The 138,245-nt window shown below is 34.9% G+C and overlaps 10 protein-coding genes, 1 long non-coding RNA gene, 1 other non-coding gene and 5 pseudogenes across 13 annotated transcripts; 7 read left to right on the top strand and 10 right to left on the bottom strand.

The window, feature by feature from the left end:
- Positions 1–6,162: 6,162 nt before the first annotated feature.
- LOC120184234 lies at positions 6,163–7,348 on the top strand (annotated as a pseudogene).
- A 4,098-nt stretch (positions 7,349–11,446) lies between these two features.
- LOC120184235 (auxin-responsive protein SAUR32-like) lies at positions 11,447–12,384 on the bottom strand. The gene has a single exon (XM_039188747.1). The coding sequence runs from the start codon at positions 12,136–12,138 to the stop codon at positions 11,665–11,667; it is 474 nt and encodes a 157-aa protein (XP_039044678.1). The 5' UTR covers positions 12,139–12,384; the 3' UTR covers positions 11,447–11,664.
- A 7,003-nt stretch (positions 12,385–19,387) lies between these two features.
- On the bottom strand, positions 19,388–21,839 carry LOC120184241. Its single transcript, XM_039188751.1, has 3 exons — positions 20,730–21,839; positions 20,576–20,644; positions 19,388–20,461 (listed from the first exon to the last, which is right to left on the bottom strand). The coding sequence occupies exons 1-3, from the start codon at positions 21,837–21,839 to the stop codon at positions 19,388–19,390; spliced, it is 2,253 nt and encodes a 750-aa protein (XP_039044682.1).
- Positions 21,840–25,345: 3,506 nt separating this feature from the next.
- On the bottom strand, positions 25,346–51,349 carry LOC120184245. Its single transcript, XR_005522001.1, has 3 exons — positions 51,339–51,349; positions 43,892–43,901; positions 25,346–25,481 (listed from the first exon to the last, which is right to left on the bottom strand). It is a non-coding gene; the product is annotated as an uncharacterized LOC120184245 (long non-coding RNA).
- LOC120184243 (pyruvate dehydrogenase E1 component subunit beta-1, mitochondrial-like) lies at positions 25,841–29,845 on the top strand. Its single transcript, XM_039188753.1, has 14 exons — positions 25,841–25,886; positions 25,991–26,065; positions 26,371–26,451; positions 26,555–26,581; positions 26,669–26,731; positions 26,900–26,986; positions 27,912–28,037; positions 28,194–28,327; positions 28,442–28,514; positions 28,665–28,730; positions 28,896–28,934; positions 29,024–29,148; positions 29,238–29,352; positions 29,566–29,845. Exons 1-14 carry the CDS (start codon positions 25,863–25,865, stop codon positions 29,632–29,634), a joined length of 1,104 nt encoding a protein of 367 aa, XP_039044684.1. The 5' UTR covers positions 25,841–25,862; the 3' UTR covers positions 29,635–29,845.
- Positions 32,000–47,111, top strand: LOC120184242 (uncharacterized protein At2g33490-like). Of its 2 annotated transcripts, none has more exons than XR_005522000.1 (11): positions 32,000–32,213; positions 32,472–32,544; positions 33,373–33,447; positions 38,764–38,825; positions 38,936–39,004; positions 39,866–39,894; positions 39,978–40,185; positions 40,271–40,555; positions 44,831–44,884; positions 45,743–46,761; positions 46,893–47,111. XR_005522000.1 is itself a non-coding variant. In XM_039188752.1 (11 exons), exons 1-10 carry the CDS (start codon positions 32,094–32,096, stop codon positions 46,652–46,654), a joined length of 1,887 nt encoding a protein of 628 aa, XP_039044683.1. In that variant the 5' UTR covers positions 32,000–32,093; the 3' UTR covers positions 46,655–46,692; positions 46,896–47,111. The 2 variants fall into 2 exon arrangements, 1 of the variants encoding a protein (XP_039044683.1); XM_039188752.1 differs by having other exon boundaries at positions 45,743–46,692; positions 46,896–47,111.
- LOC120184244 (GSH-induced LITAF domain protein-like) lies at positions 47,529–48,764 on the bottom strand. The gene is made up of 3 exons (XM_039188754.1): positions 48,406–48,764; positions 48,132–48,258; positions 47,529–47,840 (listed from the first exon to the last, which is right to left on the bottom strand). Exons 1-3 carry the CDS (start codon positions 48,597–48,599, stop codon positions 47,757–47,759), a joined length of 405 nt encoding a protein of 134 aa, XP_039044685.1. The 5' UTR covers positions 48,600–48,764; the 3' UTR covers positions 47,529–47,756.
- A 3,909-nt stretch (positions 51,350–55,258) lies between the features above and the next one.
- LOC120184232 lies at positions 55,259–56,652 on the bottom strand. The gene is made up of 3 exons (XM_039188746.1): positions 56,615–56,652; positions 56,218–56,467; positions 55,259–55,758 (listed from the first exon to the last, which is right to left on the bottom strand). Exons 2-3 carry the CDS (start codon positions 56,449–56,451, stop codon positions 55,396–55,398), a joined length of 597 nt encoding a protein of 198 aa, XP_039044677.1. The 5' UTR covers positions 56,452–56,467; positions 56,615–56,652; the 3' UTR covers positions 55,259–55,395.
- A 1,030-nt stretch (positions 56,653–57,682) lies between these two features.
- LOC120184240 lies at positions 57,683–58,282 on the top strand. Its single transcript, XM_039188750.1, has one exon. The coding sequence runs from the start codon at positions 57,683–57,685 to the stop codon at positions 58,280–58,282; it is 600 nt and encodes a 199-aa protein (XP_039044681.1).
- A 4,658-nt stretch (positions 58,283–62,940) lies between these two features.
- Positions 62,941–63,026, bottom strand: LOC120184246. Its single transcript, XR_005522002.1, has one exon. It is a non-coding gene; the product is annotated as a small nucleolar RNA SNORD36 (small nucleolar RNA).
- Positions 63,027–63,341: 315 nt separating this feature from the next.
- On the top strand, positions 63,342–65,865 carry LOC120184237 (annotated as a pseudogene).
- Positions 65,866–68,808: 2,943 nt separating this feature from the next.
- LOC120184239 lies at positions 68,809–73,662 on the top strand. Its single transcript, XM_039188748.1, has 5 exons — positions 68,809–69,058; positions 69,133–69,538; positions 69,624–69,674; positions 69,767–69,839; positions 73,373–73,662. Exons 1-5 carry the CDS (start codon positions 68,809–68,811, stop codon positions 73,544–73,546), a joined length of 954 nt encoding a protein of 317 aa, XP_039044679.1. The 3' UTR covers positions 73,547–73,662.
- A 337-nt stretch (positions 73,663–73,999) lies between these two features.
- On the bottom strand, positions 74,000–76,228 carry LOC120184233 (annotated as a pseudogene).
- A 2,865-nt stretch (positions 76,229–79,093) lies between these two features.
- Positions 79,094–80,850, top strand: LOC120184238 (annotated as a pseudogene).
- A 32,731-nt stretch (positions 80,851–113,581) lies between these two features.
- LOC120184229 lies at positions 113,582–115,673 on the bottom strand (annotated as a pseudogene).
- A 4,992-nt stretch (positions 115,674–120,665) lies between these two features.
- Positions 120,666–123,408, bottom strand: LOC120184231 (transcription activator GLK1-like). Its single transcript, XM_039188745.1, has 7 exons — positions 123,222–123,408; positions 122,621–123,095; positions 122,380–122,520; positions 121,916–122,287; positions 121,790–121,846; positions 121,510–121,623; positions 120,666–120,938 (listed from the first exon to the last, which is right to left on the bottom strand). Exons 2-7 carry the CDS (start codon positions 123,050–123,052, stop codon positions 120,786–120,788), a joined length of 1,269 nt encoding a protein of 422 aa, XP_039044676.1. The 5' UTR covers positions 123,053–123,095; positions 123,222–123,408; the 3' UTR covers positions 120,666–120,785.
- Positions 123,409–128,038: 4,630 nt separating this feature from the next.
- LOC120184230 (cytochrome P450 CYP72A219-like) lies at positions 128,039–130,191 on the bottom strand. Its single transcript, XM_039188744.1, has 3 exons — positions 129,840–130,191; positions 129,255–129,475; positions 128,039–129,170 (listed from the first exon to the last, which is right to left on the bottom strand). Exons 1-3 carry the CDS (start codon positions 130,099–130,101, stop codon positions 128,085–128,087), a joined length of 1,569 nt encoding a protein of 522 aa, XP_039044675.1. The 5' UTR covers positions 130,102–130,191; the 3' UTR covers positions 128,039–128,084.
- Positions 130,192–138,245: the final 8,054 nt, after the last annotated feature.

The following is a 138,245-nucleotide window of genomic DNA, read 5'->3' as shown; positions in this document are numbered from 1 at the left end:
ATTAAGCCTATAGTTTTGAATTTATTCATGAAAAACGCTATAATTTAGGACATTTATTTTATAAATAAGATATATAAGCCTAAATAAGAATGAAGAATATAGTAACAAACCAAGTCTTTATTGGTTCCCGGCTGAACACCGCTCCCGCGATAGCAAAGTTGATTCCGTTTGACGGATAAGCTTTCCTACTGCCATCAACGCCATCTGAGCCTCCAAAACGGTTGTTGCATCCCGATGCCGATGATTGTGCTGCATGCATGCAATTCATTTTCAATCAATCAAAATAATTAAACAAAGGATAGAGGAAAATCAACTGAATTAAGTAGGGAGTTAGCTCACAAATGAAATCAGCAACCGTTCTGCCATTAGTGAATCCGCCAGTGGGAACATGGTGGGAAAATGCGGAGCCATAAGGTGGGAAATCCGCCTGCACGCTGCAGTTTTTGTTGAGACGATTGTTCCCGGCTTCGAAAACCGAGTCCCCGAAGATGAAAACCGCAGGGACTTCCCGACACGACGAAAGATTAATGAAGACGACGAGAAGAACGAGTAGATGAGCGTGAAGCTTCATCTTCATCTTCCCCATGTTGACAGAAAAATAACGCAACGAGGAGGCCGTTATAGTGCATGAAAAGCACAAAAGAATGAAGAAAAGGTGGTCAGCAAATGTGAGTAACGCTCAAAAAGGGAAGGGAAAGGACGAAATGAATGAAACCGAAATGCACGAGGTTGGTGTTGGTTGCAGAAAAAGCTTCTTTACTTGAATGGTTATCGATTTCTTGAGGAAAAAGTTTAATTTGCAGTTCTTCATTTAATGGTATTTATTGTTTCTTTTTGACAAGATTCTGCTTGCCATCTTTATGAAAATCGATCACTTGATTCCTATCTACATTGATGCGAAGGAGGTTTTCTGTGCCATCCATCTACTGATCATGATTGTGCACAAACATTGGAAAAACCATGCCGCCTTTGGGTTTTTGTTGCCATCGGCGTAGAGGACCAAAGAGCCCACAACCATACGGGCTAGACCTAACAAAAGAAGCTTAGAGAGGGGTGTAAATGAAGATAGAGTACGATGAAATATTCGTGAATCACTCAGTTTATGTTAATTTATTAAGTTAAATAAATAAATATAAAAATATATTTATCTAATAAATGAGTAAATATAAATAAAGATGTTTTTGATTTGTTTATATTCACGAAAATGTTCAAAGTTCACTTATCAACTCGTTTATAATATCGTTTACTCATTTTCTTTTATTTTATTTTTTACATTTTAAATTGGTGAGGGGATTATATAAGTTCCTAAACTATACCACTTTTCTCAAATAAGTGGCCAAACTTTTTTTTAATCATCCAGGTGCCTAACGTTACAAACGTTACCACTTTAGGTATCTAGCCGTAACGATCATAAAATTCCACCATTAAGTGACACGTGTCATGTTATGATAATTTGAAATTTTTTATTTAAAATAAAAAATATATTTAAAAAAACTCAATTTTTTTTTGAAAAACTTTAAAAAAAAAAAACCTTGAAACTTCAATTTCAAACCCTAAACACACACCAACCATCGTCATTTGACGTCGATCAGTCCTACACCAGAACCTCCACCCTACACAAGCCAAATCCTACCATAAACATTACGTCTCCGACGAAGGAAACTGCAAAATCACGACCCAAGACTGTGTCTCCAATAAACTAAAACCCACAAATTCGTGACACCCAGGCCATCCAAAACGGTATAGTTTGGACATTTATTTTAAAATTAAGCCTAGTGATGAAGGGAGCCAAAGAGTTCAAAATGTGAAGTTTAAGGAGCTTAAGGACTAGCTTATAATTTTTTCATTTTCTTTAACTTGAAATTAAAAGGGTAAAACGCGAGTGATTGGTTGCCGAGGGGTCTCAAACCCATGTGCCTTGGCACTGGTTCGGCCACGGTGGTGGACTCTAGTGGAGTTCACGGACTATATTGAAATCTAAATTTTATTACGTTAGTCATTTAATTGATTGATGATGTCCGTCTTACAGTTTTTTTATATTCATCATATACGAAAAAATTATGTTATTAATATATATCTCTCCTCATAATTATTTCTATATGAACCACCTTGGAAATTATGTTAAACTCTCCCGAACATGTTGGTGAATGTTAAATGGACATCTTAACAAATATATAAACGAACATGTTTACGAACGTTTAAAAAACCGAACATGAATAATTTTAAAATAAAAAAAGAACACAAACACAACCTTCTTTGTTTAAGATCGATTCATCTACACATGTAAACCTAGAGAGCTCATATCCAACACTAGAGGGCAGCCAGTTATCAACAAGGATGCTCAAGAATCAGGGCATGTGGGAAAGTTCAATTCTGGTACAGATAATTGTCTGGTTTTGTAGCCATAAATGAATATATGTATATGTATATGTATATACATATAGTTTGCTTTACAATGATAAAGAAAGGCACCATGGGGTCACGAGCCGACTGACAAGAAACATCATATCAAAAAGTAATGGGTAGCTTTTGTAATTTTGTGCAAATTGCATCTTCCTTAGAACCAGCCATCACATGCCTCGTTTGCTAGCTTCAGGGAATTTCCTTGAGTGGCCAAAAAGCCTGCTCTTACTCAAGTATCACAGGCAAAACAAATGGGAATTTTCCCACGACCGAGAGCTTTCATGGTACACCTACACTGTGGAGCTGATTGATTTCCAAATTACTTGATTTGCTGGAATGTGATATATTGTCCCTTTGCTTCTCCTCAGTTAACTGCCTAAATACGTTTGTCCCATCCCCTAAACTCCCTTCGTACTCTATTTTGATCAATAAAAGGTTAAGATCTCGAATCTATCCGACCTAAATCCGAAAATGATTTGAACAAATGATCTAAAATGATTCAATTGGAAATTTCAGATAATCTAAACCCGAAATGATTCATAACAAGAACATTTAGAGTTAAATTGAATCACTAAAATAAATTATACGATAAAATTTTCAAATTAGATCAAACAAATTTTAGATCACAAGATTCTGACACCATCCATTTTGAGAAGGTAGGTTTGACAAAGAAATAGACTCAAATTGGTTTACAACCTTAAAATGAATAGGACCCAGAATCCCATACACCAAGATGTTACAAAATCCCAGGACATAGTCAATGTGAAAAAGATTAAGGAGAAAAAAGGGCAGACAAATTGGTGGTTAAAGCACACAAATATTGACTATGTAAACCAAAGACATGAAATTTGAGGACAAATTTGTGACCCAACAACCGCCGAGATCAACCTTGTGATATGCTTAAATCGACAACTTTTCTTCACACAAAGAAAGAAGGTATACTTCATCGAGAACAACTTGATTTCATTTTGGCGCACGAACCAACCGACTTCGGTGATAAATGAATTGTTATTATTTCTTGAAGTTCCGGGTTCGAGCATCAGGAATATCATGGATACGAGCGTTCAATATTAAAATTATTGAGAATTGTCCTTAAACATATATTACCTTGTGCTTATCCCAAATTAATAAAAAAAATCATTTCGTCCAATCTGAAATCAATGACCCTAAATAGTATGAAAACCTATGGCGTTTTCATATGGAGAAAATCAATGCACGTTAAAGGCTTTGCGGGATTGATGGTTGATGTGTGAAAAAAGTTATGGAAAAAAATGATATTTTTAAGTATTTTAAATATTTTAAATAACTAAATTTTATAAAATATATATTTAAAAATATTTGATTAATGATTTTTAAAATTATTTTATTAAGGATAAATTTTAAAAAAATAATTAGTCAAAGTTTAAAAAATTGACAAAAAAACATTAATAATGGACATCTTTTTATAGGACAGAGGAAGTAAAATTTATTAGAAGTTTATTTTAATCTTTTATTACCAAAAGAAATATTTTAGTTCATATTTATATTTAATGCGAATGATCATCCAACTCAGTTGGTAGAGCACAAGGTTCTTAACTTTGAGGTCGTGTGATCGAGTCCACGGAGGGCATTTCATAATTCGGAGGTCTTCCACGAAAATTGCTCTTAACCTGGCGTTGGAGGCAGCCTATTATCCTACCTCCCCCTTACCCCATTACATATGAGAATAAGGGTCAGTTAATTTTTTTATATTTATATTTAATGCATATTTTAAAAGTGAATGTAACATTGAAATCATAATATATCTTAAAGGAAATTAATTTGTTCAATTTGAAAACTGAGAAAGATGTGAAGAATAATTAAATTAAAATATTTAAGTCAATTTAATAATAACTTTAGTATTTTATACCAAAAATATCTATTTCTATAATATTGAAATTAAAATATTTTTTAATTTGAATTTTATTCATCCGAAAAGAACATCACTGTACGAGTAAAATTAAAATAAAATTTTAAATATTATACATGGATTAAAATATTTTTAAGAGATAAAAATAATTTTTTTAAGTAAAACATAAAAGCTTTTAATAAATTTTAGAGTTAATTGCATCGCATATCCTCAAATTATGGTCCTCGTTCTAAATTTGTTTTTAAACTTTTAAACATTCTAATTTCATCCTTAAACAATGGCTTTCATTCTAAATCAGTCCCCAAATTTTTGAACATTTCAATTTCATCCCAAAACTATGACTTTCATTCTAAATTGATCCTCAAACTTTTTGAATATTTCACTTTTATCCCAAACCATATGTATATATTAATCACATCCCCGTTAATAAAATCGTTACGCCAAATTATATTATTATATGTTTTAAAAAATAAATTTTATGTTAAATTACGGTTGAAACCAATTATATATTTGGAAGAATTTAGCGATGAAATTGAAAGATTCAAAAGTTTGGAGACCAATTCAAAGATGAAATTAGAATATTCTAAAGTTTAATGGCGATGAAGGTCATAGTTTAAGAACGAAGAATACACAATTAACTCTAAATTTTAATCAAACATGTGAACACACATCATGTCTCCATTATTAGGTTAAGATTATGAAGAAGCGTGAAAACAAAAGGAGAGTGCTGATGATGGAGTTTTGCATGATGGATAGCGTTGAATGTAAACTGGTTTCAATTCATGGATAGCAACCGGCCCGTTGCTGCATTTATCGAGACAAGAGCACAATCTTGTCCTCTGCTACAGAGGGGGATGATCATCAATTTTAGGCACAAAAGACGCGTGATTGCCATAAATTCCTAATGATAAGACTTCAACAAATTTACTAGACACCTCACTGTAGTTTCCATGATTGGTTCAACATCACCACGTAAATATGTGGGCACTCATCCTCGTTCTTATCCTTTCCTGCAGTTTCCTCCTCCTATGGTTTAGTTGCTTCATTCTCATGCTGGTTAGTGGTCGTGTGATCGAGTTTTACGGGGGACAATTCATAATTCAGAGGTCTCTCACGGAAGCTGCTCTCAACCTGACGTTGGAGGCAGCCTACTATCCTACGTCCCCTTGCCCCATTACATATGGGAATAAGGGTCACCTAATTTTTATTCTCATGTTGGTTAGTCTATTTAGGGATCGCGGTAGATCTGAAAATTTAGAAATGCAGGATTACATGTCTAATTTTTTTTAAAAAAATATTTTCAATACAATGAGTATGTGAATTTATCTGAAACAATGGATATGTATTTAGCTCTTGGAGGTCAAGTGCATTCGCTTATGTTGGGGATAGATAATGAAATGGATTGAGTAAAGTTTTCGATTGATCTTATACGACATTAAGAGTATATCATTTTGTACGAATTCGATTCAATTTATGTTAAAGAGATTTCATTCGATCTGTTAGAAATTTGGGGTGAAAAAATAACCAAAGCGACAAATAAGAAATGCACAAGAAACATGATTAAATGTGATTCGACCTTGCCTACTTTTACTAGCGGATGAACAACAATAAATTATAAACGTAGAGAATACGAAGAGTACAAATACATGATATCGTATGTATCCCAAAATTCTCTTCTAACATACTACAAAACTGTCTCTGTAATATAAACTCCAAAAATTGTAGATACCTCGAAAAAAAATCATTTATCCAAAATAATTATCTTAAAAGTTAATACTATACTATTATTTTTCTTAGTGAGCAAGAGAAAAAAGTATACATAAAATCATTGAGTTGGTCACTTTAAATTGAAAACACCATGGTTCCAATAATGGACAATAAAGCAAAGCAAAAAGGCTTTGAAAATTTGGAAGAGGGAAGAAGAAGAGAAAAACAAACAAACAGGGTTCACCTTCGCCAATCAAAGAGGAACACCCCGCCCCCCAACTAATTCGAGGTTTTACATGGAAACCAAGGGCTCAAATCATCCTCCACAAGAGGTGCCCACGGCTGAAACCAAGCACTTCCAAGCCATGAAAGATGGTGACAACAAGAAGCAGCCATTAGCACCCAAGCGAAGCTCGAACAAGGACAGGCACAAGAAGGTAGACGGACGAGGGAGAAGGATAAGGATGCCGGCTCTATGTGCAGCCAGGATTTTTCAGTTGACCAGAGAATTGGTCATAAGTCCGACGGCGAGACGATTCAGTGGTTGTTGCAGCAATCGGAGCCGTCCATAATTGCCGCTACCGGAACCGGGACTATCCCCGCTTCCGCTCTGACGGCTGCCAGTGCCTCTGTTGCTGGGCAGGGGAAATCTGTTTCTGCTGGTTTGCATGTCAAAAATTGGGCAATGGTGAGTGGGAATTTAGGGAGATCTCAAAGCCCAGGCGGGGCATGGTGTTCCGGGAACGGAATTGGTTCAGGGTTCGTTCAAGGCTCGGAGCAATCCACTTCAAATTTCGGAAGTGAAAGCGCCAATGTCCATAACTACGGGTTCCAAGGGCTTGAATTCCCGAGCATGAATCTGGGTTTTGTGAGTTTTTCGTCGCTGTTGAATGGTAGTAACCAGCAGGTTCCAGGTTTGGAGCTTGGGCTTTCACAGGATCAGCATTTCGGAATTTCGAATCCCCAAGCTTTTACCCAGTTTTACCACCAGATTGGGCGGCACGTTGTCGATAAGGATGATTCCCAGGGGTCCAAGCAGTAGCTAGAATTACCAAACAAGAAAAACGAGTCAACTCGATGATATATTAAAAGTAAAAAAAGTGCTTAAGGAGATTTCTGAGCCGTTCAATCTGCGGGGGGGGGGGGGGAGGAATCTACCGAGTCAATCTCGTTTTCAACATGGCAAACACATGCAAATTCCTTCTCCTTGTCTTGTCATTTGCAGATTAATCTTCTGAAGAGAAGAACAATGGCGAGGGAATTGGATCTACTTGAGGTGCTTGTTAAACATTCATGGATTTGGTTTGGTGTTCGTTAATTACATAGTTTATAAAAATTTTGTCGGTCGAATATCGCTTGTTTGCTTTGCATTCTCGTGTCTACACACGAAGTTGGGTTTGTATTTGGAAGTGCCGACGACGACGACGATGGGATTTCCATTGTTATAAAGTTCGAAAGTAGAGATTTAAAATTATAAGAAATAGTTAGTATCGGCTGTTATTCTATTAAAAATAGGGTAAACTACATAAATGATCACACTATAGGTCATGTTGCAAAATGACCACCATTTTTAAAATTATGACAAATATACCATTGAACTATTTAAATGGCTAAATCTACGAGATAATGTGTCGGAATTATTTATTTCACGAGATAACGTTCTCCCAAGATTAATTGCTGAAGTAGGGCGAATTGCACAGTGTTGGTCGTAGGTCGCCATGCCTTTCGGGCGACCTACGACGTGGCAGCTTCTGACGAGAGAATGATCGTGTGCATGGGACATGCACAACCCAACCCATAGGTCGCCATGCACTCCGGGCGACCAAGGAGGTCGCCATGCACGCCCGGCGGCCAAGCTTTTAACCCTCTGCACGCCCTGCATGTCATAGCTGGGAGATTCCTGCCCGACGACCAAGCTTTAACCCTTTGCTCCCTCATGCATGCGTTGCATCCATAGAGCGGGACGTGCAGAAATATCACATGGCCATGCAAGGAGACAAGGTCGCCGGGCGTGCATGGCGACCTCCTTGGTCGCCCAGAGTGCATGGCGACCTATGGGTTGGGTTGTGCATGGGATGTTTGAAGCTGCCACGTCGTAGGTCGCCCGGAAGGTATGGCGACCTACGGCCAACACTGTGTAATTCGCCCTACTTTAGCAATTAATCTTGGGAGAACGTTATCTCGTGAAATAAATAATTCCCACACATTATCTCGTAGATTTAGCCTATTTAAATGAGTTCAAAATGGCCATACGACGTAAACATTCAACAAAGTGTTTACGTGTTAAAAAATTGGTATAACTAGGACGTGGGTCCTTGTAAAGTTACGTATTTGTGGCGCTGGCACCCTTCTTTGTTTTCTTACATTATGGTCACTACTTTATATGATTTGTTTCCTTGGATTTTCATTTAATCCAATTTGATACTGATTTTTTTAATTTGTCTAATGGCTTAATTTGAGTATTAACTTTAAAATCTTTTATTCTAGTTATGTATTAATTTTGTAGATTAAATCCCCTAGATTTTAGAATTAATCAATTTGATCACCAAGATTAACTTTAATTTTTAATTAGGTTTTATTTTCAATTTAATTTAATAAATTTATTTGTCCAATCAAATTGTGACACATGTCACAATCTTATGATTATAATTTGGATATTTAATTAATTTTTAATGATTTAATATATATAATCATTAAAAAATAAATATGAAAATAGTAAATTTAGTTTAAAAATATTAAAATCTTAAATCAATTATTCATAAACTATTAGATTTATTTTAATAATTTAAGTGTTGTCATATTCTCTATTAACTTAATAACATGAAACATTAATTATATCATATTATTTATTAACTATATTATGTCAATTATATCTCCCTGACATCACAATAATTTCATAATTAATAAAATTTATCTCACTTCACCACAAACACTCCCCAACATAAGTCGCGAACTCATGTATATCAAAGTACGTATAGGAGAGGAAGAAGATGATTGCGAAAGTATGTTTGAATTCATATTTTATTCGCTTGACAAATGGCATATTTTCTCACATTTAGGTCCTTATTTTTGTACGTTTTACATTTTAGTCACTCTCTTTACTCCTTCAAAGTCCTACCATTAGGGGTGTTTAAAACCGGGAATCCGTGGTTTCGGGTATCCGAAATATCGGGTACCCAAAATTTTCTGGTATCAAAATTTCGGCCTGTGTCCTGGTCCATTACATCCGGTTAACCGTAAAATTAGGGTACCTGTATTTTCGGGTCACGAGTACCTGATTTATAATTTTTTATTTTTAAAATTATATTATTTTTAAAAAATAATATATAGATAGAAAAATTCTAAAATTTAAAGGTCTATAATATATAATTCACACATAAAGTTTAAAAAATAAAATTACATAATTAAAAAAATATTAAAAATTAAAACAAAAATTATAATTAAATTTCAAATGTTTTGAAGTTAAAATAAATATTTTAAAAATAATTTATAATGTTATTGTGAAATAATTTAAGAAATTAAGAATTTAGAATGTTATGGTGGCAAAATTTAAGAAATTAGGAATTAAAAATGTTAGAGTGAAATAATTTGAGAATTATAAATACAAATTTAATACAAAATAAAAGCAAAAAATAATATATATGATAAATCTCGGTACCCGCTAATTCAAAATTAAGAATTAAAGTTAATCTTGGTGATCAAATTGATTAATCCTAAAAATCTAGGGGATTTAATCTATAAATTTAATACATTACTAGAATAAAAGATTTTAAAGTTAATGCTCAAATTAAGACATTAGACAAGTTAAAAAAATAGGATCAAATTGGATTAAATGAAAATCCAAGGAAACAAATCATATACAAGTAGTGACCAAAATGGAAGAAAACAAAGTAAGGTGCTAGTGTCACAAATATGTAACTTTACAAGGACCCATGCCTTAATTATACCAATTTTTTAACTGTCACGTAAACACTTCCTCTAAATGTTAACGTCGTGTAGCCATTTTGAACACATTTAAATAGTTCAGTGGTATATTTGTCACACTTTTGAAAATGGTGATCATTTCGCGACCTGCACATAGTTGTGTGGTTATTTATGTAGTTTACTCTAAAAATATTCATTTCAGTAAATTAATATGGGTAAATTACATGTTTGGTAATTGAACTTTACTCTCTCTCCTATTTCACTCATTTTACTTTTATTTTTTCAATTTACTCATTGAATTTTATAGATTGAATTGTTTTAGTCACTCCACCGTTAAGTAATATACGATGTTATAACATGGCAACTTACATCAAAACGAAGTTGTTTTGAATTCTTAAAAAATTTAAATTTTAAACTAAAACGACATCGTTTTGATTAAAATACGACCATCTTATAACGCTTTTAATTATTTAACGACAGAATTACCACAAAAATTCAATCTATAAAGTTTAGTGAGTAAATTAAAAAACTAAAAGTACGATAAGTGAAATAGAAGAGAGAATAAAACTCAGTTACCAAACGTGTAATTTACCCTAAACGATGGACTATTCGATTTCTTCATCCTTTGGTCTCCACAGTCCATTGTCCGATGTGCCTGAAACTGAACTATGTTGGTCTACTCGTCATTCTCACGTAGTCCACTATTTAGATTGATCGTTCATCCACCGGAGATATGCCACATCATCATTTCTATTAAGTTTTTAACGACGTGGTTCTAAAATGAAACAAAAACTTAACGTTATATATGGTTTTGAATTTTTTTGAAAGTTTAGGTACTAAAACGAACCAAAACTGATAGTTTAAGTACTAAATGTGTAATTTACCATTAGAGTAAGAATTTAAGGAGTGGTTTTGTTCGACAAAAAAAAACTCTAAATATAATCTTAATCCTACTTAGAAAGGAGGGTAAGGGAGACTCTAAAGGAAAAAAGAAGAATACTTCTAGTAAACCTAAAGAAAATATGAAGAAACAAAGATGAACAACTTGACCATCCAACCAAATATACTTGCTCAATTTAAGGAGTGATTTAAGTGATAAAAATATTTTTTTAGTGATTTGAATCTGAGCAGTTTAGCCTATCGTGTTTATCCAAATTAAACATAGGTACTACCTTCTAATTGAATTATAATACTAAAAAATTACTACTATATTGGATTAAATATCGTCACCAAGGCTCAATTATATGCTCTTTCGAATGGTTGGGGTGAAAACTCTCATCTGCAATTGAATAAACAAGTTGAGTTATTTAAGTAATTTCCTCTTAACAACCAAGTCTATTTTAATCTCATTACAAAATTCAGACATTATTTAAACAAAATGTAATTTTACCACTTTATTAATTTATAATTTTTATAAGGACTAAATCACAATTTTAACAATTTAAAAGGGTCGAAATACAATTTTTCCATGTATAATTTTCTCATTTTGGGGGTCCAAACATCACTTCAGCACAATAAGAGTCCTACCATGGTGGCTGTGGAGTCACAATTTTGTATTTCTGCTACTTTTTAACATATATATCACTTGTATTGTAGACTGCAAATACAAACTTACAATACTCGAAATTAAACATTGGCTCAAACTTAATAAAAGTGTATAGGTATATCTACCTTATATGATAAATAGATAGATAATCAGATAGATAGATGAATAGATAGATAGATGAATAGACATATAATATTTAAATATGATTGATCGTCATCATCCGAGGTGGGCTGAGGAGTTGATACGAACCATAACGTTTAGCGAACCTGCATCCTTGTCGGACCATATTGTCGCCGTCGTCCATCGCGAGCAACACCCTGCAGAACAAGTCAACGTCGCAGGGGAGGACAAGGGGTCCTTCACTGTGGAACCCGTATTCGGACTCGGCTTCTTCGAGCAGGATCTTGAAGAGCGGGTGGTTCGCGTACTCAGTCTTGATGACGAACCTTTGTTTCTGGGGTCCAACGTACACCGTGAAGCAACCTTCGGGGGTCACTCGGCTTCTCCTCGTGCGACGTTTCTCTTGATCAGCTCCCAGAGAGACGTCGATGGTCGGCCACGACTTGCTCTTGTAAAGCGCCGGGACGCCGCCGTTGTTACGGCTGCGCCCGATCGATTTGCACCGCTCCCATGTCTTGATTATCAGGTTGCTCTTCCTGCCTTTTCCCATGAAAAAAAATTGCTAAAAGAAAATACTGCCAGAAAAAACTATGGAGATTCTGGGTTCAAAAGCCTCACAACAACACCCTGAATCAATAAACTATGAACATGAAATGATCGAAAGTGAAAGATGATTTGCTTGGGATTATCTAACCTCGATCGTAAACCGAGTAAAACATGACCTTAACCCTAAACCTTAACGTACTACTCATGCTGAAAATACCGAACGAGTTAAGACTGAAATCATGCATAAAAAAGACGAGCAATCCAGAGTACTGGAAACAACAGAGAAGAGAAACTGATTCAACGCGGATCAAAGTTCAAGTAGAATCGGGCGTGGGAAGAAGTGAGTCAACAACTCGGGAGTTGGGATAGAAAGGAAATTACGCGGCTACTTTGAGTAATGACTAGAGCTTAAAAACAATGATAATTGATAAAGATGATGGTTTCATTTATATAAAAGCACAATTTGACATTAAATTATTATTACTGTACCTATTTGTCAACTTTACAAAATTAAACGTGTAAAGTTCCATTACTTGGGTAATAGTTTTATTTTGTAATTATATATATATATATATATAATTAAACATGATATAAAGAATCACAATGTAATTAATGATGTATTAAATTTAATATTATCAATATATATCAAAATTTAATAATTTTTTTATAATATGGGATGATTAAATGTAGTATTTATGTATATATTTTTTAATTAATTGATAATACATACTATATAATATAATTGCTCGGATCTAAAATCTTTAAAAAAATAAATATTTTTTATTTTAAATTTTAGGGTTAAGTACACAAATGATCCACTGACTATATGGTACTACTTTGTTAAGTCTCTCGATTATTAAAAGTTACAAAACGATCATTCGACTATAGTGTTGCATTGTTGATTCCCTCAACTATTAACAACTACAAAACGGTCACCCGACTATTCATTATGTTCCAAACTCGTCTTTTCTGTTAAAAATTGACGGTATTCTGAGTTGAACGTTAACCTACTGACTTTGATATGATAAAATCTAATCACAGAATCTCAAACGATTATCATATCTTAGTCATCATTTTAACGTTCGACTTAGACAACCGTCAAATTTTTAACGAAAAATAACGAGTTTGGAACATAATGAATAGTCAAGTGATCATTTTGTAACTTTTAACAGTCGATGGACTTAGTAAAACAACATTATATTGTTGGAAAACTATTTTATAACTTTTAATAATCGAATGACTTAATAAAATAATATTTTATAATCGGAGACCATTTGTGTACTTTACCTTGAATTTTAATTATTTTAGTTTCATAACAAAAAATCATTGAAAATATACTAAATAATTATAGAAGATGGTAGAAAGACACGTGGGGCTGAGCCGCCACCGCCGGTTAAGTCATGACTAGTAACAGCCATTTGCATTTGGTTGGGTGGAAGAAATAGTCATCTTATGATTATCATCAACAACCAACAAAAGCAAAGTTGAATTTGATGTGTGATTTATTAGGATATGGGATGAGATTATCACTTTACCTTTGTTGATCGACTTTTTTTCGGTTTCCTTTTGGTTTTAAAGTTTTACTTTAATTAATTCGAATTGATTTATATCGCATATCTAGATTCGATAAACGAGTCTCTTAACAAAAAATTTATGTGTATATAAAAAATCGAATTTAAAATTATACAAAAACGATATCAAACTAATTACTACATGTTAATTGATTTCTTTAAAGTGATGTATGATTCTTCATGAATTATTTCTAATTTTCACTTCGACACTTAAAATATACAAATAACCAAATTAATTAGAACATTTATATAAATTATGGGTAAACAGCGTTGGTGGCCCTTTTTGTTTTCGTTCTATTTGATTTCGGTCATAGATTTTAATAAAAGTTAATATTTGATCACGTATATTGTGGAACTACCTTATTTTAATCATTGAGTCATTAACTCTTGTCAATTCTATGAAGTGGTATGTTAATAAAAATGTTGATTTCTAGTATAACCCATAAACTTTTACAAGTCTTTTCTCATTCTCGAAAAAAAAATCGAACCATTGTTACATTTAATTATCATTTTACAACCATTCGATAATTTTAATGGTCATTTTTTAACTTTCAGAAGCTTAGTAACCAAAACGATCATTTGAGTATAATTGAGTGACCATTAAGGTACTTTACTCTTTAAATAAAATAATAGTGATTTTCTTTTTACCCGGATAGTGGACTTAGTCAAATCCACTTATACTAAGCACTGAATTTTTGTGCAAAGTTTTTGACGAAATAAACAAATAAAAGAACAACCAAAACCATGTGGAGGCAGTGGCTTGTGTTAAATTTTCATCATTCTGCGTGCCACTACCAAGTTGGCTGAAGTAGAGCTTTCCATGATGCAACCACACCTTTAAAATATTATTCGAAATCACAAACCGAGTGGTCTCTATAGTAAAGGAACGATTATTATTCCTTGAGATTTGGGTTCGAGTACCGATAACATCAGTGGTGTGAACGTTTAATGTTAAGAGGTTAAGAGTTATTTTAAAATATATATTGTCTTGTAATTATCTTAGAGTAATAAAAAAATATTATTTGAAATCCACACCTTCATTTGTATTTTAAGATGCATTAATGGTTCAATTAACTATCACCCCACATGGTATTTGGACAACCCAAAGTCAATGATTCAATAGGTATCAATTAGTTGAGGAAATTAGCATGGGAACAGTGTAGATAAAATTATAAAATTTTGGAGGGTCAAAAAAATTTTTATGTTAAAGGTTTAAATTAAATAATTATTTCTCAAGAGGAGCTAAAGTACAATTTTCATTCAACTAAAGGGTTAAATTAAATATTTAATAATAATATGGTATTATCTTATAGTGAACATTATGATTAATTTTTGGATAAATTACATAAATGGTCATTAATATATTGTAAATTTTTGTTTTCTCCACTGAAATTTCAAAAATAACAAATTGATCACTCACCATTAACAAAACGGAATACTGACGTGACATGTTAAACTAGTTGACTCAATATGTTTGACCGATCATTTGACTCTTCTTCTCCTCCTCCTCCTTGACGTTCTTGAAGCTTTCGCTCTTTGCAATCAAATGTACTTTTCTCTTCACCAAATTTAGCAACGCCTTTGACGTATTTTAAAAAACAAACTACAAATAAAAAAACAGAAAATGCCTAGACCACTCCAAAATAGTTTATTTCATTTCCCCCCTTTTAGATGTTTCTTCTTTCTCTCTCCAACTCCTTTTGGTTTCTGCTTTTGATATTAGCTCAAGTGTTTCAAGGGATCATAGCCCTTTTTCCCTCTTTCTTTCCTTGCGGTTTAGCACAGGAACATGCATTGTTTCCTCGTACGGTACTTGGTTCTTTCTCTATGAACCTTCATTCCATTGGTTCATGCAGAGACCAACGACAAAAGATGGTACGTCTATCATTTCTGTTTTATTGACAAATGATGATACGGTACTTAATATAGGTGAAAATTTTATTTCAATTATTTGGATGTACATTTTTATTGACAAATTTTAAATTTAATTTTTGAGAAGGAATAATGAGATTTTATAAGAAACAAAAATAAGAGTGCTCCTAATAGATCTAGAATTCATTTCATAACGAAATATGAACAAACATAAATGAATAATTTAATCAACCGATTAACATTTAAATTTAAATTTAAATTAAATACGAAGGATTTATCTTAAAATAACTTAATGAAAGACTTGTCCAAATCATCAAAAAAAAAGCCATGGTGGTCAACCCTTCAGCGAATCTCGCTTCTCTTGCTGTCATGGATCAATTCAGCAGCCATGGTGGTCGGATGCCTGATGGCGAAATCGGACTGACGGACCCACCACTTCAACATCATTCAGATCATCCCGGCGGCAACAGTGTTGATTCCCCCATGGGCGATCCTGTGGATGTTAGATCGGAGAACGTGGGGCAAGGAATTGAAGCATTCAACAGCGGTCACCCTTCTTTTCATGATATGGTAAGGGGTTCAAAACTAATTGGTAACCAACCCATTTCGATTAATGATTTCGATGTGGATGTTCATCCCGAGGATGTAGTTTTGGGTGTAAATGGTCCTCTGCCTGCGATTAGCTTTTCAGATAGAGTTCACGATGCTATTGATGCCAAACTGGCTAATTCTGTGGTTATTCAATTACTGGGGAAAACAATTGGATATAAGGCCTTGCTGAGTAGGATCAAAACTCTATGGAATCTTTTAGGGGAAATTAGCCTCATTGATCTTGACAATGATTATTATCTTGTTCGCTTTGCTTGTGAGGAGTATTGACAGGAGGTCCTTGGATGATATATGGAAGCTACCTCACCGTTCAACCGTGGAGTAGACAGTTCTCTACCGCCATGGATTATCCAATGAAGATTATGGTGTGGGTGAGGCTACCAGGTTTACCCAATCGTTATTATACACGTCGTCTCTTTGGACATATTGCAAGAGCTATTGATAAAGTGGTAAGGGTAGACTATAATACGGAAGATGGGAAGAGAGGTCGCTTTGCACGACTTGCGGTTGTTGTTGACTTGGACAAACCACTGATCTCTGGAATAGTGATAGACGGTCATCGGCAGTTAATCGAATATGAAGGATTACCAACTATTTGATATTCTTGTGGGAAGTATGGGCATACACATGAACACTGTGGTAAAGTAGCTAATGTAAATAATGGTGAAGCACATGAAGCACAAGATATTGGGAAATCCGATGATCTGTATGGTCCTTGGATGCAAGTGATGAATAGGAGAAGAAAGAACACTGGGGTCAAAAAGATTGCAAGCTCGGATACAGGGAAACAAAACACTGCTCATATTTTGGGTTCTCGCTTTGAGGCCCTTCACGCAATTCAAGTCGATGATAACCGAGGAAGTAACCCGATACAAAAGCCATCTATGATGTGGACTAATAATAAGGGAGCGATGTATTCTTCTGGTCATTTGAATGCCAAGGCGAGTGGTAGTGCTGAATCTAGCAAGCAAGGGCAAGCAAGATGAGTTTCAAAAGATTCTATTGAACCAAAAAGAAGTGATGTAGCGGGTCCACAACGAACAACGATATTGGTGTGGCTTCAATAGGTAAGATTACAAGTGTTGCTTCATCTTTGAATAAAGACAAACATGTGGCTATACAGGTGACGTAAAATGATGAGAACTTAGCTTCACAAGACCGTAACTTAGACATTTTTCAACGAACTGCTCGAGGGACCAATACAAAAGCTCAAAATAAAGGGCTTGCTGCCGTTAAAGGTTTATCTCGCAAGGGGTTGAAGACAAGGATCACAGTAAAACCCGAACCCGACGTGTTCAACAACAAAATCGAACACAATCCGACTCAGCAACTCGCCATTGATATCAGCAGCGACAGTAGCAGTTCAAGCGTGATGATTATTGATATATCGACAACTCGTTACTGGGTTTTCTCCGATCCAATACGGGTTCCAAAAAAAGTAATTCCGGTGAAGAGCCCGACGGTTCTTGTTCGACCAAGAAACCGAAAACCGAGGATTCTGGTTTCGCGCTTCCCGCAATGTTTCTGGCTCCGCTTCCGCAAGAGGACAGGATTCTGCAGTTGTCCGTACATGTTCCGGAGACCGGATTATCGGTGACGGATACTGCTACGGTTCAAGGCGTCGTAGAAAGCCGTCAACGGAGTAAGGTTTCGAGGTCTTGCAAGCAGTTTTGGAAAGCGGGAGATTATGAAGGAGGCAATGCATGCGACTCTATCGTGTCTTGCAAATAAGGAACACCCCGAGCTTCTTAAACTTCAACAACAGTTGACTAACATCCTTCTACATTGTCGGAGTATGGTTTCAAGGATGGCCTCTTATTTTTTGGGATCGATTGGTAATTCTGTCTGATTCTTCGACAGCAACTTCTGGGTGAGTTTCACTCGTCTCCTATTGACTGTCATTCTGGTGTCAACTATTCCTTATTGATTTCAAAAAATATAATATATGGTCATTTTTGTTTTTTTAAGTAATATGTAATTATCATGAGTTAACCACCGTTAACAATTAACAGATCATGTGATGTGACAGTTAAATATTTTGAAATAATCATACATTTGGTCCATGTTAAATATATTATGTCTTTTGTAACACGCTTTTCTCTCTCTTGTGGCACGATATTGATGGCTTTTGGTACACTTTTTGCATACATTTACGGTTGTTTTGGTGCTCGCGCAAAGACCCTCACGATATTTGTTTTCTGTTTTGTTTGTCGGTGATCAAGTATTGTCATATCCCCTATTCGGTAAAAGGTCATTTACCAATATAATCAGAATTATATAGCGAAGCAGGCTGTCATATTGTCTGGTTTGCTCAACACCACTTTATCACTTCGTAAAGCCTCTCCTTTGACAGAGACAAATAGTTTTTATGAAGATTACTAGATTCTTTTGATGTTAGTCGTCATTCTTAACAGAATGTTTCTTCTTTTTCGTATCTTTGGATTTCATATTTTTGCTTTTTGTAGGAGCTTTTTGAATTATTTTCTTCATCTTTTTATTTTTATTAATAAAATTTAATATCCCTTCAAATTTTTTTAATGTGTAGTTGACTCTCAAAGATGGATTCAACAAAATTTAAGGGTAAAAACATGTATATTAATAGCATAAAATAGGTGGGCACAATTTAAATAACATAACAAATATGATTGGAACCGATTACCTGAATTGATTTACTTGACCTGAGATCTGATATAGACCTTAACATGATGATCCAAACTTGATTTAAAACTCGAAACAAACAAGCTGAATCGAAATCAACCCGAATTTTAGCTGAATTGATATTAACTTGAATTAAAAATAATTTGAACTAAAAGTAATTTGAACCGAAAATATCTCGAACAAAAAACAACTCAAACCGAAAGTGACCCAAATAAAAAATAATTCAAATCCATATTTACCTAAAATTATCCATCCAAATGTTTTTCTTAAGGCAGGGATTTTTACATTATGTGTCAAATTCTAACGTCGCTAAGCTACATCGAATTTTTGACTTCAATTCAGTCTTTATTTTGACTCAATGAGTTAGATGAACTTGTCTGAAATACCAATGAAAAAACAAATAGTAACATATATATGCATATTTTTTATATGTAACTGTATATGCCATATTGATTGCAGTCTTTGAATGAGTTTTCCTAGGGTAGTAACGTATATAGAGACTTACCTTCAGAAAGGCACACATTCTATGTGAGCTACGAATGTTCATTCCTTGCAGAGGTAGACGTGATCTTTTGGATGCCTTTCTTCTTCACATGCATCACAATAATACTTTTCCGAATCGTCTTCAGTAAAAAAGTCTTTAAGAACTAAAGGATGAATGTGAATTTTTGATTCCACGGCTTGAGGTACGGGGACACATTTTATGTGAAAATTTATACGGCACTCGAGACATCGGTAGAAGGATTGTCCGCTGCAAGTTTCATCACAGCGACAACAAGAAAGTTCAGCGGAGGGGTACCTGGCAAAGAATCGATGGAAATGTGCCCCAAAATAGTAAAGACGGTGGAGGTGAGAATCACGTTTGAGAGGACGCCTTAGGGAAATTGCACATGCAATATGGAAGTGGAGGCCACAATCTTTACATCCATAGCTACCTCCATTCCAGCAGAAACTTGCTCCACAAGCATGGCACCCTTCAAGTGTCCTGCTGTACTTGAGAGTCAAACTGTGTTGCGAGTGAAGTGGGACTCGCATCTCTTCTGGTAACCTAACACAAGATTCATGAATAAACCAATTACATCTCATGCACCAGTAAGTTGGACCCAAGATTTGCAGTCCACAAAACCGACATTCTATTTGACGTAATGTGTCAGGGTAATTGCCAAAGATAAGATTATGGTTGTGGCTGAAATGGAATAACTCAGTCTCCCTCTCCCACTCTTTCGATGTCGATGCTCGACGCTCAGAGGGCGCTCGAGTCGCGCATTTCAAATCGAGCTTGAAGTCACACTCCTTGCAGCGATAGACGAAGCCTAAAAAAATTCCTTGACACTCATCACATAAAATAAGACCCAGAGCTCCAGCAGAGAGGAATAGTTGATGTTGGGGATGAAGAGGGTGTTGTATCTCATCAGCTAATTTAGCACAATCTTCATGTACAAAAACTGATCTACCCCAGTTAGGTCGAAAAACTCCACCCCGCTCATGTAGGCATTTTTCACAAAAATAACGTGGACCACTAACATCTAAACGACAAAGTGTGCAACGTTGATGCTTCAAGATTTCATCAGTTGCCTTGCAGAATTTCAATGGATGTACATGCAACACAGGTCGAAACTGTACTTGCAAATAAAGAATGAACAGCCTTATTGATTCATCATGTTAACGCAAAGGCAACGTACATAGTAATGATAAATGATTATATTATTGATATGGTAGTTAGTTACTTACCAGAGTCGTTTCAGTCTGCTCCATGAATATGGGAGCTGAGGATGAATCTGGTTTAGGTGAAGCTTCCGTCTGTATGTAAAAAAGTAATTAGTTCACCATTATTAGAAACGAGGAATAAAGTAAACATAACTTGTTGCTAAAGAAAGTGATTTACCCGATTGAGCGTGCATTCAATATGAGCGATAAACGTGCATTCCTGACAAAAATAAACTTCATGTGTGGGATTCCGTTCTTTCTCGCAAATATCACAGAAACACTCTCCAGCCTCATCTTCTCTAATTGGTTTAGATAGGATGAGGGGATGTCTATGATATCTATTTTCAGCTAAGGGTGGAACTGAAACACATTTGAGGTGAAAATTGAGGTCGCAATGCACGCAACGATAGAGTGATCTGGTTCCAGAAAAAAGCTCACGGCAGGAATGGCATCTGAAATTTTGCAAACGCTTTCCGAAAGTGCGACCAACATAAGTGAGGTTGTGGTTGTGGCACTCATGTTTAAGGGTTGGTGAGAGCTTTGCACAGTCAATATCAAGGTAGAATCCGCATTTCTGGCAACCGTAGCTGGCTGTGCTTTTGAATTTTCCGCCTCCAACGTCATTTCTACAAGCTTCGCAATATAGTACTCTTCTGGTATTGGAATTCACATAGTCATGGAAACCCAAGCGAAGAGGGTGTGATGGATGGAAAGGATGGTTCAAGGTTTTGGGTATCTCATCAGTACAGAATTCATGGAGGAAGAAACTGCATCCTTTACAACCATAGACGGTGCCAGTCAAAGGCTTGTCACACCAACTACAATTATAATCAGTTTCACCCGCACTGCTAAATTTGTAGAGGATCAACGAGTGACGGTGGCAGTAATGTTGAATCCTCACGTGATCCCTCGCTGCATCAGATCTCATCCTCGTCCAATGATCATCACCACCTGCAAAGGCGCATGCTAAATCGACCTCGAACTTGCACCGACAGCAGCCGTAGTTGGTGCCGGAAGAAGCTTTCAGACATAAGTCGCAGGTGAATTTTCTGGGAGGACCAGACCAATCTAGTACAAGATGGTGGTGAGAGTGTAGAGGATGTGTAATCTCTCGAGGTAGATGTTGCAGAGATTTGGCGCATGATTCGTGCAACCCAAATCCGCACCTAACACATGCATAAGCGGCACCACATATTTTCTCTCTACATTTATCACACTTTTTGTAATCGCTCTCGTGAAACCAATGGTAATCCATAGGATGTTCATGGCTAGCAAGTTTGATCTCCATATCCCAAACAATGATGAGATTATTTGAAGAAAAAGAAGACAAGATGGATGGATGGATAATTAAACAAGAGAGAGACAGAGATATATAGAAAAAGTGCGAACGAGGAAGATATATATATGATTTGATTATTTGAGAAGGTAGGAATTTGTTGAGGGATCAAAGTAATATTGTTAAGAAGCAAGAATAAATGTGTTTCGAGTTTCATGCTTTGGACTAAATTTAAGTATTTAATATGTTTAGGCCTGTAAACGAACCGAACGCACACGAACGGAGGTATGTTCATGTTCGTTCATTTAATAAATAAATGAACATAAACGAACACGAACATAAACGAACAAAATTTTTTTTGTTCATGTTCGTTTATTAAGGAATATAACTTGTTCATGTTCGTTCATTTAATAAATAAACGAACATAAACGAACACGAACATAAACGAACACGAACATAAATGAACACGAACATAAAACGAACATAAACGCTGGAGACCCTACCTTCCATTGTTCTTTCATGAAAAATAGTCGACAATGCAAATCAACCAAATCTACAGTGATAAATAGCGTAAGAGCTGATTAGCAGTGATGAAATGTTTGAAGATATCAAATATTTCGATCGATCTTTTAAAGATATTAAATGATTCACACGACTTTAATTTAACGCTATAACATTTATCTTAGTGGTCCATGATTACATATGAACAATCATTTTCCACTACGTTATTCTAATAAATTCGCTGGCTAAAAGTTTTGTGACATCAATGTCATACTTTAGTGAGGTTTGTTAATAATGGTCATTTCCGTTGGCATAGTAAAAAATTTAACAGCATAAAGATTTCGAACAGTACAAATTGGACTACAAGGCAATAACATAGATCCGAAATCCATTCGATGCTATATATTGTAACTGATATTATTGCTAAACCACCATTCAAAATTTTAACGTACTTAAAGTCTACTCTACAACTAAATGTCACACAAGAACTATGAAAACAAAAGTTCATTGTCAAAATGTATTTTCTACTTATTAATGGGTTCTTCCTGGAAAACCCATTACTTCCGCTGTTACACTCTTTTTCAGAAATTGCATAGAAACATTTGTTTTGTTTTATAGCAAATTCTATATATTTTTCTCTTTACTGATGCTCATGTACTTCCGATTATTACATTTATCTTCCCATCTATTTCTAGAAAGAAGTATGATGTTTTCTTGAGTTTTAGATGTGAAGATACCCACAATAACTTTACATGTCAACTATTAAGCCGAATTAAACAAAGAAAGAGATGAAAACAGACCTGTTAAACTTCAGATTGCACTATAATATAACTTGTTTTGAAGCTTCCAGCGATCGTCTCTACTCTCCAGTGAACACTAAAGTTTGGGGAAAAAGGGGAAAAATGAATATAGGAACATAAATTGGTCATCAGAATATCAGATTAATTAATATTTTTAAGATACTTACAAATTGGTCACCAAAATTGATTTAAGAATATTGGGTTAAACATAAATGAATGAACATAAACGAACATAACCGAACGAACATAAACGAACATAACCGATCGTTCACGAACGTAAATGAACGAACGATACCTATGTTCATGTTCGTTCATTTAATTAAACGAACACAAAATCTTGTTCATGTTCGTTCATTTAATAAATAAACGCACATAAACGAACTTCCCGCCGCACGGTTCATGAACGGTTCGTTGAACGTTCAGTTCATTTACAGGCCTAAATATGTTGCCATACCTTTTACGTGATGCTTTGCCCCAATTACAGATGGCATCCACAATTCGATTAAAATCGAATTAACCGTTTGAATCGAAATTTTCGTCGGTTAATTTTGAATTCAGTCAATTAACGGTTAATATTTTTTTCAAATTTCGATTTTGGTTTGAAATCGGTTAAATAACCGATATTATTAAATATTATATATATATATATATATATATATATATATATATATATATATATATATATATATATATATATATATTGTTTAACTTTAGGGGTGTTTAAATTTCGGTTTTAATTAAATTAATCGATCGAATTAACCGAATAAACCAAAAATATTAAATATATAATATATATTATTTATAAATTTCGGTTAACCGACCAATTAACCGAACTTGGTTCGTTTCGATTAATTTTTTGAAAAAAATCAATTCAATGAACAATTAAAGGGGAAAAATCAATTAATGAAATTTTGATAATTTGATTCGATAGATTAATTGAATTAACCGTTTGAACAGCCCTAACCATATGTGTTATTTTTGAGAAAAGAGTGGCGAATGGTGAAATGGGTCTTCCTTAATATTTCGCCAATTTGGTTCGAATATAAATATCCGCATTATATTTCTATTATTGTATTAAACTATGTCATTTTTTTTGTTAATTTACGAAATTTATTTAAATTTCAAAACGAAAAATAATAATAGGTGGAATTATTGTTTTTGCCCTACTATTTTATTGAGTTTCTCATTTTGACCCTTAATATGTTTTTGTGCATCTTCCTACCTTCAAAAATAATTTTTTCAAAAATTGACTCGTACTTAACGAAAATAATAATAAAACCCCTAAATTGACGTATATTATTTTATCTTTTGGAAATACTGATGTTGATTGATTTATCCTTTTACGTCGCGTTATAAAAATAAAAAAATAATTAAAATAAATATTATTAAAATAAAAAGTTATTAAAACATAAAAAAAAAACTGTTTTGTCCACATACGACTGCACTCACATCTTATTTTCTTCGTATTTTTCTTCATAAATAATAAATAAAAGAATAAGAAAAAAAAGAATAATAATTGGATGACCTCCCAAATCTTCAAGAGCCGCCTTTGCTTTATTCAAGCTTGTCATATTTGACCTCAAGTAGCACCACCTATCAAAGTATCTTTCAATTGATTTAAATGGTAAATAATTTAATATCGTTTAAATAGAATTTTAAGTTCGAGATTTATTCAAGTTTGTATTGTTTTTTAATAATATATTTAATATATAATTCTTTTATTCAGACAATTCACTCTTAATCCCTATCTTACACATAAATTCTAGATTTATTTTTTTACATTTTATTTCTATTAATTTTATTCTGTATACTTTTCAAACTTTAAATTTTAATACTAATTTAAATAATGATATAATTAAATTATATGGGGTTAAATCATCAAATTAAAAATATAAAATAAATATATAATTTACGCATAATGCGTGGATTAATAATCAAATTCGATTTAATTAATTACTTAGATATAATTTGGACCTTCTACTTGTATAAAAAAATTAAGTCATTGATTTAAATATTGAAAGTGCTGCTTCGGCAATTTTTCTACATAAAAAGCTCAATTATTTTTAAACAATAACTCATTTGATAATGATTTTTGTACTATACAAATCAGGACTAACTTGATTTTACAACTACAGTTTAATGATTAAGTATGCAATGTATACATAACACAGGGACTAAAAGTAGAGTTTAACCTTTTTATTTCTATTTCTATTTCTATTTCTATTCTAACACGGGATGTATTAGCTTTACCTGAGCTCCGCCCTTGGCTGTTCATTTTTGGTTCTCTCCTTGCCGATTAATTTCCTTTCAGAAAACCCTAATTCCTGATTCTTTTTTCTGAATTTTTCATTACCTATAAATCAGGTACGTTCTTATTATCTCCTTGATCCGATTTGATTGTCCATCCATCACAGTTTGGTTTCCACTTTCAGACATCTTTTTTATACATTTTTTATGATCCAGATTTCTCGATTTCGCTTCTCGGTTTGTTTAAAAGTAATTTTGTTTCTTTTTTCTGAATCATGTTTTAGATATAGATTCTCTGGTTTATTTGTTCGAAATGATAAATACTTGTAGTTAGTGAGTTGAAGAAGTATTTTACGCTAACCAGTACTCTTACTACACTAATATTAATATTCTGCATCTTTGATCCATAAATGCTGGGAATGGTAATGGAACAATTAACAAATATGTTGTTTTTTTGTTGATTAGAGAAAATTAAAGTGGAGGAAAGATGTTAGCAATATCAAGGCAAAGGGTGAGTTCTTGTAACTCTCTTGCTCTTTCATATACCTATGTTGACGTTTCAGTTAATCTAATAGGTCATTATTAATGTTTTCGTTCTGATTTTTGTTTATATAGATCTTGGGGCAATGTTTTCAGAAGATTCGGCCTGCAGTGTCAGAGTTGAGAAGTTACTCTTCTGCAGCAAAACAGGTAATAGTTTCACGTTTTTTATTCTTAGTGTAGTTCTGTAGATTTTTTTGGGTTCGCTATTAGATAATAAGTTGCATAATACAAGTGTTCACTCATTTGGAATGGAGTATCTGTGTCCAATTTCAACAGCTGCTCTGTATGTTACTTGAGTAACATATTAAGAAGAAAGATTGCTCAACACACACACACACATGCACGAAGTTATGGTTTTCATTATGTTTGTGTTTGTATATAGTTTGCATCTCTCTGAAAGGCTTAATTTTCAAGTATTTTCTTTTTGTTTTCTTAATGATAATCATGTACAGATTACAGTGAGAGAGGCATTAAACTCTTCTCTTGATGAGGAGATGTCAGCTGATCCAAAGGTCTTTTTGATGGGTGAAGAGGTGAGAAATATTAACAAAATGATTTTTTGATAATATTTTGACTGTTATATTTCATTTATATCCCCATTCTTATGATTTTGTTTCTTGAACTAATAAAATGCAGGTTGGAGAATATCAAGGTGCATACAAGGTTGGCATTTTTCCCTATGTATAATAGAGGCCATAGAAGCATTCCCGCATGTGTCGGAAGACTGATTTCTATTTCCCTCTTTTGTAGATAACCAAGGGACTTTTGGAGAAGTATGGACCTGAAAGGGTTCTTGATACTCCAATTACTGAGGTTATTATGTTTTTCCAGGCCTATCCTACTACTCCTTTGTTCAGTTTATGAATTTCATTATTATTTTATTGAATGGTTAATCTCATATGCTTATTATATGTGTTTACTGATGCTTTTTAGTTTTTCATTGTGTTTTTCTCACATAAGCTGCTATTTCTTACTTCACAGGCTGGTTTTACTGGGATTGGAGTTGGTGCTGCTTACTATGGTCTGAAGCCTGTAGTGGAGTTTATGACATTCAACTTCTCCATGCAGGTTAGATAATTCTGTTTGATTCTATGCTTTTACTAGTTTGTGTGCTACAGTAATAGTATTAAGTTTTGGAAACAAATTCTGAATAAATTTGCACTCATGTCATAAAGAAGAAATTAGAGATGGTATATTATCATGTGCTTTCTATTTTAAAAACAATGAAGTACTACAGTAATGTAGTGTTGATATCCTTTGAGTTTGTATGAATGAGGTATGCATGTTTTCTTTGAAGGAGCATGCCATCAGTGGTTAGATATACTGGCTGATTAATGAGGGATAAGAAATTTTACAGATTTATTATCTTGATCTTCTCTTTCTACATTCAACAAGACATAGAAATAAGTTATTAATACATGTGGTTGTAGATTACAAATGGAAAGTTTAAAGGAAAGAGATGGCATTTAAAATGTATTGTCACAGTTGGTTATGCTGTTATCAGTGATTGATCCTATCATTTATGGTGCTGGTTAAAGAAGTGTATCATGTTGCTTGAATGCAAATTTGTTTGGCTATAAGTGATTCAAATTTTCTGTTTCAATTTTGTAATTCTCTTTGGTATATGCTAATCATAAAATAATTAGTCTTAAGACAAGCCAAGAAATGGTTCTCCAGAAGATATCCTGAAAACTCTTCCAAGGAGATTCGTTTTGTTGAAATGCAGAATCTCGAGTTCTTTTTAGCAACAGAATCTTTTGTGTTGCAAGAGATGGTTTGGATACTGTTCTAACATCATATGTACTTGGACATAGGCATGTGTTTTGCCTAGATCTATTTTTAGCCATCGTGGGCCAGAATTTCTTAAATTTAATGATACATTAATATTGGTCGTTTTAATGGTAATAAACAAATTTAATGACTTCTTTCTTCTCTTGAATGTGTTTCTATCCAATTCTTATTTTGATGCAGATGTGTTTGTCTTTTATTGCAGGCAATTGACCACATTATTAACTCTGCTGCAAAGTCCAACTACATGTCTGCTGGCCAGATATCCGTACCCATTGTTTTCAGAGGTCCTAATGGTGCTGCTGCAGGTGTTGGTGCCCAACACTCTCAGGTATGGTTTCTTCATACTGTTACTGATACTGTCACCCATTATTTTGCACTGGGTATTGTTATTATGGTTTGATTATTTCCATTTTATTGAGGTGTTGCTGAGTTTCAATATAGTAAGAAGCTTGTTTTGATTATTTGTGTTTTGGTTAATATCCAGTGTTATGCAGCATGGTATGCTTCTTGTCCTGGGTTGAAAGTACTGTCACCATATAATTCTGAAGATGCTCGTGGACTGCTAAAAGCAGCTATTAGAGATCCCGACCCTGTTGTTTTCCTTGAAAATGAGTTGCTGTAAGTGAATCGATAAAATGTGATTCTTATGTATTGAGCTGCCACTCTAGTGGTCCAATGTTCAATAAGAATTTTGATGTTTGACATTGCTGTGATATAATCATTCTGTTTCAGATACGGTGAGTCATTCCCCGTTTCTGATGAAGTTCTTGATTCCAGTTTTAGCCTTCCAATTGGGAAAGCTAAGGTAATGCCTGATATGATGATCCTTATATTTTTCTTTCAAGCTGTTACTATTGCTACTATTGACGCAATCAGTGATTCTTCTGTAACTTGTATCCTTGATGGAGCATTCTGATAGCATTTAAATTAATGCTTGACAATCCCACTTTAACAGATAGAGAGAGAAGGAAATGATGTGACTATTACAGCTTTTTCGAAAATGGTGGGCTATGCTCTTAAGGTAATGTCTTGTTGTATGTAGTGTCTATCCGAATATCCGGTTCCTAATTTCTATTCGAGGTAGATTGTAAATGCAAGTGCACAACATAAAAGAACAATCTAAAGCTTAACGTGATAGTACATTTTTGGCCTGTGGAGTTATCAACTAATAGACTGTTTTCTTCAGGCGGCTGAGATACTTGAAAAGGATGGAATTAATGCTGAGGTACAGTATAACACAAATAAGTGCAAATACTTGCAAGTTAATATGATCTTATAGCTAAGATGTGCAGCTACCGACTTTGTTAAATACAGGTCATAAATTTACGTTCTATTAGACCGCTAGATAGATCCACAATTAACGCATCAGTCAGGAAAACCAACAGACTAATAACCGTTGAAGAAGGGTTTCCTCAGCATGGTGTCGGTGCTGAAATCTGGTTCGACTTCTTTTCTCTTGAATCATTTAGTTTCTTCTCGCCAACTATTACGGCACCGTGTTCATTTACGAAGTATACTTATTTCACAGCTCATCCGTTGTGGAGGAGAGTTTTGCTTATCTTGATGCACCGGTTGAGAGAATTGCTGGAGCCGATGTTCCCATGCCCTATGCAGCAAATCTCGAGAGAATGGCCGTGCCACAGGTGAGATGATTCCCTTCTTCCCAATACAACCTTTACAGCTAAATCAGCTAGTTCAACGGTTGCCTTAATTTCGGATTCATATGTGCTTCATTTTGGAATGTTTATCCAAACGAGCCTTTTCAACAAAAAAGCACTGTTTTTTCAGCTTCTTGATTCGAGTCAATAATCACGTTGAAGGATAAACTAATATTTCTTCGTTTATGAATTCTGCAGGTTGAAGATATTGTCCGTGCTGCAAAGAGAGCGTGCTACCGATCTGTACCATTGGCTGCCACTGCCTAATCGAGCCAATACAGGCAGGAAACTTCTCCTAACAATGGCGACTTGCATGATCATTTTAGTTAAATCAAAATAAAACGAGGTCTTCTCCCGTAACATAAATGTTTATTTTTCAGGAATCAGAGGGATACGATTGTTTTGCTTTTTGGACACTGTAGACGTTTTATTTTCGATTCCAGTAATTTCCATCCAAGGAATTCTTCCCTTTTCCCCAGTCTTCTCTTCCTTGTATCATATGGATATTAGACCAGACTTCGACGATTCGACACATGGCTTATCTCGATTTGCATGACGAGATAAAATTAGGAACTAATGAAGGGTATGAACTTAAAACTTAGGAACAAGAAATTATACAATTTCAATGTGTGAAATTATTAGATGAGAAATTATGAAATTTCAATGTGTGGAATTAGGTTATTTGTAAATATACAAATAATATGAAGATTTTTTGGATAACACATCGGGAAGATTAGGTAGTGAGCATAAAATTAGGGGTAAATTATGCATTTAATATTTAAACTATCAGTTTTGATTCATTTTAGTATCTAAACTTTTAATTTTTTAAAATCATATCTAATGTTTAGTTTTTTTTTTAGTATCAATCGTTAAAAATTTAACTGAGTATCTAAACACGTTAAGTTTTTAAAAAATTGAAAGTTTAGGTTATAAAATGAAACAAAATTGATAAATTAAGTACTAAACACGTAATTTACCAATTAATTATACAAAACATAAACAAAACTCCTTAAAAATATTTTTATTAAAATACTAATAATGGAATAATAAAAATTTGTTGGGAAAGTAATTTCATAAAAATATTATTAACATTATTAGCATATTAAAATTTATACAAATTACATATTAAAAGTTATACAATGAAAATATTCTAAACACCCTTGTAATATTAAAAATGAAAGTAATTATGTATAAGTGTTTTTTTATTAATTTGGAACAAATATAAGGAATAATTATAATTCTTTTATCGTTAAGTTTATTCAGTTAGTGGGACAACTGTGCAGGATTATGACTGTTAAACTGGTGGCACTTTGCATGCCTTAGAGAGTGTTAGTAGGACGCACGTTGGGTCTAAGGATGTAAGTAAAGATAACGTGCAGCTGTTAGTTGTGCCGTCCTCGACCATGCCTACTGATGGTTTTAAGGTATTGGTGATACACGAGGAAGTGCTTGCTAGTCAGGGGATGGGGCTATCGAAATTCGAGAAAGTGGATGGGTGTCATAAACAAAGAGTTTTGGAGGAGAGAAATGCTATATTTAGTTATCTCCAAAATTTTCAAAAAAAATTCTCGGCCCACTAAAGGAAGCCTCATTAAAGACAAAGCAAGAATTCTAAGAGGAAGGTGCATCGAGAGGAAGTTTTTTCTGATCTTGAAGGCTCTAAAGTTGGAGGTTCGGATGGTCTATGTCGACAAGTTGAGCTAGAAGAGGCAGTTAGGCGGAAGAGACAGTAAGGCAGAAGAAGATTCTTATACTCTTCGTGTGGAAGTTCAGGGCTTTTTGTTTTTGATTTTGGATTTTATGGTTTGGTTCAACTGTGATATTCAGCTTCTGCTTTAGTTGTTTTGTTTATGTGTTGTTTTCGGGCTTAGTTCGGGTGTTAAGTCTGATCAGCCATTTTTGTGACTGTTGTTATAGATTAGATGGATTTCGTTGTGTTAGTGTTGCTGTATAGGGTTTTTTCCGGTTGTTTTGGGTTGTTTGTTTATGTTGGGGGAGGCGATTCTGGTTGTATCTTATGTTTCTTATGGTTAATGAAATCTTAAGGTATTCTTTTCCTCATTTCGCTGATTAAAGAGCTTTTCTACAAGCTCTTTTAATCAAGAATGAAGTTTTTAACGAGACCTTCATTTCCTATAAAAAAAAGTTTATTCAGTTGGTGTATGTATAAATATTTTTTGTCCTCCCGATTCCAAGGCTTTGGTCTGACTAATCCAGACCGACCCACATCGCATACCTGATTTTGGTGGATGAGTCTCACAATAAGAATTTTTTACATACACAAAGACTCGAACCTAAAACATTGCTTAAGCATAATCAAATTGTTTACCACTTGAATCAACCATATTGGTTGTATGTACAAGTGTTTTAAATAAAACGTATGATAATATTTTTATTTTATATTTTCTTTAATCAATGAAAAACGAAAACGTTTATTTATTTTGACATTGTTTGGTAAATTTATCTGATTTCTTATAATTATAATAAATATTAATTAATTTGACTAGATAATAATTCAATCAAAATTTTATTATTTATGACAATTATATTATATGGGATAATATTAAAACAAATAATTAATAATTATATTGTAAAGAGCAAAGATGAAGGAAGAGAGAGCGGAGGAGGGGATCTTGTTCTACAGCTCCTTCAAATTTCAGATGATTGAAATCACGTAAACTGTAAACATAAAAATTTGAGTAACAGTAATAGATTTGCTAAAGAAAATGAAGAATTCTCTGAGAAGATTGCGAAATATTGCACTTAACCGGCACGGTGATGAAACCGAGGACCGAAAAGATTCTCCACCTTTGCCTCAATTCGATGAACTCGATCAAGCTTCTCAGGTCCTTTTAATTCCTTATTTTTTTCCCCTAATTTTCATTCGTCAAATGTTCGCTGTCTGCTTTCGTAGCTCTTATTATGAATTTAAAACATTTTATTTTTATAAAATTTAATGAAGCATCAATGCGCTATCCATTTATTGTCATTCACTCCAAATCGTGGCTTGGAATGTCAACTCTCCCAAAGTCGTTTCCGTAGATAACCGAAACGTAGTGATTATATTGCTGAAGCAAATGTGATTTGTTTTGTATAATTTGCAGGAGATGCGGGATATGAGAGATTGCTACGACAGCTTACTCTATGCAGCTGCCGCAGCAACAAATAGTGCTTTCGGTAATTTGCTGCCATGTTTCCTTTTTTCTGTTTCTGCATTTGCTGTATTTCTTATTTCTGTAACTGAAATGGACTTTTTGTGTTATGAAATTCATTTGTTATGCATTTTGAAGGTTGAACGTTTTGATTTATACTGTGAGTTCGACTGGTCGTCCATGTTATGGTTGTATAGGTATCATTGAGTTATTTTAAGCTCTTTGCATGATGGCATATTGGCATGGTTTGTTCATTTTCCTGTTAATTAATACATTGACTTCAGCACTAGCATTCTTAGCATCTAAAAATGGTACCCAACACATTAGGCTCCCTCTATACGCAGGGTATGGGGAAGGCAAGCTCTTTGTAATGATGGCATGATTTGTTGTTTTCATAGTAATTAATTCATCGAGTTCAGCTCTTATATAAGAAGGCTTAGGAGAAGGTCACGAATTATGAATCTTTCTCCCATATTTATATAGGGAGACTTTTTGGGATTTCATTTTATGACCAAGCAGATAACAAGTAGACACTTGACCACTGGACCAGACAAGACCTTCTAGCGTTATTATCGTCTGCTAGTTTTATGTGTTCGTTTCCGCATGATGAATTGAAGTGTCCTTTTATTTTCTTTTCAAGTCCCTGCCCTAGAGGTTGACAATCTTGTAAATCTAACTGTGCTGTAGTTCTATAAAAATTATGGCATTGATTATTTGATGGTAATTTATATGTTGGCTCAAGCTCAGGCATGGTTATCAAACATTAATTATATGGTCTCTGATTTTGATATGGGAGATTTTGTATGCTATGCCAATCCTGAGATCACTGTTGCAGTCCTTTTTTCCCCCTCAGAATTCTCAGTGTCATTGAGGGAAATGGGTGATTGTCTTCTCGGAAAAACTTCACTTAACGATGATGAAGAAAGTGGTAAGCAGATATATATTATTCTAATATCATGCTCAATGTTGCCAGTTACGTGAACAAATAGCATATAACTTTCCTTGTAAGACCTTACAAATTACACTTTTTTTTTTGATAGGAAAGAAAGGCCTCATTAAAACCCCCCTTCTTAACTAAGGACCTTATAGAAAGGTCATTAATCATAGGAAGGAGGGAAAGAGTGCCTTGGAACTTTTATAAATATTGAAAGTTACATAATAGTTAAAAATAACACTAAATTGCTTGACATAAGACTGAAACACTCCTCCCATCATAAAAACCTACACACAAAATGAAGAAAATCATAAAAAGACCCTTACAATCACCCAATCCCTTCCTTAGCTAAGATATCTGCCTCTCCATTACACTCCCTAGGAATCAACCTAACTGAATGAACCTTATCACTAATAAGCCTTGAAATCTGAAAAACAATAGGCAAGAAAAAAATAGGTGCCAGAACCGGAGAATGAATCCATTCCACTGCAGACGAGCAATCACTTTCGACGATCAACCTAGCTACTGAAGCCCACCTAGAAGACAGAAAAATATCCAAGCCTCTTTTTATAGCTTTTAATTCAGCCAGAGGGGGGATTGCTTGACCAATACTCTCTGAGAAAGTCAAAAGAGTGCAACCATTCCAATCTCTTAATAAACCTCCAATACCTCCACCCGAATCAATCTGCCTAACGACTCCATCTACATTCATCTTTAGGAAGTCTACTGGTGGGGGTAACCAGCGCAAAACAACACTATCAATAACATTACTAGAAGAAACACCATCTGCTAGAGATGGATTACCAATCAGCACATCTTCTTGTATAGTAATACCCGGAAATTTGGCTAGGAACCATTTAGCAATCCTGAATCTAACAATGAAGAATAGTGACACTTTGTCAATAGGAGTTCCTTCGAAAACCCTTGCGTTCCTAAATTTCCATACAGACCAAAAGATGGCTCCCAGAATAAACTTCCAAATCGTAGATTTCGCCCTCAACTCACCCCAGGAACAAAGAAGAGAAGGAGGATCCTGTGGTAGAACCATGGCAATATCCCAGAAATTAGCTACCTTATTCCATAATTCCCAAACCACCATACAAGAGATGAATAGATGCTGCACAGATTCCTCCTGATTCTTACAATAGGGACACAGAATATCATCCCCTAGGGGTAGACCTCTCTTGACCAACTCGACTTTGACAGCTACTTTCTGATGAGCAAGTTGCCAAAGGAAAGCTTCCACCCGAGGTGGTGCAAAGCCCTGCCAAACCCCTTTCGTCCACACTGCAGTACCCCCAGACATAATACCAAGAGTATTCCTACAAGATTTAACTGAGAACAATCCATCTCCACTAGCAGTCCACGATAAAAAATCATCCACAAGTTCTGAAAGTTGAATATCCTTCAACTTAGACATCAACTCCAACCATTGGACCAATTCCCAATCACACAAATTTCTCCTGGTCTGGACAGTCCACACCCAACCACTCGATTCGAAGCTGCCAAACTCCTCAACTTTCCCCTCTTTATTAGGAGAGAGCACAAAAATTCTTGGAAAAAGGAATTTCAGAGGACAGTCATCCGCCCAAACGTCATTCCAAAAGAAATAGACTTGCCATTTCCTACTTTCAATTTCGAATTTGACCTTAGACAATCTCCCACCGAATCATCCTTCAGATAATTATTAGCTATTCCTCTCAAAATCCAAGATGAATGAGGATGAGAGACCTCCCTAATAGACAAAGAATTGCTACTGACCTTATGTCTGCTACACAACACGCCTTTCCAAATGGAATTTTTGTCATTGGCAAATTTCCACACCCACTTACCTAGAAGAGCCCGATTAGTGAGGTTCAAATCAAGAACACCTAATCCACCACAATTTATTGGTCTGCATACCAAGCTCCAATTCACCCAGTGGATTCTCCTCTTTCCCTCCTTATCACCCCATAGGAAATTGGCCATTAACGAGTTTAACTTCTTACCAATAATACATGGCATTCTAAACAAAGAAAGGAAAAAAATTGGTAAGGAAGATAACACCGATTTCAGTAAAACAGTCCTACCGGCCAATGACAAACATGAGGCTTTCCACCCAGCAAGTTTGGCACTAAAGTTCCTAAAAACTGGATCCCAAAGAGCCTCTGAATTCTTCTTGGCACCCAAAGGAAGGCCCAAATATTCTGTTGGAAAGGAACCTACTGAGCAACCCACTTATGATGCCCAATCTTTTAATTCATCGTCCTCCATGTTAATCCCATCTCTGTCATTGCTCTAAATAAAATAGGCCATTCCACAGAATCATAGGCTCTACGGAAATCAACTTTTAGCACTACTCCTCTCAACCCTTGTTTTCTCCAATAATCAATTCCCTCATTCGCAATGAAGGCACAATCCAGCAGCTGTCTCCCCGGTATAAAGGCGAACTGAGACTGACTAATAACGTCACCAACACAGCAGCTAAGTCTCTTAGATAGCACTTTAGAGAGAATCTTGTAAAGACTACCCACAAGACTAATTGGCCTAAAGTCCCCCACACTATCCGAATTAAGTTTCTTTGGAATGAGCGTAATAAACGCATGATTAACCCCATGTTCCCAATCCCTGCCTAAATAAAAATCTTGAAAAAACCTCAAAACATGCTCCTTTAGAGTCGGCCAGCATTTCTTGAAGAAGCCCATTGTGAAGCCATCCGGACCTGGAGCTTTAGAGCTGTCTGAATAGGCTATCGCTTGCCAGATTTCCTGTTCATTGAACTGCTCCTCAAGTTTTGTAGATTGACTTTCTGTCAGCTTGGCGAAATCCAGAGATAAAGCTTCCACTTCCATTATAGACTTGTAGCTGTAAGCATTCTTAAAGTAGTTCATAATATGTGCCTTTATCAAATCCGGATCTGAAACAACAGAACCATTGATCATCAGACTTGTAATTTCGTTCCTCTTGCTCCTGTTTAACGTAGATAGATGAAAGAATCTTGTATTTCTATCCCCATCCTTTATCCATTTTGTCCTAGACTTCTAAAACCAAATACTTTCTTCCACCCTATACAACCTCCAGAGATTCGTTCTGAACTGAGACAACTGATCCCATTCCTGCTGTGAGAGAACAACGTCTTGTGCCTTAAATTCTAAATCCTGGATCTTCAATTCCAAATCTGAAGTAGACTCTGCAATCCCATGAAACTTACTGCCAGACCAATTTCTTATTGATTTTTTTGTACCTTGTAAAAAACTGAAGAATCCCCTTCTGCTCTTACTCCCCCTTCCAATCGATGCATTTCTAATGTGCATACTCCTAGACAACTGTTCTAATGGACTCCAACTTCTTAAACCTTTTGCAAAAGACCCTTTGTTATGCCCTGACCCCTGAATGCTACCCGTGGTGATTGTCCTTGCTTCCCTTTCCACCATTGCTTCCTCTACACTGCTTACTTCCTTGGCCAACACTTCTACCGCCTCTAACATATCTTTATTTGACTCTTTTAGAATACCACACGGCTGGGACTGAAATCTAGCCTTGTCCCCATCACTTATCGAAAATGAGTTATGATCTGATGAAACAGTAACCAAATTCTGCTCATTGGGTTCAAACAAAACATTTTGTTGTTGCTCTCCTACTGCCTCCACCCAAGACTCTTTAAGTTTACCATAGCCCAATTTATTTAAAATCGAAGCTGGCCCAGAAATAGAAATTCTAGAATTATTTGAATTGGGCTCACTGGATTCCTTTGACTGGGCTTTATCACTTTCATTAAGAAAGATATTCCTTAACCCAAGACCTCGAAAATCCCCTTCCAAATTCAAATTTTTTCCAGGAAAGTCTGACACCTTCGCACCACTATGTTGACCTTCATTTTCCTGCGACATTAAATGCTGCCCCCCTTTGCCGCCTGCCAAATCTGCACCATCCACCCTTACCAACCCTTTGCCCCCTGCCTCTGATGTACCGACTTCTCCTACTAGCCTCCTGTCTACTTTGTCCCTAGACTCCACAGCTAGCAATTCTAGACCGCCCATCCCGCCTGAGTACCGATCCTCTTCCTCCTCTGATGAAGCTTCATCTCTGAACTCACCTTCTCCCGCCACCATAGAATTTTTTGCAGAAAAACTCTCCTGTTTTATACTAACCGATCCCACAGTAATTTTGACCTTAAAAGATCTCCCATACGAACCCAATGTAACAGATTCCTGAATATCGAAAGGACTGGCCACCCTCAATAGAACTCGTGCTACCGCCATGTCCTCTTTTCTGACCGTCGACTCATGAAAGCATACCAGCTTCCCCCATCTTAATACAAGTTTTTCCAAAAAGGGGATATTCCAGCAAAGTAAAGGGATTCCAACTAAGTCTATTGAACAAAATGCCATCGGAACACCATCAACATTCATAACCGGATCAAGCCAGTCGAACCAGAAGAACAGTTCCTCCCGCCTGCTTGACCAAGCCTCCTCAAAATCTTCCATCGAACCAAACATTAGGATACATGAGTTCCATGTGAATCCCCATTTAGCTCCCTTAACCTTAATCCCCTCACCAGCCAACCCCTTCACCACTATCTCCAAATCTAAATGAGGTTTGATAATCCCAGTTAAAGATCTTTTCACCCAATTATAATCATCCGGGGGAATATGCATCTCCCACAAATTCCTCATCCCAGTAACCATACCTGAGAGACCCTCTCTGGTCCTTTTACTCACTGGAACTTCCCTCCTCCCATCAACAGAGACAACTGCTTCCTTATTCGGTCTTTCATAACTGCCCGCCCTATCATACTCCTCTCTATCCTGTACGTTCACCACCTCTTTGTACGTTCTGCCGTCCCTAGGGCTATTCGGCTTCTCCAGAACCACCTGCTGCCTACCTTCCTCCCCTCTCACTTGCTTTTTTACTTCCCCCTGGAAACTTTTGTCATCAGTTGCTCTTCTCCTTTCCTTACCTTACAAATTACACTTGAACTGATTTCCTTTCCAGTAAACAAGTTTTCTGCTATAAATTGCCAGTTTGAAGGTACTTTTATTTTAGTTTGTCATCTTGGATTTAAGAGACGAATCAAGTGAAATCTTAGCTTATTCACTTTCTGTATATCTGACATGAGGAATCTTCCTTAGTCTTTTGACCTTCAATCTCTAAAGTTAGAACGATGGAATTATTTTATTTTCCTTTATTTTTTCTGTTATAGCACAGGTTATTTTTACCCAGTCTGGCTCATTCAAATAGTAGTATTTGGTTTTGGGTGCATCATAGTATTATATATAGCAGCAGATTAGTTTGAAAGGGGATTTATGAAAATAAGCTGGTTTAATGTAGGTAAAGTACTATTAATGCTCGGAAAAGTACAGTTTGGACTCCAGAAACTTGTTGACAGCTATGTGAGTCTCCTCTCTTACCTTTTTTGTGGGTTTACAATCTGGAAGCTCTGCAAAAAATTTTTCATCTTACTTCTTTACTGTTCTAATAATTATTACTTTGCATCCTTCAGCGATCTCATATAATCCAGACAATCACAAGCCCATCAGAGTCCCTTCTTAATGAACTTCGAACAGTTGAGGTTAGTTCGCTTGGACTGTTTCCTCCAATTTTGTCTAGTTCTGTATGGTCTTTTACTGTATAAAGCTATTTCTGATCATTCTATCATGTGAATATTGTCACTTCCAGTTTTGCATTTGAATCTTCATGTTAATTTAGTGATCAGTTATTTGATTGTAATTGTTTGTCTTTTAGTGCTCTTTACTTTTCTACTTTCTGGACATATACCTACCAAGATGTTGGCTAGCATGAGACTAACGTGCGAAGGTAAAGGGATTAGGAGTACAATAATCTTTTAAGATTTATCAACCCTCTTTTGTTCTGCTAATGTGAAAAACTTCGAAATTTCGGAATTGCTGAAGTGAACAATTTTCGGGGAAGAGAAGCCTTTGTCATATCTGTCTGTTTATTACTTCTTTCAAGTAATAGAATTTTCCAATGAGGCCAAGAAATGCCTCTGTGTTCTACTCCATGTTGTTCTAAAACATATGAAACCCTTCGGATGACATCCAAAATGTTTTCAGAAGGCCTACCCCTGGGAACTTGCTTTCTATACTGCAATCATTATAGTTTTGAGTTCATTCAAACATCTTAAGGGCTCAGATAAGAATATGACATTGGTACTTGATTTTTGCAGGCATCTCTGACATCTTAAATCTTTCTCTTTTTCTTCTTCTTCTTCTTCTTCTTTTTTTTTTGTTGTTGCTTCTAAAGCATTGAGATATCATTTTTTTTCCTTAGGTATTCTGTTCATATTGTCAACAAAGTTTAAATTTTCATAGGTGAATCACATTTTTTTTGTTACACAAATTACTGACTACATATTATAGAGGCAGTAAAGCATTTAAACAATGCAATATTGACTTCCCCTCTGTTCATACAGGAGATGAAGCGGCAATGTGATGAGAAAAGGTCCAACTTCTATTTTTTTTAATATATAAACAGACACAGAGTTGAAGGATAATGGCTTCTGATATTTGATGAATTATCTACAGAAATGTGTATGAGTACATGGCAATGAGACACGAAGAAACAGGAAGATCAATATGTGGGAAAGGGGAGAATTTCTCCGCACAACATTTACGAGTAGCGCATGATGAATATCAAGAGGAAGCAACTTTACTTTTTTTCCGCTTGAAATCTCTAAAGCAAGGACAATCAAGAAGCCTTCTTACACAAGCAGCAAGACACCATGCTGCTCAGGTTTCTTTTCTGTTTTTTCTTTGCTGAACTCCTTTTATTGCTTCTGCTGTTGGTTATTGACCTGTTTCCTTTTTCTTGAAATCAGCTGAACTTTTTTAAGAAGGCTCTTAACTCTCTTGAAGAAGTAGAGCCACATGTGCAGAAGATCACTGAAAAGCAGCATATTGAATACCACTTCTGTGGACTTGAAGATGATGAAGGAGAAAATGGTGATCCTGATGGAAATTATGAAAATGATGATGACGATGAGAGTAGTGACGACAACGAAGAGGATGATGCTGATGACCACCATGATGGTGAATTGAGCTTTGATAATAGACAAAATGACCAACATCAGAACGTATTTTATACGTCACAGAATTCAATGGAGGTGACTACTTAACTTGCTATTTTGTATTGAGAAAAGCTAACAGACTTTTTCTTTAAAGAAATTCTATTTGCTTTTAGTAGGAATTAGGAATTATAGAGATGATTTGTTACCATTCCTATAGAGATATGATTTGTTACCATTCCTATAGAGATATGATTTGTTACCATTCCTATAGAGATATGATTTTGTAAATAGATTTCTACAATCCCTTATTTTAAGGGATCATATCCTAGGATTATTATTTTTCCTTTCTTAGAGTTTCCTACTTTAGAGAGAGCTTTTGTATATAAATATGTAATCTGTCATATTGAAAAGAATAAGAAATTACAGAGAATTACTCTGATTTCTACATGGTATCAGCTTAGGTTACGGTTTCTTTCCAACCTAGATGATGTCCACAACTTCTTCTCCTACTCCGGAGATCACTTCAAATCCAGAAAATTTTTCTGGTTCTGCTGCTCAATCAGAAGGTAATCTGGTCATGAAAGAACCAGAAGGTAAACCTCATGCTACAATTTTTTTCTCCTCCCAGTCGTCCCTTAATTGGATCCTCGATTCTGGTGCTACGGATCATATGACTGGTAATAAGGATTTGTTTTGCAATTTTTTTCCAAACTTTGGTAAAACTGTCAAAACGGCTGATAGTTCTTTGTGCAAAATAGAAGGACATGATACTGTTATTCTCAATGACCATATTGTACTTAAAAATGTCCTCTTCGTACCAAATCTGGCTTGCAATCTCGTTTCCGTTGGTAAACTTTCCACCGACTTGCACTGCTCTGCAATTTTTAATGATATTGATTGTACGTTGCAGGCACTGAACTCGAAGAAGATAATTGGTAAGGCCAGCTTGCAGAATGGTCTCTACATTCTTCATGCCTCTACTAAAACCGAAATCTCGAAATCTTTCACCGCTTTTGAAAAAAGTTGATAATGTTATGTTATGGCACTATCGTTTAGGTCATCCTAGTTTTCACTATCTTGCAAAAGTTTTTCCTGCTCTATTCATTCATAAAAGGCCAAATTCTTTTTTTTGCAAAGTTTGCTCTCTTGCCAAACACACTAAATCAACTTATTCTTCTTCTACATATAAGCCTTCTCACCCTTTTGCTTTGATCCACAGTGATATTTGGGGTCCTTCTCGGGTGAAGAATGCTGATAATTGTAAGTGATTTATCACTTTCATTGATGATCACAGTAGGATAACTTGGACTTATTTGCTAAAAGATAAATCTGAAACTGCAGGTGTTTTTACCCAATTTTATAACATGGTTCTCACTCAATTTGGGTCTAAAATTCAGCTCTTTAAATCTGATAATGGCAGTGAATTTTTTGCTAAGTCTTTGGGTGCGTTTTTCAGGGAAAATGGCATAGTTCAGATTAGTTCTTGTGTTGATACCCCACAACAAAACGATATTGCTGAAAGAAAAAATAGACACCTCCTTGAAGTTATTCGTTCTCTTCTATTTACCACTAATGTTCTAAAATATTTGCGGGGGGAAGCCTTATTAACTGCCAAATATTTAATCAATCGAATGCCTAGTAAGGTTTTACTATTTCAAACACCTCAATCTATATTTTTGCAATACTTTCCCCATTTTAAACTTATCTCCTCCATTCTTCCACTTAAAATATTTGGTTGTACTGTTTTTATCCAAAACATTGCTCCTAATAAGTCCAAGTTAGATCCTAAATCATTAAAGTGTGTACTGGTTGGGTATTCTTCACTTAAAAAGGGTTATAAATGCTATCATCCTCCTTCAAAACGATTTTTTACCACTATGGATATAACATTTTATGAGCAGGATCCCTATTTCACTCAGGCTGAAATTCAGGGGGAGACATGGAAGGATTTTCAGCCACATCAGGTATCTCCTCCTACTCTTCATTCTCAACCTTCAGAATTGTCACTAATTTTGTCCTTACCTACAAATTTGTCACCTATAACTACTCCCATTGATTCACCGGTAGTACCTATCACTACTTCACCCATACCCACTTTAAATACCCTTTCTGAAAATACACCTACTCCCATTCAAAATATTCCACAAACAACACCAATCGAACAACTCCGTTTTTATACAAGGAAAAAAAAACATATTCCTGAGGTTGTTTTGCAATCTGATGCTTGCCGAGAATTGGATTTGGGTCCAGCTGTCGAAATAAAAGAAAAAATCAGTAAGTCCACTTCCCCTACTCTAGATGACTTCCCTATTGCTATTAGAAAAGGGGTTAGACAGTGCACCAAGCATCCTATTGAAAAATTTGCTGGTTACAATTCATTGATGCCGTCTTTTCAAGCATTTACAGCAAACTTGGATAAAGAACAGGTTCCCACAAGCATAGCTGAAGCTCTAAAGGATTCAAAATGGAGAAGGGCTGTTGAAGAGGAAATTTGTGCACTAGAGAAAAATGCTACTTGGACTGTTACAGACCTTCCTCAAGGAAAAAAGGCTGTTGGCTGTAAATGGATCTTTACTGTAAAGTATAACTCAAATGGTAGCATCCAACGATACAAAGCGAGACTAGTGGCCAGAGGCTTTACACAAACATATGTAATAGATTTCACAGAAACTTTTGCACCTGTGGCGAAGCTGAATACTATTCGAGTACTCCTAAGTTTGGTTGTAAATTGCGATTGGAAATTACACCAACTTAATGTAAAAAAACGCTTTTCTTAATGGCAAGCTAGAAGAAGAAGTCTATATGAAGTTGCCACCTGGCTTAAAGTCTGTTGAAGGAAGAAACAAGGTGTGCAAGCTCAACAAGTCTGTATACGGGTTAAAACAATCACCCAGAGCTTGGTTCGAGAGGTTCACTAAAGTCATCCTAAAAAACGGCTACAAGCAATCCCTCGCCGATCACACTCTTTTCATCAAGGTAACTTCTACAAATAAGAAAGCTATCCTTATTGTGTACGTGGACGACATAATTCTTACCGGATATGATGAAGAAGAGATTTGCAATTTGAAGAAGTTGTTAAATAAGGAATTCGAAACCAAGGACTTGAGAAAGCTAAGGTATTTCCTAGGAATGGAGGTGGCAAGGTCAAAAGAAGGACTTGTGATCAACCAAAGAAAATATGTACTTGATTTACTCAAAGAAACTGGTTTTCTTGGTTGTAAGCCGATTGATACACCAATGGAGGCAAGCTTGAAATTTAACAAAGAATATGGGTCCTTGGTAGACAAAGAGAAATTTCAAAGATTAGTTGGGAAACTAATTTATTTATCCTTGACAAGGCTAGATATAGCATTTCCTGTAAATGTGATAAGTCAACACATGACTAATCCTACTGAAGAGCATATGGCAGCAGCAAATAGAATTCTCAAGTACTTGAAGAAAACTCCAGGACACGGTTTAATGTTTAAGAAGACACAAGACAGAACTGTTAAGATCTTTACAGGTTCTAGTTGGGCCGGAGACCTTACTGAAAGGAGATCCACTAGTGGCTACTGCACCTTTGTTTGGGGAAACCTTACAACTTGGATAAGTAAGAAACAATCTGTCGTTTCAAGAAGTAGTGCTGAAGCTGAATTTAGAGCACTAGCATTGGGAATATGCGAAGGAATTTGGCTACTTAAACTACTGAAAGAACTTGTCACTAATCAAGAGGATCACTTTGAAGTTTTGTGTGATAATCAATCTGCTATTCAAATTGCCAAGAACCCAGTTCAACATGATCGGACAAAGCATGTTGAGATTGATAGGCATTTTATTGCTTATCAAGTTAACAAAAAGACAACCACACTTTCATACATTCCTTCAGAAGAACAAGTTGCAGACATTCTTACTAAGGCTTTGCCAAAGCCTGTTTTTAATAAATTCCTATTCAAACTGGGATTATACAATGTATATTCTCCAGCTTGAGGGGGAGTGTAGGAATTATAGAGATGATTTGTTACTATTCCTATAGAGATATGATTTGTTACCATTCCTATAGAGATATGATTTTGTAAATAAATTTCTACAATCCCTTATTTTAAGGGATCATATCCTAGGATTATTATTTTTCCTTTCTTAGAGTTTCCTACTTTAGAGAGAGCTTTTGTATATAAATATGTAATCTGTCATATTGAAAAGAATAAGAAATTACAAAGAATTACTCTGATTTCTACACTTTTTCTTCTTTTGTGTGGAATGGATCTCATTATCTTGAGTGTTATAAAGAAATTTCCATCTCACACAGGGTTCACATGCAGAAAACAAGAATCAGTTCTATTTTCACTTCTAAATGTATTAATTATAGAATGCTTTCCATGTGATTTTTTGCAGTTAGATCAAATGGGCGTTACATTTTCCCAGGTTGCAGTGGTGGAGGCTGCAAAGGTAAAGAACTTTTTGTATTATTAATTACAGGTCGTGTAGATAACCGAGAGATATGGAAGAGATAATTCTTCTCAAAATTACATAATTAATCTGGTGAGTACAAGCCTATTTTATATATAATTTTCGGAGTTTCCTGCTAGAACTAGACTACCTTATAGTATTTTATTCTAATACAACATGCTAATAGTTAGGATTAGAATTAGAATTAATTGAACTACTAGGTAAGCCTATACAATCGTACAACTCACAGTTCGCAATATGAGGAAATTTTGTAAAATTTGGGGTATGTATATTCACATGGAGATTTCATGTTAGCATTTCCTGATAATAATCCGTTCCATTGATCGCAATTTGTATTATGCATCCATGATCTGCTTAGTAATGATATCGGTTTTTAATATAACAGTTTTTTTCTCACCACACTTTCCCTTTAGTAGTTACCATCATATATAGCGAAACTAATCATCCTAGCAAACAAGGGTGAGGCTAGGAATTTTGTATTGGGGTTGGGATAAAAAAGGATCAAATTATATTTCTTTTTCGGGGCCGGAGGGGAATAAATATTTTACTATCTTTGAAGTATAAAAGCACAATTTTAAATTTTGAGAACAGTCCAGAGGAAGGGAGACAGGAATCAGCCTCCCCCCAACCACCCATGCTAGTACCTATCATGTTTTACTGGATATCCAATGAACCATGCAAATTCAATAACCGAGACTTTTTGGTCGGTTGATTTATATCCATTGACATTTTCCGAGCACAAAATTTGTTCTGCTTCCACTGAAGAAACTTTATAGCGTCAAATTTTACACGGTTTTACTTTATTGGTAGTTTAGTTTACTGTTCTTTATGTTACAGGAAAATAAAGGAAGAAGCCGTCATCATTCTTGTACATTTAGAGGAGAAATAAGGAACAGCAGCCAATCAGCTCCACTTTTTTTTGAGAACAAATCTGACCCTTCTGAGAAAATGCAACCGTTATCGGCACGGAAGTTTGGCTCATATGTATTACCGACACCAGTTGCCACAAGAGTTTCTACTGGATTAAGTAATCCAGCTCCTCAGTCTCCAATGAAAAGTTTGAATGAGCAATCAAGCAATTCATGGCATTTATCTCCACTTGAACATAAGAAATATGAGAGGGTTTGGGGAGATGAGAAAATTTCTGGATCTGCTTCTGCTGTTATAAATGCACAGTCACTTCTCAAAGAATGCAATAGTCCTTCCTCTTCAACTCGACTACCCCCTCGAGCTAGTCCAACTGTAGCTTATTCTAAGAAAATCAAACGACATGCCTTTTCTGGTCCTTTGACTAGTAAACCCTGGTCTACCACATCTGTTGCAGTGGAGCATCCCCAATTCTTCTCTGGGCCAATTTTGAGAAATCCAATGCCTCAAAGGCCAGTATCATCTCCAAGAGCATCACAAAGTGCTTCCCCTACTTTTATATCCTCACCCAAAATAAGTGAGCTTCATGAACTTCCTAGACCCCCAGCCAGTCCGGCCTCAAAGTCTTCAAGACCTTTCGGCATGGTGGGTTATTCAGGTCCCTTGATGCCTAGAGGTCACGGGCTCTCTGCTACAAATCAATCGGTGGTGTCAAGAGCTGCCTCTCCACTGCCACAACCTCCTCAGGTTACTCGCAGTTTTTCCATACCCTCAAGCAGAGGGGTGTCATTACCTGAGTCCAAGCCACTGGAAACATCTATCAGTTTAGGGATGTCTCAAGATGTTGTCTCACCTACTTTGACACCGATATCTTTTTCTTAAAACCGACCATCATCAACTACTTCGTAAACTGTTGATAGGTAAACGAAACACAATGCTCCCCCCTCCCCCAACCCCAACATCCAGAGACTAAAATTATCAAAATTCCAGTAAGTTGGTTTGTACTATGGGGGAAACAGTAGATAATGATAGCTTTATCAGTTGATAGATAATTCATTATATGGTGCTTTCCATTCATCTTTCTTTCCTGGTTCTGACTGTTGGTATGTGAATAATGCAGGAGCTGATTGGTTAATCTCATTCCTGTACTCATTCATTCCTTACCTTAAGGTACGGTTGTCATTGCCGTGTCAAGGAGGTGCAGATGTGCATATTGTCCTGGTCAATTACTTTTTCCTACAATCATTGTTATATATTTTAGCCGCATTCGCATCTTGTCCATCGCCATGAATGCTTGGCATGGATGCCTGCCGTGCGTTCCAAGTTTAGAGAAATTTTGTATAATTCAATTATGTCTTATGGTACCTTATTTTCACAAGTTTATGAATAAGTTTTTCAACTATGATTTTTACTTTGAAATATCCATGTCCAACACATTCGACGAACTTGAATATGAAACACTTTTAAAACAATTTAACATATTCATATTTGGCATTCACCCCAAGTTAGTCAAACATTAGAGTTCTATGAGTCATTCCTCTAGGTATGATCCTCATCATCGATATACCACTAAGATAGACCAACATTTCCTGTAGATCTAACATGATATGCTGTGCTGTTCATATGTTAAAAATTTGGTCAGGAACAGGACTTACGGAATTTTAGATTGAATTAACGGTAAGCCTTGTCGACAAGATCTTTGTGAGACTTGCTTAAGGGAATGCAACTGAGTCCAATACCACAATAACAATATTCACAAGAGGCTTGCAACTGAGTCCAATACAACAATAACAACATTCACAAGAGGGCTTGCAACTGAGTCCAATACCATAATAACACTAGTGGTATGACAATTCCAAATATTAGAACTAAAAATTGTTTTTTATATTTGTGTAGAGTATATGACCAGACCATAGTCTTTAGTAAAGCTAAGCACACAGAGAAATGGTTCAACAGCATAGGGAAGTGCTTTATCCAGGAGTTATCATGCAGGCACCGCAAAACTCTCCTGCACCCATTGTGGCACGTCCACCACTGCACATGGATCTGATTTCTCAAAATTAGCAACCTACACCAACATCGGCAAACAGGTAAATGAATTAAAAGACCAAACAATGATCAAGTGGACAAAGACAGGCAAATGAGTCTCCGATATTGATTACGATCGATTTGTTCGTTCGATTACGATCAGAATCAATCACAATACACAAACAGATGGGTTGATAATCGGAATACATTCGAACCTAGGCTACAATAACTTTGAACAAAGTTCACACATATTAGAACTTAAATCAGAATACTTTGTATTGAGAATCTACACATGTATTTAATCAGATCCATGCTTGAACTGAGAACTCACTTGTTCATTGCATTTAGGGCAATGGTGATACTTATGCCAAAGGCAGTCCATTGAAGGGCAAAGGAAGCAGATTCCAAGCATAAACGGCATCATGCATCCAACAACCGCTGCCAGGCTAGGTTTAGATCTGAATTACACATCAAGATCTAAAGGCAGTTAAAAGGAGAACCCAAAACATACACAAGTGAATTAACTCACGGAGAATCCAAAAATCGATCGACGCCTAGTTTGCCCAGTTTTAAGAACAAAAAAGCAAGGGTTTTTTTTATTATACCTGACATGGGTGAGTCCGGAATTACCACAATAAGGGCAGTTAAAAGGAGCAGGGGTATCGCGATACATGGTTTGCTGAATCGGGATTCCCTTGGGATCGCCGTATATGGCGTTCGGCGGTATCATTCCAGCCTGGTACGGATTCACCCCGACATAGTATGGTACTCCTATGGCCGGCTGCTCTGTCTTCGACATATCTAAGCTTCTTTTTGGGGCGTGTTGACTTTGATCGGCGATCTCAGGAAAAAAAACGAGAAGAAAGTATACTTTCCTCAATTAAGCCAAGAGAGAATTTTCAAAATTATATACCCTAATTACCAGTTGTTCGGCTGCGCTATTCACACTTTAGGGGCGTTTGGTTCATAGTATCTCACGTTACTGGGAATGAAATGTGATTCCCCATTTAGTTGTCAAATAATCTCAACTCTTAATAATAAGTTATTTTCAACAGTAATATTTTAGGTTTATTATTGGTAATGTGAATACCTCTTCTCTTAGATATTGTTACATTCCTGGCGTTTTGGATTAAAATGTTCTTAATTTTTTATTTCAAAAATATTTTTCTTATGTCGTTGAATAAAAAATATTATATGGAGGTTAAATTACAAATTTATCCTTAACTATTTTAGATTTACAAAAACAAATCTATAATTAGAATTTTATATGAAGTTAAGGGGTTAAATTTTTTTTACCCTTTCATTAAACCTATTTAATATTTTCAATTTTATAAAAAAAAAGTATATAAATTTTACGAATTTATATTTTTAAAAAATATATATATAAATTAATTATAGTAATATTATAGTAGAATTCAACTTGTTAAAAAATAAATATATAATAAGGATAATTTGGTAAAATATACATTCCAATAATTTTTTATTCATTTAACCAAACAATGTAATCTTACATTCATACTAAACGAACCAAACACAAAATACAATATTCTCAGTAATCTTATTCCCGCTGGTAATCTTATTCTCGTCAATAATTTTACATTCCGTGAACCAAACGCACCCTTATGATTAATTTTACACAAAGGGTCAACTACATAAATAATCATTAATGTTCGAGTAAATTTTACTTTTTTAATTGATGTTTTAAAAGTAATTATTTGGTCATTGATATTAGAGAAAATAACCTCAGTGACCAAAAATTCCAGATAATATACGATTTTGACCAACTTTTTTTGGATTTGCGAAAATGACCAACAAAATCGCAATGCGATCTCTAATTCGCATTGCGATCTCCACTATCGCAAATTCGCGTTGCATTTCGCGTTGCGATAGTTGAAAATCGCGTTGCGATTTTTCATTTCGCGTTGCGATAGTCTATAGTTGTTGTTTCGAAAGTCTGCAGTTGTCGTTGCGATTTTCCAAATTCGTTGCGATAGTTAAAAAAAAGATTTTGTTTCTTAAGAATTTTTTCTAAAAAAATAGTATCCGCGCGGACGTGTCGAAGACACGTATGACCACGACCACGACCCGAGACGGCGGCGGCGGCGCGCGAGAGTCCCCCTTGTTCTCTATCACTCAACAAGGAAGTGGGAAAGCCAAGCCTTAAATATCATTCCCAATAGTGTTTCCAATACTATGTGGGATTTGAGCATTACCAACACTTGTTCCCAATACTATGTGGGATCGAGCCTTAAATAGTGATATTATTTTTGAATGTTTTGCTTAAAATTGCAATAATCGCGATTGATTATAGATTGACTTTTAATTATGACATATTTAATCGTATAATACTAATGCAATTGGTTGTTGATTCAGTTGTTTTAAGGTGCATGATTGTTAATTGTTTTATGAATAATCACATTGTATTGGAAACAAGGGTTGGTAATGCTCAATCCCACATAGTATTGGAAACACTATTGAGAATGGTATTTAAGGCTTGGCTTTCTCACTTCCTTGTTGAGTGATAGAGAACAAGGGGGACTCTCGTGCGCCGCCGCCGCCGTCCATCTCGTCTCGTCTCGGGTCGGGTCGGGTCGGGGTCGTGGTCGTGGTCGTGGTCGTTGTCGTGGTAATACGTGTTTTCGACACGTCCGCGCGGATACTATCTTTTTAGAGAAAATTCTTAAGAAACAAAATCTTTTTTTTTAACTATCACAACGAATTTTCGCAACGAATTTGGAAAATCGTAACGACAACCGTAGACTATCGCAACGCGAACTGGAAAATCGCAACGCGATTTTCAACTATCGCAACGCGAAATGCAACGCGAATTTGCGATAGTGGAGATCGCAATGCGAATTAGAGATCGCATTGCGATTTTGTTGGTCATTTTCGCAAATCCAAAAAAAGTTGGTCAAATTCGTATATTATCTGGGATTTTTGGTTACTGAGATTATTTTCTCTTGATATTATCGATTTATAATAAATCGATCACTCGTCATTATTAGAAATAATAGAATACTGACGTGACACATTAAACAAATGATTTGATATTGCTTTGTCACACGTTATACTCTCCAAAACTTTTGAATGATGTTCTTCGACTCTCTTCTTCAAATGATTAATACCATAATATCACCACCGTCATGGATCGAATCATGAATCGAAGAGTGTCGTTGCATAACTCATCGGTGGTGCAATAGCTGATGATCGAAAACCATCCTAACTGATGGAGCTTCAACATTATGCGGTCACCACCAATCCATCATCAACAATCACCGTCCTCTTTCTTCCCCTAGCCATTGTCGTCACTTATTTTCTTTCCCCAATCCATCCCTTCCTCCACTTTTTCTCTGCAAGATAATTAAGAGCTTCCCGAGTCTCCTATTGTTAATAGATGGGAGTCTTGTGTTGAAGTTTTGTGAATTTTAAAGAGATTTAAAGGAAGTCTAGATCGATAAAAATAATAAAGGACACCGAGACGAATTCATTGATACTTAAAGTGACAATAGAATGATGGTTCTAGCAACTAACTTTTAACGAGAAAAGAAACTGAATTTTAAAGAAGTAGACGAACAAAAAAATTGAAATGAGAAAATGTTATATTATATAAAACGAATTCAAATTTAGCTTACGTGTCAGCGAAACAAATGGTTGTCCCTTGTTCCCATATATAATGGGGTAAGGGGGAGGTAAGATAATAGGCTGCCTCCAACACCAGATTGAGAGCAACTTCCGTAGAAGACCTCCGAATTATGAAATACCCTCCGTAGAGCAGCTTCCATATGTCAGCGAAAAGAAGGCAATTAATGTCACCAAGATGTTTTAGAATTAATGTCACCCCGATGTTTTAGAATTAAAGTATCTAAATTCACGAAAAAGTATTAGATTATACCCACTAATAATATTTGTTCATATCATCTTTTAAGGTGAATTTTCATCTTTTTTATATGTAAATGAGAAATGAGTAGTTATTTGAAAGTTGTTTTAAAATTTGTGACTTTCATTCACTGAAATCACGAGATTACGTGATGAACCGGTTCTATTAAAAATATTTACTGGATCCCTAATCTCATATGGCAAGAGAGAACAAAAAGACATATGAGTGATAGAGGGATAAAAGGTAAGCCCGACCCAATACATGTGTCAAATGGACCTTAGTTCAGGGTAGCATTTTGAGGGGTATCAATTTTCTAGTGTTTATAGTGTGTATATATATATTTGGTCTAAAAAATTAGCCCTAAACACCTGATCGTAAAATAATAGAGGTTTTTGCTTCAAAAAATGTACGAAGACATCATTTTAGGTGTATTTATAGCCTTGTAGGTTTTGGTTTATATTAATATTGATATTGTTTGACTATAATTTATATTACATTTTTTGTTTTAAAAAAATATTTATGTTTTGTTTATCATACGATACAAATATAACGACATAAAATTATTATTTTGCCCAAAACATTAAAACTTATAACCGGCCTGATAAAAGGTGGATGAGGGTCCTTGTCTTCACCCACTTCCCCACTATCACTCTGTCTGTTAAACTAATTGACCTATCATCACCCATCCCATTCTATCAACCTCTTCACCCATCGCAATTGCACCTTAGATTCCCTTCTGCCACTCCAAAGTAAACAAAAACCAAAAGCTTCCTTTGTTTCCTATGCAGCTCTGCACTACCTCAAGAGTGTGACTGTGAACGGAGAAGGACTAGAGGGACAGCTCAAGTTTTATACATCTTAGATATTTTTTTATATTTTTATTGATAATATTTTTTTATCTTTAAAATTTTATTAATTTTCATCCCGATCACATAAAACTGTACGTCCGTCCTTCATATCAGTCTAGTATTATCTTCCGTACGTGAATCTTTTTAACATCTATCTGTCATTACTTCGGTTTTAACCAGGTGGTTAAAACCGAATACAAACAACCCCCAATCCCATCTTTCCAACTTGGCACTGTCCAAAAACCAAATGCCAAAGCCTGCACGTGATCATCTCTTCACAAGAACCACAGTCACAATGGGTCGGGTCGGGTTTAACCATGACCCACGACTTATTATTGATGTTAATATCGCTAATTGCAGAGTCATGGAAGTTGAGCATTGTAACTTTGTAAGGTTGGTGGTAGGTGAAGGTAATGAGGCATAAATGATGATTATTAACTCAGACACATAGATAGATAGATAGGACTTGGGCACAAGACGGAGATTGAAGTTTTGGAACTCATATTATCTTCACCTCGCGTCCAACTGAAGGGGCACTTCAGAGTTCAGACCCCCCGCCCCCACACCCCAAGAGCACCTTTAGTCTCTGACATCGAACTTCTGTCTTACTATTACTTCCTCTCTCTTGTTTTACAGCTGTGTAATGGTCCAAGTAGTTCTGTAAACCAGATGAGTTGAGTCGAGTTTAAATATTAGTGAGTTTAACTTAAAAAATCGTAAACTTAAAATTTTCAAGTTTCATTGAAACTCGAAATCATAAATCAAAACTCGTAAAAGCTCGAAATGAAGAAAAAAATCTTAAATTTAACTTGAATCTTAACTTTAAATACATGAAAATATCATAATGCATTAAAAAACAATATATAAAGTTAATATTATTAATAATTTATTTTAAAAAATAAAATATTAATATATTATATTTTCGAGATGCTCACGAGTTTTTCGAGTCGAGTATCAAGTAGCTTGTCTCGGCTCGTTAAAAATTCAAGTCGAGCTCGAGCTAGCTCAAGCTCCATTCGAGTCAAGTTTGACCAAGTTGATCTCGACTAGCTCATAATATGTCTCGTCTCATTTACGGACTTAGGTCCAACTTGGTAGAGATGAAATGCTAGTCCAATAAAGGTATTAATTAAAAACCTTATAAGGGTAAACAATGCATTCAGTACCTAAATTATTATTTTTGATTTATTTTAATATTTAAACTTTTATTCTTTTTAAATTATACCTAACGTTTGGTTTTTATTTCATTTTAGTATCCCACCATTAAAAGTTTAACAGACAGACTAACGATGCATCGCTCCGATGGATAGACTAATCAATCCAAACAGCAGACCATGAGAGAATGATGAGTCGACCAACATAGTCTAAGTTTAGTCCAATTGGATGGTTGACGATGCAGATCAAAAAATGAAGAAATTGAATACTCCATCGTCGATTTGAATATATTGAAATATTTTTTGATGAAACGGAGATTGAAATCGCATTCAGGGGTCAAAAAATTTTGGGTTGGAATGTTTGGGCTTTATCATTCGACAAATACAACGGTCGACAACTATAAACACGAAACTCGTACGTTGAGTTTTTTAACGATATGATACTAAAATAAGATACAAATTAAATGTGATATATTAAATTTTCATGTAATAACTCTTATATTTATTGTGTCCAAAGCTGCCAAATCTAGAAACCTGACATAATTAGTTAATTTTGGTATTTCCTCCCAACTAGGTATGGCAAAAAAATCTGAATTCGATGGGGAAAATCGAAAACCGAATTAAACGGGTCGGGTTCGGGGATGATAAACGGGGATGGGGACGGAGACAGAGAAAATCCATTTATTTTAAACGGGGACGGGGACGGGTTTGGTAATCCCCGCCCCAATTACATGCCCCGATTATCCGTTCAGATACCCGACCCGATAAATATTAAAAATAATTATTTATATATATATATATATATAATATTAATAAATTTAATTTAAATAAAAAATATATATTTAATTTAAATATATATATATATATATATATATACCCGGCCCGATTCCCGGCCCAATACTGACCCAATACCCGACCCAATACCCGGCCCAATACCCGTTTAAATAACCGTTTGTGCTAAACGGGAATACCCGTTTCCCCGCGGTTTTCCCCGATTACCCGACGGGGATCCCCGTTTAAATCCCCACGATTTTTTAAACGGGAACGAGTACCGATTTTTTAAACAGGAACGGGGACGGGTACCAATACCCAGCCCGAACCCGACCCGTTGCCATCCCTACTCCCAACTTAGCAAACACCAGCAATAGACATAAGCTGATTAATTAATGCCTATTACACTGTGGCACCAATGAACTAACTTTCAAAAATGACAATTTTTTAATATTAAAATCTCGATACCTCAAAGAATAAAAAATAATTATTGGTACTCAAAGATAACTTTCAATTCATTTGACATTAAACGCTCACACCCTTGAGATTCTTAATACTCGAATTCGAGACCTCAAGAAATAACAACAATTACATCACCACCAAAGTAGTTTAATTCATAAAACACATCTAGTACTTGGTCGTACTAAACCTAAACATACTAATGGGTCAAAGTGACATTCTTAGTGAGGGAATACAGAAAACAAAGAATGATGCACATCTGTCATAAATGAAAATTCTATAATACCAATTCAGAGAAAACTAGTTAATAAGAGGCTAAAGAATATCTGGGGAAACTAAAACTAAAACAAAGGTGAACGACATGGCAAATATTATTCTTTGTTTTTCACTCCACACAGTCACAGTCAGAGGCACGCCTAGCCTAGCAATGCACTCTTTGATTTGAACAAAACCAAGCTAAAGAAGAAAAGGTACAAAATGTGGGTTTCATGGAAGCATAGTTTCGGGTCGATCAAAGTGAAGAAGATGATCCTTACATTTGGGACAATCTTCTTCTTGCTTGAGAACCATGAAGTACATCAGACAGCTCCTACAACCAGCAACAACCAATACATTATCTTTGTCTTTATCCGCCCCAAGGCGTCGGTCCTCGTTGTCGTCGTCATCGTTGTAATGCGCTTTACCTCTTGAAGAAGATGAGGGAGACGAGTCCGATGAAAGCTCATCGCTGTCGTACAAGCTGTCATCGTCTTCATCGGAGTAGAAATCTCCACCGTAACCAGCTGCTGTCCTTGGATCCTCGCTTGCTTTCGTTCCATTCCTCCAGTTTATGTAATAAATCTCCCCTGTCTGCCATGTAACACCCCCATCAAACAGTAACACAGAATAATTAACAAATATCACCCAAGATAATTCTTTTAAATTTCTGATTTAACAGAACAAACAGCAAAAAACAAAGAATTATACTTTTCTGGGTTCTAAACCAACCTGCAAAAGGAAAGAGGAGAAGGAAAAGCCAGGTTCCCCCCCCTCAAAATTATTAGGGCTGTAGGCTGAAAGTCTGAAACCCTAGGCTAAGCATGAGTGTGGGAGAAAGTGAGACCATCAGCAAAGCAATAAATGCAAGAAGAAAGAACAAAAAAGGCCATTAAAGAACAAACACCAAAATAAAAGAGCAAGATCTGCCATGGGGTTTCGCATTAATTGCGTTCTGAAACACGAAAATGACCAAAACCAGTTGTTTGTAACCATTGTCAGAGGGAGGAGAAATACACATATACTAACAAAAACAGAAAAAAAAGCACAAACCTTTAGATCAAGGCATTGTTCCCAATGGTAAGGAAGAGAGAGATGGGAGTTGAGCTCCAACCTAGTGTCAGAGACGGTGTTTGAAAGGTTGTTATCATCTCCTGATCTCCTCCCTTCTTCATCAGCAGCCGCCCCACCGACGTCGCTTCCGCCGTCTATTTCGTGGTTCAAAGAACACTTCTTTAAAGATCTCTCCAGTGATTCTGTGATCGTCGCCGTGTCCCGTGCTGTCATTTGACTACCTCAAATCCTATCAAAACAACGAAACTAAGACGAATTCAAAGAAGAGATGAAACAAGATAAGCTTGGAGATGTGGGATTATGAATGAAAACACCATGAAACAAAGGAAGGGGGAGGATAAAGATGGTTATGTAGAGAGATGAAGAGATTAATAACCCCAAGGTGGAGCCGCATCTGCCACTACCAGAAAATCACTGTGGGTTGCATACTTGCATTTTGTATCTCACATCTGTGTATTCGCATTTCAGAAAGTTCACGCGCGCACCAGAGGCGCGTAATGTTCCCCTCTTGATTACGTATTACATGCTAGCTTAGGGTTTGTGTAATCTTCGTTGTTGGCGATATAAATTTTTGGATAAATTAAGTATTTAATACATAAACTATCAATTTTGGTTAGTTTTAACATTTAAACTTTTAAAATTGTCAAAATCAGACTTAAAGTTTAATTTGTGTTTCATTTTAGTACATGTCGTTAAAAAATTATTTTTTCATTTTAGAATCCCGTTGTCAAAAACTCTAGCTTTTGTTTCATTTTAGTATCCCTTTCAAAATTTAACGTTAAATTTTGAAAATATTGAATGTTTAGGTACTAAAACGGATCAAAATTGATAATTTAGGTATCAAAAGCGTTAAGTTTTTAACGGCCGACACTAAAATAAAATGAAAACTAAAGGTGAGGTATACTTTTGAAAAAAAAATTAAAGTTTAAATACGAAAACGAACCAAAACTGATAATTTATATAATAAATACATAGTTTACCCTAAATTTTTTAATATCATGTTTTAATATATATTCCTAAAAAATAAAGTCAAACTTAAAAATAATGTTTGGTGGATGTTAGGAACGAAACTAGAATAAAACTTCAAAAAAAAAATAACACTAAGATATGAATTATAGTTTAATTATTAAATAATCAATTTTAAAATTAAAGTGATGTTGAAAGAATATGCATGAGGTTCTTTTGGAAAGGTTGTGATTCCCCAACTAGAGGAGCTAGGGTTAGCTGGAAGCAAATCTGTTCTTTAAAATCTGAGGGAAGCTTGGGTTTGAGGAGTTTAGCAGATTGGAGTAAAGCTTGCTGCTTACTGCTCATCAAGAAAATCTTGGCAGGTGAGGGCTCTATTTGAATTGTTTGGGTGAATGCCTACTGCCTCAGATCAATTGATTTTTGGAATGCTGAGTATAAGGCTCACTTCAGTTGGATCCTAGCTAAGTTGTTCAAAATGAGGAGTGATGCTAGGAGGTTATTTTGTTCCAGCAGAAACTGGGACCAAATTAGTGCTAGATGGATATGGGAAAACATTCGGAATAGGTGTGAGAAGGTTTGCTGGCACCGCCTGGTGTGGTTCCCTGGCCACATCCCAAAACTCTCACTGATTTCTTGGATGGCAATCTTGGATAGATTGCCAACAAAGGACAGACTTTCTAGGTTTGGTATTATAATGGATGGAGGTTGTGGTCTGTGTAGCTCTGGGCTTGAATCCCGTGATCATCTATTCTCTGACTGTGTTTTTGCAAGGGAAGTTTGGACTGCTATTCTTCTTGCCTGTGGTCTTACTCGGGCACCTCTTAGCTGGAGTGACTCTATTCACTGGCTACTGCTCAACCTTAAGGGCAAATCTCTACTGGTGCTCATCCTAAAGTTGGCTTGGACTGGGTTTATTTACTACATATGGGAGGAACGAAACCACAGACAATTTAGAGGCTCGCATCGTTCGGTTGGAACTGTTGTCAGTAGTATTAAAGAATCTGTTAGAATAAAATTGTATAGAAGTCATATGAAGAGGGTAGATGTTGTTAATAGGAAACTGTGTATAGATTAGGGTTTGGTGTAATGTCTTTGTGATTACGTTTTGTAGCAGCTTGTGCTGCATTCTTTTTGGGTGAATGAATTTTACTTATCAAAAAAAAAATTTAAAATTAAAGTGTTCTAATTTATTTAATTTTAAAATTAATATATATTAACATGAAATATGTTGAAAACCAATTTTCAAACAACAACGAAACAAATATTTTTAGGGATGGGTAGGGGACCCGATGGGTTCCGACTCGACCAGGTCGGATTTTTTTAAAACAAATTTCAGGTTTGGGTCGATCGGGTTTTTTAAATGTGATGTTCGGGTTTATGGTGAAAATACCTGACTTGTCCAAAAAATATATAATTTTACCTTAAATATTTATGAATAATTACAACAATGTCCCTCTATATATTATTTTTTTTCAATTAAGTCACTGTTTTTATTGAATAAAAATAATATTTTATTTTTATTTCGGATCAGGTCGAGTTATGTTTTTAAATTATGTATCGGGTCGGGTGAAATCTTATTTCATGCGGGTCGGGTCGGGTCAGATATCGGGTGGAAGAGTCATTGTTATCGGGTCGAATCGAGTAAAACAAAAATCCGATCCAATCCGACCTATGCCCATCATTATATATTTTGCTGTGAACATGAAGGGTTGCGTGTATAACCTATTTAAGCAAAATGTGTGACTTGATTTGTTTAATGTAAAGCTAATTTATTTACTTTCCTTATGTTATTTGAGTCTTTTCATAAATATTTTTTTCTATAACTTTTAAAATTAATTTATTAATCGATTAATTTAAAATAAATATTTTTAAAACAACTCTCTAAATATTTTCATATACACGAATGGTCAAAAACACCCATCATCTCTCGTTGTATAATAATTCATATTTATCTTTTCTAAAATATTATCTCTAGAATTTTAATTTCTCAAGACCACCGTCTCTAGGGGATTTCAATTTTTTTTTCTCAAGGCGGTTGTTGTATGCAAAGGTAGTAGTAGTGCTATTTAATTATATCATATATCCCTAAATTATGACATTCATTTTAAATTAGTTTTTGAACTTTTTAGTATTCCGATTACATCCTCAAACTATGACTCTCATTCTAAATTAGTCCTGAAACTTTTGAATATTCTAATTTCATCCCAAACTATGAATCTCATTCTAAATTGGTCCCTACACTTCTAGATATTCCGATTTCATCTCCAAATTTATCCAGATATGTAATCCATTTCAACAATTGTTTAACCTACTTTTTTTCTCCCAAACATATAATAATATAACTTGGCCTAATGATTTTAATAACAAGAGATGTGATTAGTATATACGTAAAATTTAGGATAAAATTGAAATATTTAAAAAGATTGGGGACTAATTTAGAATGAAGAACATAATTTGGGGATAAAAATGAAATGTTTAAAAGTTCGAGGATTAATTTAAAAGGATAGTCATAGTTTAAGGATGAAATTGAAATATTTTAAAGTTTATGGACCAATTTGAAATAAGGGTCATAGATTGAGGATGTATAATGTAATTAACTATTCTTTTAAAAAATCTTATGTGATATTTTGACCAACGTTTTATGTCGTTAACTAATAACTCCGTTGATTCTTGCTGATGTGACACGTCAAACACAATACTCTTTATTTAATGTTGATTGAAATTTGATGTGTCACGTCATCAAAAATTAATAAAACTATTATTGAATGACATAAAATATTGATCAAATAATCATATTAAAATTATTTTAGTCAAAGAATCTTATTAAAATAAAAAATAAAACGAGTGTCACCAGTCGTGTTAACTTTTTTTTAAATATAAGAACTTCGCGTACTCTCGTACGGTGAAACAACCAAGTTTTAGTCCGTTGGTTTTTTTAGTTTCCCGAGTCATTCCCTGCACGTTAACTGAGGATGATGGGGTTCAACTTACATTTAATAGCATGGAGTGTCGGCATTCCCCTTGCCAATGCATTTTGGCTAACCCTATGCTTCTTCTTTCCTACTTAATTAGTTAGGTGGTGTTTGTTTTTAGCGTGCAAGCTCTTCAAACCACTTATATCTGCGTCGCGCAGACATTAGGCTTCGCAGACTGTTTATTTTTTAGAAGACATAAATTCTTCAAACGTCTGCGCGAGCTCTTCTTGATGCGGACTTGATTTTATATCTTCAAAGATCTTCAAACCTCTTCAAGAATAATTATAAAATATAATTATTTATTTAAATAATTTTAAATAATTTAATAAGGTTATTTATTTTAAAATAATTTATTATAAAATAATTTATTATAAAATAAATTATTTTAAAATAAATTATTATAAAATAATTTATTTTAAAATAAATTATTATCAAATATGGATTGATTTATTTTAAAATAATTTATTTTAAATAATTTATTAGTATGGATTGATTTATTTTAAAATATGGATTGATTTATTTTAAATAATTTATTAGTATGAATTGATTTATTTTAAAACATGGATTGATTTATTTTAAATAATTTATTAGTATGATTGATTTATTTTAAAATATAGATTGATTTATTTTAAATAATTTATTTGTATAGATTGATTTATTTTAAAATATGGATTGATTTATTATTGTAGTTTTATGGATTGATTTATTTTAAATAATTTATTTGTATAGATTGATTTATTTTAAAATATAAATTGATTTATTATTGTAGTTGTATGGATTGATTTATTTTAAATAATTTATTAGTATGAATTGATTTATTTTAAAATATGGATTGATTTATTTTAAATAATTTATTAGTATGGATTGATTTATTTTAAATAATTTATTTGTATGGATTGATTTATTATTGTAGTTGTATGGATTGATTTATTTTAAATAATTTATTAGTATTGATTGATTTATTTTAAAATATGGATTGATTTATTATTTTAGTTGTATGGATTGATTTATTTTAAATAATTTATTAGTATGGATTGATTTATTTTAAATAATTTATTAGTATGTATTGATTTATTTTAAATAATTTATTTGTATGGATTGATTTATTTTAAAATATGGATTGATTTATTATTGTAGTTGTATAGATTGATTTATTTTAAATAATTTATTAGTATGAATTGATTTATTTTAAAATATGGATTGATTTATTATTGTAGTTGTATGGATTGATTTATTTTAAATAATTTATTAGTATGAATTGATTTATTTTAAAATATGGATTGATTTATTTTAAATAATTTATTAGTATGGATTGATTTATTTTAAATAATTTATTAGTATAGATTGATTTATTTTAAAATATGGATTGATTTATTTTAAATAATTTATTAGTATGGATTGATTTATTTTAAAATATGGATTGATTTATTATTGTAGTTGTATAAATTGATTTATTTTAAATAATTTATTAATATAGATTGATTTATTTTAAAATATAGATTAATTTATTTTAAATAATTTATTATTGTAGTTGTATGAATTATTTAAATTTCAGTATTGTAAAATAAAATTATTTAAATCTCAGTATTGCAAAACTTTAAGTTTAAAAAATCAGTTTATTTATATTTCAGTTCATTTTAGCAGTCTGCAGACGTTAAAAAACAAATAGTCTTCTTCTTGTAGACTGCAGACTTTTGGTCCACCTCTTTTGCTGCAGATGCCTGCAAATGTGGTCCGCAGACTACAGACTTTTTACCTCTGCAAAAACAAACACCACCTTAATTAATAGGCTCTCTTTTACCTATATGTAGAGATGGGCATCGAACTTAAACCCAATGAGTTCCGATCCAATTCAATCAAGTTGATTTTTTTTTTAAAATAGAGTTTAATCTGATCAAAAGTTTTTAAGGTTATGTTCGGGTCGGAATTGGCTTAAAAAGAAAAAGATTGTTCTAGAATATAAATTATATATATAGGGGTATTATTGTAATTATTTATAAATATATAAGGTAAAATTATATATATTTTCGGGTCGGGTATTTTTCACCCTAAACCCGAACTTTACCCCAATATCACACTTAAAAAAACCGACCCGACCTGAATATATGAATTAGAAACTCGACCCTACCCGAAATAATAAAAAAATATTTTTATTCAATATATAAATAAGTTACCAAAAGATTGATGAGGGTAGTATGATCAAATTTCAATTCCCTCCAACAAGAGAATTGAATTCTATCATAGAATGGATGGAATTCACTTTCCCTCATTTAATGGAAAGTTGAAGCCAAGAGGGATTCAAATCTCTTGGAAAACTTGAACCAAACATGAGAAAGTTGTGGAATTGAATTTCAATTCCCCCTAATTCCAAGGAATTCATGCGAACCAAACGCCACCTCAAAAACATTCCAGCGAACCAAACGTCACCTAATAAAAGAGCTTAGATGTAATATTTCCAATTTCCTTGCACCAAGAAACCAAAGTTTGGCATATTTGAATTTGATTCCAGAAAAGATCCAAACTGAAGTTTATTTAACATGAAAATCAATAATACAAAGCCGAAAATCAACCTTAGGTAGACACCAAAGCTTATACTCCAAACTCAGAACCGGCGTCCGAAGATCGGCAGCCTGAAACTGCAGGCGTCCGGCGGAATTTTAAAAGCTTTTATGCGATCCTTTTCCAGAACTTGAAGGGAACAATACTTTTCATAGATTTTTTTTTGTTTGGCTGGAGATACGGAAGGCGGAGAGACACCTGAGCATCAGCTTTAAAAAGATCGATTATGAAGCATCATGGATTAGAATCAGCGTAACAAAACAATAAATCATTCATCATTTGCTCAGATCCCTCGTCTTCTCTTTCGTCGACAAAGCGACTAACAATCCAACACAAAAATAAATATATTTTCAGCAGAGCTTAAAAGAGGGGGGAAATTCAGTTTAATCCGTAGAACGGAAGCTCCTTAGCCGCCCCCATTATACACTGCACAAAAATTATCTTCCCAAACCCTAGTTTTCAGGTCAGCTGCAAAGTGACGTCGTTTAGTAATTCTCCTGAATTCAAAACGCACCGTTTCGGTCAGATTTTGTGTTAATAGACTATTTGGTACCTGAATCTGATTTCATAGTTCATATTGGCACATTCGTGTATTTGCTTCTCTTTTTCGCTTTCTTCCTCGTTGCTTTCAAAGCATTGGCGCTTGCATGATCAGATTGTTCACCGGTAGAGCACTGCGGCCCTCTAATCTTTTTTCTGTGCACCGAAAGATCAACCCTTTTTCCTGCTTTTCGACATGTGGGTTCTCAGCACAAGCAGCAGCAATCCAGACCCGGCAAAACCCGAGCTCCGCAAACGAGCCATGCTCGCATTTCGATTCTTACAAGTATGGTTCCTTGCTTCAACTTTGTATCCAAAACGATGACTCCAATTAAGCTATGGGTCTTCACTGTAAGATCCTAAAGAGCGGTAATTGCTTGGACTTGTTTGCTACAAACTTTGTCCTGAACGTGTACGTTAAAGCTAAATTTTTGTCCCAGGCTGAACTTCTGTTCGATGAAATGCCTGAGAGAAACACGATTTCGTTGTTACTTTAGTTCAAGGCTGTGCACAGTGTTTGCAGTTTTCTGAAGCTGTGGGGTTGGTTTCTAGGCTGCATAGGGAAGGTCATGAGCTTAACCCGTTTGTTTTTTACTTCCATTTTGAAGGTGCTTGTCAGTATGGAATGCTCTGAGTTAGCTTGGAACTTACATGCTTGCATTTTATAAGCTTGGTCATGAGTATATTGCCTTCGTTGAAACTGCTTTAATCGATGCATATTCTGTTTGTGGGTGTGTTCACTTCGCAAGAGAAGTTTTTGACGGGGTTAGAGGCAAGGATATGGTTACTTGGACAGGAATGGTAGCATGTTATGCAGAGAACGACTATTTTCAAGAGGCATTAGAGGCTTTTTCTCAAATGAGATTGGTCGGTTCTAAGCCAAACAATTTTACTTTTGCTGGCGTTTTTAAGGCTTGGATTGGACTTGAAACATTTGATATAGCGAGAGGCGTTCATGGGTGTGTTATGAGCATGATATTTACGTAGGAGTTGCATTTCTTGAATTATATACCAAATGAGGCAATCTTGTGTGGTTCCTAATCAATACACGTTTTCTAGTACACTTCAAGCTTGTGCAACTTTGGGGGATCTAGATTTAGGAAAGCAAATGCACGGCCTTGTGTTCAAGGTTTGTCTTGATGCAGATGTGTTCATATCAAACGCCCTTATGGATGTCTATGCTAAATGTGGAAGGATTGAGGATTCGATGAAGCTGTTTGAGAAATCACCGAATAGGAATGATTTATCTTGGAACACCTTGATCGTTGGCTATGTTAACTGTGGGGACGCTGAGAAGGCATTGGACTTGTTCATGGAAATGCTTGAAAATCGAGTACAGGGAACTGAAGTAACATATTCCAGCATCCTCTGTGCTTCCTCCAGTTTGACGGCATTGGAGCTAGGAACTCAAATTCACTCCTTAACAGTCAAAACAAATTATGCTGAAAATACTGTAGTTCATAATGCATTGATTGACATGTACTCCAAGTGTGGAAGGGTCAAAGACGCTCGATCGGTATTTGATAAGATGAATGAACGAGATGAAGTTTCATGGAACATTATGATCTCAGGGTATTCTATGCATGGGCTTGGTATGGAAGCTTTAAATATATTTCAGATGATGAAGGACAGAGGGTATAAAACAAACACTTTGACCTTTGTTGGCTTGCTATCAGCCTGTAGCAACTCAGGACTACTCGATCAAGGACAAAATTACTTTTCATCTATGTTGCAGGGGTATGGCATAGAGCCATGCATTGAGCATTATTCTTGCGTGGTCTGGCTTTTGGGGAGATCATGTCATCTTAACAAGGCATTGAAGTTGATCGAGGAAATCCCATTTAAGCCTAGTGTTATGGTCTGGCGTGCCTTGCTTGGAGCTTGTGTTATTCATAATAATGTTGAGCTTGGAAGAATATCCGCACAGCGCATTCTTGAGTTAGAACCCCAAGATGATGCAACCTATGTGCTACTGTCGAATATGTATGCAACTGCAAGAAAGTGGGACAATGTCGCTGCCATTAGGCAAAACATGAGAAAGAAAGGAATGAAGGAACCGGGTTTGAGTTGGATCAAGAACCAGGGAAGGGTACATTATTTCAGTGTGGGAGACACTTCGCATCCCGATACAATGGTGATTAATGGGATATTGGAATGGTTGAACTTGAGGACGAGGACAGCAGGGTTTGTCCCTAACTGTAATGCTGTTTTGCTCGACGTAGAGCATAAAGAAAAGGAGCGTTTCTTGTGGGTACAATATGAAAGGTCAGCTCTTGCATATCACTATTTCGAACTGTCACCCAGAAGCCAAATCTGTATAATTAAGAACCTCCGAATGTGTGGATTGCCATGCTGCAATGAAATTAATATCAAAGATCGTGCAGCGAGATATTATTATCAGAGATATGAACCGGTTCCATGACTTCCATGATGGAATTTGCTCCTGTTGTGATTACTGGTAATTCATTCATGTGCCGGTACAGGGTGATCATCTTTCGGATCCCATCCCCCCTGGAACTGTAAGCATATTCTCTCTAAATGTTCTTGCAAAATGTTCGACAGTTCTGTTAGTTTAGTAACATTTCTTTGCCTATTATGGATGAATTTTACATCGTTCTTACTGTTTTCACTGTCCCTCACCATCAAAATTTTCATATAATATATATATATATATATATATATATATGGTAGTTTGGTACTAAAAGAAAATAGACGTGCGTATCACGTTATTTAAAGCAAAAAGAGAACATATATGTCACGGTAGCCACATAAAAGATTATGATTAAATTAAATAATAAGCTGGGATCGAATAACGGTGACGATGAATAATATTATAGCTATAAGCTTTCAATATCATCAAATGATCCCCATGTGTGCAACTCTAGGACCATTCCCATCGAATGCAAGGTTTGCAATAATACAATCATCACAACATGTGGGTGTGAAATTGAGGAAAAGGTTTTGAAAATTATGAGAATCATTTCTCAAAACAAACGTGTGTATATATAATCAACTAAAGCTATCTTTTTTTAACATCATGTTAAACTAATATTTAGGATTTTAGGGTTAAAAATATCATCACATTGATATAATAACAACTAAATTAAAATTTAGGGTAAATTATAAATTTCACTGCTTAATTTTCTTTTCATTCATATTTTGTCTCATTATCTCTGACCACTCTATCAGTTTAGAACTTACCTAGATTATCACTCTAAAACTCATCCATAAACTCAAAGCTTATGAATCCTTAAACTACTTTGATCATATTATCTATCATTAGATCAACGTGGAATCAAGATATATAATTTGTTCTTTTTTCTCTCTCTACTTCTCTACTATTGAGGTATGAAAGAAGATGTTTCATAAATTAAATGAGAAATATGCTTTCTTCATAAAACAATTTTGATATCATTCATAATTTAAAATGTCAATGAGAAATAACGTTTGAAAAAGCACATTGTTGCTTGTTATTTTGGAAAGAGAGAAGGCATATTTGATGGGCTGGAAAGAAAAGTGAAGCAGCGTTTCAGGAGGACTGCTGCTTCCTGCAGCCATTGTTGTGAATCGGTTCATTATTAAAATTACTTCGTATAATATAACAAAGGCTTAATTATAAAGTATTCAAATTATATTTTTTTTAAATAGGTATTCAATTTTTTCTTTAATTATCCAAGTGTCTAAAGTTGCAAATGTAAAGTTTCTAAGACATAACGGCCGTTAAAAAGCCCGTTAAATGACATGTGTCATAATACGGTAAATTTATAAATTTAATTTAAAAAACTTAAAAATATTATATATTTTAAAAAATCCTAAATTTTTCTATTTTACACAAAATACCCCACAATTCATAAAATCCTATTCTCTAATCTCAAAAACCCAAATTTCTATTTGGCTAGCGGCAAATGGTGGTCAGAGGTGAATTTGACGATTGATGGATGGGTTTTGACGACGCGACAAAGGGGTGGGCCGTGGCCAGTCGTTGGTGTCGTGATGGAAGAGAAACGCAAAGGAGAAGCAACGACGGAGGCACTATCCTTTGCCACCAATTCTCACCCTTTGTCGTCGATCTAAATGTTGGTTGTTCGGTCACCCATCGTCGATGCCGTTTCCCTATCACCATCGACGAACTCCGATCAACCAATGGTTTTTTTTTTTTAAATTGAGACTTTTTCTAGAATAAAATATTTTTAAGTTTTTTTAAAAAATCAAATTTCTAAAATTATCAAATTATGACACGAGTTAACAGACTTTCTTAATGGCCGTTAAGACCAATACACCTAAAAGTGGTAACGGTTGAAACATTAAACACCTAGATGATTCAAAAAAAAAGTTTAAACACCTACTTAAAAAAAAGTATAATTCGACAACTTATTTTATAATTAAGCCTATAACAAACATTAATGGAGAATTGAGAAATGAGGGAGGGGGTCTTCCCATACAGTTAATTTGCAGGTAGGGTGGGAAGCACATGCTTTTTAGCAAACTAAGCCCACGTTTTCGATTCTCGAGTCATGGGGGAAACACCATCATGCATGCCTAACCATCCCCTCTCAGTTCTTGTTTAATCACCCTTACTCTCACGTTGTTAATCATTATTTTATGCCCAACACACTGCTGACATCTGCAATTTCTAAAAGAAAAAGAACTAAACCATTTGAGTATGCTCGGCAGGATAATGTTTTTACTACTTATTGTTTATAAGGTTTAGATGATTGTTTGTGATTTTTCATTTGATATGGACAAAGATTTCTTAACCTAAATCCATATATATAGATAGATCATATATCATTCTAAATAAATTCCTTTTTCTTTTCGAGAGAAAAAATCGTTTATATATTTTCTATCTTACGTGTCACGTGATTGAATGAGATAAGAGAAAATGTACTTATAATTTATATTACTCGTGCAATAATAAACATAGTTTGAAGCAAACAGTGAAGCAGAAGGAACCAAAGAGGGGACATGATGGGGCTTAATATTGTTAGTCTGGTTTTAAACATTCCAAATTGTAGCTTTAATCTATGTTGGGATAGGTAGACATTCCTCATAAAACTCTCATTAGGTCTTAAAAAGGACCTTTTTGTGACATTCTGAAAAGAAAGAACCTTTACAGTCATTTTCTCCTTGGAACCTGCCCTAAAGGTGCCCTGGCTGTAGGACCCTTTCGATATTTAATTCCGCACATTACAAAAGAGGTGGATCAAACTGACTGACTCACCACCATCTCTTTCTTTATCTCCTGCTGCAATTATTTCAGTTCCCACAAGCTTCCAAACCAAGAGAATTAATGGAAAGCGAGATTCACAGTGTTTATTCTCCTTGTCTTCCTCTTATATGTTCACAATGAAACATATAATACAACAACGAGTGTCCTCTGATTAATGGCTGTTAAAGAGCTTGTTTTCGCCCATGGCTTATGTTGAGAGTATCAAGAGTAATCCGGGGAATCATCATCTGCTTCTTGTCGTTCTTTCTTCTCGGTATAGTCCACACGGGGTGTTTGGGGTTTTCCTGTTTTTCAGATATGACCATGGTTCCTGCTGAAAACCTTTCCAGACAGCATCATCTTCCTCACGGCGGCGGCGGCGGTTTTTATGGTTTTGATTGCGGTAGAAGTTACACGGAGGGTTTGGGGCTTACGAGCAGTGTTCGCGGATATGACTATCAAATCGAAGCTTACTTAGGATCTGATCTAGAATTTCCTATTTCCATGGCTGAAGATGAATCGAGGGCCAACAGTGATAACAATAATCAAGAACAAGAACGAGATAAAGGTTGGCTCCAACTCAGTATAGGGGGTCAGGCTCAGGCAAAAAGAACATACGACGAATATGATCACAACAACAAGAACGGACGAGGAGGGTCGACGTTGACGGAGCTTGGTCTATTACCCGGTGGTGGCTCACAGTCACAACAAGCAAGGCCACTAGCCCCTATTTTCGGATGCCCGAGTTTCAACCTCCACCACGTCCGAAGGTTATCAATAGTTTTAGTACTTTATTCTTTCAACAACACCAGCAAGGAAGTAGCTCCATGATCCCTCATCAGGTGGAGATTAACCGGGACTTTAAGCCGATAGCACCAAGTTCTTCTTCTTCTTCTTCTTCTTCTTCTTCGTTGGCGCCCTATTTTGGCAGATCATTTCAGGTGCAATCAATGGATGTTGCCGGGCCGAGCTCGGAGGTTAGAATCATTGATCCTCCTAAAAGGCCCCATTCTGGCATTTGGTTTATGCTACAAGCATCACACAATCAGTAAGTAACTAAGTACAAAAACAAAAAAAAGGGTATTAAAAACTACACCATGAAACTCGCTTACTAATTTCTTTTTCCATTTCAGAACAAAAGAACCCTTCTTGCCTCAAATACCAAAGAGCTATCTGAGAATCAAGTAATTAAATTCATTTTTCCCTGCGTTTATTCCCGTTCTACTTTCGTGTTCATGGCGGTTCATCTTTTGTTTTTGTTTTGATTGTTATTAAGGGATGGGAAGATGACAGTGCGATTAATAATGAAGTATCTGGCTAACAAGCTCAGACTGGATAGCGAATCAGAGGTATGTCTCAAACCAAACGCACCTCCATTTTCCATTCTTGTTGCATTTTTCGCCTGCTTTAGGGTAGCCAAAAAACATGAAACTAATCCGTCGTATTATTATCATCCAGTTAAACTGATTAGTACATGGATTACAGAACTTGGTTGGTGTTAGGGACATGACAGAAACATTGGAACTAACACTTCCTGTTTTTCATCTTTACATGTCTGATAACATCATGTAGTGTAGGTGGCAAGTATATGTCTTTGGTACCCATTTTAGCCCTTAATTAAGATTGTTCCAATGTGTCCCTGATCAAGATAATTAACAAGATAATTAAGATTGTTACGGACTCATGGTTTCGTATCAAGGGCGAACTTCTAAAATCTTAAAAGGGTACGAAAATAAATTGTCAATAAAAAAATACAAATAAAATATCAAAAACATATGATAATTTGAAATTTAGGAGTCGATTGTATCACCCATTCCCTTGGTCCCATCCCTGTGTATTAGTAACACATATCAGGTCTTGTTCATTAGTTTATCATGTCGTGTACTTGATAGGAGAGACGAGGATCTTTGAGACTAACATATTAATTATTCAGACTAAAATAATTGTTCCTTTCCTTGCACTTCATGCCAAGTTTGAGATCATGACAGTATCTTATTTTTTTTATATTTGAAGAATCATAATAAAAACACACCTAATCTCAAACACATCATAACATATATATTTGGGTGTTTTCATATAATTATAGAAGTTCCACATTATAGTTAATAGGTCAAGATTTTCCATCATGGCTAGGGTTTTGTTTTGGTTGTATGATGCAGTGGAAAATGTCCAATGATTAGGGTTATTAGCGATTGTAGCGTAGATGCAGGACTATATATGACTAGTTTTTCATCTATTTACGAACTTTAAAAGCAAACTAGCATCCCCTATGTTAAATAATAAGAAATTCTATATTTTTTTAATCAAAGTTTAAATTCAAATTATATGAAATAAAGTATTGAATGATCTTTATCGTATTTAAAAGTTTGATCTGACTTGACCCTAAATATATTCGAGCTCCAACTAATCTAGGGCAATAATAACCACTATGTTATATGGTAGGTAGGAAAAGGGATGTTATCATGAACATAGTGCAATACAAGGTGCGAACATAAAATGTTATATTAAAATTTTAAGTGGGGGGTTTTGTATTATATGGAAGCTAGGAAAAGCAACAGAGATGTTATCATTTTACTCTATAGGTGCGAATTTAAGAAATTATATTAAAATTTCAAGGAATACGAGATTACAAAATTACATGAATATGAATTTAAATCATTAAAAAATACCTAAATTATATGAAGATTTAAATTTTTCTAAAATATAACAACACCTCAACACTTCCTCAGTTCATTTGATACAATATGCATCGAGATAAAAACATCTATTTTTTTTTATTTATATCTCGTCCTTAGTTGATATGTAGTTATAAAAAAACTAGTGTGTTTTGAAATTAAGCATGATGCAAGATCATATCTAGGAAGGGGTAGACACAAGATCTTATATTAGGGAGTGAACTTCTGAAATTTGAATAGGAGATGAATTTATAAAGTTCTGGGGGAGAAAATAAATTATCTATTGAAAATACAAAGAAAATATCAAAAACATATACTAATTTGAAAATTTCAGATCCCTTCGATCCATCCATATATGTCTAAGGTTATCAAAATCACACATGGACCTTGTAATTCTCAAAAGGCAGAATACCAAAATTAACCGCTATCGTTTATCACAAGGGTCATCTTGCCCCTATTCTATTTTTTTAAGCATTTTGAGCCTCAACATTTCATTTTAGGGCAAAAAGACTTCTAACATTTGACATAATAATAACTTTGACCATTATCATATCAGCCCTCAACATTTCATTTTAGGTTAAAAAGGTTCCTATTTTGAAGTGTTAATTAAACTAATGATTTACATCTATAGAGGGAGCTTCCCCATAATGAAACGTTGGGGTCAAAATACTTTAAAGAAGAATAGGAGAAAATGATTATTTTTAGTAAACTTTGGGACTATTTTTGACATTACGCTTTCTCAAAAACCCTACATGTTCCTCGTCAATCTCTTCCCTTTCGTCACGCTTTCGTTTCTTACATCTCAGCATCCGGATAGATAATTGTAGGCCCTTTTCTTTCCTTTATGCCCGTGCTTAAACAGCGAATAATTACATAAAAATAACTTTAAGTGCACCACTTCGATGGAATATTTTGTAAAAGGACCTATCGATACCCAGCCCACGGGTTTTACGTCGGGGGAAAGCAATGCATGAGGGGATGATTTCCACAACAGGATCATTTCCCCAGTTGTTGAAAAGGAAAAAAAAAATGAAAGGCATAAAAAGACAGATTAGAACCCCTCCATTAACTGACCTCTGTATTCTCCTAATTATAGTTTTAGAATTAGGGTTTTATTTTGCAAGAAGGCAACGTGAGGAAGACGTGCTTGATATGTGATTGGTAGACATGCTTGATATGTGATTAGTGTTTGTGACGTATATTTGGGTAGGTTTTATAATTTATTCTATGGTAAACTATGTGTTTAGCATGTAAACTATCAGTTTTTGTCCATTTTAGTATTTAAACTTTCAATTTTTTTTTTTCAAAATCATATATAAAGTTTAATTCTTTTTCATTTTAGTACCACACCGTTAAGAGCTTTATTTTTTGTTTCATTTTAGTAATTCGTTCAAAATATAATATTAAGTTTTGAAAATATTGAAAGTTTAGGTACTAAAATATACCAAAATTAATAGTTTAGGAACTAAACACGTTAAGTTTTCAACGGCGTGTACTAAAATGAAGTGAAAATTACATTAGATATGGTTTTGAAAAATTTAAAGTTTAGTTATTAAAACAGATCAAAACTGATAATTTAGATACTAAATAGTAGTTTTCCCTTTATTCTAATTGCATTATATAAATAGTTTTATAACATAAAAATAAGCATTTAAGTGGTTAAATGGATAGTTGTGGTCCTATGATCGAGTTTTCATTGTCAAATAATTGTGAATATTTAAAACGGATACTAAAAATTATAGTTAGATAAATGTATGATGTGTCCTATTTTTTTTTTTTTTTTTAAATTTAAAATTTTTAACTAACGGGCAGGCTCGAGCTTGCTTGACAGCTGATATAAATTAGCGGTACTTTAAAGTATGTACTTTAAACTCACTTAACAATACTTAATTAATTATTTTGAATAATAAACTTAAAATATCATTTAATTTTATAGAACGACTATAAGATAATTATAAAATTTATCAAACTTTAATATTTATTATAAATATAAATTCAAGTGATTTATTAATGAGTATTAATCGTATTTTTCTTAGATGTAATCGTTTAAACCTGCAACTTTTAAGGAGACGACATTCTCTCCTTATCGAGTGAATATTCATTAACACTTTGATATGCATTAAAATCTTATTTAACGAGTGATTTATTCGATTGGTTGAGTGTAATTGCAACCTTTTACATATATGGAAACTTGTTGATGGTTGCAGATAGAGATAAGATGCAGAGGGCAACAGCTTGAGCCATTGTTGACGTTGCAGTATGTGAGAGATCAAATTTGGTGTCGTGCTTCAGGACAAGCTCACTCTTTGCTTCCTGATTATACTTTAACGCCGCCTGATAGTGTTAACAATGTCATGGTTCTGCATTATGGTAGGCGCTAGGGCTTCAAATATTCGAAAACACCAGCACCACCCTTATTTTTTCTCGTAATTTAATCGTTTTGTTTCTATATATAATTGTGATCGATGAGTGAGTGAATGAATCATTTCTTTAAGTTATGGAAACCGTCTCCTTTTTCTTTTATTTTTATCGTCGTCGTCTCCGTCTTATCGGTGATGGTTTTAGATCACTTGAGTGAAGGATCTAACATGTTCATGAACATGTCATAGTCAAAATGAAACCACCCACACATTGTGAAAATGAGTGGCATCTTTGACAAAAGGAAAGAAAATCACCCAAGTGCTGAGAGCAACAAGATACATGCAACGTAGTCATTCGTGTAGCCACTAGAATAAAGTTGAAAAGGCTAGCAAACATGAACCACAAGCAGCTTTGCATGCGCGCCACTATGTACTTTCCATATATATGTATATGTTCATATATAGATAGACAGACTGTAGGATCCAACAAGTGTTTCATGACGAAAAGCACATGCAAACTTGGAGGTATGGGGCAAATCATGAACAGATTCTGGCTTGTGTTGTTGCTGTTGAGTGTGTCGATGGTGGAGTAAACTGAGTCGAAAGGTTATGAGGCACCACTCAACTGTGGCCACCTCGAGTGTGCTCCGTACAGAGTTATTCAAAGCCAGCCAGAGTTCCAGATTAGGAGTTATCCAAAGGCCATGTGGGTGGCTACTTCCCCCATCGCCTCTTCCTCCTACAAGGATGCTGTTTCCAAAGGCTTCAAAATGTAAGGGCACCAACCATGTATACTTTTACATTAATTATCTTCTTTTAATTTGGGTTTTTGGTTTCCTTGGCTATCCTCCTTGCTTACATTCGGGGCAACAATGAGCAAGCAGTGAAAATGAACATGACAGCACCGGTTCTGGTAAACATACATCCAACCACTGGAGGCCTCCACAATTTAACCAATGTTGTTCACTTCTACATGCCTTAAATAGTCCAAAGAAACCCTCCACGGTCGGATGATGCACACCCAGTGGAGCTGCCTCGGAACAAATTTGCAGCAGTGAGGAGATTTGGGGGATTCATGAATGATTCCAACATCTCTGCTCAACTATCAGCCTTGAAGAAAAGCCTCAAAGGCACGGCATGGGAATCGAATAAACACAGCGGCAGCCACTCTCTGCAGTACAGTGCTGCCGGTTACAACTCTCCCTTTGAATACAAGAATCGTTTGAATGAAATGATGTTATGGCCCGATTAGCAATGAGTAAGCCGGTTACTTCGGCTTCGGTAGTTGGGCGACCATATTTATACTTAGATTCAATGAAATATTGCAACATGTCATTCTCTGACTTGCCAGCACATTTGTGGGAAGCTATGATATTTGCAAAGATATCAGCAAGCTTCTTTCGAGCTCGGTCGAGACGGCGATGAGCAGGGATAGGCATTGCAAGGGAATATAACACTGATGGGGAGCATTCCATTGTCAAGATCATGGAACAGTGCAGACACGTCATCAAAAAGTTTATCACGCACTTCACGACCCAAGAGACACCTACTAGCAGTCAAGATGATGAGATGCTCCAGTTCATACTAAAGGTCCACCTCACCACTATCCCCCCATTTTGAGAAGTAATCCTGCCCAATTTTATAATGATTAAATCACGAAATCAAATATATAGAGCTGCAACATTATGAACTTATGTAACAGTGAAACCATATGACGAACCTCGATTTCAGTGAAAAAGTTGACAATTCTCTATTCATTAGCATGTCATTTAACCTCCAAAACCAAATGTACCTATGTTTATTACCCTTTACTTCGTTTTTATTCATAAAATTAGCATGGAGAGTAAATCATTAAGTAACACCAAGCCACCAACGGCCATTCTTTTTCATTCATAAAAGAAAGAAGAAGAGGAAGATCCACCAACAACATGAAAATCGATGCTTGAGTTGATTTTAAAGAAAGCAACATCAACATTCACAAGAGCATTATTAGCAATGTGCAAATCATACTTCAATCTTCAGATATGAACTTATGCAGAGTGGATTCCTAAAATGTCTACTCACTATCTCAAGCATGCATAATCAAGAATGAAATAAACAATATACTTTCGTTCAACCGAGCCGGTCCATTAATAATCCACCAAATGCAAACTATATCCACGTTAGTTCATTATCCCTTGACATAGTATCAAATATCAAGTGTAACATAATATAAAACAAGTTCGTAGCAGATCACTCACCTCAGCTTCTGTAACCATCTGATCAACATAACCCTTAAGTTTGTTAACTCTAAGGGCCTCGGAAAAGAACCGGAACTGCTCTTGCCTTATCGAGTAATCCACATCGAAAACCACACCGTGTCCGAATGTTGGCACATTGAACTGGTAAACTTCCTGTTGGCCGATGTCTGATTCTGAATCCTTAAAGAAGTGTGTTGAAACTCCAGGCCCGATCAAGAAAGTTATCTTCTTGTTAAACAAGTTCAAAGTGAAAACACTGCCGAGCTTCGGGTACTCCTCCCGGAGGATCATGACAGGGCCTTCCATGAATCGAAGGAGCCCACCGATGATCGGCCAGGTTTTGACTACCGGCGGCAGCCGTTTCCTAGATCTGGGCATTATGAGGAAAGATATGAGCTTGGCCACTACTAGAGTGGCTACTAATGAGAAGTCCCATGTTCAAAAGCTTTCCGTTCACTTCCATGGCGGCCCCGATTTGATAATTCCCTATCAGCTATCAGTTAAAAATTATGAAAATTGAGAAGAATCTTTAATGAACACTCGTATTGAGTGACTGAACTCCAGCATTGAGCATTTCAATCATCAAAAGGGAATTACAAAAACCCAATCGCCGGAAAAGAAAATGAGGAAATTTGCTCTGGTTTTACACCAATATATTCTACCATAAAAATTGTTTTCTTTTGGCAGGAAATCAACAACAAAAAGGATGACGGGAAGCCCAGAGAGGACATCAAGAAATGTAGATTAATAATCCCACTAATAATGTAAAAAAAAGGAAGAGTAATTACCTGATCTGAGATGCAAATGTAGACGGAAACGAAAGGAAAAGAACGAGAGTCACATGAACTACAAGACAAACACAAACTCAGAGAATCACCACGGAAGAGAAATATCCAAATTATAAGCAGTAGTTTCGTGGGTGATGAAGGGCGATTGCTCGTATCACTTTGCTTTTATAGGCTTATTATACAAATTGGTACATGAAATTGAGAACTTTTCTCATATTGGTACCTGATTTTTTTCTTCTCAAAATGGAACCTAAACTTGGAAATTCGAGACAACGCCAAATACTATTTTGAGAATTCTTTCCAGGTTTAGGTACTAATTTGGGACAACAAAAAAATTTAGATGCTAATTTGAGAAAAGTTGGCAAGTTCAAGCACCCATTTGTATAATATGCCTTTTTCTTAAAAAAAAGAGTAATTACCTTATATGAGTTTTGATTTGATATGATTTGATAGGGTCATATTTAAAAAAAAAATCGTATTTGAATCTAGTCGGGTGCACGTGAAGGGTGAAAAAAAATCAGACCCCACCAAGTTGAGGAAAATAATGTAATTTTTTTAAAAAAATATTTTTTTTAAATCAAATCCTAATTTTATACACAAATTTAGTCTGGTGGACCAAAGCTCCAACTCAACCCCACCTATAATCATCTTTACTTATATCTATATTGATATGAAATTATGAATTAAACTTGATGTTCTAAATTAACTTAATATTAGTTAGATTAATTTAATCATAACTTATAAATAGCATTAAAATTTGAATTTTAATAGTATAAATAAAAATATTCAAAGATTATATAATAACGAGTATTTATAATATTAGATTTAATTGACTAATAGATTAAATATTAATAATTATAAAAAAATATTATAAAAAATAAGAGTTAATTGTATAATATGTCTCTAAACTATGACCCTCATTTTAAACTGGTTCTTAAACTTTTCAACATTTCAATTTCATCCCTAAACTATAACTTTCATTCTAAATTATTCCTTAAAATTTTGAACATTCTAATTTCATCCTCAAACTCTAGCTCTCGTTGTAAATGATTCCCGAACTTTTGTATATTCCAATTTCATCCCCAAATCCATCCAAATCTGTAACCAATTTCAACCATAATTTAACCTAATTTTTTTTTTCAAGCACATAATAATATAATATGGCCAAACGATTTAATTAACAAGGGATTTGAAAAGTATATACATATAATTTGGCATGATATGGAAATGTCCAAAAAGTTTAGGGACTGATTTAGAATGAAGATAATAGTTTGGGGATAAACATGAAATATTCAAAAGTTTGAAGACTAATTTAATATAATAGTCATAATTTAGGGATGAAATTAAAATATTTAAAAAATTAAAAATTAATTTAAAATAAATCATAATTGAATGACATATAATACAATTAACTCTATAAATAATTGTATATTTTAATATCGCATGATATCTTTTGAAAAAACAAGCTCAACTACTATTTTGGTGGCGTTTCCTTTTGGCCCGTCTTCATGTGGCTCTTGTTCTCCAATTAACTAACGTAATAATTCTTGATTTATTTTTATTAACTAATTACAATTAGAATTTATGATTATTTTATAACGATGTAACTTTATAAAGGATAAACTACAGATTTAATTTTTAAATTATCAGTTTTAGTTTGTTTTATTATCTAAATTTTTTATTTTTTAAAAATCATATATAACGTTTAGTTTGTATTTCATTTTAATATCCATTAAAAATTTAATACGTTTAATACATAAACTATCGATTTTAGTTTGATTTAGTACCACACTTTTAATCTTTTTAAAACTTAATTTTAAATTTTGAACGAGTATTAAAATGAAACAAAAACTAAAATTTTTAACAGTGAGTACTAAAATAAAATAAAAATAAAAATTTAATTATGATTTCAATAAAAATAAAAAAAAATTAAATATTAAAACGTACTTAAAACTTATAGTTTAGATATAAATTTGATTCAGATGCTATTAAATCAGAGATAACGTTAGAAAAATGGCCACCGATGACAGAATAAAGTGGTGCAGGTTGGATTTGCTTAATCAGTCATTCCAGAGTCCCGAAGGAAAAAAGCAGCGTGGTGAGTCAGAGCGGACAGCCGAAAAAAAGGCCACCATCGCTATCGACGATCGTTATAAAAGCAAGAGCAGAAAAGCAAGTTGTAAAAACTGTGTAAAGAAGCTCAAAGAAATCATTTTTCTTTTGTCCTTTGAAGACGAAGACGATGTTTCTTGATTCATTCATCCCGGAAAAGTCACAGTTTTGAATAACAGCAGCAGTACCAGGGAATTTTTAATACAAATGGAGGCCGTTTGTTGTTGATTTGGTCACCGCCCCAACCCCTTCATCTTTCTCTCTCTCTCCTCCTCTTTCGTGCTGGTTTACAAAAAGCGCCATTGTTGCCGTTATTAACTCGCTTGTTGAGTTGTTTAATATTAAAACCCCGGAGCATGAAAACCCTTTTTCTCCATCTTCACGGTTTCCCATTGCTTTCTTCTAAAAACCAAAGATTTCCCCGTTGCTTTCACTTGAAGGGTTGAATGCAGCTCTTGGTGACCCTTAGAACAGTCCAGATAGCAGATCATGTCGTTTTTACCAGCACGGCAGCACGAAAGGGGAGACACAGACAACGGTACGAGGGTCATCTGAGACTTGTTGCCGAGTAATAATATCAGCTATTTCCACAAACATTTCATCGTTTATGCCTCTTGTTATTGCTTCGTTAATGTCAGCTCTGTTAAAGCTCAAAATAACTCAAATAGTGTTTGATATTTGAGGTGTTAAGAAATTAGTGGTGAGCATGCTTTAATTCAATCAGCAACAAAGTGCCAAATTATTGATGGTGGTTTTACTTTTACGTGCATAGTTTCGGCACTCGATGATAAATAGTACTAAAACAGAGATGGTGGCCATTGCCTTCACTTTCCATGGCCCTCCTCCTGTTGTTGTCTTGATATTTAATTTCTTCAAAAGGACTTTATGGGAAAGTTTTCCTTTTTAACTCGTATTTACTGTTTTTGGTGAAAAAAAATTCGTGTTCCATACAAAATGCAGAAGGATGTCGAGGATAGTAATGGCAGTGTGACTAGTAGGATAACTGTTCTAATGATATCGACTCCTAATCGAGATGATCTTGTATTCCCTAAGGTATGGTATATATACTTATCTTCCTCCGTTCCTGTATTAAGTGCTAAAATATTTAATCTCATGGTGATGTCGAGGTTGACGAATTGTATGTCATTGTTAGGGTCGATGGGAAGACGATGGTACGGTTCACGAAGCAGCGTGTCGCGAGGCCCTGGAGGAAGCCGGAGTGAAAGGAATACTCGATGTAGGTTTCGGTATCCCTCTTGGATACCAGAGCTCATCTGACCTTTTTAATTAACAGTGTTGTAGAATTAATCTGCATAGTTGATGTTGTTGACAGTACTGCAATTTAGTAATTTGAATAACATAGCTATCTGTGGTAGCTGTTTATGCATATTAGTCCACTGTGTCCATGAGTTTCTTGTTAGCATGTGCTTCTCCTGAGGATTTGACTCGGTTCAATTGCAATGGGGTCAGTATTGGCAACTGGAGGCTAGAATTTGATGAAAATGGTGATGTACTTGCAAATGGGCACATAAAATCAGGTTGTACATGCACTATGGAATGATGAAATCATCGATTCCGGTCGAGGTGAAAACAGGAAGGAAAAACTTGAATTGCTCTTTGAGCAGTCAAAATTGTGATGCTGAGGCTGCACGAGTTGTATGGGCATGTTCAACGAGAATGGCCTGTTGAAATGATATGAATCTGTATCGAAACTTCCCTTTTGTTTATCGAACGAGTCTCTGCATCCGTTGTCTGATTTTCGACCGCATATCCACTTTTTTATGGTCCTGTAATAACATTGTCATTTTCACTTCATGTAGGAGGATCCCCTGGGAGTCTGGGAAATTAGAAGCAAGAGCAGGCAAAAACTGCTGCAACATGGAAGGAGTTTGCCGAGGTTACATGTTTGCCTTGGAGGTCACCGAGGAACTCGACTCGTGGGCAGAGCAAACCAGTTACGAGAGGAAATGGGTCAGTAAGAAAACCAATGCACATTGCACATTTTGCAGCCATATATGAATGTTCATGATTCAATCCGTTTGTGTTTTCACAGATTTCCCCAGAAGAAGCATACACATGTTGCCGGTATGATTGGATGAGAGATGCTCTTCGAGTATTTCTAAGGGCCATCGAGGATCACCGGACGAGCGGGAGAGCAGAAAATGTTGCAAATATTGAAAATTAGGGTTGTAGTATGATAATCTAAAAAAAGTCCGTTACAATAATAAAGTTAAAAAATTGTGAAATTAGAATAGAACCTGTAATCAGATGGAACTGAATAAATAGAAGAAGAGTTTTGTTGGGGCATATATGAACAATTTTCTTAAAAACATATCCATCCTCTCTCAGTGCTTTGAGTAACGTAGGACGTCGGTCTCCCAAGATACAACAACAAACGTTCACAACAGTAAGCACAATCGTAGTGAAGAATCGAACACAATCTTTGTCTTTATCTATCACCGAAAATTGACTGTGGAAGAATCGAAGATTTGAAAGGAAAGTATTTGAAATAAAAATGAAAAGATTGTGTGTTGAGATGTGTCGCAACTTAGCCTTTATATAGGGAGAGAAATTTGTATTGAAAGGTTAAAACCTTTAAATAAAAGGACTTAACCATTTGATTAAAAATTATAACCTTTTGATGAAAAGGTTAACATGAAAGAACTTGACTTTTTGGGTGAAATGAATTAACTATTTTTCATGAAAAGACTTAATTATTTTTTTATAATAGAGATGTTGAATAGTCTTGATTGAATAAGTCAATTCATTCGTATTTTTCCAACAATCCCCCACATGAATGAATTTAATTGTTTAAAACGTTGACTCGATGTGGTGATAAATTATGTGTTCGATATTTGCATAGGATAGGTAGGCGTCCCCCTTTGAACCTTCCCTTGTGAAAATATATTTACCTTACTGGCTGTCCAGTAGACGTGATGTCCTTGATTTGTCCTGCCATTTGCGTAAGTGATGACATACTTTACACAAATATCTCACTGACAAGAGTTTAGTTCTCATGGTTATGTCCATATAGTCTTGGACATCTCCTGGTTCTGCAAGAGCTTAGAGAATCATGCCTCAATAGTCTCTTTGAAGTTGAAGCGACTCCACTTCATTCTTACATAGGTGACTTATGTTGTCCGGTTCAACGAAACACATATTGATTATTAAAAGCATTGCTTAACCTCATCCACATTTTAGTCATTGTTTTCATCATAGGAATGAGCTTGAGGATAAAACCCTCCACAGTGACCTCACAAGGTTTATGCAAGTAGGTTGTTCCATTTCAACTAAGTTGAGTTTTCCTTCACATAGAGCCTTAACAAGTCATGGGCTTTAGTCTCATTCCTCTTGATGTTTTATCAACTTGATATTGAATCAACCCTTTGGTTAGCGGTTTATCTTTTGATCTTACAAAATCAATAGAGATTACTCCAGTTGAGATAAGTTGTCTAATGGTATTGTGTCGACGTCACATGTGTCTCGACTTACCATTATACATTATATTTTGATCTCTACCAATTGTTGCTTGGTTATCACAATATATACATATTTTGGGTACAAGCTTTGGTCATTCAGGAATATCTTTCAAAACATTTCGTAACCATTCTGCCTCTTCTCCAGTTTTGTCCAAGGCTACAAACTCATATTCCATCGTTGATCTGGTTATAATTGTTTTTCTTGAGGATTTCCATGACACAACTCCTCCTCCCAATGTGAAAATATAACCACTTGTGCATTTGGTATCTTGAATATAAGATATCCAACTGGTATCAGAAAATCCTTCTAACACAACAGGATCTCTAGAATAATGCAATCCATAGTTTCGAGTATATCTGAGATATCTCAATACCCTCACAATTTCTTTCCAGTGTTTCTCCCCTGGATTGCTTGTAAATCTACTTAAACTGCTTACAGTGAAAGCAATATCAGGTCTAGTGCAACTCATAAGGTATATTAGACTGCCTATGATCCTTGCATATTCCACTTGGTTAACACTTTCACCTTTATTTTTAGATAGATATTGGCTTGTATCAATCGGAGTTTTGGCTACACCAGAATCATCTTTGCCAAAATTTTCAAGAATCTTGTTTATATAGTGGGATTGAGTTAATATAAGACCTTCAGATGACCTTTTGATTTGGATGCCCAAAATCATGTTAGCAAGTCCATGTCTTTCATGTCAAATTTTGAATTTAACATATTTTTGGTACGTTTTATCATTTCATTGTTACTTTCAACAATGAGTATGTCGTCAACATATAGGAATAGGATTACATATCCATAAACAACGGTTTTTACACACACACACATTTGTCACACCCATTTATTTTAAATCCATTTGATATTATAATACTATCAAACTTTTCATGCCATTGCTTTGGTGCTTGCTTAAGTCCATATAATGACTTTAACAACTTACATACTTTCTTTTCTTGTCCTAGAGCTACATAACCCTAATGTTGTTCTATGCAAATTTCCTCATCAAGGTCTCCATTAAGGAAAGCGATCTTAACATCCATTTGAAGTACTTCTAAATTCTATAAAGCGACAATTGCAAGTATCATTCTTATAGAAGTTATTCTTGATACGGACGAATATATGTCAAAGTAATCAAGACATTCCTTTTTTCAGTACCCTTTAATAACCAATCTGGCCTTGTACTTATCAATTGTTCCATCTGCTTTCATTTTTCGTTTGAAAATCCATTTAGAATTTAATGGTTTAATTCCATGAAGAACATCCACTAATTCTCACGTATGATTTTGCATGATGAAATCAATTTCACTCTTGATGGCATCTTTCCAAAAATTACTTACAGATGAACGTATAGCTTCGCTATAATGTACAAGTTCAGTCTCTAGCATATATGTTAGAAAATCCTATCCAAAGGATTTTTCTACACTTACCCTTTTACTTCTTCTTGGCTCTATCTCGACTTCAATCTCTTGTTGGAAGTCTTGATTATTTTCATTAATAGTTTCTAAAGTTCGTTTCCTTGAACTTGAGCCAACTTCTCTAATTTTACAAGGAAATATATTTTCAAAGAATGAGGCATTTTTAGATTCTAATATCGTATTCTTGTAAATTTCTGGATTCTTTGATTCATGCACAAGAAATCGATATGCATTACTGTGTTGAGCATAACCAATGAAAATACAATCCACCATTTTAAGACATATTTTCATTTGCTTTGATAAAAGAGTCATTACCTTTGTAAGACACCCCATACTTTTAAATAATTGTAAGAGGGTTTCTTGTCTATCCACAACTCATATGGTGTCTTGTCTTTTTTTTGCGGGACACTTTATTTAAAAGGTAATTTACTGATAAGACAACTTCCCCCCAGATGTTCTGTGACAACCCATAACTTTCTAGCATAACGTTCATCATTTCCTTTAATGTTCGATTTTTCCGCTCTGCTACTCTATTCGATTGAGGAAAGTATGGCGGTGTTATTTCATGAATAATACCATGTTGTGCACAATATTGACCAAATGGTTCAACATATTGACCACCATGATCACTTCTCACCCTCTTAATCCTTTTGTTAAGTTGGGTTTCAACTTCCTGCTTATAGAGAATAAATTTTTCTATAGATTCATCTTTGTTTTTAAGAAAATATACATATAAATATTTTGTGCTATCATCAATAAAGGTAATAATATATTTATTCCCTCCTCTAGTTCGAACAAATTTTAAGTCACAAACATCACTGTGTATTAGATCAAGAGGTTATGTATTTCTTTCAAAGGGTTTAAATGAAGACCTTGTTAGTTTAGTTTTAACACATGTTTCACATTTATGATTATAATTAATGAGAAATGGGGGAATGTGTTCTAATTTAATTAATCTACGTAAAGTATCATAATTAACATGTCTGAGTCTACCATGCCATAAATTTAATGACTCAATCATATAAACAGAAGAAGAAGAATCATTCTTATTTATATTTTTAACTTTTACAAAGAAAGCATTGAGTTTCCACATATTGTTCAATACATATCCTCTTCCCACAAATATTCCCCCTTTTGATAAAACTAACTTCTGGGATTCAAACACCATCCTAAAGCCATGTATACTTAGGAGGGTCCCAGAGACAAGGATATTTCGTATGTCAGGCACATACAACACATTTTGAAGTTTCAACTCTTTGCCATAAGTCATTTTTAAAATTACAGTGCCTTTCCCATTGATCTTGGAAGTTACAGCATTGCCCATATAGAGATTTTCTTCTTTCTCACAAGAAACCAACTCAGCAAAGGAGACCTTGTCACAACAAATATGACGTGTGGCACCAGTATCAATCCACCATTTTCTTGGATTTGAATCAACCAAGTTAACTTCAGAGACCACAATACATAGGTCAAGTTCAGATACTTCCTTGGAAATTTCTGTCACAACATTAGCCTATTTTGTTCTGGACCTTTTTGGAAGCCTACATTCGGATGACATATGTCTCGTCTTATTGTAATTAAAGCATTTCCCTTGGAATTTTTGCTTCTTAAAAACACCGCCTTTTGGTCTTATTCTAGACTCAATTTGAGATTGATTTCTTTTCTTGAAGTCCTTTTTGACTTCCACCACATTAACTTGGCAATGTTATGATTGGCTGTTTTGTTTAGCCTTTTAGGCCCACATCGATTGCCTTCTTCAATCCGAATTTTCACAATCCGAAGTTTCATAATCAGATCTTCCACTGTCATTTATTTTCTCTTATGCTTAAGATAATTTTTAAAGTCATTCCAAGCAGGCTATAATCACCCATGCTCTCCATCATCATTAACAAAGGAAAAAAGACATGGCTAAATCATCAGCCGTTGCTCCTTCACCGGCAACTAAGAAACCATCGGGGCCTAAATCTAGCTCGACTGCATCTTCAACCGCCGGTGAGCCTGCTTCTGCCTATAATTTTGGCTTGAGCGGGAGTAATATGGGATTAGGGTTGGCCCTTGGGATCGTATTAGCTTGCATGGGATTTCTCTCATGACCATATGATGTCAAGTTTGTGTTATTTTGTGGTGTCGTCGTAATTTTTCATTATAATTTAATTTCTTGGTTTTTCTCCTGGTTCTATCAAAGGGTCAGATTGCGGCTTTGAACATAGTCTCTCATCCACATTATTTGTCTTTCTGCAAATGCTTTAGTCTCTCTTCTTTGTCAGATTACGGCTTTGAACATAGTATCTCATCCACATTATTTGTCTTTCTGCAAATGCTTTAGTCTCTCTTCTTATTATATAGATACGAGTTTAATGTTGTTTTCATGGAAAATATTTAGAAGAGATTTTAAAATATATTTCTTTTTTGGATAAACTTGTAACATCCTCCATACCGGGTTAGTGATCAAATTGTGAAATTATAAAATTCAGTGACCAAAGTAGATAAATTGAATAGTTGAAACATTTAATGGGAATGTTTTGTGTAAGATCAATTAACAAAGAAGGAGGAACTAAAGGGGTAAATGAGTCTTTTAATAGGGGAAATAATTAAATATTAGATGAGGATATTTAAATCCACGTGGAAGGCAAATGAAGAGAACAAAAGTTTCCAGATTTCTCTTCTTCTTCACTTCTTCTTCTCCATCGAGAGACCAAGCTAAAGGTGAGTTTTCTTGTTGATTAAATTCTTGATGAATTTAAGGTTTCTTATTGATCCTTAGTTGATAACTAAGCTTAAGGAAAGCTTAGATTATCTTAAAACCATAAGATGAGGAGAATATGAAGAATCAAAGAAAGGAAGTAGAAAAGTGAAATCTTGGATTAGAGTTCCTAATAAGAATTAGAAGTGGGATTTGACTTGTCATAAAGCTAACTAAGAAGTATGAGTGTTGAAAACATTTTTGATATTTCGATATAACAAATTAAGTTAAATGAATTTTAAGATTTCACAAATGATTTTACAAATTCGATTCAATTAAACGAATATCAAATTATTACTCCAAGTTTTTCAAGATCAATTTTAATCCTTACTAAATGTGTAAAATTGTGATTTGTACTTAAACTATTTTTGAAACAATTTTCACAAAGTATTTTGAACCAAAAACAAGCCTTAAATCAATTATTCAAAGGCATGCACCGATGCATCAGTATATGCATCGATGCATCGATGAATTAATTGAACATCGAATGCATTCCATACATCGATGCACTCTGAATATTTTCAAAACATCGAATGCATTTGATGCATCGATGCACAAGCCATGCATCGACGCATCAGGCTATTTTTCAAACATCGAATGCATTTCATGCATCGATGCACACTTGGTGCACCGATGCATCAAGTGTTCCAACAGTCAAAATATTTGAATTTTACACGAATGCACCGATGCATACTTGATCATGCATCGATGCATGAGACGCTCCACCTAGAAAAATTAATTGTTTTCACACTTAAACGGCTCTATTATCCCCACTAATTATCACCAACGTTCAGAATTGATTCAAGGGGTATTTAAACAAGTTCTGGAGCCATTGATCAATAACAAGAAACATCAATCAACTAGAATCAAGAGAGAATCAAAGAGAAAGCATCAAACCTCAAGTTTGAGTATTTCAAGCCTATTTTTCATCCAATATTCATTTGCTTTCAAGAACACTTTTGTACTCAATTGTATTTATCCTTGAGTGTTCTTTTCTTTGTTCTAGAATTGTGCAAACATCTTACCTTGTGAGGTTTTCTTGTAAGTTTGCAAATTTGTAATCTTCTCTTTGGGAAAAAGAGTGTTCTCAAGAGTTGGGGTATACTCTTGAGGGATTTTGTAAGGTTATCTCTTTGGCCTCAAAAGAAAGAACAAATTAGTGAATTTGTTGGAAAATCCTTAGTGTGGATAGCTAAGGTAGTGGACGTAGACTTTGTTTGAGAAAGTCGAACCACTGTAAATCGATGTGCAATTACTTTAAATTTTCTGCAAAAGCTTCCACGAAATTTTTAATTGCCAATTCACCCCCTCTTGGCCGATTCCGTAGATCGATTAACTCAACAATTGGTATCAGAGCCTCACTCATTTGAAGGTTTAATCGCCTCTTGAGTCGATTCATGAAGAGTTACATCGATTACCAAGTCATCAATGGCCTCCACTTCAAATTACGACTCCGGTCTTGATTCGATGCCCGTCAACAAGCCTCCTTTCTTCAATGGAGCCAATTACGCCTATTGGAAGAATAGAATGATGTACTTCATTCAAGCAAGTGACATGGGAGCATGGAATGCCGTAGAAGAAGGATACATCAAGCCTATCACTCATCCAAGGTTGTGGAGTGAAGGAGAGACAAGAATGTTCCAGCTCAACTCCAAAGCCATCCATATTATTTTTTGTGCTCTTGGACCAGATGAATACGGAAGAGTTTCATCGTGTATAACCGCCAAAGAAATATGGGACAAGCTTCAAGTCACACATGAAGGTACATATGAGGTAAAGAAATCAAAAATTAGTATTCTAACGCATAGCTATGAAAATTTCAGGATGAAACCAAATGAAGACATCAAAGCTATGACGGATAGATTTTCAACGATTGTCAATGGTTTCAAATCATATGGAGAGATCATCTCAAATGAAAAGCTTGTGAGGAAGTTAGTCTACTCCCTCCCAAAATTATGGCAATCAAAGAAGATGGCAATCATCGAGTCTATGGACCTATCGTCCTTAACTCTTGAAGAACTTATCGGTTCACTCCTCACTCATGAGATGATGCTCGAAGATGAGGTGGACCTTGATAAAGTTGAAGAGACACCAAAGGAAAAGGAGAAGAAGAAAAATATTGGAGTTGCTCTCAAATCCACAAAAGATGAGAGTGATTCTAATAATGATGATGATGACGAGGAAATGGCATTGTTTGCCAAACGGTTCAGAAAAATGATGAGACCTTACCAAGGAAGAAAATTCAAACGAAACGAAGGCCTAAAAAATGAACCAAAAGAGAAGGACCCGATCATTTGCTATGAATGCAAAAAACCAGGGCATGTCAAATATGATTGCCCACAATTGAAAAGAAAGGGTCAATTAAAGAATAAGCACAAGGCTCATGTGGCTACATGGAGCGATGAAGAAGGTTCCGATGAAGAGGAACAAGAAGTAGCAAACTTGTGCTTGATGGCATTCGGGGAAGATTCTAAGGTAACCTCTAACTCATCCGATTTTGATGATTTATCTTATGATGAGTTATTTGAGGAGTACAATGGGTTGGCTTCAGATTATGAGAAATTGTTTTTAAAATATAAAAATGATGTTTCAAAATTGAAAATTGAAAACAAACTCATATCCAAAACCAACAACGATCTTGAAAGTAAAATCAAAGATTTGCAAATCAAACTAGAAGAGTTTGAAAAGAAAAATTTAGATTTGCAAAATTTACTTTCAAAGATCAATGATGATCATCAAAAGAAAATTGATGATCTTAAAACTTCTTTTGATAAAGTTGGAACAAAACATTTTGAAAAAGGTGGAAATTCAAAATCCAACTTTGTTAGAAAAAGTTTTAGAAACTACAATCATAGAGGTTCCCAAAGAACCTCTAATGGAAAAATCATTAGAAGTATGTGGGTTCCTAAAGAACTCATTACTACTAAAGATAAAGATATCCTACACAAATGGATACCTAAGGGGATTAGGATTTTGGAAACTAATGAATATGGACCCAAAAGAATTTGGGTACCAAAAATCAAAAATTAATCTATGTTTGTAGGGAAAAGAGCATTGCTACAAGGCACGAGAAACAAATTCAAATTCATGGTACCTTGATAGTGGATGCTCAAGACATATGACCGGAGACAAAAGCCGGTTCATTGAGCTTAACGCCAAAATTGGAGGAGAAGTGACTTTTGGAGACAATTCAAAAGGTCACATTGAAGGTATTGGTATAATAGGTAAATTAAGAAATTAAGGATTATATTGAATGGATATTCAATGTCTTATTTGAAATTATGGTTGTAAAGTCATTGACATTGCAATGTCTAAAGTCATTGACATTATCTAATCGGAATGCTTGTTGGTCATAGAAACATTTACATGGTGCTTTTAGATTCTATTGATATGACTAATTTATGCCTAGTTGCTAAGGATGAGCATGATAGTTGGTTATGGCATAGGAGACTAGGTCATGCTAGTATGAGTGTTTTGCAACGGTTAATTCAAGGAGACTTAGTAAGAGGGTTGCCTAAGCTTAAATTTGATAATGATAAAATCTGTGATGCTTGTGCTAAAGGAAAACAAAAACGAGTTTCTTTTAAATATATTAATGATGTATCAACTAGTAGAGTATTACAATTGATCCATTTAGATCTTTTTGGGGCAACTAGAACTACTAGCTTGGGAGGAAAACAATATGCATTTGTCTTGGTAGATGACTATTCTAGATACACTTGGGTTCTATTCTTAAGTACTAAAGATGAAGCATTAGAAAATTTCATCACATTTTCAAAAATAATCCAAAATGAAAAAGGTTACTCTATCACTAGTGTTAGAAGTGATCATGGAACTGAATTTGAAAATCTTGGATTTATTGAGTTTTGTAATTCTAATGGTATTAGCCATAATTTTTCAGCACCTAGAACCCCTCAACAAAATGGAGTTGTTGAGAGGAAAAATCGAACTTTAGAAGAAATGACTAAAACCATGCTTTGTGAAAATAATTTGCCAAAATATTTTTGGGCGGAAGCCACAAATACCGCTTGTTATGTTGTAAATCGAGTAATGATTAGGCCAATTTTAAAGAAAACTCCATATGAAATTCTCAAAAATAAAAAGCCTAACATTAGCTATTTTCATCCTTTTGGATGTAAATGTTTTGTTTTAAACAACGGTAAAGAAAATCTTGGCAAATTTGATGCTAAAAGTGATGAAGGAATTTTTCTGGGTTATTCCTTAAATTCTAAAGCTTATCGTGTATTTAATAAAAGAACTTTAGTTGTAGAAGAGTCTATACATGTTGTTTTCGATGATAATCCCCTTCCAAGGAAGGATTCTTCTGTTAATGATGATGTAGGTATTGCACAAGCAAATGACGTTAGACATGACGTTGGAGAATCATCATCAAAGGAAGAAACAAAAGATGAGGAAACTCATGATCCCCGAATCCAACCATTGAAGAAAGGGAAGTATCTTTTCCAAGAGAGTACAACTATGTCAAGGATGGTGAAATTATAGGTGATCCATCAAAAGGGGGTAACTACTCGATCTTCTCTTAGAAATATCTGTAATTATGTTGCATTTATTTCATGGATAGAGCCTAAGAACATCAAAGAAGCATTAAAAGATGAACATTGGATTATGGCTATGCAAGAAGAATTAAATCAATTTGAGAGAAGTAAAGTATGGACATTAGTTGAAAGGCCTAGTAATAAATCTACTGTAGGTACTAGATGGGTTTTTAGAAATAAACTTGATGAAAGTGGTAATATAGTGAGGAACAAGGCTAGACTTGTTGCTCAAGGCTATACTCAAGAAGAGGGCATAGACTATGATGAAACATACGCTCCCGTAGCTAGGATGGAAGCAATTAGAATGTTATTAGCATTTGCATGTTTTCATGAATTTAAATTATATCAAATGGATGTTAAAAGTGCATTTTTAAATGGTTTTATAAAAGAAGAAGTGTATGTGGAACAACCTCCAGGTTTTGAAGATTCAAAATTTCCAGATCACGTTCTTAAATTGACAAAAGCTCTTTATGGTTTAAAACAAGCTCCTAGAGCTTGGTATGAAAGATTGTCAAATTTTTTAATTGAAAAAGGTTTTTCAAAAGGAAAGGTTGACACTACATTGTTTTTAAAACATAAAGGTAAAGATTTATTAGTAATTCAAATTTATGTTGATGATATAATATTTGGCTCTACTAATGATGTTCTTTGCCAAGAATTTTCTAAGCTAATGCAAAGTGAGTTTGAGATGAGCATGATGGGGGAGCTCTCATTTTTTCTTGGGACTCCAAATCAAGCAAAGAAAAGATGGCATCTTCATTAATCAAGCTAAGTACGTCAAAGATATGCTCAAGAAGTTTGGATTGGAAAATGGGAAACCTCATAACACTCCAATGAGCTCTTCAACAAAGCTTGACTTAGATGAAGGAGGTAAATGTGTAGATGTTAAATTATATAGGTCAATGATTGGCTCTTTGCTTTATCTAACTGCAAGTAGACCGGACATTATGTTTAGTGTTTGCTTATGTGCTAGATTTCAATCATGTCCTAAGGAATCACATTTACTAGCTGTTAAGAGAATCTTTAGATACCTTAAGGACACTCCTAGTTTAGGACTTTGGTATCCTAGAGACTCTAGTTTTAGCTTGCATGCTTTTTCTGATGCGGATTATGGAGGATTCAAATTAGATAGGAAAAGCACCTCCGGTACTTGCCAATTCCTTGGAAATATGCTGATTTCTTGGTTTTCAAAGAAACAAAATTGTGTTGCATTATCTACCACTGAAGCCGAATACATTTCAGCTGGTAGTTGTTGTACACAAGTTTTATGGATGAAACAACAACTTTTTGATTATAGAATTGAAGTAGGTACTATTCCTATCAAGTGTGACAATACTAGTGCTATTTATCTCACTAAAAATCCCATCCAACACTCTAGAACTAAACACATTGAAATAAGACATCACTTCTGTAATACCCTAATTTTGTCTGGGCCTTTTAAATTCCCTGGAGATGACCGATAATTAATTTGAAGTTATTTGTGCTCGATGGGGAATGAATTCAAGTGATGAATCGTGGAAGCTTGCAGTTGGAAACTTTGGTGCTTAATTGGATTGATATCGTATACGTTTTCATTTTGGAAATCGAGATACAAATTCAAAGTCAATCCAAAATCCAAATTAAGTCTAAAGTCCACTTACAAGACCAAATTAGATTACAAATAATTATGACCCAATCCAGAGCCCAACAACAACATGAAACCCAATTACATCCAGAGCCCACAAAGCAGATCAGGCCCAAGTTTGGCCCAGTTTCATCAACCCGACCTGGTTGCGCCAATCCGACCCGGTTGCAGCAACTGAGTTGCCCACATGAATGCCAAGCGGTCCACGCTTGCCACCAGCTGGCTCCACAATGCCCCATGCTTCCCATGCTCCCATGTTTTGTCCCCCACGTGGAGTGCCCAACAGCAGCTCGTGAACCACGTCCTGCCATCACTACAACCGAGCAGACGAGGCTCGGTTCCCAGCTGTAACCGAGCAGCATCCCACGTGAAGTCTGCTCCCCCACGTACCCTGATCACGAGCCGACAGTATCCAGGATCCACGCCTCTCGAGCAGCGTGAGCACCCCATGGAAAGTCCCTCGAGGTCGTCACCCGTGACCTGCAACATCACGAACGAGGCAGAGAGAACCGAGGTACCTGGAAAGCAAAAACGGGCATCAACGAAAAGAGGGCATCAAGCGCAACAGAACAGGAGGAGAAAACCAACAGGGTTCGGCTTTTCTATAGAATAGGAAAAAATAAAAAGGGTCAACACAGGGGGTTCTGGGATAGGTTCGGCTTTTCTATAGAATAGGGACAAAAATAAAAGGGCTCATCAACACAGGGGTTCTGGGTTCTCAAACAGAGAGGGGGGCGATCATTAACAACGTAGGGGGTTCTTGAAGGAAAAGAGTGTAATGGGGAGGGATTTCTCCCGTATTCGAAAACAATGTAAACGGGGGATCCTTCCATGATTTTTACAGAATAATGAAAGGCTAGAAATCATTTTAAAGTTTGTTTCCCGATTTCTTCATAAGTTTTTTTTTTCTTCTCGTTTTTTATCATTCTAAAAAATGAAGAGCTCTAGTGAAATGCCATCCAAACTATCATCAGCACAACCCAACCGCATAAAGCAAGCATTTTCAAGAATAACAGTGAAGAGAGTAAAGCTTTTACCTTGTCGAGTTGTCACCAGACCCTGTTGATCGTTGCTCGGTTAGAATCCTTAAGCTTGCATGTGATGACGGGGGCCTGGGGATGAGGGTTTCGACTGACAGAGTGTTGGCCATGGCGTTTTTTTAGCTTCTGGTTTGTTGTGTGAGGAAGAGATAAGGAGATGGGTCGGGATGAGAGAGCGGTGCCTTGGAGCGGAGAGAAGCGGTTGCGGCTGGGGGGAAATGAAATGAAATTAGGTAAAATGCTTACCCTGATACCCCTATATATATCACGCCAAAACGGCGTAGTTTCACGGAGGCGTGAAACGGCAGCGTCTGAGGCTGGTAGAGGTGAACCGGTTTTAGGAAAATGGGCTAACAGCAGTTTAGGTCCTTCCTTTTTCTTTTCATTCCAGTGTGGTCCTTAAGGCGAGCTTTATGGGAATTTTAGTTTTGTCTCCTATTTTGGATGTTGCATCTTGTCCATAAATTGTTTGCATGTTTATAATTTTGTCTCTTATTTTACCCCATTTAACTTTAGTCCTAAGTAGTGTTTGTAGTTGAATCTTTACTGTTTTAAACATTTGACCCTCGTGTTCTGCATTTGCATTTTTCCTGATGGTATATTAGTTTTGTTTTCTTAGACTTTTGACTTTGAATGTTTTGCATGTTTCTTTTTAGTCCTATGTATGTTAGGGTTTATTATAATTTTAGTCCATATGGTGATGATTTGTTTTATTCTGGTTTCATTGTTTACTATGTGTACTACTCGTATGTTAATTTCAATGATTATTTTGTTTATATTTTGGATATTAAAATTCGGTTTAATGTGATTTGGTTTTTAGTGTAACATGTATAGTTGGTATGTTATTTTTATTTTTTCGTATTTAAGTCCCATTAGGTTACATATTAATACGTTAAGTAATGTTAGTGCATGTTAGTTTTTCATATATTATTTATTAATTAGATAATTTTTAATATCGTGTGTTAACCTCGTGTGCAAACTCGATGTATTTACATAATTTAATTAAGGTAATATCTTTTAATTTAAAATTGTTTTAAGTGGTTGTCTTAACTGATTAGATGTCCGCTTTGACGATTTTAAATTAAAAGTATATCCCGTCAGTAACGCCTAATTAAATTCGGATATATCCTTGTAAAATTTGGGAGCGAAAGAAAAGGAAATATTCGACTATTTAAACTTTTCGAGAAAAGGTCGTTAGAACTGAACTAAATCTGGTCTCGATATTTTTAAATAATCGAATATTCTTTATCTTTCTAATGACTTGGTAATTTTAAATTAAATCTATTTTGTTGCTTTGAATGTTGCAAATTTGCATGTTTGTCGTTTAAAGGGATCATTAATCAAATTAAATTTGAACTTGTGAAATTCGTCGCAAAGAAATTAATTAATCGACTAGGTACCGATTTAGGGCGTTGTGGGGGTGCTAATCCTTCCCCACACGTAACCGACTCCCGAACTTGGATTTTGGTAACGTAGACCGTAAATTTGTCGTTTTAATTAAAATTATTTTTATTTAAAATGACAACGTTTTTGGGTGCCCAATCACCCTAATCAAAGATTGGTGGCGACTCCTCGAACCTACGTTTTTATTTATTTAAAGGAATCCCAAATTTTTTCGAAACGAGAGGTTTTCTAAAATTGCATTGTTTTTAATTAAAATTCAATCGTAAAGAGAACAATTAAAAATGATGCGGTTTCCAAATCACCCTCGCCGCCGTTCGTTCAAAAATCGTTTCGACAGCTTGGCGACTCCACTGGGGACTTTTTAGAGAGTCAAGCCTATAGTTGATTAATTAATTGTCTTTGCAAACGAAAGTTGTAAGTTCACTTCAATTTGATTTTGATCCCTGATTTGTTTTAAATTGTTGTTTGCATTTTAATTGCGTTTTAATTATAAATAATAGTTGTACTAACGTGTGATCTACATGTTTCAGTTTTCTGACCTTCACTTTGTTGTGATTCTTTGATCGAGGCAAAGGATTATGAGTTTCCCCATTGTTGCTATAACTTTTTCTAGAGCCTTCTAACTGTGCTCTGTCCTATTAAGTAGGGGTGAAAGCTACGCTTACGTGAGAAAAATTATTTTCTCCGCACGGGCTTTAGCTAGTAACCTCTGGGGTACATGCTTTATGTCTACGAGAAAACATGAGTTTTCTCGCATGGATATAGGGAAATGTATCCTCTCGGATTGAACTTGATTCGTTTTAAGCCTATAATGGGTGAGAATCGAGGGTCTGGCAAGCCCAAGGGGCACCAGCAAAGGACAATTCGAGGACCCTTTTTAGTGATACCGAAACTCTGCCCGTTTTATACTGAATCCTGTCCGTGGTTCTTCAAAAGTCACAGAGGGGAAACTCATTCTATCCTTTTTCCTCAAATTTATTTATTTTTGCAAGAAGTATGAGAACTAGAAAAGCATGGTTAGGTTTTTTATTTTCGCACAAACATGTGAATTAGATACCATGCGGTTAGGATCTTTTATGATGACAAAACATGTGGTAGATATCATGTCGGGTAGGATCTACTAAAGCATGATTGGGTAGCCAGCATGTGAGGGTAGGTTTTATGTGATGTTTACGGTATCCACTATCTTGTTGTTTATCTTATGTGTACTAACCCGTTTTGTTCTATGTCTATTTTATTGTGATTTTATTGCATTTGCATCCTCATGTCATCGAGGGGTGTTAATTCATAAGTGATTGACTAACAAGAAGGCTGACCATATTGAGGCAAGAAATTCTCCACTATGTAGTCAAAACCAGAAGATCCAGAGATGTAAGACGAGAAGACCTTCGTAAAGACGAGAAGACCATATCGCATGGAAGATAAGAATGAAGATTTCAAGATTCAAGACATCCGACGTCATCAAATGTGATGGAATACGCCGACGATTTTGAAGGTGCAATACCAGATCCCACGAAGAGTACGACTCAAGGAAATGAAGAGATGAAGACTCACAGTTGTATTTCGACTACATGGTGTACTTATTGAATTCTTGTTGTCTAAGTGAACGGTTGTTCTATAAGTGGTCACTTTCGGGATTAGCACCTCGTGCATTTGCATTTGCATTGCATGTATTTGTTTAAGTATTTTACATGCACGGAAATAACTTATGAAAGATTTCTGTTCAGTAATAAGAAGATCATTCATTCATATTGTTCCTCATCATCGTGAGCAAACAAATGGAAGCAAGGGAGCATTCTAATGAGAAATCACAAGATCAGCTGCAAGAACATTTACTCGGGTTACAACAAGATAAGAGGAATCAAGCATCGGGTTATCTGCAAAGCGCATCGAATCAAATGATCCAGGTGCTAGCAACCAAGGCTGTTGGCAGAGAGAAAGTGGAGGATAAAGGAAATCAATCTCATCAGACTAATGCACCAAGAGTAATAATTTGCCCCGGAGCATCTAACTTAAACCAGGGGAAGAGCCTCGTCAATTATGGGCAGTATGAGAACGAATTCAAGTGGTTGAATGAAGCCGTTAAAAATATGAGGGTTGTTAATGCCACTCACAAGGAGTTAGAAGCCCGGGAACTCAGTTTGGTCCCTGATTTGGTCATCCCGCATGAATTTAACGTGCCTAATTTTGAGAAATATGATGGCACCATTTGCCCCCTAATTCATCTGAGGATGTTTTGTAGAAAGATGGAAGGGTACTTAAATGATGATAATTTGTTGATTCATTTCTTCCATGACAGTCTTGCTGGTCCAGCTGTAGTATGGTATAATTGTTTGAACAAAGAGCAGATCCGGACATGGGTTAACCTAGCTGATGCTTTTCTGGGGCAATATCAATATGTTACAGGCTTGGCCCCAAAATGTAATCACCTTCAAAAGATAAGAATGAAAGCTACTGAGAGCTTTAAAGAATATGCCCTGAGATGGAGAGGAGTGGCGGCACAAGTTCAACCTCCTTTGCTAGAAGAAGAAATATCATATATTTCATGATTCTCTCCCAGCTCCCTACTTTGAGTTAATGCTGGGAAATTCGATGAATGGCTTCAAGGATCTTATGGTGGCTGGAGAAGCAATTGAAGATGCAATCAGTAAAGGAAACTTGAAAGTCACTTCTAAACGACCAACTGATCAGAAGGAAAAAGCTGATGAGGTGAATGAATATCGCATCCAGAGCTCCCATAACCGTAAAAGAAGAGGGGCAGCAGGGTACTCGAGTCATCCGAAGAAAGTCCCAAAATCGAAAAATACTTTGAAAGTATTTCAAATGTCTATCTCGGATCTGTATCCCCATTTGGTTAAAGGTGAATACCTCACACCAAGGCTAGTGAAAGTGCAACCAGACCCTTCTGCTCATAGCTATGATCAGGATAGTGTTCGTGATTTCCACTTAGGGGCATTAGGGCATGCTACGGAGAATTGTAGGATGTTGTTCAAGGAGATAGAGATGCTTGTGGAAAATGGGACATTAACACAAGAATTGGTGAAACAATGGATGACGAGCTCGAGTGGGGCACCAGATCACAATGCATAGCACCCGATCGAATCAAACATCACTGCATCAAAAGAATAATGGGGGCATCCTGACTGCGCATAAATCCTTTTGTTCATCATGAAACATTTTGTCATTTGCAACATCTTGTTTGAACATGTTTTTGTCATTTTTCTCAATTTTTTGAAAAGGATTTTTAAATGAACTTACGTCATTTTCCAAAGGTCATGAGCAATGAATCAAGTTTTGATCTTGTAATTGTTTTTGAGTTAAAGGTTGTTTTACTACTTCATTAATTATATGCTTTTGAAAAGAGGTAAGATTAGACCTTTCATGTCCCATCCAAAGCCGGAGGAACCATTGGTGGACTCCTTACCCGAAATAACACAGAGACTAATCATTGACATCAATTCCCCAACCTCAATAAATCCCAGGGGCATGACGAGGACCTTTCCTGCAAGAAAGACAAGATGGAGCACAACAAATCAAGGGCATGCGAGGACTCCGAAGAAGAAGAAGAAATAAAGGGAATCATTGAAATAATTCTATCATGCATTAATTATATTGTTTTCATGTAGATAAGGTTAATCCTGAAAATTCGTCCCCCTGGGGATACCTCTTTTATGAAGAATTCCATGTATGAGATGATGAACGGCTTTGTTTTATTTATCCCTTCAAATATATGTATATATACCCCTTGTTGTCCCCTTTTGAGCCTACAGTAATTTCCTTCGGATTCAACCCAAACCAAGGATCACCCTCTACACTAGGGGGCAAAGGTGAATAACATCTGCTCGCACGAGTGAAGATTATCAATTCGGATTTCGCTACAGAATCAAGTCATGAAACCATGAGGCAGACCAAACACAATGCACTCTAAGATCGAATTGAGTTGACATCATAAAGAGAAAGAAGAGAAATATGGAAAGAGAAAAAGAAAAGATAAAAAAAATGAAATGAAAAGGAAAATAAAAAAGGAAAAGAAAGAGAAAAATTGAAAATGAGAAAAATGAAAAAAGAATGAAAGAAAATCGATCAAACACCTCAAGAAGAGTGGTTCAAACATTTCAATTTTATTCACCCGAAGATCGTGAAACATTGAGAAAAAAGAAGAAGAAGAGAATATGCACGAGCAGATTCAAATCAGGCAGAGCAAGGTTGAAGACAGCAGAACAAATTGATCCTTGGTTCGATAACCCTTAAACACTTGTTTGGGCCTATTTATCCTTTTCTTTCATAACCATGAGCCCTGGCCTACGTTACATGCCTGAAAAGTCCCTTCTAATCATACATGGATTTCTAAGTGGAGAGGCTATCTTCAGGCTTCATTCCGCCCCTCAGGGTTTAATTTTATTTGTAAATAATTTTTTTTAAAAAAATTCTTTAATGCACGATAGGAAGAAGAATAAAAGGAGGGTTCAAGACGTAAAATTTTAGATGACGTCATAAAACCAATGGAGAGCTCGAGTTGAAAACCTGAAAAGGCTGCTCGAACACAAAGATCATCAACCACTGTACAGAAGGGTGATCTTATACATCTCTTGATAAAGCATTACACAGTCCAAAGGCGCTCACGAAGGTTGAGAACCAGTGAACATTTCCAGAAGAGAAGCAAAATGGTTGCCTCGTCACATCAATAAAACACCAGGATCAAGGATGCAGGAAGCTAACCTGAAACACATTACCTTCCCAAGTTAGCCAAAGCCTTTTGTCAGCATTAATCTTTACTCTTTTCAAATGTATATAATTTTTGAAGGATTAAAAGAGAATTTGCCTTATTTGATATTTATTGAACTCTTGTTTTACAATTTTTTTTTTGATTGCGAGCCTGAAGAAAATGACAGTATTTTTGAAATTTCTTCATAATTTTTTTCACATTCCCTAAAAATAAGAGAAGGGATAAAAACATTTTCAAACAGGACAAGTTTCAAACGTGAAAAGTCCTTGCAGCTGGAGAGGCTCATTATGCCTCTATTGGAAGAAAGAGAATAAGCGGGGCCATAATATGAAGCATTCCGCGACCTTGAAGCAGAAGGTCTAAGAGATCAGAATGGATGAAGAATAAGAGCTTTTAGCATTTCCAGATGACGTTGTCAATAACCCATCAAGGAGTAGATGCTCTCCATATTTGAAAGGGGCACATATCTCAGCCCGAATGAAAATTGAAGACGTTGTGTTAGAAGGGTTGATCACTTCTTAAGTAGCGTGAAGAAAAGCCCTCAAATTATGTGACAACTCTACTGTGTAGTGACACCAGAATGAGAATATTTAAGTTGCGATATGTTGTGGCATGGCTGAACCCACATTAGGTTGAGATGACAAGATACAGAAGAAGAAGAAGGCATGAAGAATAAGCCTTACAATCTGAGGTGATGGGACATTTTGAAGGCTCGTACCAGTATAAGATAATGTTGGGGCACGACTGAACCCACATCATGTTGAGATGAAAAGATTCAGACCAAGGAGGCATGAAGAATGAGCCTTACAATTTGAGGTAATAGGGGCATTTTGAAAGGCCCGTACCAGTATAAGATAATGTTGGGGCACGACTGAACCCACATCATGATGAGAAAATAAGATTCAGACCAAGAAGTTATTGAGAATGAGTCGCGTAACTCGAAGTGTCAGGGGCAGACCATGAATTTGAGCTGAGCTTACATTGTAAAGCAAGTCAATTGAGCATCGACCAATGGCAGAGTCCTGGAAGAACAACTCTAAAAGCATAATTGAGCCAAGGATGGAAATGAGGCAACACATTCGTATTTCTGACCATAGCAAGAAGTCGAGAGAAAATGATTTCTCCAAAATGAAGACAGAAGACAAAGGCGAAAAGAGGATAAAAGAAGATCAGATGGCTCTTCAAAGATGCAAGTTGGAAACTATGAGTTGTTACACGAGCATATGAAGTATACCCTTGACAGAATGATCAAATAGAAGAAGACCGAGCTCACCACTTTGGAGCCAAGTGAAGATTGATTCAACATTTATGCATTCATGATAACATCATTTGCATAAAAGAAAATGCATTACACTGATACGTTGAATTGCATTCGTGTTTCTTGCATAAATACATGATTTTGACAGATCTTCCGGCGCAAAGAGAAGATGCAGAATGTTAAAATCCCAATGATCGAAAGGAAGATTTTAAACCTCAAATGCAAAGTGTTAAAGAGGCATACCCTGAAAAACAGAGAGGTCTAATCCATAGAAGGAGCATTGCTTTGAAGTGAAGGCCATCAGATGTAGAAGAAAAACAAAGATTTGAGTGTATGAAGAAAGACTTGCACACATGAGATTGGAGCAAAGTCAATCTTAAGCCTTCACCGAAGAGAAGTGAAGCAAACCATCTGAAGCCTTCACTGGAGAATAGTGAAGCAAACCATCCTAAGCCTTCACCGGAGAATAGTGAAGCAAACCATCTGAAGCCTTCACCGGAGAATAGGGAAGCAATCAATCTGAAGCCTTCACCGGAGAATAGTGAAGCAAACCATCATAAGTCTTCACCAGAGAGTAGTGAAGCAAACCATCTTAAGTCTTCACCGAAAAGTAGTGAAGCAGATCCATTTTAAGCCTTCTCAGAAGAGTGTTGGAACAAACCATCCGACCATCAGATGTAGGAGAAAAAGAAAATGTTTTCGAGTACAAAGAAGCTGATCAAGTGATTAAAAGGAAACGCGCGCGAGGAGTCATTAACCGATTCAAGGTCCCATAAAGGGAGAGGTTCAAATGGCAGTCAAGTCAAGGAAGACTCTCGTATTCAATTGCGGCGAGACAAGCTCTCACAAGAGAAATGATTTCGAAAAGATTCTCTTAAATTCTAAATTTTTGAGTATAATATTTTTCGAATCTTCAAGCATACATTAATGATTGATAATGTTTGATTTTCAGGTTCGACCTTTGAAGCAAATCAAACTCAAGCCTTCACAATAAAGTAGTGAAGCAAATGAAGATATGCGAGTTCTATACTCCTTAAAGAAAGAAGGAGCGAACCCGTTTGAAGAGGTTCGAGTTCTATACTCCCTAAAGAAAGAAGGAGCGAACCCGTTTGAAGAGAGGTCTAAGTTCCATACTCCCTAGAGAAAGAGGGAGTGAACCCGTGAAGAGATGTTCGAGTTCTATACTCCCTAAAGAAAGAGGGAGCGAGGAGCGAACCCGTGTGAAGATATCCGAGTTCCATACTCCTTAATGAAAGAAGGAGCGAACCCGTTTGAAGATGTTCGAGTTCTATACTCTTTAAAGAGAGAAGGAGCGAACCCGTAAGAAGAAGATTTTTGAGTTCTATACTCCCTGAAGAAAAAGGGAGCGAACCCAGTTGAAGATGTTCAAGTTCTATACTCCTTAAAGAAAGAAGGGAGCGAACCCAGTTGAAGATGTTCGAGTTCTATACTCCTTAAAGAAAGAAGGAGCGAACCCGTTTGAAGATGTTCGAGTTCTATACTCCTTAAAGAAAGAAGGAGCGAACCCGTTTGAAGAGATGTTCGAGTTCTATACTCCCTAGAGAAATAGGGAGCGAACCCAGTTGAAGATGTTCGAGTTCTATACTCCTTAAAGAAAGAAGGAGCGAACCCGTTTGAAGATGTTCGAGTTCTATACTCCTTAAAGAAAGAAGGAGCGAACCCGTTTGAAGAGATGTTCGAGTTCTATACTCCCTAGAGAAATAGGGAGCGAACCCATTTGTTGAAGATTGTTCGAGTCTTATACTCTCTGAAGAAATAGGGGGCAGACGCGATTGATGAAGATTGTGGGTCTTATACTCTCTGAAGAAATAGGGGGCAGACGCAATCGTTGAAGATTGTTCGAGTCTTATACTCTCTGAAGAAATAGGGGGCAGACGCAATAGTTGAAGATTGTTCGGGTCTTATACTCTCTGAAGATATAGGGGGCAGACACGGTCGTTGAAGATTGTTCGAGTCTTATACTCTCTGAAGAAATAGGGGGCAGACGCAATCGTTGAAGATTGTTCGAGTCTTATACTCTCTGAAGAAATAGGGGGCAGACAAGTTTGTTGAAGATGATTCAAGTCTTATACCCTCTGAAGAAATAGGGAGCGAACCCATTTTTCTGAAGATTTATTAAATTCTATACTCCCTGAAAAGAATAAGGAGCAAGTACGCTGATTGAAGATTAATCGAGTCCTATACTCTCTGAAAGAATAGGGAGCAGACATTTTTTCCAAAGATTTTCAAGTCTCACTTACCCCGAAGGAGGAGTGAAGGATATCTCTTATCAAATTTTGAAGCAAGAAGATAAAATTGGACAAAAACGCCCAAATACAATATAAGTCGTCCGAGCCATTTTAAGCTTTCTCAGAAGAGTGTTGGAGCAAACCGTCAGATAAAAAAAAAAGAAAGTCGAAGATTCTCGGGTTTGTGCACGTGAGATAGAGGCCAAAGTCAAGAAGAAGATTGAAGAAAGGAAAAGGCGTTACGATCAGACAAAATTAGGTCATTTTTTATCTTTGCTACGTTCTTGTGTTCACAACAACGGGCAAAGAGGGGCAGCTGTAATACCCTAATTTTGTCTGGGCCTTTTAAATTCCCTGGAGATGACCGATAATTAATTTGAAGTTATTTGTGCTCGATGGGGAATGAATTCAAGTGATGAATCGTGGAAGCTTGCAGTTGGAAACTTTGGTGCTTAATTGGATTGATATCGTATACGTTTTCATTTTGGAAATCGAGATACAAATTCAAAGTCAATCCAAAATCCAAATTAAGTCTAAAGTCCACTTACAAGACCAAATTAGATTACAAATAATTATGACCCAATCCAGAGCCCAACAACAACATGAAACCCAATTACATCCAGAGCCCACAAAGCAGATCAGGCCCAAGTTTGGCCCAGTTTCATCAACCCGACCTGGTTGCGCCAATCCGACCCGGTTGCAGCAACTGAGTTGCCCACGTGAATGCCAAGCGGTCCACGCTTGCCACCAGCTGGCTCCACAATGCCCCATGCTTCCCATGCTCCCATGTTTTGTCCCCCACGTGGAGTGCCCAACAGCAGCTCGTGAACCACGTCCTGCCATCACTACAACCGAGCAGACGAGGCTCGGTTCCCAGCTGTAACCGAGCAGCATCCCACGTGAAGTCTGCTCCCCCACGTACCCTGATCACGAGCCGACAGTATCCAGGATCCACGCCTCTCGAGCAGCGTGAGCACCCCATGGAAAGTCCCTCGAGGTCGTCACCCGTGACCTGCAACATCACGAACGAGGCAGAGAGAACCGAGGTACCTGGGAAAGCAAAACACGGGCATCAACGAAAACAGAACAGGAGGCCATCGGGGAGAGCGTTTTTCATCATCAACAAAAAGGATGGGGACGGGAGGATGGAAAGGGAAGGAGGAGAAAACCAACAGTGAGAGGTTCGGCTTTTCTACAGAATAGGGAAAAAATAAAAAGGGCTCATCAACACAGGGGGTTCTGGGTTCTCAAACAGAGAGGGGTGGCGATCATTAACAACGGTAGGGGGTTCTTGAAGGAAAAGGAGTGTAACTGGGGAGGGATTTCTCCCGTATTCGAAAACAATGTAAACGGGGGATCCTTCCATGATTTTTACAGAATAATGAAAGGCTAGAAATCATTTTTAAAGTTTGTTTCCCGATTTCTTCATAAGTTTTTTTTTCTTCTCGTTTTTTATCATTCTAAAAAATGAAGAGCTCTAAGTGAAATGCCATCCAAAACTATCATCAGCAACAACCCAACCGCATAAAGCAAAGCATTTTCAAGAATAACAGTGAAGAGAGTAAAGCTTTTACCTTTGTCGAGTTGTCACCAGACCCTGTGTTGATCGTTGCTCGGTTAGAATCCTTAAGCTTGCATGTGATGACGGGGGCCTTGGGATGAGGGTTTCGACTGACAGAGTGTTGGCCATGGTCGTTTTTTTAGCTTCTGGTTTGTTGTGTTGAGGAAGAGATAAGGAGATGGGTAGGGATGAGAGAGCGGTGCCTTGGAGCGGAGAAGAAGCGGTTGCGGCTGGGGGGAAATGAAATGAAATTAGGGTAAAATGCTTACCCTGATACCCCATATATTATCACGCCAAAACGGCGTAGTTTCACGGAGGCGTGAAACGGCAGCGTCTTGAGGCTGGTAGAGGTGAACTGGGTTTTAGGAAAATGGGCTAACAGCAGTTTAGGTCCTTCCTTTTTCTTTTCATTCCAGTGTGGTCCTTAAGTCGAGCTTTATGGGAATTTTAGTTTTGTCTCCTAATTTTCGGATGTTGCATCTTGGTCCATAAATCATTGTTTGCATGTTTATAATTTGTCTTTATTTTACCCGCATTTAACTTTAGTCCTAAGTAGTGTTGTAGTTGAATCTTTACTGTTTTAAACATTTGACCCTCGTGTTCTGCATGTTGCATTTTAGTCCTGAGTGGTAATATACTTAGTTTCTGTTTTCTTAGACTTTTGACTTTGAATGTTTTGCATGTTTCTTTTTAGTCCTATGTATGTTTAGGGTTTATTATAATTTTAGTCCATTATGGTGATGATTTGTTTTATTCTGGTTTCATTGTTTACTATGTGTACTACTCGTATGTTAATTTCAATGATTATTTTGTTTATATTTTGGATATTAAAATTCGGTTTAATGTGATTTGGTTTTTAGTGTAACATGTATAGTTTGGTATGTTATGTTTTTATTTTTTCGTATTTAAGTCCCATTAGTATGTTACATATTAATACGTTAAGTAATGTTAATGCATGTTAGTTTTTCATATATTATTTATTAATTAGATAATTTTTAATATCGTGTGTTAACCTCGTATGCATAACTCGATGTATTTACATAATTTAATTAAGGGTAATATCTTTTTAATTTAAAATTGTTTTAAGTGGTTGTCTTAACTGATTAGATGTCCGCTTTGACGATTTTAAATTAAAAGTATATCCCGTCAGTAACGCCTAATTAAATTCGGATATATCCTTGTAAAATTTGGGAGCGAAAGAAAAAGGAAATATTCGACTATTTAAACTTTTCGAGAAAAGGTCGTTAGAACTGAACTAAAGATCTGGTCTCGATATTTTTAAATAATCGAATATTCTTTATCTTTCTAATGACTTGGTAATTTTAAATTAAATCTATTTTGTTGCTTTGAATGTTGCAAATTTGCATGTTTGTCGTTTAAAGGGATCATTAATCAAATTAAATTTGAACTTGTGAAATTCGTCGCAAAGAAATTAATTAATCGACTAGGTACCGATTTAGGGCGTTGTGGGGGTGCTAATCCTTCCCCACACGTAACCGACTCCCGAACTTGGATTTTGGTAACGTAGACCGTAAATTTGTCGTTTTAATTAAAATTAATTTTTATTTAAAATGACAACGTTTTTGGGTGCCCAATCACACCCTAATCAAAGATTGGTGGCGACTCCTCGAACCTACGTTTTTATTTATTTAAAAGGAATCCCAAATTTTTTCGAAACGAGAGGTTTTCTAAAATTGCATTGTTTTTAATTAAAATTCAATCGTAAAGAGAACAATTAAAAATGATGCGGTTTCCAAATCACCCTCGCCGCCGTTCGTTCAAAAATCGTTTCGACAACTTCATTAGAGACCATGTCACTAAGGAAGATGTAGTTCTAGAATTTGTTGATACTTTGCACCAATTAGCGGATATTTTTACAAAACCCTTAGATAAAGAAAGATTTTGGACACTTAGAAGAGAATTAGGTTTAACTGACCTATCTTCACTTAGTGTTTAAAATAATTTAGCACTTTTAATAAATACTGAAAAATGCTTATAATAATAATTTTTGATTTTATTCTTGCTATTAGTTAGGGGGAGTTTATGATTCTTAATAAAAATTAATTTTATGTTCAAATAAAGTTTGAAGATTAATTTGATTGATTGAACATAATTAATTTTTGATATATATGAGTTGCCATTACCATTAGAGCCAAATTATTTAGCATTTTAAGTGTTTAAAATAGATTTTTGACATTTTTGCGCTTCATGCACCGATGCATTTAACAATGCATCGATGCATCCTTGAATATGCATCGATGCATAATACCATGCACCGATGCATCCGTCGGGTTTTAGGTTTAAAATCTTCATCTTCTTCATTTTTCTCAAAACCTAAAACATAAACTCACGGCCGTTCGTCCCACTCTCACCTAAAATCTCTATTTTTGCTCAAAATCTTCGGGAAAACATCGGATTCTTCAAGTTTTTCATCCTACAAACCTGCTACACTCATTAAATCGCGCAAAACATCTCCTCATTCCCCTCAATCCGAATTTTTCAAGGTATTTTCACAAAAACTCTATTTCATTAAATTGTTGAACTTAGGACTAGTTTAGATTAGTTCTAGTTTGAAATAATTATCGGGCATTGGCTATATGATGATTCTAAACTAGTTTCTACAACGAATTTCATCAAAAACGCATAATTTTTCAAAATTATTTGGAAATTTCGAATTTAAAAAAAAAAATTATTTCAAAAATTATTGATTCAATTGTGTTGTTTTGATGAAAATTATGCGTATTATGATATTAATTTTAAATAGTTTTCAAAACTTTGCCCATTAGGATTATGTTAGAGAACCTTGAATTATTGAGGACTCATTTGAGTTTTGGGATTGAATTTTGTGCATACATGTGTTTTTTAAATTGCAGGTGATATTTCTTTTCCGATTTCCCTAACCATGTCTAATCCCAAACACCCTAGATCATCCTCGAGTCGGTCTCACCAAAACCGTCCTCCCGCTCCTAGACCTCAAAATCCATCCAATATTCCTTCATCCCTCATTAGTACTTGTTTTAACATGCCTGAAAACCGTAGGGATGAATTATACTCTAGGTACATGAACTCCTTCCAATCCTATCGTATTAGGGAAGAGCGTATTCCTTCTCTACAAGCTATGATAAAACTTGAATTTGAATACCTCTCAATTCTTCGCCGATGGAAGTTTGATAAACTATTTTCTCTTCAACCCATCGTCTTTCACCAACTTGTCCGCATCTTTTATTCCAATGCGGTTTGTATTCAGAACACAACTCAGTGCGGTACTATAGCGATTAGATCCAATCTTTTAGGACAATATATCACTATTACTTCTGAATCCATCGCATCTCATTTTGGTTTAGATGACGAGGGTTTATTTAATGAGAAGGAAGATGTGGAATATCCATATCTTTCTAATGCTAGTGTCAGTACCTTTAGGTCTCACCACGATCGATTTCTTCACTTAATGATCTCTTGGTGGTTTAGACCATCCGCAGGTCGGTACTCCACACTACGTACTACAGACTTATGGTGGATGCACTGTATAAAGAACAAAAAGAAAATCAATTTTTCACATATTGTCTTTAGCGCGCTTGTCGATATCATAAACATCATTCCCTCAAAGCATGTAGAAACCCTACCTTATGGTTGTCTACTAAGCAATTTGTTTATCAAAATCGGCCTAGATGTCTCCCTTGACAATCCTATTCCGCTCCAAAACCCAATCAATATCACATCCTTAAAGAAATCGGATTGGAAATTGGATGAGAACACCGAACTATGGTCTTTTTGACCCGGTAAGCAAACCCCGGGAGCTAGTTCTTCACGAGATGCTCCTAGTTCTTCTCGTGCTCCTCCTCCTCCTCCAGCTCCTGACGCTGATAATGATCCAGAGCTTCAAAGGCTTATGATAGATATTGACGAGGAAGTACCAGCTCGGCAAGATGATCAAACGCCACCTTATTTCCAATCTTTTCTAGAGTCGTTTGATCTGCATTTTGCTTCCATGGAGTCTACGATTACTGAGTTTCAGAGGGAGATGCGTGATCGTATGGATGCTCTTACTCTTGAAGTTAGAGCTCATTATCCTCCTCCTCCTCCCGATTCCGCTATGGATGATTAAACGTTATTTGATGATATTTGGTTTTAAAATTTAAGAACTTGGATTGTTAAACTTTTTGATTTGAATGCTTATGTTTGTTTGGATGTTTGGATGCTTGAATGTTTGAACTTAATTTTAATATATTTGGTTTGAATTTTATTCATTTTGCATCATTAGATATATGACCAATTATGCCATTTCACATTTTATTATGAATATTGTTTATGAAAACTAATGGCTAATCTCTCTTTTGATTGTGATCTTAGCAGCTTATTATTAATAAATCAATTGGCTAATTTTTTTTAAAATTCAAATGTTTTGTTATATCAAAAAGGGGGAGATTGTTGAAAACATTTTTGATATTTCGATATAACAAATTAAGTTAAATGAATTTTAAGATTTCACAAATGATTTTACAAATTCGATTCAATTAACCGAATATCAAATTATTACTCCAAGTTTTCAAGATCAATTTTAATTACTAAATATGTAAAATTGTGATTTGTACTTAAACTATTTTTGAAACAATTTTCACAAAGTATTTTGAACCAAAAACAAGCCTTAAATCAATTATTCAAAGGCATGCACCGATGCATCAGTACATGCATCGATGCATCAGTACATGCATCGATGCATCGATGAATTAATTGAACATCGAATGCATTCCATGCATCGATGCACTCTGAATATTTTCAAAACATCGAATGCATTTGATGCATCGATGCACAAGCCATGCATCGATGCTTCAGGCTATTTTTCAAACATCGAATGCATTTCATGCATCGATGCACACTTGGTGCACCGATGCATCAAGTGTTCCAACGGTCAAAATATTTGAATTTTACACGAATGCACCGATGCATACTTGATCATGCATAGATGCATGAGACGCTCCACCTAGAAAATAATTGTTTTCACACTTAAACGACTCTATTATCCCCACTAATTATCACCAACGTTCAGAATTGATTCAAGGGGTATTTAAACAAGTTCTGGAGCCATTGATCAATAACAAGAAACATCAATCAACTAGAATCAAGAGAGAATCAAAGAGAAAGCATCAAACCTCAAGTTTGAGTATTTCAAGCCTATTTTTCATCCAATATTCATTTGCTTTCAAGAACACTTTTGTACTCAATTGTATTTATCCTTGAGTGTTCTTTTCTTTGTTCTAGAATTGTGCAAACATCTTACCTTGTGAGGTTTCTTGTAAGTTTGCAAATTTAATCTTCTCTTTGGGAAAAAGAGTGTTCTCAAGAGTTGGGGTATACTCTTGAGGGATTTTGTAAGGTTATCTCTTTGGCCTCAAAAGAAAGAACAAATTAGTGAATTTGTTGGAAAATCCTTAGTGTGGATAGCTAAGGTAGTGGACGTAGACTTTGTTTGAGAAAGTCGAACCACTGTAAATCGTTGTGCAATTACTTTAAATTTTCTGCAAAAGCTTCCACGAAATTTTTAATTGCCAATTCACCCCCCTCTTGGCCGATTCCATAGATCGATTAACTCAACAATGAGGTGTTACAATTCAAATTAGAACATGTTGGAATTTGGGTTAGATTCTTAAATTCTACATGGAGAATTGGATTTTTAAGTTTCAAAAGTATGAAATGGATAATAATTAGTTTAAGTAAGAGTATGCAAGTTAAAGATATATAAAGAGGGGAAATATAAAGTGTTAAGTAGACTAAGAAGAGATTTTCGTGCTAAAATGACAATTCTGGGCAATGTGCATCGATGCACATTCATTGTGCACCGATGCATCGATGATAAATCCCAGAAATTGTTTAAGGTGCATCGATGCACATGCAGTGCATCGATGCATTAATTTAAAAAGAAAACATCGAATAGGATTTATGCATCGATGCATAAGGAGTGCGATGCATCCCATTAATACAAACATCGAAGGATTTATGCATCGATGCATGGTGTAGTGCATCGATGCATACCTCCATTAAAGATGAAAATGGCTTTTCTTTTAGCCTAAGAAATGATAGTTAGAATATATTAATTAGTATACTGATAAGTATCAATGAATTACTATGTAGATATCGAGCCTAAACGAGTTTCGGAACCATCAACAAGTAGGATCAATCGAGGGAAAGACAAAGAAATCTAGGTGAGTGCATATGCATAGCATGAATATGTATTTTATTCAGTTCTAGACTTGTGATAAGTCTAGATTCAATATTTTGATACATGATAGTATTTCATATTATGATATGACATGAATCCATACCATATGCATTATGGGACAAATATGCAAGAAAGTTATATGAGTTATGTGATAAATATGTCTACGTGATACAAATAAGATAAATTGTGAAAGCCCATGTTATGTAAATGAGAACTATAGGTATAGTTGGCATGCCAAGGGTAGAGGGTCTATGTGGTCCTTCGGGATATATATGTATTCTTTGGAACATGTGTGAAGTCTAGTGAGACACATACTTGATCCCTAGTATATGTATATGATTCTTAAGGAATGATATGTGGTCCTTCGTGACATATATGTATTCTTTGGAACATGTGTGAAGTCTGGTGAGACACATACTTGATCCCTATTATATGTATATGATTCTTAAGGAATGATATGTGGTCCTTATGGACATTATTATATGGCACTACGGTGCAATTCTACGAGCACTATGGTGCAATTCTACGTGGAACTTCGTGTATTATATGAGCTGGGTGACAGCATAATGCACAACCTCACAATACTCACATACCTTAGGTTCTCTGTATGGTACCATGGGCTAATGAACTTACTAAGGTGAACTTATGAATGTGAATTTGATAAGTATATGTAAGAAACATGGTTTGGTTATTACTTGTTTACATACATCTTATCATTGCAGCCCATCCCAATTTGGCAATTACTTTATATTTATTGATATTATATTATATTGCCTCACTAAGTCGATGACTTAGCGTGTGAGTGTTCACACGTAGGATCCGATAAAGTAGACGATCGAGGTTAAGCAGCTGGACAACATTACTCCTGCAACTATCAGATCAGAAGCAACTTAATCAGTATGTCATTTTGTTATGAAAATGGATGTTGGCATGTAACTAAAGGGTTAAGTTGTGTATGCTCTGAGTATTTTGATAAACTTGTATTAATATATGTATATATGTATTTTTCTTAATATAAGTTTAAGTATTTGTTATTATTTGTAAGAGTTGTGTTTCAAAAGTCAATAATAGCTCTGACTCGTATCCGGGTTGGATACGGATTGGGGATGTTATAAAACTACACGGGTGACCACCCAACTAGTAAAAAATCATTTTGACCACCGATGTTTTAATTTGATCAAACATGTCATCCAACTATTTAAATGATTCAATCAAGCACAGTCGTTAACAATTAACCATCAATTTTTGTTTTCATAAATATTCTTTTAATCCTCAAAATTATAGAACTTTTACTTAATAAAATGGTAATTTTTTCTTTGGTCCCCCTAGTTTGGTAAAGTTTAGAAACCAAGCATAATGTTAATTGTACTTTTTTATCAAAAAATAATTGAGTGACCAAATCAGAAACACAAAATAAGTTGACAATTCATGAGCAAACAAGTCCTAAGGTCTTTGAAAATGTTTTTGCACGTCTTCATTTGACTTTGCATTCAGAACTATAAGATTATTTTGGATAAATTACTGGATTAATCACTTTCGCTTAAGTTTTATACACACCTCACATAATTTTAAAATATGATATTTGGTTATTTTTATTTAATTAAGATATGGTCATTGAGGGCTAATTGATGTTATACCTTTAACGGATTGCTGACGTGGATCTATTTGATGTTTTAGTGACCAATTTATTACTTTTTAAACTTTAGTAAGGAAAATGAAAACTTACTCAGATATTAGTGACCATTTGTGTAGTTTACCCTTTTTAATTTTATAAATTCAATATGCACATAAGTAATCCGTTAAAGGTCTAACGACAGTTAACTCTCGGTGACATCATCTTAATGAAATAAACCGAAAGTAGAGTAGAATATATATATTTTTTAAATTCAATAAGGAAAATATTCGAAACTTAAACGAAATAAATTAATCTTATAATTTTCCCAATTATTTTATATAATCAGGATCTTCACGTTAAAACTATGAACGAGTTTCCTGGTTTTTTTGCTTGCATAACTTACATTAGTGGATTTGACCGTGACGGAGCTATGTAGGAGTTTGGAGGTCAATACCTCCCTAAAATTTTTCATCATTATAGAGTATAGGGACAATTATTTATCTAGTTCTTTAAATTTTGATTTATTTTTATTTTACCCCTTATTTTTTTATTGTTAGTTATATTATGTCTCTTGAAGTAAAATCCAGGCTCCGTCCTGATTCAAATTCTAATTCTAGCTTCATGTTTTGTACCTACTAACAAATGAATCCTCCTCGCTAAGTTTCGTTACTTCTTGTAAATAATCCATGCATATAATATAATGACATTTTAAAGAACAAAGTATACATTGAATAAAAAACTTAATAGACTGCTACACGTGGTAAGTATGTCACATCTTTGTACAGTCTCCGAAAGTTAAACTTCTCCAAGATTAAAGTTTGACGAAGCATGTGACAGATTTACATCTTGTTACTGTACAAAGCATCCATTAAAGCAAAAAAAAAAATAGTGGTTATGGTGAAATCTTTGATATTCTTCCATGGTGAAGAACATTTTCTTTTGTTCTTCAACTAGCTGTAAAATCATTCCTTATTCTTCCCAACCCTTTTGGATAACTACATATAATTATTATTTGGAGTGTTATTAGTACCTTGTAATTTATCAAGGAACGAAAGAACCATCATGGACTGCAAAGTGGGGAAGAAGCTGGCTAGGGTTGGCTCTGCTTTGGCCACCTTGATCGAATGCAATGAAAGAAGGATTATAGAACTGGACGAGCCCGTTGTTGTTGCTGTTGTTCTTGAGGTGTTGGGTGCCTTCGTGTCCACTCTGTGCCTTTAGGGTGACCTTGATCCTGCAAAGTGGGAAGAAGCTGGCTATGGTTGGCTCTGCTTTGGCCACCTTGATCGAATGCAATGAAAGAAGGATTATAGAACTGGACGAGCCCGTTGTTGTTGCTGTTGTTCTTGAGGGTTGGGTGCCTTCGTGTCCACTGTGCCTTTAGGGTGACCTTGATCGAACCACATTGTCTAGGCTGTTTGGTAGAGAACTTTCGAGACGACGAGCTCGCGGTCTTTCTCTTCTTCGTTGTTGCCGAGATGGTACTGGTGCATCACCCAATTCGTTTTCTCCGGCTTCCTTTGCTTCCCGTAGTTGGTGTAGAGCACCAGTATTTTCTTGTACCCCTTGACTCTTCCGCCGATGAGAACCGGCCTCGTCTTGCCCGTTTTATGCCACCGCGTCTCGCCGCCTTCCGTGTCGGGTGGACCTTCCTCCGTTTCCTTGTCCCGGGTCGTGTATGCCTTGGAAGGCCGGTGAAAGAAGTGGCGGACCAGGCCATCTTTGCTTACTCCTGCACGCAAGCAGCCGGGTTCTTGACTTCTTGTCAATGTCATTGGCAATAATGCACACTAAGATTAAAAATTTTCGTCGAAAGAATAGTCCCGAATTCTGAATATGAACCATAAATAGACGTTTTTGTGCGAAGGATAGTATTTGTTATAAAATCTACATATAATGGATATTAAAAGAATCCCTACAGATTATACAAAATCTACGCCAAAACGACTAAATAAATCCCAATCAAAACTCCTTACTAGAGAGGCTATGATCTCCTAGTATTTCTGCGGGTCATCTCCTATACTTCGACCGAAGAAAGAAACTATACAACCCAGACAAATTAGTAAACCTAGGAATAATACCAAAGAAAGGCAATGATCTCCCGCAATACTTAAAAGACAAAAATACCTCAATATACTCGACACACACCAAAATTAAACACGAGAGTGAAACCAAAACAATCGAGTCTCACCGTCAAATAGACGTAGAAAATATAAATATATAGATATATAGGGATAGGATAGCATGTATGCATGAAGATCACCTGGCAACTTCTCAGGATGAGTATAGCAAATCCCATTCTCTCCTTCGATAGTAGGGATAAATTCATCAATAAGAGGATGAACCTTACGAGCATCAGAGCGCACCCCTTCCATGTTCAAGAATCTCTTGATCTGTTGGATCGAACTTCACACCAGCGGGTAATCCAGGTAAATCATGGATTCCACCCTACAACGCAGCCATTTTCATACAGGTTTTTGCAGGAACATCGAGTGCACGTAAACCACATATTTAATACTACTAACTATCATTACTTCATGCAAATCAATGATAAGAAAAGAGATGGTGGGGGGTGAATGAATAACCTGGTCACGATACTTGATCTGATGACCACAAGAAGGGCATGATCTGAGGAGACAATCTTTGTGCCTTTGAGCAATCACAGCTTTGTGCGACGATGGAGGTGAGCCTCTGTCGATGGTTTGAACATCACTGCGATCATTGCACCAAGTCATTTCATTTCCCTTTGGTTTTCCCCACCCTTTTCTTTATCTTTTTGCCATTCCACTGTGGGGGAGGAGATGTTTGGCTTTTACTTTCTTTGTTTTCTTCACTGCTACTCCAAAATATAAGCGATACTATGATGGGGAAGAGCAAAAGGAGGAGAGAGAGAGAATCAGAAAGGAAATAAAGTGGAGAGACAAAAGTTGGCTTCACTCCTCTAAAGCTTTGGTGCTTCAAAGCCTGCTTATCTTGAGGTATGAGAAGGGAATTAAATTCTCTTTTTACCTAACACTTTGCATTCAAATGTCAAGCACTCTAAGAATGTCTCCTATGAGAATTTGATTTTTTTCAGTATAGATTTAAGTAAAACATTAAGTTCAAGTCTTATGATCGAAAGAGTATATTAGAATCAGGGACGAGCCATGATTCTAGTTAAAAGGGCAAAATATATTTAATAATAAAAGTGGAAGGATTAAATCAAAATAAATCAAAACTTGAAGGTATAAATATGTATTTATCCCTACATATTTTTAATAATAAAAAAAGTAAGGGGAACAGTGAACCCCTGAAACCATACATAGTTCGTCATTGATTAGAATTTATGAAATAAATTAAGATTGGTACTAATAAAAAGTTTACGTTATAATTCACTCAATAAAAATATTCTAGAGATCATAAACCAAACCCTAATAATATCAAAACTCAACACTTCATAGCTTGGAAACCACATTCGAAGTACTCTCTTACTCACTCTTGAATATGGTTTTAACACTCGAGCGACCTAAAAACACTAACGAGACCAACAAAACTCTTGGTTTCACTCGAGTACCGTGGGTTCCATTCGAAGCAAGAAAAGGGATTGCTTGGATCACAAGTTATGGGTTTTGCTCGAGTATCAGCATATGGGAAACTTGTAACACAATAAATGTAGTTTTTATGTCTTTTCTGTGTTCCTGTGCTTTTAACCTCTGTCTGAAGGCTGCGTTTTGGAATGGTTGAAATAGCTAATTTAAATATTAAAGAAGGTTGAATTGAATAATGGAGAAAAGAGTGGAGATGGGGCAATCGGATTAATTGGTGGAGCTATGTTTCACCACCTGGGAGAAAGGGAAAGGTTTAAGGTCCGATGTCACCTTGGAGTATTCATAAAGCTAAAAATTGTACTCTAATATTACATATAATATATAGTATTAATATAGAATATTTAATAAAACCCCATAATTCTATTTCTTCACCTACACTTCTCATGGACCGCAAGAAACCTCTCTTCTACCTCCTAATGTCTACCGTCTACGTGGCAAGATAGGAGCTCTGTTTTGAAAACCGGACCGGCTGGTTCAACCGGTTCAATCGGGAACCGTTACTTAGTCCGGTTCAATCTAAACCGGTTGAATCGCTATTAGTGAACCGGCCAGAATCGCTGAATCGTTCGAACCGGACCGGCTGAAAACCAGGAAAAACCGGGATTTTTGTTTTTTAAAAAAAAAAATTAAACCAAACAACGTCGTTTGTTAAACGAGCCAAGTCGAACTCGAGTATTGCTGAGCTCGACTCGAACTTGAAAACTTTAAAAGTAAGCTCAACTCAACTCAAACTCACAAGCTAAAAATTATCAAGTTCAACTCAAACTCTAAATATAATATTGAAACTTGAACTCAAAAAGGCTTGAACTAAAAAAAAATTAGAAGCTCGATTGAAGCCTAAAATTCGAGCTTGATCGAAGTGAAAAAATAGTTCACTCAATGCTCACCAAAAGGCTCTATGATTTTGAATGCCAAATTACCTCTATTATTTATAGAAATTAGTTGTGATGCGCTTCTATGTTTCTTAGCAATGTGAGATTATTTTGTTCTCATATTTTTACTCTTTAGACTTTTGGGATGCTCTTCTATGTTTCTTAGTCATGTGGGATTGTTTTTTTTAAAAAAAATTAAACCAAACAATATCATTTTGTTATGATTTTTTTAACCCCAAATTTATTTTTTAATTATTGTTATATAATTATATTTATTATATAATATGTTTTACCTTAAATATTATGTTGTAGTTAATTTGAATCATTTTGTTTCACTTGATTTTATGGTTTTTAACTTATATATGTTATGACTTGCTTTGAATATGACTTGTGATATAAAAAATTATTTTTTATTAAATATTTTTGGTATTTTTATTTAATTTTTTAAATAATTATGACGTCGTCCGGTTCTCATGATTATGTTCTTAAACTATTTTTGAATGATATCACTTCCTAACGTTACAAACGTTATCACTTTAGGTGTCAGGGCATTAAACGACGTTAATTTCCTCTGTTAAGTGATACTTGTCACGTTCTGGTAATTTTTCATTTTTTTTAAAAGTAAAAATATTATTATATTTATAAAAACATAATTTCTCTTAAATTACAAAAACCCCAAAATACCTATAATCTCCAAATCCTAACCTAACTCATCGTCGTCACCCTTCCCGACCACGACCACCGTCGTTGACATAGTCTCTGCCATCGTCATAGTCATACGTCGTCGTAGTATCTACCGATTGGTCGTCAGAATCGTGTGGAATCGTGATTTTTATCCTAAGGTTCACGTGGTATAAAATGTCGTTCAGTTGCGATTTCATAGGGGTATTGATCGTAAGGGGGAGGTAAGGTCGGGTGGAGCTTCATCGATGGTAAAGGGCGGTGGCCAGAGTACGTTAGGGGTTGAAATGAAGGTTTCCAAAGTTTTGGTGCTATTTCAAAATTTTTGAGTTTTTAAATATAATTTTAATTTTTAATATTAGCATAATGTGACTCGTGTCACTTAAAAGGAGGAAATTAACATCATTTACGGTCCAAACACCTAAAGTGATAACGTTTGTCACGTCATACATCAGGCTCATTCAAAAATGAATTTTAGCGACTATTCATGAAAAACACTATAGTTTGGGTATTTATTTTATAATCAAGCCATATATTTTTTCTGTCAATTAATTTAATTTAATAAAAATATAGAAATTAATTTGAGTATAAAAGAAATTTATTTTTTTGAAAAGTTTGAGAATAAGAAATACTATTAAACCTTTATTTATGAGATGGCATGAGTGATGAAACTCCGTGAGGAATTTTCAGTGGGACCATAACTTGTTATAAAGCAAAGGTTTTGCTATGAAAATTTACTCTCTTTGTCTTTTCTTTTGCTTTCTTCCTTCGTGAATTGATAAATACTCATGAACTCACACATTAATGCAAAAGGAAGATACTAAGATTACAGGGTTGAATTAGTTTAATATTCCAATTAAACATCCTTTTCAATGTAATCTACCCATTGTGGGGTGGTCGTCCCCTGAAAATTTAAAAGTATCATATATTTTAAATTTTTATGTATTTTATTAAAAATATATATTTTATCCCCTAAAATTTTATAAGTTTAAATTCGTCCCCATAATATAAATTCTTACGTATGTCCTCGTCATTACCATCCTAATTTATATTGAATTATTAAATCAATTGAGGAAATGGGAGAGTCGACGTCATATTCAGAGGCATCAAAATCAGACGTTGGATTTTAGGGTACTTCCATGCATTTGTGGGTCGCCTAAGCTTGTGGCTGCTGCCATTTCTCACTTCATTTTCACTCGCCTCTTTCCACTTGCATTTTCGGCCTTCTACGATTATTAACTCTCATACTTCATATATCACTATATAACAGTCAAATGTTTGCATAAAATCTTTCAATTATTGAATATATTAATAAAAACAATACTTCAAATCAATAAATAAGGCATGTTCCATTAAAATAGACATATTCACATAATTAAAAATTATATAAAATATATTTTCGATAATTTCTTATATTTTTTGTACAAAATAGTTTATAACATTTTTATGATATATAAGATAATATAATTGTTAAAACAATAATTATATTTTCTTACAATTACAATATATTATATCTAACAAAAATGTGTTGGATTCACACTTCTAAGTATAATTTTAAACAATTAAAACGATTGAGTCCAATAATATCATGGTTTTATAAAAAATAAATTATAATTTATAAGATTAATATTTTTATTAATAAATAGATTGTACCCGGAATCTGATGGTTCTTTACGAAAGCATATTAATAATAAAATTGATTGCACCGTTTGTTAACCTTAATTTATTTACTTAAAATTCCCTAATTAAAACTTTATGAGAGAAAACACTTTTTTTTCATTTTTTGATCGGAAAACTGATATTTTATTATATAATTTGTCGAATGGAAATTCTTGATAGTCGTGCCATAAACAAGAACAGTGATCATATAAAGTAGGCCCATCAGCCATTAATAGTCCTTAAAAATGTTTATTTATGTTAGGGTAATTATGTTGGACGAAAACTTAATATACGGTTAAGAAAATATATAATTGGAAATATTAATATATTTTAAATATTTTTAGTAAAGTATTATTTTAAATATTATTTTTTTATCGAAAATGTTAATTTCGTTATCTAATTTTTTATAAAAAATAATATTTTAGATTACACATAATATTAACATTTTCGATAAAAAAATATTTTAAATAACATTTTATTAAAAATATAAAAAATTAACATTTTCAATAATATTTTTTTTAATTATATATTAAGTTACAGTTCCGGGACATCCCTATTTACACTACTAAAAAAAATCCTTAGAACAGATAGGGTTACACGTGTCGCTTTAATGTGAACCAATAGGCGCCTGCGAGAGATTAGAATTAGTCAAGGCTTTTGTCTCTTGTTTTTCCCATTTTAGAATCCTGTCTTTAGTACGAGACAATTACAATTTTGATTTTATAAATCTAATAAGTATTTCATAATATATTAAAAAATAATAATCATATTTTAATATTTTAATAAAATTTAATAATTATTTTATAAGAAAGATAAATTTGATAGTTTTTTATGACTTTTAAAACTTAATAATTAATATGATTATTTGAATATTATTAAGTTATTTGTTTATGTATTTTTATCTTTTTATTATTAAATTTTAGTTTAATAATAATTTTATAAAAATATTAACAAATTTTCAATAGAAGTCGCTAGTATTATTAAAAAAAAGTAAAAATACTCAAAATTACAATAAGAGTTTAAAACTATCATCGTAAACTAATTACATAATTTATAATCTTACATGAAAAGGTTAAAAATCCAACAAAAAAGACTCTAACATAAAATATATACAACGAGTCTAACTACAACAATAAACGAACCATAAAAAGTGATTAACCTATTAAAAATTCAACGAAAATCGTAAATCATAGTCGATCACACAAATACATTTATCTTTTATGTGCATAACCTACATTTACAATAATTTTCGAACGGTTCTTTTTATTTTAATATATAGAATTAAAATGAAAATATATTCATCAGGGTAAAAGAAGGATAAAATAATATATATATATTTCTTCATGAAACCTAACATATGGTTAATGTCGTCGAATTAAAGGGTTTCCCGCAGAGCCGAGGTGTTGAAAATGGCCGGTCATTCAATGCTGTCAAGTTGAAACAGAAGGTGGTATATTGGGGACTCCTTGGCGTTGCAACTCACCCAAAACACCGTCGCAAGACGGCGGCTTCAGTCCGAGAGGCAGCGGCAGTCCCGGTTTCGATAAAACGTCTCCTATTGCTGCATCTATGCTCTCTCTCGACTGTTATACAATCATAATATTGCTTAAATTACATAATCATGCGTTAAAATGAAGAGTGAAGTACACAAGTAGACCCCTAACTATAGTACGTTATTTTATTAAGTATCTTGACTATTAAAAATTATAAAATAATCTTTCGACTATAGGACATTATTTTTTTAGCCACCAACTATTAAAAATATAAAATGGTCATCCAACTATTAATTGTATTCTAAACTCATCATTTTTGTTAAAAAATTGATGACAGATTGAACTGGATGTTAACATGCGGACTGAGATATGATGTAATTTGGTTTCAGAATTTTAAACAACTATCATATCTCAATTAGTAGGTTAACATCTAGCTCAAACTACCATTATTTTTTAACAAAAAAATGATGAATTTAGAACATAATAAATAGTCACATGACCATTTTATAACTTTTAATAGTCAAAGAATTTATCAAAGTAACATATCATAAAAAATCATTTTATAACTTTTAATAATTAGATTACTCAATAAAACAATACCTTCTATTTTATAATTCACCCAATAGAGTTTCACCTTGGAGCAAAGTTAAAAGCTACTAACCGGGTGGAAGTCCATGAGAGGGTGGGGACCAGAAAGGATGCCAATGCCGGGATCTGCCTTGTACACGGTGGCCCGGTGCGGGGGAGTGCCCGGGACCGGTGGTGCGGCAAATCTCTGCATTCAAAACCACCAAATAGTTTCAGTTTCAGATGCCAATCCAAAACACTAACAACTAACAAGCATCTTATTTCATTCTCATCTTTTCTTTTTCACGATTCTCAATAAACAAACAGGTGAGAAACCTCCAAGTTGAACAGTAAAGAGTGAGTGGGCTGTTTACCGTTGTTGGCAGTGGCTGTGGAAAGCAAGGTGTTCCTGGGGCTACCCCATTTCTTACCTGCAATCAAGAGAGTATTAGGGATGAAAATAAACATGTACAATAATCAGCTCTGAAAAAGGAGCTTACACGTAGGTTTTGGTGGTGGTGGCGGTGCCAATACGAGGGGTCAGCGGGTGGAGGTGGCCACGTGGGCCGTTGTGGTGGTGGCGGGGATGGTGTTCGGGCTAGATGTTTAGGCCATAAGTGGATTACTGATCGATCCATAGTGGGATGACCCCATACATGCAAAGGCCTAAACTGGTGGTTCATCATGGGCGACGACGACGGTGACATGGGCGGACAACCCATAATGGGTGCAAATGCAACCCAAGGATTCATGTCTCTCTTGCCTACACCTGTTGGAGTGGCGGCAGCACTACCGTAGATTTGCCTCCTGTGAGTCCAGTTAGCCGCCTCCGCCTCACGAGCCAGTAAATGCTTCCGATGAGATCTATATTTCTACGCAACAACAAAACACACATACTCATCAATTTCAAACCAAATCCATCGATCAGAACTTCATTCACCATTAAAAAAGTATATGTGTGTACTTGAAGATGACTGGCAATGTTATGGCGAGTGAGACCTTGGATCCCCATGAGCTCTAAAATTCTTGAAGGAACCGCCTTATCCAGCCCCAGCTGCTCCACCGCTTGCACGAACCTCCTGTGCAGCTCCGGCGTCCAATCCACCTTCACATAATTCAATAAGTAAATCAAACACTCATCATGCATCTTTAAGAAAACCTAATTACTATAAGTAGCTTGTTCACGAAATTCAGTCATTATATACCTTCACTTTCCGCTTCCCTAGATTTTGATTTTTCCCTTGTGCTGGTAATTTTCTTCCCTTTTCTGCATCTTTTGAAGTTGTTCTAACTGCTCTAGGATCCCTAGCCTTGCTCGATGTCGAGCTCGAACCTGAACTCGAACCTGAAACACTAAATTCTTCCTCTTTCCTTTGGTTATTATAGCCTTCATCCGTTTTTTCTACCGATGTGTTCGTCTGCGGTGCCTCAGGGGGTAATTCGGAGAAGATTTCAGGGCCCAGCTCCAAATCCGGAAATCCATCACCGTCGACAAAGAGATCCTCAAAGTCGATACTCTCAAGTAAATTCCCATCGGCGAAGTCAGGGAAATCTTCCGAGCTAATAGTGAACATTTCCATCTTTCCTTTGTTTTCATCTTCAGCCGTTGTGTTCCTCAATGGTGTCACAGCTAGCATTAATTCAATCACTCTTCTTCACCCCTCGAAGATTAAACCGAAACTGCAGAAGAAATAATCAAAACCAAAGCTTACGTACAGTCGTACACACAAACTCATCTAACACTACTACGTATCCTTTATGCAGCTATATACCAAATTTCTAATATAATTGGGTGAAAAATAATACAGATTTAAGGCCTGGTATTGGGGTAAAGTGTTTGTAGAAATGAGATTTCTTTCTGCTCTTAAATTCCGGCAACTTGAACGGAGATGAAGATATGAAGAAACTTAATATAGGTTTGATGAGTTTCTGAGGTTTCTTGCTGCTTCTTGTTCACGCAGAAATCAAATAGCGAGCGTCATTCAACAATAAGGTTAGTCTTTGATGGCATGAAAGAAAATAAAAGAAAGTCTTTTTCAATTTACTGTGAAAATTATATCAAGAATTTATAAAAATGTTGAAAATGAACTGATAAATATATAACAAAGATTGGTATTACATTTTATGTACAGTGAGGTGCGTTTGGTACTAATAATGTTATATTATCTGCACGATTATATCTCCGTGGTTAAAATATGATTGTTTTTTTTAGAGGAATGATTAAGCGTTTAAGAATATATACAACAAATTTTAATTTGTAATTCTTTTTTTAAACTGCTAATTTTATTAAAAATAGAAAATATCAAATTACAACGAAGGTTTACAACCACAATCGTAACCTATAAATAATAAAGATATTTTTCTAAACACGAGAAAACCAGTCACTTAATATCACAAGAACCATACGAGGAAAATGTTAAAAAACTTAACCAAATAAACTCTGATCAAATGTAAATACGAATAGATCTGGCTGCATCAACCAACGAACCACAGAAGATGATGAATCTATTGAAAGGCCACCGACAAATATCAAATCAAAATTGAACGACGTGAAAATATTATCTATGAACGTAAATCGTGTATCCAAATCAAATCCGATTGTTCAACCAAAGTAAGAAATATCAACATGATAACAAATAAAACGTCATCTCAGTCATGACATGACGAATCCAAACTCCAACCATGAAAAAATGTCATAAAAGTAGAAGAAGACGTGTTATAGATACATAATTATTAAAAATAAAAACAAAGAAAAAAATAAAAATATGCTATAATAAGAAAAACAATGATCGTATTCAAAATAAAATATGAAACATGAAAGATTATTTTTTTAATTTGTTTGAAATATTTTAAGATCTCTTTCTTTCACTGAAAACATTTTTCAAAAAATGTTTTCAGTAAAATGAATTATATTTTCTGAAAAATATTTTCTGAAAAACGTTTTATAGTATTTGGAAGAGAGTGTGTAAACCATTTTCCACTAGTTGATGAATTTTTTAAAAATTATTTATTACAAATATTAAATACAATAAATAATATTATTTATCATAAAATTAATATTATTATTTTTAAAATATTAAAATAATTTATTTATTTATTATTAAAAATATTATTTCTATATTTTTTAGTTAAAATATTAATATTAGTACATTTTATTGAAAAAATATTAATTAATATATTTTAAATATTTATTAAAATTTTATTATATTAATATTAATAACATAAATAATATTATTCATTATTAATAATTTAATAATATACCAACGAGATTGATTTAAGTAGTAAGCATGTTGATATCGTTTAAACAATGTTTCAGGTTCGAGTCCTTGTGTATGTAGAAAAACCCCGTTGGGAGACTTATCCACCAAAATTAGGTGTGCGACCCGGATCGGTCTAGATAAGTTAGGGCTAAGCATTGGAATTGGAGGGCAACAAAAAAATAATTTAATAATATTATTTCTATGAAATTAATAAATAATATAATTTTTTTAATAATTTATTATATAATATTAAAAATAAAAATATGATATATTATATTATTATAATATAATTGATTATTTTATTATAATATTGAAAATATAATCAATTTAACTTATTATAATGTAATAGTTGTTTATAATTTTTTAATCTATTCACAATGCGTTTATTAAAATTTGGAACCTCTAAAAAAAATATTCTCTTTTACTATTAATACGATTTAATAAATTTAGATAATAATAACTGAGAGTTATCTTTAAACATATATTACCTTGTACTTACTACAAATTAATAAAAAAATTAATTTAGATAATATTTAATATATTAATCTTATTAATAATATGTTAAAAGTACTATAATATAGGTAAATCCCTATGAAACTAGAACTTTTATATTAATATCTTTAATATTAAAAGTTAATTTTTTAAAATATATATTATAAGAATAATTTAATAAAATATATTTTGAATAATTTAATAAAATTTATATTAATATCTTTTATAAGATTGGATCTCCGCCACAACTTAGGTTGAGATGTAAAGGATTTGTTTGTTTTGTTGTTTTATTTGGCATATGGACACAATTTCTATTTTGTAATTTCCATTTTATTGTATTTTTTTAAAAATGTGTGGATGGCATTTTTCCCTATAAAATAATTTTTATAATAATTTTTTTATTTATTTGAAAATGAAAATTGATGTGACAGTGGAAATGGATTATATATATTTATTGTGATTATATTTATCTGTTTGTACAGTGATGAGGAAACGGAAAAGAAAGTGATGGGTGCAATAAATGGAAAAACCTTTTGGATAAATTTATTCAAATATTAATAGGTCTAAACCGAAGTATATTAGAAATTATTAAAAATTATGATTGGTCAAAGAAAATATTAAATAAATATTATTTTATAATCATTATAAATTATTTAAAAGAAAAAAAAAGAATATTATTCTATCTAGAGGATTTAACCGAACAATTAGCACGAACCGAGCGACTCTAGGTCATAGGTTTGAGCATCAAGAGTGTCGGGACGTGAGTATTCAATGTCAAATGATTGAAACTTGAGAGCTATCTTTGAACATATATTATCTTATACTTATTCTAGATAAATAAAAAATAAATTCGAATAATTTCGTTAATATAATATATACGCCGTCGATAAATTAAAAAAATATTCTGAGTGCCTAACAAATTTTTCCAATAAAAATAACATTTGGTACTTAAAATTAATAGTTTTTTTTTCAATTCAGTTCCTGCCTTTTTCTTAAATCATAATTATCACAAATTTTATTTTATCTTTTAATATCATGGATCGGTAAAATTAATAAAATGATTAAAAATAAAAGATATTAAATTTAATAAATAATATGAATAAAAATTAAAATATCAATTTAAAAATTATAAAATTAAAAGATGAGGTAATTGCATCATACATCCTCAAACTATGGTTCATGTTATAAATTGATCCATAAACTTATAAATGTTCCAATTTCATCCTTAAACTATGACTATCATTCTAAATTAGTCCTCAAACGTTTGAACATTTTAGCTTCATCCCCAAACTATATCCTTCATTCTAAATTGGTCCCCCAAACATTTTCAATAGTCCAATTTCATCCGAAAGTATATGCATATACTAATCGCATTCCATATTAATAAAATCATTAGGTCAAATTATATTATTATATGTTTGAAAAAAATAAAGTTTAGGTTAAATTATGGTTAACTTTAATTACATATTCGGATGAATTTGATGATGAAATTGGAAGGTTTAAGCATTTAGGGACTCATTTAGAATAAGGGTCATAGTTTAAGAATAAAATTGGAATGTTCAAAAGTTTAAGGACTAATTTAGAATGGGTATCATAGTTTAAGGATGAAATTAGAATATTCAAAGTTTATAGACCAATTTAGAATTAAAGTCATAGTTTGGGGGCATACAATACAATTAACTCTTAAAAGATTACATGATATTTTATCTGAGAGTACCCAACCAATTGAAGGGTGGTGATGAAGGGGCTCATTATGAGATTTGAGGTCCCTATCTTCCTGAATTGGTCGGTCTTGTCCTTTACTCCTTTCCTTTAACGCTAGTTCCATCCCTATCCCCCTGTCTTGTTCTTGCATTCTTTTTGCCCATCAATTTGAAGACTTCGTCCTGATTAATCTGGATCGACTCGGGTCGTACGTCTAATTTTACTGAGTGAATCTCTCAACAGAGATTTTCTGCCTATATAAAGGACTCGAATCTAAGATCTTACTTAAACGATATCAAGTTGCTTACTACTTGAACTAACCCTCGTTATTCTTGTTCTTGCATTTAACATACATGCAATATATCAAAATTATTTGAATTTGCCACCAAGACTTAGTAGCACCATAATTGTATAAACACATCAAAGAGAAGATGCAGACATGAAATGACACATCCAATAAAAGGAATTTTTGAAAGTTCTCTTCTTCTTTTTCGATTGGCATTCTTCTATATCTTATAAACTTACCAAATTATTATAAATAATTTCTATATGTTATAAAATAATAATAAATTTAAGGGTAAACAACACATTTAATACCTAAACTATCAAATTTTGTTGTGTTTTAGTGTCTAAAATTTTTAATTTTTCAAAATCATACCGAAATTTCAGTTATTATTTCATTTCAATACCCACCGTTAAAAGTTTAACGCGTTTAGTACCTAAACTATCAGTTTTGGTCCGTTTTAGTACCTAAATTTTTGTTTTTTTTCAAAACTTAACGTTAAGTTTCGAACAAGAGTACCAAAATGAAGCAAAAACTATTTTTTAATAGCGAGATGCTAAAATGAAACAAAAACTAAACGTTATGTATGATTTTGAAAAATTAAAAGTTTAGGTACTAAAATAAACAAAAACTAATAGTTTTATGTACTAAATGCGTAGTTTACCCTATTTTAATTATTATTTTATAACTGTTTGATAAATTTAATCTATCTTTGAGTATTTATATTTTAATTGCATATAAAAGATTTTTTTTGGGGGGGGGGTTCTCTCCACTCACATAATATCCAAAACAATTTTTATTTTTTAAATTCGAACTTAACGAAGAGTACATTATATGGAGATATTAAAATAGCTTCAACCAAATCAAAGATCAGCTTCGATTATTAAAAAAATACACACGTATATATAATCGTAGACGCTTGGAGCATTTTCACGAGACTGCTGCAATTGTAGTGACACTGGGTAGTTTATGTAAGATGATCGGAGCACCGTATCGAGGTTGAAGTGTTACAGCAGAATATGGGGCGTGCGTATAATTTGGCGACAGTTCAAACGAGAAGTTGTGCAGGATTTTGGCCATGGCCATTTTGGATTCAAGCATGGCGAAGTTCTGTCCAACGCACACTCTAGGCCCCCATCCGAAAGGATAGTACGACAATTTATCTTTTGTCGTCTCGAACTTCCCATCGGAGAACCTCTCCGGCTTGAACTCCATTGCGTCGTCTCCCCATTGCTCTTTATCTCTATGGACAAGGTGCAGTCGCATGAACAGCTGCACCCCTGCAGGAAGACACATATCACCGAGCTTCGTCTCTTTGTTCGTGGATCGGATCAGCGATGTCGAGGGATACAGTCTCAGGACTTCGAGCAGGATCATGTTTACGATCTTCAGTCGGTTCAGATCGTCGTGATTTGGCGGGGCGTTATCGTTCCTGAACACTCTAAACACTTCTTCCCTGGCTCGGTCCTGCCATTCCTGGTGCATGCTCAACACGATCATGGTCCATGTCAATAAATTGGCTGTTGTTTCTTGACCGGCGAAGTAGAACAACTTGCACTCCTCGATCACATCTTGCAGGCTCATCCCTGCTTCCGAATTGTTGTCTTCCTGCACTTGTTCGAGGTTAGATTTTAGTAGCAAGCCCAGCAGATCGTCCTTGTGCTCTCCTGCTCTTATGAACTTCTCTCTCTTTTTTATTATTCTTGTCAATAAGGATCCCACTTCTCTGTTTACGTGCTTCATCCTCTTGTTCACTTTGGTTGGAAGGTAGCTTAACAATGGGAAATTGATGTTCATCTGAGACTGTAAAAACAGCAGGCCTTGTTCCTTCTGCAGAAGGAAAACCAACCTCCCTTCTTCGAAATTGCTGCCGAACGCGGCTCTCGATATGACATCGCCTGTTAAGTTTTGGAACTCGACCGACATGTCGACTTCGCTAGACCCCATGAAGTTCACTAGCTTTCTCCACTTTGAAATCATCTCGTCGGTGCAAACATCGATTGCAGGCATCATATGCTGTAACAACAAGAGCCCAAAGGGTAAAGATATGTCTCCAAACATGAAAATCATCAAAGAAAAGCAAGCATTTATAATGATAACCTTCATCTTCTCTAAATGGAAAGCATGATCAACGATCTTCCTGTGCTTGGACCATTTATCTCCGTTATAAGTGGCAAGGCCAGACACGAACAGCTGAGTGAATGAATTTGTTTTTGGCTTTGGGAAATCCCCAGATTTGTTGTTCAGAATCTCTTTGATCAAATTTGGCTCCATGATTGCCACGCGTGGAGTTGTTCCGTACCAAACAACGAACGATTTCTCTGCATGCATGGTTTTCACATTTTCTTGTCATTTGCTTATATATATATATATATATATATATAAGAAAAAAAGTTAATTTCCCTAGGTTGATTAAACCTAGAATATCAATATGATACTGCTCTCTCTCTCTCTCTCTCTCTCTCTCTCTCTCTCTCTCTCTCTATATATATATATATATATATATATATATATATATATATATATATACATAATTTTCTAAAGTAAACAAACAATCGTAAATTTCTAGGGTGTGCTGGTTTCGATTGCAATGATCATTGATCCATATGATTTCTATTTTTTTTCATTAACATGAAAAAGAAAAAGGACAGAAACTAAATGAAATCAATTAACGACATGACATACTGTGAGTAGTGGCGAGATCATGAAGCAATGGATTGATACGAGGTAAGATGTCGTGGGGCAGCTCCGTCGGTTCCGACCCTTTTTCCCGAGCTAACTCCATCATCTCCTTGGTGTTCCCATAAACCAGCTTGTAGGGGTAGCCATGGATGCCCTGTTCCCTCAGCTTCTTCTCTATCATCTTGGGCTTCCACCAGACGGCATGAAACAGTTTGAGAGCCCAGGCGGCTGTCAGAGCACAGAGCACCGTCGTCAGAACCGCCATCTCCGACTACAATACCAAGGATGTTTTTTACGAAGCTTAGTTTTGAAACTTGGGGAAGATAGGGAGGAGCTCACGAGTCTTTATATGGAGGATTTGAAAAGGTTTTTCGTTGGTGGATTCTTAAATTTGTTTTCTTGTATACTGCCGCTTTCTTACGTTCATCATTTTACAATAGCAAGAACATCCCTTTGTCTTATCGATTGATTAAATAATTGCACTAAACTTCCCCATTTGTACTCAAATTCGTCGTTATTTGTCTTAGTTAATAATTTTAAGATTTGTAAATATAACTTCTATAATAAAAAGATTTGTCGATATAAATATATATTATGTAATTGAGGTACGTTTTATTATAATATATATATATATATATATATATAATATAAATTTGAATCTATAAAATAAATTGATATGGGAACATCGTCGTCTCCTCTATAGTACTTGTCTGAATTTATTGATTAATAAATCAGATATCAATGATTATAACAAAAATATTGATGTATTTAAGTAACAAAGAAAAATGGAATATCTGACCATATGATATATTGTTCTTATTTTTTATTTGGTTTATCTGGATTTTATCGTTACAAATGTAACAAACGATATAAGTTTATGTGGTTAATGGATTTATGGGTACTCTTTTTCCCTTATATGACCGCAACATTATGTTAGTAGAAGAAGTTTTCAACGAGGTCCATTTTTCTCAAAAAGAAAACCGTATGATATTAATTATTTTAATTTTAATTTTAATTTTAAGTTTTTTAATTTGATTAATTTAAAAGTTAATTTAATTCAATTCGCATAATGGGCGAGGAAAAGACTAACATTCAAAGGGGATACTGGACTTGATTCTTTTACATCTTCTGCATTGGGCTAGTTTTTTTTTTTACCATCGGCCTTTGAGGCTAAACGAAGCTCTAATCGACTTCCTCATAAGAGCATGTCCTATGTGCGGCCAACACACTCACCTGCAGTTAGGGGTGTGCAAAAAAATTCGATCCGATTGATCTGATCCGTTGATTCGATGATTCGATCCAAAAATTATGATATCCGATCCGTTTTTTAATTTTCGGATAGTTCAGATCGGGTATCCGAAATTTTTTCCGGATTATCAGATCGGTAAAAAACTATTTTTGGATTATCCGAAAACCCGAAAAAAATAAGGGCTATTTTCTTCAAGTTTATATCCATTCCTCTCTGTAATTACTTCATCACTTGTTTGATAGATGGAAAAGTAAGGATCTGGGATCCGGCTACTGATGTCCCACTTCAAACATACAACTTGAAACTAAATAAGGAATGGAGGGATGAAGTTTCAGATTTTCATCAGTAAGCTCATTGCAATCTCTCTCAGGTTCCTGCACCTTCAGTTTTAGATCTTTAACTTCTTTGATTAGATGAGAATCTCAAGTTCCTGCACCTTCAGTTTTAGATCTTTAACTTCCTTTTTCAGACCCCTACTTGAAGTATAGGTCGGTCACTCCTACCGTGATTAGCGATTGGCGCGGAATTCGAACTCAACGAGTTTTAATCTGATCCGATTCAAGTGGGTCAGTTTTTTTTATTGAAAAATCAAGCTCGAATCGGATTGAATTGAGTTTTTTTAGAAAATATGTTTGGGTATGGTCGAGTTTAGGTTTAGAATAAAAACACTAGACTCGACTTGACCCAAAAAAATTATATAAATCTACCTTATATATTTAGAAATAATTATAATAATAATTCTCTATATATTTTTATTGAATAAAAATAATATTTTTTATAAATATATTTATTTTGAGTCGAATCTAACAGGATTCATATTTTATCTCAAATTTTTGGGTTGAGTGCAGGTCAAATGTAATCATCCATCCATCCCTAAACTCGAGTCGGATGAATGTTATATATTTTTAAATCAAGTCGAATTGACAGAAAATTTGACCTAAATCATGTCCATCCCTAACCGTGATAACTCATGGCTGGAGCTTATTATTATTTAAACTCGCTTTTGTTGTGTTATTTTAATATTTTAAATTATATTTACATATTACAACCCAAAACGATAAAAATCATTTTGTTGAATAATTTGTCGAAGAAATTTGATATACACAGTAGGTTAATCTTATTAATATTTAAAATATTAAATTAATAACCAACAAGATTGGTTCAAGTGGTAAGCATCTTGATATCGCTTAAGCAAGATCTCAAGTTTGAGTTCTTGTGTATGTATAAAATTCATATTAAGAGACTTATCCACCAAAACCAGATGTGCAACTCGAGTCGGTCTAAATTAGTCAAGATAAAACTTTAAAACTGGAGGGTAACAAAAAAAATTAATTCAATGGTTAATACCGATCATTTTATTATTGGGATGTATTAGAGAATTGTAATTCTAAAATTATATTCACATCCTTTAAATTGCCTGGTTAATACTAATGTCAATTAATTAAAATTTATTTGATATTTTATTATTTAATATTATGACGTCAAAAATACTAAGCCCACTAGATTGGGAGATAAAGTTTTTTTTCTTTTGAAAAAATTAAACAAATTTGAAGTGGGGATTGTTGGTAGAATTGGGCAAATATTATGACGACAAATGCTACAGTGTTCATAGAACTCGTCATGCAGGCATGACGAGTTTCATGGGATATATTTTTTTAATGGTCTGTGTCACGTGGGTCCCACAAACCTGATGAGTCCCAATAAAAAATATTTTTTTGAAAATTTTAAAAACATTGTTTAAAAATATATATTATTTTAATGGTGAAGGAACTCATCATGCCGGTGTGACGAGTTCCAACAGTTAAAAATTTGAAAGTTTAGATTGTTGGATTGACTATTGTTGAACGATCAAATTTTTTTAAAAAAATCAATGGAACTCGTACATAACACACTCATTTCATCTCTTACACAACACACTCCTTTCATCTTCAATCTCTTACACAACAAACTCCTTTCTTCTAACCAAATACATTTCAAACAATGAGCAACAAATTCTTCACAGTTGTCTATTATATGGCGAAATTCTACAAACTGATGTTGGTGTTGTGTTTAAGTAACACAATCCCATCAATATGATGTTTCCTGTAGATGTATCTCATCGCCAAATGAAGCAAAAAATTGAGAGAAAACTTGAGGCTTTTGTTTCATGTTTAGGTTATCGGCACTTGATCTCCTCAAATCCAATGACATATGGAAAAGTCTAGCTTGATGATGATGACGATGTTGCTGTTATGGTTGGACTTAATCAATCATCAAATAATAATATGTTGGAGATGTACGTCGAAACCATGAATACAACTAATGTTTCGACCTCATCTGTACCATCTCGAAGAACAAAATAAGCAGGCCCCTCTGAACCACATACAAGTGATGGTGATGATAACCTTGTTGGACGGTTCGGAGAAAGTCTTGCTGAATTTAGCGAAGATGATGAAGATATTGTTCCTTTGGTAGACGATGACGACACACCATTAGCTGATGAGTCCGATGTTTTTGAGGCTGCTTCAGAGGTACAAGGTGTGGATGTTGAAGCTGATGTATGGGAGGTGTAGCATCCTCAATATCAGGCTAGTGACCTAAAGGTGAATTTTGAAAGCGTTGTGTTCAATTTCGAAATAAGTTAAAAGTTCAGAATTTTAATTGGAGAATTTTGAGGTTGGATTTAATAGTAAAGTTTGAAAGTAATAAGGGTATTATGGTCTTTTCTAAGAGAAGATTTTATTTCTCTTTTAGGGGATATAAAAACGTGGGAAATGAGGGAAATGAGTTTCCAGAGTTTTCTTCTTCACGTGTGGAAGCCAAGAGCAAAGGTGAGAATTTTTATTAGTTGATTATTATTTGAATTCTAAGTTTGTTTTGATTCTTTGGAAAGTAAGAAAGCTTAAAGAAGTCTAAAGATAAGTGAAAACTCAAAGATGAAGAGGTTAGAAGAGATTAAAGAAAATGGGTTTTTAAGTGAAATTTTGAATAAGAAGGTTTAAATGAATTTGGAGGATGAATTTGACTTGTTATCTATAAGAATAAGAAGTTAGAAGTGTTAGAATTAAGTTTGGATAACATGGAAAATTGGGTATGATTATTGATTTCCATATGAAAGATGGAATTTAGAGGTTATGTGTAATGAGAGCTAGGGGTATAGTTGGCATGCCAAGAGTCGAGGGTCTATGTGGTCCTTCGGGACATATATGTATTCTTTGGAACATGTGTGAAGTCTGGTGAGACGCATACTTGATCCTTGGCATATGTATATGATTCTTAAGGAATGATATGTGGTCCTTCGGGACATATATGTATTCTTTGGAACATGTGTGAAGTCTGGTGAGACACATACTTGATCTCTAGTATATGTATATGATTCTTAAAGAATGATATGTGGTCCTTATGGACATTATTATATGGCACTACGGTGCAATTCTACGCGGCACTCCGGTGCAATTATACGTGGCACTTCGGTGCAATTATATGAGCTGTGGTGACAGCATTAGTGCACAACCTCTATGTACTCGCATATCTTTAGTTCTCACATGTGTATCATGGGCTATTGAATAGATAATATTAATAAAGTGATATGATAATATGTTTGTTTCCTTGTAGAATTTCATGTGTGATATTGATTGTACAAATGGTAACTTATAAGACCATATGATGAAAGGAATCAATGATAATGATAAAATAAGAAAGAAATGAAGATGATAATATAGTTGCTTGGGTGTACGTGTTTTATGATAGTATATATATATATGGTTTACATGACATGATATGTATATGTGCAATTGGTTATGGTATATGTTATATGATATGGACATAAGAGATCATAGGAACATGAGATAAGAGATATGAATGATAATGACATATATGTATGCATATATTCGTTACATGTAAAAGTATGAGTGATATGAAATGATAGTAGTAATTGTTTAGGTATGATTATTAGTTACCGTTTACCTTATATTTATATGCCTCACTAAGTCTTTGACTTAGCGTGTAAGTGATTTACACGTAGGTTTCGAGAAGAGTAAAGAGCAATGTGGAGCAAGACAGGTCAGTTCTCCTTACTAAAGGTCAGATCAGAAAAGAGGTGAATAATATGTATTTTAGTATATAAAGTTCTATTTGGCATGTTTCAAAAGAATATATTGTTTAAGCTATGAACAGTTTTATAAATGTTTCGAATAGTTATATGTAAATAAATAAGTGAAATATACACGCTCTGATTGGTTTTGTAATAATGAAAATGTCTTTTATGTAAATTAGTCATTTATATGTTATAAAAGTTTTAAATTACTCACTATTTTTATACAAGTACATGTTTTAAAAGGTCAATGTGACACCTCGGATTCGTATCCGGGTCGGATACGGGTTGGGGTGTTACAGGAGGCAACTCTTTCAAGATGTCAAGGGTTATAGAATGCTCCAAATGTTTGGGCAAAAATAAACCCTCAACTTGAAATACCTCGCTATAATTTTCCTCGGTATCATTATGCAGTTGCAATGCATGACATTAACTACGATGCTAAGTGGAATCCTAAATATATGTTATGCCAGATTTATGTGTTGCCCACTGGGGTTCTTCAGACGAGCAGTCATTTGAGTTGGCCATTGGGTCTCAGTTTGAAACAAAAAAGAGGCACAACTAGCAATCAAGGAGTATTGCATCAAAGCTCAGCTTTAATTCTATGTCGCAGAGTCGGATCAAAAGACTTATTTCGTACGGTGTATATGTAACCTCCCAGACCAATGCGGATAACCCGATCCGATCTGGAGTGTCACATTAGGGCCACCGGAGCGACTCACTGTAAAAATAGCGGAAAATTTAAAACTTTTTATAACATGTAAACTTATAAAATCATTATCAGTATGCAGAAATAAAACAGATTTTCAGACTCATATATATATAACAAAATACAATTACATACCCCCTAATCACATGTACCGTACTCTGCAAACAACGTCGGAAAAACATTGTCCACATCTTCCAAAATATCGAGCTGGACACTAAAATAGGCGTTAAAAAATATTATGTATTGTAACTATTTTTTTTGTATTGTAACTATATTTTTTTAAACTTGTATTGTTTCCACTCTGTTTATATAATTGCAAACTATTAGTAAATAATAATAAATTAGTGATTTTATCTAACCATGAGCATTTTACCCTTAAAATAAAACATTAAAGGTTAAAATATTTAAAGAAATTAAAATAATTATTTTATTTAAAAATTAAATTGAAAAGGGAGGAGACAATTTTTTAATTGGCAATTTACTCTAAAGTAATCATTTTGATAAGTACAACTTCCTTCGTCTTTCTCCTGTTTAATTAGTTAGGTTATCTGAGTTTCTTTCCTCCGCTTGTCGGTTTATCAGTAGTATGGGTTTATATATGAATCCTGTTTTGTTGTTTTCTTTGTTAATCTTAAAACAGCATAGCTGCAGCAGGGGATGGGTCCGGTTCTAGCCTTGAAATACTTCCGGTATACATACAGACCAAGTAAAATCAATACACTTCAGCAGGCTGAACGAATGGGCGAGCTAACTCTAGGCAATATCTAGCCACAACCAAGATCGACCGAGAAAGAAGTTTCTCCCTTGTCGATTAATCAACCAAAGAGCAGAAGCTCGGTTTTTGAGCCTTTTCTATCGGATTCACCAAACTCTTCGAGAAGGTCGTTGGGGTCAGGAGCTACTTTCGATTTCTTACAGTCGCAATCTAGACTGTCGTCGAACTATTCAAGAAACTGCAAGGACAATTGAGGTAGACAAATGGCAAAGTGATGGGCAAAATTTTAACTGCAAAAATTAATAATTAAAAATTTGAAGAAAATTTACGTTTTCTTACCAAACACTAAAGAAAAGAAAATATATGTTATTTCGAAGAACAAAAAACTGATGCATGTTTAACACCCTATCCATCCAGTCCTACCAAGTAAAAGCAAACAGTTGAGTTCTTGATAGCATCCTCGAAAATCCCGAGTCTAATGTCAATATTACATCACCTAGAAGCCAACTAACCAATGGTTTCATCAAGCCACCAAACACCTGCCAAATCCGTGTATGTACATACAAAATTCAACTTTAAATTATCAGAGGCAACTGTCAACAACCTCTGTCTTGTAGAGCTGTTGTTTTCGACAATGCCGCAATTGTGCTTAGCTGCTTTGCCTCTGCCGATATGCTAATATCTGAAACAAAAGTATGGTTGTGAACTCTTGATTCAAGACTGTAACATCGCAGGATATTCCGAGAAGAATAGAGATGCCAAATGCAAAGATATATACTCACCAAATGATTCATTCCGGAAGTCCGCTTGACCTTAAGCCCTGCCAAAGTTTCTTGACCTTCCAAGACTTGAAGTGCGTCCTCCGAGAGGTTGGCGCAGTTTTCATTGGTTCGATATGGTCCCTTTACCATTAATATTTCTACTTCTTCAGCTCGCAATGGTGTCTGAAGAGCAATGTACTGTTCACCAAACAATCATGATTTTAGACAATAATCCTATAAAAGTTTGTCCTGAAGGCGAAAACAAAATATGATAAAATCTGATTTTATAAAGGGGGAAATGAGTTCATGCATAGAATATATGTTTGAAAATTAATGAGTTTACGCATCAGAATCAACCCCAAAACTTAACCACATGGGCCAAACACTATGTATCAAGGTGACTGGCTAGATTTTGGTAAAACCGAAATCATCATTTTAATGCATTTACCCATTCAAGCCAAATGTCGAGGCCCTTCAAATTTGTCATAGCTTTAGAAAGAGACATTCTATGTTAAGCTGGTGGGAAAGAAATCTCACTTCGTATAGCTGCTTAACAGACAGACTGGGCCGACAACAAAGGTAGGGTTGGTGCAAACTTGATGTGCTGTGTTCGTCCACCGAAATAAGCTTGAGATGAACATCCAACTGCACGCAAAGAATAGGCTTTAATTACACAAAAACGAGGACCTGCATACAAAATGGGAATAGAAGGGAAAAACCAAAAGAAAAAAGGGGCCAGGAGAGCAGAGAGCATGGAGAGAAGAATCCTACAGTATTACACAGTGGAATCCGTAAATTAGATAGAACACCATAAAGCTATACTAATAATCGGAGCTATCAGTGATAGACTGGATTAGAAACCATATTATTATGGAGAGTCTCCTAGTATCATCTATACCTCAG

Source organism: Hibiscus syriacus, unplaced genomic scaffold, assembly GCF_006381635.1.
Source record: "Hibiscus syriacus cultivar Baekdansim isolate YM2019G1 unplaced genomic scaffold, ASM638163v2 tig00112863_pilon, whole genome shotgun sequence".
NCBI classification, from domain to species: Eukaryota; Viridiplantae; Streptophyta; class Magnoliopsida; order Malvales; family Malvaceae; genus Hibiscus; species Hibiscus syriacus.
Note: the sequence above shows the minus strand (reverse complement) of the source record. Positions and strands in the feature narration are given on the sequence as shown.

Coding starts and splice junctions, on each gene's coding strand:
- LOC120184242 (XM_039188752.1), top strand. CDS start 32,094: ATGAAGAATTCTCTGAGAAGATTGCGAAATATTGCACTTAACCGGCAC. Junction 33,448..38,763: donor TAACGATGATGAAGAAAGTG/GTAAGCAGATAT, acceptor GGTTTAATGTAG/GTAAAGTACTATTAATGCTC. Junction 44,885..45,742: donor CAGTGGTGGAGGCTGCAAAG/GTAAAGAACTTT, acceptor TTTATGTTACAG/GAAAATAAAGGAAGAAGCCG.
- LOC120184231 (XM_039188745.1), bottom strand. CDS start 123,052: ATGCTAGCTGTGACACCATTGAGGAACACAACGGCTGAAGATGAAAAC. Junction 122,288..122,379: donor ACATTGCCAGTCATCTTCAA/GTACACACATAT, acceptor GTTGTTGCGTAG/AAATATAGATCTCATCGGAA. Junction 121,624..121,789: donor CACAGCCACTGCCAACAACG/GTAAACAGCCCA, acceptor TTTTGAATGCAG/AGATTTGCCGCACCACCGGT.
- LOC120184232 (XM_039188746.1), bottom strand. CDS start 56,451: ATGACAGCACGGGACACGGCGACGATCACAGAATCACTGGAGAGATCT. Junction 55,759..56,217: donor AACAATGCCTTGATCTAAAG/GTTTGTGCTTTT, acceptor GTTACATGGCAG/ACAGGGGAGATTTATTACAT.
- LOC120184235 (XM_039188747.1), bottom strand. CDS start 12,138: ATGGGAAAAGGCAGGAAGAGCAACCTGATAATCAAGACATGGGAGCGG.
- LOC120184243 (XM_039188753.1), top strand. CDS start 25,863: ATGTTAGCAATATCAAGGCAAAGG. Junction 26,582..26,668: donor AATATCAAGGTGCATACAAG/GTTGGCATTTTT, acceptor CCTCTTTTGTAG/ATAACCAAGGGACTTTTGGA. Junction 28,935..29,023: donor AGGATGGAATTAATGCTGAG/GTACAGTATAAC, acceptor TGTTAAATACAG/GTCATAAATTTACGTTCTAT.
- LOC120184240 (XM_039188750.1), top strand. CDS start 57,683: ATGAGGAGTGATGCTAGGAGGTTATTTTGTTCCAGCAGAAACTGGGAC.
- LOC120184230 (XM_039188744.1), bottom strand. CDS start 130,101: ATGGCGGTTCTGACGACGGTGCTCTGTGCTCTGACAGCCGCCTGGGCT. Junction 129,476..129,839: donor TGATCTCGCCACTACTCACA/GTATGTCATGTC, acceptor CCATGCATGCAG/AGAAATCGTTCGTTGTTTGG. Junction 129,171..129,254: donor TCCATTTAGAGAAGATGAAG/GTTATCATTATA, acceptor TTGTTGTTACAG/CATATGATGCCTGCAATCGA.
- LOC120184239 (XM_039188748.1), top strand. CDS start 68,809: ATGACCATGGTTCCTGCTGAAAACCTTTCCAGACAGCATCATCTTCCT. Junction 69,059..69,132: donor AGAACAAGAACGAGATAAAG/GTTGGCTCCAAC, acceptor CACAACAACAAG/AACGGACGAGGAGGGTCGAC. Junction 69,675..69,766: donor AAGAGCTATCTGAGAATCAA/GTAATTAAATTC, acceptor ATTGTTATTAAG/GGATGGGAAGATGACAGTGC.
- LOC120184244 (XM_039188754.1), bottom strand. CDS start 48,599: ATGTCGAAGACAGAGCAGCCGGCCATAGGAGTACCATACTATGTCGGG. Junction 48,259..48,405: donor TCCGGACTCACCCATGTCAG/GTATAATAAAAA, acceptor TGTGTAATTCAG/ATCTAAACCTAGCCTGGCAG. Junction 47,841..48,131: donor GCCCTAAATGCAATGAACAA/GTGAGTTCTCAG, acceptor ATGTTGGTGTAG/GTTGCTAATTTTGAGAAATC.
- LOC120184241 (XM_039188751.1), bottom strand. CDS start 21,839: ATGGAGATCAAACTTGCTAGCCATGAACATCCTATGGATTACCATTGG. Junction 20,645..20,729: donor TTGAATGCACGCTCAATCGG/GTAAATCACTTT, acceptor TTTTACATACAG/ACGGAAGCTTCACCTAAACC. Junction 20,462..20,575: donor AGCAGACTGAAACGACTCTG/GTAAGTAACTAA, acceptor TTGCAAGTACAG/TTTCGACCTGTGTTGCATGT.